Source organism: Dermacentor silvarum, chromosome 8 (genome assembly GCF_013339745.2).
Source record: "Dermacentor silvarum isolate Dsil-2018 chromosome 8, BIME_Dsil_1.4, whole genome shotgun sequence".
NCBI lineage: Eukaryota > Metazoa > Arthropoda > Arachnida > Ixodida > Ixodidae > Dermacentor > Dermacentor silvarum.
Genome location: NC_051161.1, coordinates 167,880,697 through 168,024,875, shown reverse-complemented (window position 1 = coordinate 168,024,875; position 144,179 = coordinate 167,880,697). Strand labels below are relative to the sequence as shown.

Genomic DNA, 144,179 nt, shown 5'->3' with positions numbered 1-144,179 from the left:
TCGCAATGCAGGAAATATTATGTAGGCAATAATGTTTAGCACTGCAGCGTATTAGCCACTTGTACTTGTATAAAGGACGTTTTATTCATCCTGCCTGAATGATTAACTCTTCGATAAATGTTCTAGCTTCATTTCACTGAAGACCAATTTGAGCCGCGCATATTACAAGAACTTGGAAAAAAGAAAGCTGAAGCCCAACGCAGTTCCAACAATTTTCTCTCACCGACCTGTCGTGAAGCACAGGAATCCCGCTCGACAGCGGCATGAACCACAAACTGACAGTCGTAAGTGATTGCTGCTGCTCGCTCCCTGTCTCGCCTCTAATAATTTCAGCAATAATGATCTCGGTCGCTTAACGACGCAGCCAACGACACTATGATTCTTTATGCAGAGCCTGTCGCCACCGAATGCTTGTCAGCAATCTACAATGCGTCGGCAATAGGGCCCCCGCTAATCAAAATCACAATTTTAACTATCCTACTACATAACTTAACGCTATGTCGGTGTGAACTATCAAAATACCTTATCCAGAGGCGTTTATTTTGCCTAAAATATAGAATGCCTTCTCCGATAGATATACCGAGTATTTTTTGAGCTTCATTGACACCGACGCCTAAAGAATAATCTGTAAATACCTTTCCTCAGCTTCAGTTATTGTGGGCAATGAGTGGTTGCGGGCACCCCTTCATCGCACTGAAATTGCGCAACCGTCCTATTCAACGCAGAAACCACGGCGCAAAAGCTACTTTGACATTGAGACAAATACATGGACGGACGATGCACTCGCCAGTAATTCATTATAAGAAGGCACGCTGAATATAATACCTGCGGTGCACATGCGCGCACATGCGAGACAAAACTGCCAAACACAGAGCGATTTGCCATAAGCAATACTAGATCAGATGCACAAAGTAAAGCAGCGTATCATGTGGCAGAAAAAATAACTGGAGTATAAAATTCGCCTCAAAGCTCCTTTTACATCAGTGTGTGTCATTCATACGGCTTTAAGATGCAACCAACCTCCTCGTAAACGTTGCCTTTAGCTTCTCCATGCTGTTATCACCATTTTTCAAAATTTTCTACGCCATTGGGGCGCACAACTGGCCCAAAATCATGTGCCTCCATCGAATTCTAAGCCCGTCCGCGGGAGCCCAGGCGAAATAGCGTGCCGTGCGCAGCGCGCGCAGCTGGCGGGCGAGGAGAATAGAGGAAAGCGCGGCGGAGAGGAGAGTGTCGCTACTTTCAAGATCAAGGGGCTTTACTCTTTCCTTCTCGTTCCCGACGCGCGCTCTCTCTCTGGTCCGTAGCTAGGGGCGCTGTGGTGCACACGGGCCATATAAGTGCTGTATATAATGTACACATGTACAGTATATATATATATATATATATATATATATATATATATATAGTATATGTATGCCACGCTCCGACTTCGGGAAGCCGGCTTCCGGTTCCGTTTCCGGCTTCCAGAGAACGCTTCCGGTGTTTTGCCCGAATGCTCCCCCGGCCGGTACTTCGCCCACTCATCATCATTCACTTCGTGGATATGCGGTGTTTTTTGGGGGGGGCCACGTCATCAGCAAGTCTCGAGTGCGCCCTGATCCTCAGAAAACTGCAGCCATCACTGACTTTCCTCCGCCCGCAGACATGAAGGCAGTGCGTAGAGAACTTGGACTGTGCGCCTATTACAGGCGCTTCGTCAAGGAATTTTCACGGATCGCCGAAGCACTGACGTAGTTCACGAAGGCCGACGTCGAGTTCAAGTGGGAGACGCCGCAAGTCAAAGCCTTTGAAGAACTAATGCGACACCTGCAGTCGCCAATACTTGCGCATTTCGACAAAAATGCCGATACCGAAGGCCACACCGACGCAAGCAGCGCAGGACTCGGCGTCGTACTTGTGCAGAGGACTGACGGACTAGAAAGGGTTGTACGTTACGCTAGGCGTTCGCTGTTGAAGGCGGAAGCAAATTATTACACAACAGAAAAGGGGAGCAAGCCATCATCTGGGCTACATCAAAGTTTCGCCCTACCTCTACGGCAGGTCCTTCAATGTTGTGAGTGACCACCACGCTTTGCAATGGCTAGCTAACTAGAAGGATCCTTCAGGTCACCTCGCACGATGGAGTCTGAGACTTCAATCATTCGACATCACCGTCGTTTACAAGTCCGAGCGAAAGCAAGCTGACGCCGACTGCTTGTATCGCGCCTCCGTCGAAGCCCCGCCACAGGACGTCCAGGATGATGACACTTTCTTGGGACACATCAGTGCCGACCAATTCGCGGAACAACAACGAGCCGAGCTCGAACTAAAGAGCCTTGTAGACTACCTAGAGGGGAAGACCGTCGTTGTGCTGGAGGTGTTCAGGCGAGGATTGGTGTCGTTTTTCATGCAAAATGACATTCTCCTAAAGAAGCATTTCTCGCCACTCCGAGCCAACTACCTCCACGTGGTACCCTCTGCATTGCGTCCAGAGGTTCTGCAAGCTCTGCATGACAACTCGACGGCTGGACACCCCGGTATTTTCCGCACGCTTGTGAGAATACAAGAAAAATACTACTGGCCTCGCCTCACTGCCAACGTCGCCAATTACGTAAAGACATACCGAGACTGTCAGCGACGAAAACACCGCCGATAAGGCCAGCCGCACTTCTACAGCCGATCGAACCACCTTGCCGACCGTTCCAGCAGATCGGGATGTACTTGCTGGGGCCTTTCCAGAGGTCGACGTCCGGGAATAAAAGGATCGTCGTAGCTACGGACTACCTCACCCACTACGCGGAAACAAAAGCCTTGCCCAAAGGCAGTGCCGCTGAGGCAGCCAGATTCTTCATTGAGAACATCCTCCTGCGAAGCGTTGCCCCAGAAGTCCTCATCACTGACAGAGGTATGGCCTTGACGGGAGATCTTAATCAAGCCATCCTGCGGTACAGCCAGACAAGCCATCGCCGTACTACCGCCTACCACCTGCAGACGAATGGCCTCGGTGAGTGCCTAAATAAGACCATCGCCGACATGCTGGCAATGTACGTCGACGTCGAACACAAGACGTGGGATGCCATCCTTCCGTACGTGACCTTCGCATACAACACGGCCGTGCAAGAAACGACGCAGATGGGGCCGTTCACCCTGTTGTACAGAATGAACGCGGAAACGACGCTGGACGCCATGCTACCGGACGTAACCGACGAAGACAATCTCGACGTTGCCACCTAGTTGCAGCACGCCGAAGGAGGTCGACAGCTCGTCCGTCTGCGCATCAAGAACCAGCAGAGGACCGATAGCCGACAATACAATCTTCGATGAGGCTACGTCGAGTACCAGTCCGGCGACCATGTTTGGGTCTGGAATCCGATACGCCGACGAGGACTTAGCGAGAAACTGTTACGACGCTATTTAGGACCCTAAAAGATCATCCGACGTATTGGACGTCCTGCCAGACGGCATTTCGCAATCACAGCGGCGGCCCGCATGACCTGAAGTCGTCCACGTGGTGCGTCTTAAGTTCTACGCCCGCTGACGAACTTGGGGACTTTATTGCTTGTTGTTTTTGTTTTTTTCTTTATTACGCGTGGTTGGTGTTTTCGCTTTCGTGTTTGTAGCATCGGGACGATGCTTTTTCACGGGAGGGTATTGACACGTGTACTTGTTCACCTTTCACCGGTTAACAAATGCTAAACGTTATCGCTCGGCACCGGACGCACCGGCATGTATCGGAAGTTTCTCGAACATTATCCTATCCTCTATCCGTTGTCTGGTGTCACCGATGCTTATGTAATCTGATTGTATAGGCGACGCAAATTGTCTAGTACTTTCTGGAAGACACGCGGGCACCAGGGATTACTCTGAAACCTTCGATGACTCGTGTAAAAAGCCGACGCGTTTCGCCGCTGATCACAATTCGACGATCACCGACTGTGTTCGCCGCTATCGTGGTGCTACGAGTGAAACTTGCTTTTGATGGCACAGGTTCGCCCACTAAAAAGTCTGTTTCGTCATTCACAGTATTGCGACTGTTTTCTTCACCGTCATTACTACGTGACAGTATTTACAGTGTGAAAATATCTGACACAATAAATCAACAAAATGTAACTGGTAGATTTTTATTTGGCCGTAATGAATGAAAACGAGTTGTAATGAAGTTTTTTATCATTGATGGCTCTTGTGGCTATTCTACGAAGGATTCTTTGGGCAACTGGACACATTCTAGGTAACTTTTTTTTCATAATGAGCCTTCCGCCATCCAAACGGTTTCCTGTCTTCAATTCCATTGCAGTGCAATGATTTGTCTAACTCATCGTCATTTTGATCCTATTCTTTGAAATTTGTCCTTTGCCGCAACTTCCAACACCACTTATATACTTTCCCTTACTTTCCCTTGCAGGGCCGCTGTCAAACTACCTGCACCGCCTCCATTCGAACATCGGATAGTTCGTCTATCACGTGACCACGATCACCTCTAGGAATCATCATCATCATCCTATTTTTATGTCCACTGCAGCACGAAGGCCTTTCCCTGCACTCTAACATCAGTTGAGGCTACAACCGCTTGTCCAAGTCTGTTGTCCTTAAGAACTGCAACAGTGCCCTCGTCGCCTTACGCTGCGATGGCTTGGGATATTGGATAACACTATTTGGTCTTGCGCTAGCTGATTCCAACGGGGATTCGTGTAGGAATACACTCATAATAACCAGGGCACAACGTTAACCATGCTCTCCCAGGGTCACGAGGACACACATATATATATTGTGAGCGCTAACTGTGCAGTTCATCATCGTCTTCATGTGTATATACCCATCCTCATGATCATCATCATTTTGTCGGGTTGGTGTTCGTGGGCTGTCTCGCGCTGTGTGACAATAGAAGAGCTTTGTCTTCGCCCCGGGCGTCGTCTCACAAGTGGTGGAGCGTGCGTTGATATCCCCGTCCTCTTGCTCTACCGGTCACCCTTGGAGCTCCGCTCTGGTCGACGGTGGTGCTCGCCAACACCAGTCATGGCACAAACAACCGCATCCACTGCTGCTAACAGCTCAGCTCCGCCAGCTGGGCCTATTTGGCCCGTCACCGCACCGCAACGCGACCCTCAAGTTTTTTCTGCCCTTCGCGGCGAAGACGTGGAAGACTGGCTTGACCGGTACGACAGGGTGAGCGCTTGCAACCATTGGGTGAGTCAAACAAGCTCCGCAACGTTGCCTTCTACCTGAGGCAGGTCGCCCAAACTTGGTTTTTCAACCACGAACGTGACTTCCCTGATTGGTCAGCATTTACGGCGTAGCTGCGTCAGATATTCGGCACATCTGCTGGGTGCTCCGATGTAGCGAAACAGAAGCTCGCTACCCCCCGCAGGGGCGTCTGCGCAGCAGGCGTTTGGTGAGTTGCGCCACCACGTACCCGAGCACACGAGGGTTGGACCCTCCCGCGTCTAACCGTGCGCGGCCTAGCCGTGTCCGGGGAAAAGGGGATCCTGGGGGTTGAGCCGACGCTGAGTGTTTGGACCTTTAAGGCCCCTCGGCAGAGGCAACACACCCCTTTGGCCTCGGCTTCACGTAGACGGCACCCCCGGACTGACCCACCCGGGGGAAATCGGTGGTCGCCTTTTCCTATCCGCCTCTCCAACCTTTTGCTTTCCTGTCTCCTTTCTTTTACTATCCTATCATCTCCTCTCTTCTGTTATTTCTACATTTTCATAGGTGGCTTGGGTTAACCCTGTGTATGTGCCCTCTCTTGGGTATTTTATATTGGGTTATAGCAGCAATGCACGGCTGGCGTCTGCAGCCTTACACGTTAAGTGCTGCAGCGTCCCCTAGTTGGGCTCCGTGGTGGGTGGCCGCCTTGCCGCCGAAATAAACGAAAATAATATGGGAACGCCTGCATTTCCCTGTTTACTTGATCGTCACCCTCACAAGAGGGGACGCACCGAAGAACTAATAAGCCTATTCAAACCGAGAGAAATCTTTCCCCGTTTCCAAGTTGTTCAGAGCGAAAAAACAGAAAAACCAGCTAGAACCGTATCACCTTTTCTAGTCGCAAAAGGCCTGACTGAAGCCCTTGGCCCTGGTTATAAGGTTACCAAAATGGCGAGCGGGGACCTCCTCCTTGAGATCCGTGATAAAGAACAGCACAGTAAAATAAACAAGCTTGTGGCATTTGGCGACATACCTGTTACCGTTTCACCGCATCGGTCTATGAACACAGCACGTGGAGTAGTGTCTGATGCAGATCTCATCGACTTGTCCGAAACCGAACTATTGGAAGGCTGGAAAGAACAAAACGTAACAAACGTACAGCGCATCGTTATCAGAAGAGACAATAAAGAAATTCCCACAAAACACCTCATCCTGACCTTTGCCACTTGCGATCTGCCACAAACCATAGAAACCGGATATACGAAGATAGCTGTCAGGCCATGCATTCTTAATCCCAGAAGATGCTTCCAATGTCAAAGATTTGGCCACGGCTCGCAGAGCTGCCGTGGCAGATTGACATGTGCGAAATCTGGAACCCAAGGTCATGCCTCAGACAACTGTGAAGCGACACCTCACTGTGTAAACTGTGATGGTGAGCATCCAGCTTACTCCCGGTCTTGTACGAACTGGAAAAAAGAAAAAGAAATCATCACTCTCAAAGTCCGTGAAAACATATCGTTTAAGGAAGCACGCAAAAGGTGCTCACCATTCCACACGACCACTTACGCTGATGCGGCGCGTCAAGGGGCAGCGTCGCAGCGGCTATTGCCACCTGCCCAGCCCGCGCGCAGCGAGCTGTCGCTTGTGGCTCCTGCCCCTAGGGTGGAAGTAGCGAAGTCTACTCCACCCGACCAGCAAACAGGCCCGGTTACCCTAGGGTTGCCGGCACCACAACAGCCCTCGGTAGCAGCCTGCGCTACGCGTAACGAACCTGCAGGCCCGCCAGCAGCTCCCACGGTGGGTGCAGTCAAGGCTGCCTCACCCTCACGGGCCCCTGCTGGCGCTGGCAACAGCCGGCGCAGCTCAGGCCCAAAGGCAACCCCATCGACCTCCGGGATGATGGGCGCAAATGTCTCGTCCTTCGCGGCGAGACTTTCTCGTGAAACTTCTCGCTCGCAAGAGCGCGTGTCCGGCGCCTCACAAGAGGCAATGAACACCACACCCATCCTGACGGCGCACCAAGCGCCTAAGGAGCGGCGAGGTTCGCTCGACCGCTTCAGAAAGGACAAATCCCGCGTTACAGGGCCTGGAAAGGGCTCTGTAATCTAAGGCAACACTTCCTTTTTTAGTACACACAGCACCCATTTACATTCAGTATGGATACACAAATCATACAATGGAACATCAGAGGCCTTCTTAGGAACCTCGATGATGTACAAGAACTTCTCCACGAACATAATCCAAAAGTGCTGTGTGTACAGGAAACTCACTTAAAATCGGAACATGCGAACTTTCTCCGACAGTATGTTACGTTTCGTAAAGACCGCGATGATGCTCGTGCATCCTCAGGCGGTGTTGCCGTTATAATTGACAAAAGCATAGCGTGTCAACGTTTGAAGCTGCAAACGCCACTTGAAGCAGTGGCAGTCCGACTTGTTCTCCTAAACAAACTCGTCACAATCTGCTCGCTTTACATACCCCCACATTACCGCTTACACAAACACGAATTTCAGTCCTTGATAGACGAATTGCCAGAGCCCTATCTTGTTCTGGGCGATCTCAATGCACACAACAATATGTGGGGCGACGCTCGCATCGATGCGCGAGGCCGTCTAATTCAAGATTTTCTGTTCTCATCCGGTGCTTGTCTGCTTAACAAAAAAGAACCTACATATTATTGCCTTGCAAACAAAACATTTTCCTCTATAGACCTCAGCATAGCTTCTCCTTCCATATTGCCTGAACTTGAATGGAAAGTTATAAAAAACCCTTACGGGAGCGACCATTTCCCAATACTGCTGAGAGCACCAAGACAATACGAATCTCCACCACATGCTCCTCGGTGGAAGGTCAATGCAGCGGACTGGGATAAATTCCAAGCACTTACCAGTCAGCTCTCGTGGGCTGACATTTCATCGCTCGGAATTGACGGTGCCATCGAGTATTTGACTAATTTCATAATTGACGCAGCTTCTAAGTGTATTCCCCAAAAAAGTGGACTTTCTAGCAAACGCCGTGTTCCTTGGTGGAATGAACAATGCCGGAACGCACGTAGGCAGCAGAACAAAGCATGGAGGCAGCTTCGCGATTATCCTACTGCTGAAAACCTTGTCAGTTTCAAGAAAATCAAGTCCCAAGGTAGGAGAACACGCCGACAAGCCAGGAGAGACAGCTGGCAAACATTTTTATCAAGTATGAACTCGTACACGGATGAGGCCAAGGTTTGGAACAGGGTGAATAGAGTAAGAGGACGACAAACACATCCGCCTCCCCTGGTACACACGCAGGGAGACAGCCTGGAGGACCAGGCGAACCATCTGGGTGCACATTTTGAACATGTGTCCAGTTCATCACACTATTCTCCAGCGTTTAAAAGATACAAATCAGTAATAGAAAAACAAAAACTGGACCGAAAGAGCACCGGAAACGAGCCATATAACCTACCCTTCTCCCTAGCAGAGCTGCATGCATCACTCACCTGTTGCAACCAATCTGCCCCAGGCCCTGACCATATACTATATGACATGTTGAAAAACCTACCCTCTGAAACGAAGAAAACCCTTCTCTGTCTCTATAACTCTATATGGACCTCCGGCGAGATCCCCTCTGCCTGGAAAGAGGCCATAGGGATCCCTATCCTGAAGCAGGGCAAGGATCCATCGTCCGTATTGAGTTACCGGCCCATAGCTCTAACAAGCTGCCTCTGCAAAGCTTTCGAGAAAATGATAAACCGTCGTCTGATACATTTCCTAGAATCAAACAAGCTGCTTGACCCATACCAGTGTGGTTTTCGCGAGGGTCGATCCATCATTGACCATTTGATACGTATTGAGGCACAGATACGTGAAGCTTTTGTTCACAAACAATTCTTTTTATCTGTATTCCTAGACATGGAAAAGGCCTACGACACCACATGGCGGTTTGGAATACTGAGAGACCTCTCCCACTTTGGTCTACGTGGTAATATGTTAAATGTCATTGAAAGTTATCTGCTGAATCGCACATTCCGTGTTCGAGTTGGCAATGCATTATCACGACCTTTTGTGCAGGAAACCGGAGTGCCACAGGGTGGGGTGCTCAGTTGCACTCTCTTCATTATAAAAATGAATTCCTTGCGTCTATACATCCCACGGAACATGTTTTATTCAACGTATGTCGATGATGTACAGATTGGATTTAAATCATGCAACCTTGCAATCTGTGAGCGGCAGGTTCAGCTTGGTCTGAACAGGGTGGCTAAATGGGCAGACGAGAATGGGTTCTGCCTAAATCCACAAAAGAGCACCTGCGTCCTTTTTTTCTCGAAAGAGAGGACTGTACCCTGACCCCGACGTTGACCTGCAAGGACAGAGTCTACCTGTAAAAACGGAACACAAATTCTTAGGCATAATTCTTGACACAAAGCTAACATTCATACCACACCTAAAACATCTAAAAAACAAATGCATGAAAACAATGAATATTTTAAAAGTGTTGTCACGCACTACATGGGGTAGTGACAGAAAGTGTCTGTTAAACTTGTATAAAAGCCTCATACGAACACGCCTAGACTACGGGGCCATAATTTATCAGTCAGCCACCCCAACCGCGTTGAAGATGCTGGACCCCGTCCACCATCTAGGTATTCGCTTGTCTACAGGTGCCTTTAGGACAAGCCCTGTAGAAAGCCTTTACGTGGAATCCAATGAGTGGTCACTCCACTTGCAGAGGACCTACACAGCTTTTATGTATTTCCTTAGAGTGAATGCAAACAGTGAACATCCCTCATATTCCACCGTAAATGATTTGTCCAGCTCCCACCTCTTTCATAACCGACCTGCAGTACGAGAACCCTTCTCGTTGCGTGTGAGAAGTCTGGCTGAGGAAATGGATGTCCCACTCTTTGAACATCGTCTAATGCCACCCACTATAGAGGTCTCACCGTGGCAGTGGCAGATTGTAGACTGTGATTTGTCTTTTTTACATGTTACGAAGCACGCCCCGGTTACACACATTCGAATGCACTTCCTGGAACTGCAGCATAAATACTCCTGTCCGGAATTCTACACCGATGCATCAAAGTCTCATGCTGGCGTCTCTTATGCAGCGGTTGGTCCATCATTTTCAGATGCCGACGCCCTGCACCCCCTAACGAGCATTTTCACAGCAGAGGCTTATGCAATACTGTCGGCTCTTAAATACATCAAAGAATCGAAAATACCAAAAGCAATCATCTACACAGACTCACGAGCGTAGTAAAAGCCTTAAAATCTCTTAAGAGGCACAAAAATCCTGTAATAGTATCGCTTTATTCATTCATATGTAGTATTTATGCGTCTGGGCAGCATGTTGTCGTGTGCTGGGTGCCAGGACACCGAGACATCGAGGGAAATGTACTGGCAGACCAGCTTGCCACATCCATCAAGGCAAAAGCTGGCAACACATCTATGCTCGTCCCTGTTCTCGATATGAAGCCATATCTACGCAAGAGACTTCGAGTCCACTGGCAACGTTTGTGGGACGGCCAGACTCATAACAAGCTTCATTTAATTAAGCCCAGTTTAGGGAACTGGCCATCGACCACGAAATCTAGAAGAAATGATGTCCTATTCTGTAGGCTCAGAATAGGACACACTTACGGCACACATAATTACCTGTTGTCTGGAGGCGAACCCCCGACCTGTACTAGATGTGGGGAAGCACTTACTGTACTTCACATCCTAGTACAGTGTCCAATAATAGAACCTGAAAGAAAAAAGCACTTTGTTCAAGCCTATAAAGAGAATATACCCCTTCATCCAGCGATGTTTTTACATAACAACCCGATATTTCAGAACGATTCAGTTTTAGCCTTTTTAAACGACATCGACATTTTGCAACTTCTTCGCCCGAGAGATTCGTAGCGGCATCCTCTTTCAGAGGACGCTGCTGCGACCGCATATTTGAAATGCACTCTCCTCCAGGCACTTGCTCCTAAGGGTCTCTGTGAGGCAGTAGTGCCTTGTATCGGTTACACCTTTTTTTACACTATATTCATTGTGCCCCTATCACGTCATTGTCATGATTTTATTAATTTTGTCTGTTTTATGCACCTTTAGTGCGCAAGATTTTAGGCCCCTTTACAGCCACCCTACACCTACCCACTGTCATTGATCATATCATTGCTCACTCAGTACAATACGTCTTGGCGCCCTTTGGCCATAGCTGGCCCTTGCGCCACAAAACAACATATATCATCATCAGAAGCTCGCTACCCGCATCCAGGGAGCCGAGGAATCCTATACCTCTTACATTGAAGACGTTCTCGCTCTCTGCCGTCGCGCTCAGAGTGACATGCCCGAAGAGGAACGTATCCGCCATATGCTGAAGGGCATAAACTCCATTGCCTTTAACGCTCTTGTAGTACAGAGCCCCATTTCAGTTACTGACATTATCACGACATGCCAACGCCTTGCAACGATCTGCCCCTTTCGTCTTCCACGCGCCTCCTGCGACGCTCACCTTACCGACAACGACTAGTTGCGAGCGCTTATCCGCATCATTGTGCGAGACGAGCTTCACGGCCATGGTACAGCCAACACCGCCATTGCGTCTCTGCGCGCTCCTCCTCCCAATTTGCGCACCGCCGCCACGGCCTAAAGGAATCCGACGTCATGTGCATCATACACGCTTTAATCATAAGCCGCATTACCTATCACGTACCTTACCACCGACTCACCCAAAACCAAACAAACCAGCTAGACACACTCATACGAACAGCGGTGAAAACGGCGACAGGCCTTCCTATCTACACTTCAACAGCCAGACTATTACAGCTTGGTTTGCATAACACCATGGCCGAATTAATCGAAGCCCAGAAAGTCGGGCAGATCAAACGACTGAAACGTACATCGACAGGAAGGCACGTACTCAGACAATTACGCTACCCAACATCAGAGTTTTCCCCACGAGAGCCCCTGTCAATCGCTCCAAACATCAAAGAAAACATTACAGTGGCCCCCATACCTCGTAATATGCACCCCGAACACCATAAAGGCAGGCGCACTGCACGTGCAATGGCACTGCACCGAGCATAGTGCAACGACCTCGACACCTTCTATACAGACGCCGCGTACTACCCCGACAATACAGCCAAAGTGGTAGCGGTGGCCGACTGGAGGGGCGAAGCAATATTATCAGCCACAATACGCACTGACAACTGCACGGAAGCCGAAGAATGTGCCATAGCCCTCGCCATCAGCGCTCAACCCCCAGATAAGATCATACATATTCTTACAGATTCCCAGCAAGCATGTCGAAACTACGCACAAGGACGGATTTCACCGATCGCTCATAAAATTCTACACAAGAAGCAAAACATTCAACTAGTTCACCTAGTCTGGACACCTGGGCATGCGTCTCTCCCTGGCAATGAGCGCGTTCATGCGGCAGCCCGAGGCCTAACCCTCCAGGCACCGGTGGAAGACCAGTCCAACCCAGACAAGGTGGAAACGATACCGCTTACATACACGCATATACTACAACACCACAGACTATCCCGTAGAACATTCCCTCCACCACACGTGAAGCTAAACCATGCAGATGCAGCCGCTTGGCGTCAGCTCCAAACTAATACGTTCCCCAGCCTTGCTCTCCGCCACACTTTTTACCCTAGCCAGTACCCCGACAAATGTCCTTTCTGTGGTGGTCACCCAAACCTCTACCATTCTACGTGGGAATGCTCCAAACCATCCGGCTTACCAAGAATACCCAACCCCTCCGCATCCCAGTGGGAAGCCGCTCTTTCCAGCACAGCCTTCGACGACCAGCGATGCCTGATCGACCGGGCCAGCCGGATAGCAGCAGCATATGGGGCCCTGGACTCAGGGCTCCACCCTCTGGGACTTCGTTTTAAAACGTAAAATAAAGTTTTCTACTACTGCTACTGCGCGAGATCATCAAAGAACTGGCATCCATGCCAAGTGTCACACATGCCCGGTCCTCTGCGCCTGTTTGTGCACCTTCTTACGCCGAGATTGCTTCGCGGCCTGCGGTCCCAGTTCCATCTGCACCTGCCACCGTTGTCTGCGACCACCTGGCCTCGATGGCGGCGAAGGCCCCCGTGCAACCATACGACTCTACCTGGCGCCCTTCCCGCCCAGTATGTTTCTACGGTGGCATATGTGGTCATATCTCTCGTTTCTGCCGCCGGCGCCAGCATGATGAACGACGTGGCTATTCCGCCTATGAGACTATGTGCCCAGATAGGACGTCTACGTTCCAGGACCCTATATATCCTCGTCACGTCGCTCACCCTCACCTCCGTTGTCCCAAAACATGTCCCGGTCTTCTCGCCCACCCTGTCGTTGTTCCCCGTATCCGTTCCGCCGTACTTCATCGCCATTGCGTCCTGCCTCCACTTCTTTCGACAACCATGCGGAAAACTAGACGCTGCAGTTTTCGAGGAGAAACTGCTTGTTTGCGAACTGTCCCAATTCCTCCTGCTCGCCCGACTAATTTACTCGCTGTTTGTGTGGAAGGTGTTTCTGTCGACGCTCTTATTGACACTGGCGCCACCATTTCTGTTATTCATCGCGCACTACGCTTCCGTCTACGAAAAGTGAAAACTCCGTATGTTGGTCCGGTCTTATGTGGCGCCAATGACAGTCCGATTTACCCTACCGGACAGTGTACTGCCCGTGTCCTCATCGATGGAATTCGCGATCATATACAGTTTACTGTGCTTCCGTCGTGCGCTCATCCGATCATCTTAGGCTGGGATTTCTTGTCAGCTGCATCTGCTGTCATTTTGTGCGGACAACCACTTATACATATTGCGGACACCGAACTCTGCGACACTGCCGATTCCTCGCCACCCCACCTTGTCACAGCGGCAGATTTTGTTCTTCCACCCGGCCAAGCCTGCATTATCACCATAAGATCTAGCGAAAATATCGACGGCGACGCAGTGGTTTCCCCTTCTCAGCGCTGCATTTTTCGGGGAATCGCCATCGCTTCTTGCCTAGTGCGTTTCTCACGCGGCTGCGCCAGTCTGACTGCCTACAACACGACGTCAGAGCTACTTCTGCTGCCGGAGGGATCCACTGTTGTCATGCTTATGGACGAAGCACCAGTATATATCGTCATTGCTTCGCCTGTTTCCTCCTTCGCCGAGTGTACGCCCACGGACGGTTCACCCAGTGCTTTCAGGGCCACTGTAAGTTCAGATCTGAGCTCAACTCAGACTGATGCCTTGCTGACTATGTTAAGGAAACACCAACTTTGCTTTGACGTGTGTTCGGATGGCTTGGGTAAAACAACCGTGGCCGCTCATCACATTGAAACCGACGGAACCGCGTCATTTGTCGCCGCCCCTACCGTGAATCGTCTGCTGAACGGAAAGTTATAGAAGACCAAGTCAACGACATGCTCGCACGGAACGTTATAAGGCCTTCAGCAAGCCCTTGGTCATCTCCTGTTGTCCTAGTTAAAAAAGGACGGTTCGGTACGCTTTTGCGTCGATTATAGGGCACTAAACAAAATTACGCGTAAGGACGTATATCCGATGCCCCGTATTGACGATGCTTTGGATACCTTACAAGGTGCCGAATACTTTTCGAGCCTCGACTTGCGTTCTGGATATTGGCAGATCCCGATGCATGAGCCCGACAAAGAGAAGACGGCGTTTGCAATACCTGATGGCCTTTTCGAATGCAATGTAATGCCGTTTGGTCTGTGCAATGCGCCAGCCACATTTGAGCGAATGATCGACACCGTACTATGCGGCCTCAAATAGAAAACGTGCCTATATTACCTGGACGACATTGTCATCTTTTCGTCCAGCTTCTGCCTGCACCTAGAACGTTTAGACGACGTTCTAGGTGCTTAGTATTGAGCTGGACACCAAGGCCGGTCTCCAGCTCAATACTAAGAAGTGTCGATTTGCGAGCCGCAGTGTCACGTGGTCAGCAAGCACGGCATTGAGCCAGATCTCAACAAGGTCGCTGCTGTACAGCATTTCCCAACACCAACCACACCTAAAGACCTTCGCAGCTTTCTCGGATTAGCGTCGCACTTCGGCCGCTTTGTCCGTGGCTTCGCGACTATCGCAGCTCCTTTTAACAAACTACTGACCACGACCATACCCTTTACCTGGACGGATGAATGTGAAGCCGCCTTTCAGACCCTCAAGCGTTGCCTCACATCAGGACCAGTGCTTCGTCACTTTGATCCCACAGCCTCTACTATCCTCCACACTGACGCAAGTGGGCATGGAATAGGCGCTGACCTGCTGCAGCGGAACCGCGCGTCTGAAGAGCAAGTCGTGGCCTATGCGAGTCGTACTCTTTCTCCTGCTGAGCGAAACTATACTATCACCGAACAAGAATGCCTCGCCATCGTATGGTCCATAAAAAAGTTTCGCCCCTATATATATGGCCGCCAATTCACAATTGTGACTGACCACCATGCTCTGTGTTGGTTGTCCTCCCTGAAGAATCTGTCCGGACGCCTGGGCCGTTGGGTTCTGCGTTTGCAGGAGTACGACTACACTGTCACATATAGGTCTGGCAGGCAAGATCAAGATGCTGACGCTTTATCGCGTTGCCCGCTGTCGCCAAATGCCCCTGTCTCACCTTCCCTCCGTTCGGCACCGCCCAGCCAACTGACCCCAACCACGGCCCCGGTACGGTTCGTGACCTCGGTCGACATTCTGTCCTCAGAAGACCTCGCCTCCCTCCAACGTGCAGATACGTACTGCCACACAGTTATCGACCGGCTCATTGGCTTACCCCGTTCTCCCAATAGCCGCTTAAGATGACAACTCGCACGGTTTAAACTTCATGATGGCTCATTATTGCGGCAAGTTTACCACCCTACCGGTCACCGATGGGTCCCAGTCGTCCCTCGCTCACTTCGACTGCAAATTTTACAAGCTTTTCACCACGACGCGACGGCTGGCCACTTAGGATTTCATGAAACCTACGACCGCATTAAGACTCGCTGTTTCTGGCCTGGCCTGTCTACTAGTGTTGCCAAGTACGTCAGTTCGTGTGCGTCATGCCAACATCGAAAACGTTCGACCTCTCTTCCGGCCGGCCCTTTACAACCATTGAGTTGCCCGTTCGTTCCCTTTGAATTCGTGGGCATCGGCTTATACAGACCCCTTCCGCTTACACCCGCGGGTCACCGCTGGATTGTAACCGCCGTGGACCATCTCACTCGCTACGCTGAGACGGCAGCTCTTCCTCCTGGTGCGGCCTCTGAGGTCGCTGAGTTTGTCCTGCAAGCCATTATCTTGCGCCACGGTGCGCCTCGTCTTCTTCTAAGTGACCGTGGCAAGACGTTTCTTTCCCATGTTCTTGCTGAAATCCTGCAAGCCTCAAACACCATTCATAAGAACACCTCTGCATACCATCCCCGGACCAATGGTCTTACCGAGCGTTTCCATCGAACTCTGTCCGACATGATCTCCATGTATGTGAATCCCGACCACACAAACTGGGACATTATAGTTTCTTTCGCTACGTTTGCATATAATACTGCCGTTCAACGCACAACAAACTACAGCCCCCTTTTCCTCGTGTACGGCCGTGTACTGTCTTTTGTGTTGGACACCACCTTTCTCTCTACGCCTTCTGTTCCATCCACATCTCTACCAGAGGAGTTCGCCGCTCGCGTCACCCACTGCCGCGAAATTGCGCGCGCCCACACCGCGACCATTCAGGACAAGAGGAAAGTCCGTTGTGATGCGACCCGTCTTGTCATTTCGTTCCGACCAGGCGACGAAGTGCTCCTGTGGACACCTGTTCGAGTGCCAGGGCTCTGTGAAAAATTTCTTCACAGGTATCGCGGCCCATATACCGTGCTTGAAAGAACATCAGCCGTGAACTATCGCGTAGCTCCTGTTACCTCTGTTACTGACCGCCGTTGCCGCAGCACTGAAATATTATTCACGTCTCTCGCCTGAAGCCGTATCTTCGGCGTTCCGACCATTTCTGACTCGCTGCCTTACCGGCCGCTTTCGTGAGGGGGGAAGTTAGTGTGAGCGCTAACTGTGCAGTTCATCATCGTCTTCATGTGTATATACCCTTCCTCATAATCATCATCATTCTGTCGGGTTGGTGTTCGTGGGCTCTCTCGCGCTGTGTGGCAATAGAAGAGCGCTGCCTTCGTCCCGAACTTCGTCTCACAATATATATAGAGGTAAAGTTACAGGAAAGTAGAGGGTTACTGCAGTCGTGGCCTAGTGTGTAGGGCGTCCGCCACGGCTACGGTAGGTGGACAGTTCGAAAACCCACCGCCAACGCCCACCGTAAATAAAAATGGGTACAGGCGCTCCAAAACCGTGGGCGCCCGGTACTGTTTGGGGTGTATTTCCTCGCGAGTGTCCCCGACGGAGTAATGTCCTACGGGGCGCCCAGTTTCGAACTGTATCCCGAAAGGGTGGTTTGTATGTTGGCCGTATTGCGCACACCGGTACCTGAGTGAAAGTAGAGAGGGAAAGAAAGGGAGCACAAATACGCAATCCCAGTCGGCCGCTCACCGCATGCTACCACTGCACAGCACAGTGGCACTTGTTGGACTATAAACATCAGTTCAGGCTACAACCGCTTGTCCAAGTCCGTTGTCCTTAAGAACTGCAACAGTGCCCTCATCGCCTTACGCTGCGATGGCTTGGGATGTCGGATAACACTATTTCCTCTGTTAAAGGTATTTTGGTCAAAGCACGCGCTATCGCGATTGCGAGCGATCGTCTCTGCAAAGGACAGGCACAGAGAAAGTGTTGAAAAGTCTCTTCGCTACTACAGTCGTCGCACGAGGCGTTGTCGGCCCATCCGATTCGGAATTCAAAACACTTCGTAAAAGTCACTCCTTGCCATATTCAACAAAGTAGGGGAGCTTTGTGTCGCCAGAGCCCTGTAGGGATGCGAAGGGGGAGAGAAGAGTCCATGTGGTGCAGCCGGTTGCATTGAAAACGTTGTGCGTTCCTCATGGGGAAGGTGATATAACCCGGGTGAGCATTCGAAGTTTTCGAGTGGCATCAAACTCGCCTATAAGAGCCGACCGAGCATCGTTATCGGCGTCTTCGTTACCTACGACGCCGCAGTGACTTGGACGATACTGAAATGTTACGTGGAGTCGTGAGGCTTACAGCGCGTGAAAAGACAAGGGCGAAGGAAGACGTGACACACGTGTCACCGTGTGTGTGTCACGTCTTCCCTTGTCTTTTCACACACTATAAGCCCCACGATGTCATACCAACAAGCCCAAATCACTGCATTACGTGGCGTCCCTTCTTGGCCAAGGATTAGTTCTCTAATCTCGAATACCAGTTGTTCGTGTGGACCGCGCCACAGGTTTGATAGCAATGATCGGAATGCAGCCTTCGAGTCACTGAATATTGACCATCGTCGAGGTTGTTCTGGGCTGACGAGACGAAGTGTAGCGTGAAGAGCGGCAAGTTCCGCAGCCGTCGATGTCGTTGGGTGACACGTCTTGACACTGATGGTGGTGGCTCTCCCTGGCAAAACCGTGGCTCCAGAAGAACACTGGAGGAACAGAGCAGGTGTGGTGATGACAGCTCAAAAGTTTCTCTGATTCCTGGCATGCTGAGGTGCACTGCAGGAAAGCATGATGGAAGGAGGGTGTAATAATGTGAAATCGTAACACAAAGTGATAGGAAAGGTGCCTAATGTACACTCTAAGCACTTAAACCGCAATGGGTGTTTGTATTGGTTGGTCCTAACGATTGAAATAGTCGCCACTGTTGATGTGCATTTTGGCAAACCAAGACAAACTCTGAAAGGCCGAGCAGATAAGCCTGTATAGCACAAAATTCGTATTTTTTATACAAAAACTGTATCTCAAAAAAGCTACAGAAATTCTTAGAATCGTCTACTAATGCATAAGCATTGGCTTGCCTGTGACTTCACTTTTGCTTACTCTTGGTTACTTGCTTTTCTTAGCGTCTACCCATGACCTTTCTGGTGGCGAAGAGTGCTTAGGCTTTAGTGCACAATTGTCAGATTTTCTCGCCGCACCTGGCCCCTTCAAAGCAGTCGTATCAACTGAGCAAGAACGCCGGGAACGAGCGCATCTCGATGGAGCTGAGCGGTCAAAAGGAAACACCAGCTGCTGCAGTGGTGCATGAGGGGAGAGTACACTGTCGGGATGCCATATCACTCTCGCTGTTGCTCTCGCAAGCCTGGTATTTGTGCTCGTTCCTTGTCTGCGTATGCTCGCGCTTGTGTTACTCCGCCTCGGTAAGGCCAAATGAAAACACGTCAATTGTCTCAATGCACTCGCTTGCCCGCGAGGAGTTCACAACTCGAACGATGCTCAGCAGCGTTGACAATAGTCCACCCCAAAAGCTCAAGTTGGCCCAAGGCCAAATTCCAGGTTGCACTGCCACCAAATTTAAGTAGATCCACCCCCAAATTTAAAGTTTTCCCAACCCCCCATTTCAGTTGTGCCACCCCACCCCCAAACTTCAAGTTGGCCCGCATGCCAATTTCAAGTTGGCCTACCTCAAATTTAGGCAGGCCACCCCTAAATTTAACTTTACTCACATACAGACTTAAAGTTGGCCCACCCAAATTTCAAATTGGCCCTCGTCCAAGTTTAGGTTGGCCCACCATCAAATTCCAAGTTGCCCTACCACCAAATTTTTAGTTGGCCCTCCCCCACATTTCTAGTTGGTGCACCCCATAATGTATGTTTGGCCACACCAAATTTAAGTTCACCCACTCTTAAATTTTAAGCTGGCTCAACTGCAAATTTCAGTTTGGCCACCCCACAAATAATTTATTGTTGGCCTACCCCCACACATAAGTTGGCCCACTACTAAATTTTAATCTGGCACACCCCAAATTGAAATTTGCTCACCCCACATGCAAATTTCAAGGTGGCCCACCCCACACTTAAATTGACCCACCCTAAATTCTAGTTGGCCCACCCCATAATAAATTTGGCCCACCCCTACTGTAAGCTCCCCTGTGCATTCTATATGCAGCGCTATGTATATTATGCATATTACTTTTCGAATTTTAAAAGAAAGCTTTAAAGTTTGCCAATTCTTAAAGCAAAGCTTTATATGGCTAGGCAAAACAAAAAAGTGTCTCTTAGTAGCCTGTCCACAGAAAACTATCAGCTCCAGCATTGGCTTGAGCATCGTCATCTTGTTCCACAGCTGGCTGCATTGTCACTCATCAGTCTAGCGTAGAATTTTACTTCTCGTGATGGAGAGGCTGCGTTTACCGGGGTATGATCAATTGTCTTATGTAGCAGACAGATTGAAATTTGAAACACTTTAATTTCGTGAATCGCAAGCGGCAGTAGTGGGCGAATGCTGCTAATCACGCCACCCAGCAAACTCGAGAGATCGAATGCAAGGGACAACGGCGGACTGCGGACATACCATCAGTGACGCCATTCTCTGCGTCGCAACCGAACGTGTGTATAACCTCATTAAGAAACACAAAGACGTGAAGAATAATTGAGAAATACCTTTATGGCCGTCAAGCTGATGTGCATCTACCCATAGCCCTTCCAATGGCAAAGACTGCTTAGACTTTCGTAGTCAATTGTCATATTATCTCGCCACAGCCGGTCCCTTCAAAGCGATCCTACCAATTCAGCAGGAACGCCGGGACCCAGCACACCTCGATAGAGTAGAGCGGGCAAAAGAGAACTCCAGCTGCCACAGTAGCGCGTGAGGTGTTGCTTGACGGGAGAGTACATCAATTGGACATTGGGTCGCCCCAAAATCTCAAGTTGGCCCAACCCTATATTGCAAGTTGGACCACCCCCAAATTCAATTAGGCCCACCCCCAAATTTAAAGTGTGCCGAACCCCACATTTCAGTTGTGCCAACGCCAAATTTCAAAGTCCTACCGGGAAACTGACTTTGGCTCACTCCCAAATTTCATTTTGGCCACTCCCCACCCCCAAACTTCAAGTTGAACCACGGCTAAATTTAGGCTGGCCCACCCATAAATATAATTTGGCTATCATGCAAATTTATGTTTGGCCCATGCCTAAATTTCAAGTTGGCCCACCTCCAAGTTTAGGTTTACGGGATGCCAAAATTGAAGTTGGCCCACCCTCAAAAATGAAGTTGCACAAACCCCAATTTTAAAGTTCCCCCACCCCCAAATGTAAGTTTGCCCATGTCCAAATTCGAAAATTGAAGTCGTCCCAGCCCCAATTTTCTAGTTCACCCACCCCCCAATCTATGTTTTCCCATGTCCAAATTTCAAGTTTGCCCACCCCCAAATTTTAGGGGACCACTCCCAATTCTTTGGGGTTGGCTCAACCCCAAATTGGAAGAGCATGATTGCGAGTGGCAACACGGTAGAAAAGTACATAGTTTCGCTGTCGGCACGCGCGACTGCACAAAGTAGGAACAAGCAGAAGAAACGGAAGTACATCTCCCTTGCTGCGGTGCGAAGTTAAACAAAAAAAAAAAAACTAACCAACCCTTCCCCTACCGGAAAATGGGGGTAAGCGAACCCTTTCCTTGGTGCACTTAAACTAACCATGATGCGACGGAGGGAACAACGTCAATGACGGTATGCCCACAGACCGCCGTTGACGCTTCGGTTAGATGTCTCGTGTTTGCTCGACGGCATGGATAGCAGCATTCAACTGCCATTGCCACTTGCAATTCTTCGAAATTAAATTGCTTCAAAATTAAATCTGTCCGTTTCGTAAGACAATGAATGGCTTCTACCCAGTTAAGCAATGGCTCATATCCCCGTAAACGCAGCCTCCCTATTACGATGACAGAAAAAAAGTGAAATTCTATGTTGGAATGATTAGCGGCAACACATCCTGCTGTGGAAGCAGACGACGATGATGAACACAGGAGTAGTGGCACGAGCGCCTGCCGAGTACGCGCACGAGTGCAAACCAAAGAGCGCCAACGTGCCAGCTGCAGAAGAAGACGACGAAGCTCGATCCAATGCTGAGGATGATAACTTTTTGCGTACACGGACGCCACCGAAATATTTGCCTTATAACAAGTTTCGCTTGAAAACATGCAGACTTTCGGTTTTTATTGCATAGCAATTATATGGACACTCCAAGCGTCTTTCTGCCATCTCCGGCGTCATCGAAGTGAGGTTTCGAATAATGTCCAAGAGCGATAAAATCAATAAAAGCCGCGAGCGCGGCTCAATCTCGCTCACGCAAGGGAAGGAAGTGCCGTCTTTTGTCTACTACACTGGATGGCCTCACGAAAAGGCGGTCTCCATCCTGCGCCTTGTCCCAGGCGTCGGCGGTCCTGCTGCTAGACCCGCCAGACGGGCATCTCAACATCTACACGGACGGCTTCGTCCCTGCAGATTCCGGATCTGCCATAATCTCCTGCATGGTCCCTGCCCTCCAGCGGGCGGGAGTGTGCCGGCTGCCTTTCGCAGCAAGCTCCACCACCGCTGAGGTGGCTGGCCTCCATCTGGTAGCCCACCTGCTGGCGGAGGACCCCCCGGATTCTCTGGCTGTGATCCTCTGCGACACGCGAACGGCGCTTCTGGCTCTTCGCCGACCGGAGACCGCCGGCCTTGGCGTTGCCCTGCTGGCGGAAAAGCTTCGCACCCTTGTTTCAAGTGGCCTGAAGCTGTCGCTGCAGTGGCTTCCTTTTCACGTCGGCGTCCAGGGCAACGAGGAGGCTGACATCCTGGCAAAGGGAGCACATCATGCTACTGTATCAGTCAGTACCGCTGTAACTGCCTTTGATATGGCAAATCACACGTTGCAGCGGCATCTAACGGTGCGTCGCCAGCGGTCGCCCTCACCGTCCACTTATCGCGGCCTCATAAAACAGGAGCGGTCGCTCTGCAGCGCCTCCGCATTGGCTGCTCCTGGATGGCTTCCCGGAGGTACAGCAAAGGCCTGGCTCCATCGCCGGTCTGCTCAGCGTGCGGAGAGAAGAAAACAATCGACCATCTACTTTGTTTCCGTCCTGCCTTTTCCAAAGAAAGGGCTTATCTCCAATACAGGTCTTGGCACTTCTTCTGGGTGAATGTCCTGCGGTGTGCACCGTCTTCCCGGGGATGGCTCGGAACGATGACGTCACCTCGTCTGGCTGGCCTAACGAGGGCTGGTTATCATCACCTGTGGACGATCGCTGCTGGATCGAGGAAACAACGCCCCCTTTCATCATAGCGTCCACGTGGAATCATCGCCGAGTGACGTCGATTCCCGTGATCACTTCGGAGCCTTTAAATCTACGGGCAAGCTCATTTCACAGCAGTGGGCTTGTCAGCAGCAGAGAAGGCAGCATGCTCAGTAATCCGCTTTGCCTTGCGATACAGGTTAGTAGGTACTTTCCTGCTCCGTGTTATCGTAATGATAACCGTTTCCTGCTGCTGCTGCCTTGCCCAATGTGTCTTAAACTTCTTTTTGCTTGTGTCGCACCTATACCTGTTGATCTGTTGGTTTGCGGTGACGTTGAAGCTAATCCTGGTCCTCTTACGGAAAAGGAAATGCTATCTGAGCTACTCGCTGGCCAAAAAACAATGAAAGCAGCTATTGAAGACGTGCAGGCCAATCAGAAAGATTTAGTAGAAAAATTTGGCACGCTGGCAGAACGAGTGGATGCGATTGAGCGTCACATCAATAAATTTTCTTCATTGCCTAAACAAGTGAAAGAAATTGAGGATTCTATGACTCAAATGCAACAAAAATTAGCATCCCTTGAAGACAAACTTGATGACTTTGAAAATCGGAGCCGTAGAAATAACTTAATCATTTATGGCCTAAAAGAATCCTCTAGGGAAACGCCTCAGATGCTCCAAGATAACATCAATGAAATCCTCGAAAATAAATTAGGTATAAGGGCAATTACTGTTGAAAGATGCCACAGGCTTGGCCGCATAGTTGAAAACAAAGACAGACCAGTTATTCTAAAGTTTATTGATTATCGTGAGAACATGTCTGTTTTGAAGGTTACGCACAAGTTAAAGGGCTCTGTATTGTCCTTTTCTGAGGATTTTTCATACAAGGTTCGTGAGGCACGCAGAAATCTGTGGAAAAGTTTCGAAAACGAGAGAGAGAACGGTGCTAAAGTAAAGCTTCTCTATAATCGACTGAGTGTGGATGGGAACTTGTTTAGTTGGGATGAAGCGAAAAATACACGTGTTAAGGTAAAGAAGAATGGAAAATGACGGAACAAGTGCAGCATTCAGTCGCTGAAAATACTAAATATAAACTGTAGAAGTGTTATTAACAAAACCGCAGAATTAGAAGGAACCCTCCTGGCCTATAGTCCCCATATTGCTATCCTAACCGAAACATGGTTGCACGATAACATACTTGATAGTGAATTTGTTCCACGGGGCTACCGTGTGTATCGGAATGACCGTGGGAGTAGAGGTGGTGGGGTGGCGATCCTGTTTAGACAGTTATTGCAAATTACAAAAATGCATGACATACGTAATTTCGAAGGCATATTTTGCAAAGCGTAGTACGGAAAGACCAGGTATGTCATTGGAGCTATTTATCGCCCACCCAATTCCGCCATGGATGTTCTGGATGAATTACACAACTACCTTGTCGCGCATGTGAAGCCTGAGGATCGGATAATTCTAGCTGGAGATTTTAATTTACCACATGTTCATTGGCCATCTTTCTCTTTGCAACAACCTAACTATAAAATTGGTGAAAAAATGATTGATATAGCGTTTTCGTTTGACTTAATGCAAATCGTTGATGAATTCACTCGAATACAGGCAAACTCTTGTTCAATTCTAGATCTGTTTTTCATTAGTGGCTCAATCTCTGCTCAAGCTAGCTGCTCTGTTCTCCCTGGAATATCTGATCATCAGGCAGTGATACTTACGCTTTCTGATGTTGTTTTAAAGAAAAATTGCAAGAGGGTCTCGTTCCCAAACTTTTCACGAGCAGATGACACTTCGATATTGGACTTACTGTCGTTTGAATTTGATTCTGTTTCGAGTTGCACTACTGATATTCATTATTTGTGGAAGCGTTTCAAGGACATTATAAATAAGTGCATTGATAGATTTGTTCCACGCATTGTAAAAAAATCGAAAGGAAAGAACCCCTGGATTTCTCGGGAAACGTTGCAGTTGCGAAGACGGCTCAAACGTTTAAAAAATCAAAGACGGTACTCTAAAGACGTAAGTATCCTCCAGCAAAGAATTTCTGAACTTGCTTCTCAAGTGAAAGCAAATGTATTGTCTGACAGGGAACGCTATTACGGCCAACAACTTCCTAGTCTCATGTCTTCGTCTCCCGAGAGGTTCTGGAGTTTAATTTCGCCTAATACTGTGACCACTGACGTTTTTGAAATTGACGGTGTAGAAACTAGTGATTCCTCTGTCATTTCTAATGCTTTCAATGAACATTTTAAATCTGTTTTTATAAGGGATAACGGAGTCCTGGAAACATTTGATGTGTCAAGCCCACCCCTATCGGATGTTGTCATAAGTAAAGAGGGAGTTTTGAATTTGCTTTTGAAACTTGATGTTAAAAAATCTTCAGGTCCTGATGGAGTACCGAATGAGTTCTTAAAACGCTATGCAGAATGGGTTTCAAAGTATCTAACAATTCTCTTTTCTAAATCTCTCAAAGATGGTCAAGTTCCGGATGACTGGGTAACTTCTAAAGTGAAGCCCCCACATAAGAGTGGAAATCCCCATTGTGTTGCTAACTATCGGCCGATCTCATTAATTTCAATTTCCTGTAAACTACTTGAGCATATAATACATAAGCATATTTCAGAATTCCTAGATAAGCACAATATTTTGTCAGGTTCACAACATGGATTCAGGAAAGGATTTTCTACTTCTACCCAGCTGGTAACTACAGTTCATGATTTCGCACTATCTATAAATTCCGGAAAACAGGTAGATGCAATTTTTATGGATTTTGCTAAAGCTTTCGGTATGGTCTCTCACAATAAATTACTCTTCAAATTGGATTTAATTCTTAAAAATACCCAGCTTCTAAATTGGATTTCCGGTTATCTTTCGAATCGAAAACAGTACGTCTTTTTCAATGATCATTGTTCTCGTACAGTACCGGTTGACTCGGGTGTCCCCCAAGGCTCCGTGCTCGGGCCCCTCCTCTTTTTGTTGTTTATAAATGATATATCACATGATATACCTGTAAAAGTCAAATTATACGCGGATGACTGCATCCTATACTCAGAAGTAGAAAACCATAAAGACCATATTCATTTAAATGATGCATTTCAAAAGGTCATTCGTTGGTGCAATAAATGGCAGATGTCAGTTAATTTTAAAAAGACTGTTTTCATGAAAATTTCTCACAAACGTAACCCTCTTCATTTTGCATATTCAGCCAATAATGTTTTTTTGCAGGAGGTACAACACTATAAGTACCTTGGTCTTTGGATTTCGAATGACCTTAACTGGACGAGACTGTAATAAGCTCGTGCAATTACAAACTATTTTATCTTAGACGAGCTCTCAAGCTCTCCACTCCCGCCGTTCGCCTTATTGCATTTAAGGCAATTGTTCAACCTACTTTAGATTATGCATCCATAATTTGGTACCCTCACACTAGAAAAAATATCAGCGAAATGGAAAAAATTCAAAAGAGAGCTGTTAGATTTATTTATAACAGTTTCGGCCGTTCTTCAATAACATGTTTATTAGCAAAAGCCAACCTCCCAACACCTACACAAAGAAATAAAGTATCGAGATTGAAATTTTTCTTTCAGTTAGTTAAAGGTTATTTTAAGTTAGACTTATCACATATACTTCATTTCTCCACAGGATATGCCACAAGGCAGAGGCAGGCCTTTACAATAACCCCATTCTCCACCCGTAATAACACATTCAAGTATTCATTTTTCCCTAGGACAATTACAGAATGGAATAATCTTAGTAACGAAGTTGTTTCACAGTCATCCTTGAACCTTTTTGCTGCACTGCTCCAGTAGTGAGTGTCTGAATTCTATTACATGTGCTCCTGCTGTTTATTTCAATCACTGTAGCGATTCTCCACTCGTGATCAGCTTGAATGTAGCGCTGATTTCATTATATGCCCTTATGCCTGTTTATTGCAAACCGTTGTCTTGTCTGAAAGCATGTACTCGCCTTACTTGTTTTATATTTATTTGTTTGGCCGTTTTGTACATTTAGCAAATGTATACCCACCCTGCTAAAACCCTGTTAGGGTTGCAGTATTCATAAATAAAAAAAAATTATCTCTATGCGACATCCCGATGCCTGGAACTCCCTACGGTCTCAGCGTCGCAGCTGCTCTTTTCCGGCCTGCACCACGGCTCCGCCTTCAGGCTCCTCCTCACATACCTGGAGGGCACGGGGCTGTCGTGTACATTGTGAATTCGCCGCCTGGCTACCACTGACAGTCAAGGGCTGTGTGTAATCGCCTCGACATTCTCTCTCGTAACTTTCTATTAATTTTTTCTTACATTCCCTTCCCCAAGGTGCTGAGTCATGCTTCCTCAAGGGCTGCAGAAAATAGCGCATCTTCCTCGTCACAACCACAATCTCTCAGTTTGAGCTCCTAGCTTGCCTCGTTTAAATCGACAATGCACACACACAGTATTTGCTATGCCGCAGCACCAGCCACTTTACAATGCAATTTTTTCACAGCCCTTGTCCTTAGTTTTTCAGCTTTGGAAACAGTTACCACGTGTTCAGCTGGCTTCGAGAAAGGCGACACAAAATACTGTGTGCACCACTGATCTCTGCTATGTTTTGCTGGATGCCGCTTCGCCGATCGCCAAGCCAGGCGCAGGTGAAGGCAGCGGAAATGTGTCATGCAGTGGCTTGTCCCGGAAGCAGGGTGTATGTTGCACTTAATAGTGCATGCGGTGACATAATATTGTCTGACAAGCACCGTAAACATTTATCTTCGTGGTTTTCTGCATTTCAGGAGACGACGTCTCTACAAGTCTGGTAAGAGCTCTTACGAGAATCTGTATGCGACATTTTTTTTCTTATATAAAGTGTTTTCTCATACACCGGTGCTTTCAGCACTCACGTTAGCAATGCTGTCGGCATTATGATGGGAAGTTCTGGAGATCTTCTGAAAACACTTCTCTGGCCTATTTCGGTAGTGTACGGCACAACAGGCAGGTATTTTAGGCGAAGAAATGCCGCCCTCCCGTGCAGGTGAAGTACCACTGCAAAGTCGTAAAAGCCAACTTCCGGGACCAGGTTTGCTTCAGTCGAGGGCGCTGAATGCAGTATGCAGCCCCCTATAGTAGATATCAGTGGTGTGCACCCTTTTATACTGGCTTTACCTTCTAGTCGGAACACTGGCAAGAGCCCCCACCTTGCTTTTCTTAACCTGTGACAAGCGAACAGATAGTCACGTCTCTGTGCTGGTTCTATAGATAGTGGAAACGCCGACATGATAAGCGGCATAAGAGCCAACTGTAGATGAAGAGGACGGACGTGCGAGCAGTGGTGCGAGGGACGTGCGAGCTGCGGATGGGTGCCCTTGTGCGTGGCCGGCCGAGACTGGACGCGCTGGCCTGCTGGCGCGTCCAGACTGGACGCGGAGCCTGCTGACGTGGGCCACCGGATCCAGCCATTTCCCACATTGGCGCCCATAACGTGGGGCCCCGGCTGCGTTCCGGGATGGACCATGGTAGTGGGGAAGGCTGGAGGTACCCGTTCCACGGCCAGTAGCGACTCCTACCCGGCCACTGTGCGTGACCATCTCCGCGGTGCGAGCTGCACCTCTGGTGTTCTGTGACGTGCAATTCCACCGGTTCCTCCTCCGTCGCCGTCATCGAGCCTGGCGTGGGACCTGGTGGTGGCGTGGTGGTCGCCTGCGTCATGAGCGCGATGGCGCCGATCCCACCTCAAGAGCAACTCCACCCCTCGGCACTGCAGTGCGTGGTTCGACACAGACAGCTCGAGAGGACGTGGCGAGTGGTGTCCAGTGTTCCGGTGAAATGTCTGGAGCTCGAGGCCAGTTGCCAATGATAGCGGCGGCAGCACCGTTAGAGCGATAGGGATCATCTGCGATCTTTCCCTCCTGTGACCTGCGTGCTGCCGTGCGGCGTGGTCTCTGTTGTGGCAAGGCATTGTACAGGCGGCGTCTCCTTCCGACGACCTGCTGCGTTCACTCGTGAGAACGAGGTCGGAGAGGAAAACCAGACCAGGTTGCATTTCATTTCATTTTTATTTCCTTAAAGACCCCCAAGGGGGTATTACATAAGGAGTGTTTTTTTACACCGATCAGTGCGATGATACATGTGCTATGCTATGCATGAAGCTAGATGGGCAGGTGATAGTGGCGATGTTGCGAGAAAGGCCGTTCAGGTGAAGCACACCTGTGAAGACCAGGTGTGCTTCAGGGGACGTTTTATGGCCTTTAGGTACCTGCAAGACCTCAACTGCGAGGCTGCACCACCTGGTCTACCCAATCTTCGCGAGGAGTCCGTCCTGGAAGCCAGCCACGTTTAGGGCATGCGGGTTCCTGGAAGACCTTTGTGACTCAGGCGATGCCGGCTCCGCCGGTCCTCGTTCGGTGCATTAGCAGTCTACAAGGTTCGCCCGCCGGCAGGGGTGTCATGCCGTGGCTGCAAGCCAACGTGGGCAAGTGCCGTCAACGGCTTCGCAGAGGGAGGGGCAGTGTGCGAACGCCGACATGGTTAGCGGCCTCAGAGCCAACTGTGGATGAAGAAGAGGACGGACGCGCGAGCAGTGGTGCCAGGGACGTGTGAGCTGCGGCTGGGCGCCCTTGGGCGCGGCCGGCCGAGACTGGACGCGCTGGCCTACTGGCGCGTCCTGATTGGACGCGGAGCCTGCTGGCATGGACCGCGGGATCGAGTTGTTTCCCGCAAGCGTAAGTTTTCTAAGCGAACTGCAGGTACAATCCAGCAAATCGGTTAAAATATTTGGCCCATGTTTACTACCTTTACAAGACGGGCTAGCTAGCTGCTAGAAATGTGAAACATGTTACCAGTTCTCTGAAAGGGTGTAAGAATAGAAGCATACACTGGTGAGCTAAATTACAACTGAAATTTATTTGGTGCAGGGATACAGCAGGCAAATACGGTTAGTGTATGCTCTAGCGTTGTGTCAAGCAAAAATTTAAAGTGTTTATGGCACATTTCTTATTATTCTGAGCCATCGAACTACACAATATTCCAATTTAGACATGGTTGGCTTCTCATTGCCCATGTGATTCGTTTCCTCCATACCCATACAGTAATGCTTCTGTAATAAGTAAATTGATTTAGAAAAAGAAATGCCGTGATAATCTTCTACAACTGCCGAGGCCGGGAACAATACCTGATAGCACATAGCTTAAGCTACGTAAATATTCATTTTTCTCACAGCTTACGTGTTCAGCAAGTAACACAGAGACATGCTGTGCACCTCTACATGACCAATGAAATTTATCCACTTGAGGCTGTACTCTGAGGCTGCTTCGTAGTGCTTGACAGTTCAAGGGCGCTATAACGTAAAATGATTCCAAACTGTTTTGATTCCAATTTCTGCAGTCAGCCTCCACAATTGGTCAAAACATTTTCGGGCTACTCCCAACTTCGCCTGTCTGTCACGCGACGTCACGAAAACCGCGATAGCTCCCAACCTGATATAATGTGTACACACTGATTATGCATGATCAAACCGCACAAAAGAAAAATAATCATTCCTTATTCGACGCCTTTTCACCATTAGCCCCCTGCTATTGGTCCAATGTTTTCTGGCTACGCCCACTTCGCCTGTCTGTCACGCTACCTCACAAAACCGCGAACACCCACCACGTCAAAGTGACGTGTACGCGAAAAAAATGCATTAATATGCCGAACAAAGCTGAAAATTTTTCTGAATAGCCACAGACTGCCTCGTTGCTAAAGGGATAGAAGATGGCTGCCCGCCGATCGCTCTGGCCCTCGCTCCTCGCACCTGGTGGTGAGCATGTATTTATTTGCGCATGATAAACCTTTTTGCGTGGCTGTAAAACGTTATCGAGCCCTTTCGGCATGCATACGACATACTGCCAACTCTTCCTTGATGAGGATCCGTTTTAGCGGCATTCTTATCCTTCCGATGCACGCCGCCGCGATTTTCGACCAGCCACCGCAAGCTAAGTAAAGCTTCACCAATAGGTGAAGCCGGCCCCGCCCTCTTCATGCGGTTATCTATTTTCACTGTGCTGGCTCGGCCCCATCGAAACCCTCTCCACTAGAGCGTGCTCCTCGCCTCTTGTCAGCGAATTAGATAAGAAAAACCGCTGAGTGTAGACAATGTTATTGGCTTTCGAAGCGAACAAAGGTGACCTCCTATAAACAAGGAGAGTGTTTGATTGGCTTGTTCAGACAACGCTGCGGGTCACCGCGCGATGCTTGTGTCGGTGGTTACGTAAATTTGACATCAGGAGTTTGGAATCATTTTACGTTATAGCACCCCAACGCTGCTTTACTGCTATACAGGATGCTGTGCGTACCTGTAGCTTACGTTGCAATAAAACGGAACTTGGAGCACTGGTCATCTATACCGTCTTCGCACATAAGTGATGCAACCATAATTACAACATAAGGGAGACGGGCGGGGGGGGGGGGGTTACTATGAGGCTCTCAGAGAAGAAAACAAACATATATTTCGCTTATAATGTGACGTGATGCAACCACGAAACAGAAAACGATGCATGGCAGCAGATAGCACTCCAATGTCGCGAGCAGTGCTCACCTACACAGCTAAGTATATGGTCATGATCCAGCTAGTAAAAAGCTGAGAGCAAAAAATGCACTCACTTTGAGGGCAATAATACTGCAACTTGAGAGACATGGGCGCTTGGCAGGCAGCAGACCTCAGATTCAGCAGGAGAACAGCAACTAGCGATTCAATGAAAGAAAATGATGAATTAGTAATCTTATGTAACCTCGGTCCTGCTAAGTATCAACGCAGTCATCTGGTTTTCATGCATATCTACCTTCCGCTTAAGCAATTCAACAGAAGTATTTATAAAATGCAGTCTATGATGATTGCATTCGCTTCACTGGTATGTCCAATTTTTTTTCTTTGGCAACTGATAAAACATTTACAGCTAGCTTACTGACACGAATGTCTTGACTGCCCAGGCATCATTCGAAGCGAAACGTCTTGCTGCACCGCAGTCGGTTGCACCAAAGAAAGACACAGCAGAGCTAGCAATATTTTTTGTCACTGCAATAAGAAATTGCATGCAAGCAGAAAAGTAACCATCACAGGTAGTGAACCACTGCTATTAGCTCAAACGTTTAGATGATCGGATACAGAATATGCTCTCAAGCCAGTAGAAGCGCCAATGCAAGTTATGTGCGCAACTGAATGCACTTCAGTCTACTTTTGTAACGCAAGTGAGCAAGAGGTTATAATCCGAGTCACACGGAAAATTTCGATCGCGATCGAGCCGATCGCGCTATCATGGAGATCGACCTAAATTGATTGGTGATACTTTTGCACATTCACGCGTCCTTTGTGCCCTAAGAAGCTGTTTACTGGCCTTTTTCGAAGCAATTTCTGATCGCGGAGCCGGCTTACGGCACACCATTTTAACACCTATGCTAGGCAAACCACATAAATAAAATTACAACTGGCTTACATCGTGAGCAAGTTACGAGCGCGCATAGACAGTTGAACATCCGTTGAGGGCAGGCTATCGCGTATCCAAGCGCAGACGTGCACCTGAACAAAGGCAACTTCTTCGATGCCGCTGCGTCCAGAGTTTTGTAGACGAAGTGAAACACATTACGTGCACACAAGCGTACATCACACATCGACAAATTCGGAACTTTGCTAATTCGAACATGCCGAGAGTCAAGCAGCGTAACGATGAATCACTTCTGTTCTTCGCTCCCGATGCATCAATCTCTGTTCCTTGGGGCCTTGCTCCACTCTTGAGTACAAATCAAGACATAGTTACGGTAAACTAATAATCTGCACAACATAAAACCATAAAAGCCGGCTAACTACACATTTGCAGCTTCGTCAACCGCTTGTTGGATCCTTCGAGATCAGAAGCGTAGCGCACGGTGCCACCTGGTGCCGCGCTCTGTGAGCACGGTGAACAAATCAGAATCGGTTTAGTTTTCCAATGTATGCTATAGTTGCTGGAACAGTAAAATAATTGCTCGGCAAATAATTTAACTCTGAAAGAAGATAACGCTTTCTCTCCATAAAGCAGTGCATTTTGCACAAAGGGAGGAGAAAGGAGGAGAGAAAAGGCAGGCAGGTCAACCAGACGAGCGTCCGGTTTCCTACTGGGGATGGCAAACGCCTGTGTTGCAATGCAGTGCACAGCAATGCGTCTAGCATAGTGCTAATTCGGGCTGGTCGTTGCATGTAATGAACGGGTAATAATGAGTTGTCATAACTTTTCCCAATGTTAGAACAAAGCTCATGGAACAAGTTTTGTTGCATGTTGGGTCAAAGAGAAGTAAAAGTAATCGCTACGGCAGCACGGCACAGGGCGGCTCTTTTTTTATTATTATAAGTATCCGCAGTACTCAGTCCCTCATCTTCGGTCGCCATTGCGTAGTCGGCACACAGTGCATATCAGTGCATGTTCGCGAAAATTATTGTGCCTTACAAGAACGTGCGTGCTCGCCGGTCTTATTTCAAGATGAAGCCTGCCAAATGCTTGCGATTACAGGTTACCGTAAGCATTGACAACACATTAACACTGCAGATCAGGCGTAATTGTGGTGTGTCAATGAACGGATAGTTATTGACAAAGATGATAGATTTTCAACTAGTTTGGGGAGGTTGAAATCATATGCAACTTCTGCACAGTTCAGTAAAGCCATTTTACTCTTGGGTTGTTTCTGGCATTCGAAAATTTCATCTGCCGTAGTACTTGAATCTATAGGCTGCCACTTCTCTTCGAGACCATTTGTTACGAAATGTCAACGCAATTAGGGTCATTATACCGCTCGCTGCGTTTTGGTACTGATTGATAGTGTGCACCAGCACCTGAGCTGCACATGTTTGTTTACATGGTGTGATATGTCAAGTGCGCGAGTGCCATGATCGTAGTGGGCAAGTGCCAGAAGTGAGCGACAAGCAAGCAAGCGGCAGGGATGTTGAGAGACGTGGAAGAAGAGGGGGAAGATGATGACCAGGGTGCGGTGGCAGCGGCCGGTCGAGCTCCTGGCCCAAGGCCGCTCCAGCCTCCCACCTGGGATAGACACGACAACCAACTTCTTCCTGCAGCCTGCGGTTGGCGAACATCGGTAGCGCGTCTGACCCAGGCGGCCCAGCTTCTCCAGCGCCGTGCCTAAGCTCCGACTGGCGAACGCCGCAAGGGCGTCTAGCCGTTACCCGTCTCTACTACGCCTGTCTTCACAGCAGTGTCGATCATGGCTGCCTGACGATAAGGTGCTGAGCGACATAAGAAGAAATGATCCCCTTGTACCGGTCGCAGAGGTGAAGCCCTTGGACTTGGTGTCTGGTGAAAAGAGCTCTACCGTACTAGGGTGACCCACCAGGTTCCCAACGTCACAGCGAAACTTGCAGAACTTCCTCCTGCATTATTGGATCCCTGGTGTTCGCCTGGGGGCGATCAGGATTTTCTTCGACTGCTTCTAGTTTCGTCGCCGCTACTCCACTTCGAGCTCCGCCTCTGTCGCCGCTTCTAGCCCATGTCACAGCTCCAGTGCGAACCATGAAACTGTAGGCCCCTTCTAACTTTGATGCTTTCTTTCTAGACTTAATCCTCTTTTGTTTTTGTGATTAGTTTGCTGACTTTCGTTTTCTGTTTTCGCGGTATTTTTTTAATGAATGGCTTGTTGTGGTAACAAACGGCTTCGTCATTTCATGCGCTGAGGCTGTGCCTCCGTAGCGAGTAATGTATTGAAAGAACCTAATCATCACAAATGGCGTCCGCGACAGGACAAGGCTGGTTGTCTTGCTGCGAGTATTCCTAAATATAGGACCTCACTGCAACGAGACGAAACCTTTTGCTCGTGGTTGCCCGAACTTACAGTAATGGCGACGCGTCTGGTAGAGCTGGTTGCGTTGGGCGAGCGCATTGGGCTGCAGGGCGCGAAATTAGGTGCCTGGTTTGATGAACAACCCGCTCAAGCTCACGAAGAGGTGCTCGCTGAGCGAGATGCTGCTAAGACGCAGTTGGAATTAGAGACACGGATACTGGGGTTACAAATGAAACTGGCGGAGCAAGAGTTGAGGCAAATTGAAATAAAGATGGGATTGACCGGACCGGATCTAAAGTGGTGGGTTCAGTCTAAGCTAGGAGCATTGAAGCAAGGAAAGGATGTTGATTTCGAATTTGTGAACGAGATCAAAGAGAGAGAAGAGCGCATTTTGCAATTGCGCCGTAAGCTTGATGCGGCAGAGCACATTCTGTCGTCAATGATAACTTCCTTTTGTGATGACGAGGAGGAAGCTATCGAAGTTCCTGGTCTAAAGCAGGTGCTCCCAATTGTTGAACTGGGGCACAACACGGATGAACAAACAGAACTGAAAACTAGTGATCTAGTTTCATCAAATTGAGCACTTACAAATGAGTTAAAAGATTTATCTGACGAAAGTGTTTTGATGACACCTAACGAGAAAACTACAGCCGGTAGTGAGAATAAGCAAATGATATCATTGAGCACTGTAGATGTGTTGAAGTATAACTACGCGAGAGTCGTTACCGTAGGTGATATTTTTCATACTGAACAAGGCGGTTCAGACTTGAACTGTGGCAGACTGAAGACAGAGGGCAAAACGTACAAACCAGAATAGAAGAAACTGGTACACTTCTTAAAGTGAAAAATGGCAGGATAAAGATGAAGGCGAAACCATTCACGGGTGGCGCCCCGTCATTGGCCGCTAATCACCGTATTACCCATATCGAAGTGACTGACCGTGGTCTTCAGCACAAGTCCACAGTATTCATCAAGCACAGTAATTTGTTCCCAGGTGTGCTACTTAGTAACAGCGTGTTACTAAGCGTTTGACGAAGCCGTTTGTTACCACAACAAGCCATCCAATAAAGAAAATACCGTGGAAACAGAAAACGAAAGTCAGCAAACTAATCACAAAAACAAAAGAGGAATAAGTCTAGAAAGAAAGCATCAAAGTTAGAAGGGGCCTACAGTTTCATGGTTCGCACTGGAGCTGTGACATGGGCTAGAAGCGGCGACAGAGGCGGAGCTCGAAGTGGAGTAGCGGTGAGGAAACTAGAAGCAGTCGAAGAAAATCCTGGTCGCCCCCAGGCGAACACCAGGGATCCAATAATGCAGGAGGAAGTTCTGCAAGTTTCGCTGTGACGTTGGGAACCTGGTGGGTCACCCTAGTACGGTAGAGGTCTTGTCACCGGACACCAAGTCCAAGGGCTTCACCTCTGCGACCGGTACAAGGGGATAATTTCTTCTTATGTCGGTCAGCACCTTATCGTCAGGCAGCCATGATCGACACTGCTGTGAAGACAGGCGTAGTAGAGACGGGTAACGGCTAGACGCCCTTGCGGCGTTCGCCAGCCGGAGCTTGGGCACGGCACTGGAGAAGCTGGGCCGCGTGGGTCAGACGCCCTACCGACGTTCGCCAACCGCAGGCTGCAGGAAGAAGTTGGTTGTCGTGTCGATCCCATGTGGGAGCCTGGAGCGGCCTTGGGCCAGGAGCTCGACCGGCCGCTGCCCCCGCACCCTGGTCATCATCTTCCCCCTCTTCTTCCACGTCTCTCAAGATCCCTGCCGCTTGCTTGCTTGTCGCTCACTTCTGGCACGTGCCCACTACGATCACGGCACTCGCGCACTTGACATATCACACATGGGCACGTATGAGCATCGTTCTTTGTTCACTTAAACATATACGTTGTATTATAAATTGGAAAGCATTGCAAGTGCACGCATATATTTGAACATATAGTCATCGTCCAAAGGCCGGTGTGCGCGGCCAACTACGACCAGAATAGTGCATGCGAAAACATATATTTAAATATACCATCATTATTGCAACTTTTGGCAGAACGCTATAGCTCTCACACATTGTAGGTCTCTTCATAATGCGTAGTTTGCATATTCATAACATATTGGTAGATGAAACTCTGTGAGTACAAGCGCTCATTCAGACAGCGTGCATAGCTTTCCTCGCAAAAAAATACGGATGTTCACATAACAAAAATACGGAATTCTGTCTGTTCCATGCAGAACAGTGCAGCCACTGTATTATTACGGGTGAAATGTCCGTAAAGCTTAACACGGGGAGAATTTCCGTATTTTAACGGAAGTTTTTGCCGTCTTTTTCGAAAACGACATATTCGCCGTACTTTTAGGTGCAATTCCTCCTTATAATGACGGCCATTTTTTACGATGTATACTTCATGTAGTTGGTGCGGCTTTGAGGTAGTGCCCACCTATCTTTACCACGACTAAGCGGATCACAGTGTTCCCAATTCAGTCCCAACAGGCACCTAAAAACACCATATTTTTTTTCTTGGGGATGGAACAATCAAAATTCACAAACTATTTGTAGCCTTTATTATGTTATATCTCACGAAGAGAGGGGCAATGCTAGGCAAATAAGGAATGTTTGCTAAGTATCGAAGTGCTCATTTTTGCAGAAGGAAAAGTGTTTGTACGTTACTCCATGTATTCATGCCCTATACACAAGAATACGATAGTTTCGGTGTGAAGTGATCAGTGTGTGATAAAATTTGCAGCTTTGTTTTTTCCGACAACAAATGACGGCAGCGTGACAGTGCGCCTGAGCCAGACGCTAACGATTTTGCCACCAACTGAGCATAATACGTCGTGCAGATTACGTCAGCTGGAAATACAACGCCTAGCAATTTTTGTTGCAGAAGAATGTGAATTTGCGCACCATTAAGTAACAATTCTTTTATCCAAGGAGACTCGTCTGCCTCTGGTGCTGAATAAAAGTGGTTCACGTCTATTACAATTGATTTCGGGGCTATTATGACTAGACCAGGCGTGAAGGCTAGAAAGTACAGTGTGAGCGTTTCGAGCAACCTCACCAGGCACGAACGGGCTTGTGTCATCCGCATAAAAAAGAAGTTAGAGGGGCACCACTTAAGTTTCCTTATGTGCATTGAATGCTAACGCATTCTGCCTCTTCCGCGCGATACTGTTAGCGTAGTGATGTGCTTGAATTAGGCAAATACAATTATGAGGTTTGTCCACCTATTACTTTTTTTTTGGGGGGGGGGGCGGCTCGTCCATTTCGGGTGTGGGCCATGTTGGTTTTGAACGTGGGTAACCTAAATTTTAGAATTGGGCCATCAATTTTGGGGGCGCGCCACCGAAATTTTGTTTCTGGCCAAGACAATATTGGGAGTGGCCCAGGTCGGTTTGAACAGGGTCAACGCAATTTTCGAATTGGGCAAAGTCAATTTTTGGGTGTGGATCACGATGTCGGTCAGACGCCGCGGGTTTTCGGCGTGGAATTTTTCTGTGCAAGCCGCAGCAGGTCAAGCGCTGGAAACGTGGCGTCATCACTTGGTCACGTGTGTTTTCTTGCCATCGGATGCTAACGCGGGGCGCATGCCGGATTTTCCGCCTCATGGGGCGTATAAGGCTTTAGTCTTAATAAACAGGGCGCCGTCTTCGACATGAAGAATGCCGTTTACGTACACCCGTGAGCAAAAGTATACGGACCACAAGGTCGCCGAAATACTAAATTTCTTTGCAATTAACATACATAAACTGAAAATGACGAGTAGACTGGAAAGTTCACAATGCCAAGTTCGGAATCCTGTCTTCAATTTCAAGTTGTATTCGCAGGCAGTTGGCGAAATCAGCTTTATCGCGCCATCCCGGGTCTGTATACTTTTGCTCACGGGTGTACGTGAAAACAGATGCGTTTCCCAAAACGCTGCCCTGACACATGCAAGAAAAAAGTTGTTCTTTCAGATTAGATAAAGTGGTCGATAACTACACACTGTTGTTACTCCTACATTTTGCTCCGAAATATAGGAACGAAACAGCAGCTTTTCCACACCACGTACACCAGGACCAGATGAATTATTTATCAAAATATAATGGTTTAAATGATCTAACGCCTTGCTGTATTCTACGAAAACGCCAAGGGTGAGCTTTCCTTCTGAGAAATTCTTTATAATGTGTTCCGTTTGTGCTTGCAGTAGAGATGGGCAAGACGGCTCACATCAGTGAGCGGCTCGGAACGGCTCAGCCCATTGAAATGAACCGGTTCATTTGAACGGCTCACCGGTTCACTTAAACGTGTAATCTGTGTTATGCATATTCTATAGTTATCTGGCTTAAAAAAACGATATATGCATAATTTAATAACCGTGTTATTGGTATTTTCGCTATGTTTAGAGAATATTTTTACACATAAAAAAGCGTGAATTTTGAGTTGTAATGAAACTTTCTTTTTTGATATTGGGGATAGAATGCTTATGATACTGTGACAGGCAGAATGCGACGTACTTTTTTCAGAAAAAAAAAATATGTAACTTCATCGTCATTACAGAAGCTTGTCTGTTTTTGTGTAACTTTAAAATCAACTTTTGTCAAAATAAGAACACAAAATGATTGTAGATTATGTTTCAACTTTATTCATTTATACACATACGTACGTTCACTATAATATGAGTAAGCTGTAACGCCATGCCAAATGAATGTAGAAATCATTTCTTGAAGTAGAATACAAAAATCATACGAAAGATCTACAAAACTGCCGCACGTACCTTTCGTTTTTTTTCTCTTGAGTGCACGCGCGATACTGGCGATCATGCCATCATACGCCAGGACAAAAAGAAAAAAAAAGAAATGGAGATCTATTACAACACAACAGATCATTGTCCTCGTTTTAATGATGTGCTAATGTTACATGCTGAAAAAACGCACTGAAGTGGATGTCATGGGTGACATTTTCATGACTACTCTAATTAGCACACAGGAAGACCAGGACGTAAACTGTACGTTCACCTGTTGTCTTTAAAGACACGGAAGACCATATTCGAAGTGTTATTGGACCAGCGCACGATGTGCGATCGGTGAGAGTCGTGAGACATCGTTCGAACAGCAGCAGGCAACGAACGGTACCATGCTTTGCCAATTAAGACTTCTCTACTTCTCCCCTCGGTGGCATCGGGGGCCACACCATAGGAGGCACAAAAAACCAAAGGGACTGCTGCGCACACCACTGCAAGCGAGTACCAGTAGCGCGAGGCTGCCCACACCGGCCACCATTCGTCGGTCAGAAATTGAAACTTCGAAACCCAGCAGAAGACCCAGCTCTGACGGAACGGTGCGGCACGGCTCATTCAAGGAGAGAGACCCGGCTCTGGCTCGCTCCTGAGCGCTCAGGAGCGAGCCGGATCTTTTGAAGAGCGAGGGAGCCGTGGCGAAAAGAGCGGCGCGCTCAGGAGTGAGCCGGATCTTTTGAAGAGCGAGGGAGCCGTGGCAAAAAGAGCGGCGCGCTCAGGAGCGAGCCGGATCTTTTGAAGAGCGAGGGAGCCGTGGCGAAAAGAGCGGCGCGCTTAGGAGCGAGCCGGATCTTTTGAAGAGCGAGGGAGCCGTGGCGAAAAGAGCGGCGCGCTCAGGAGCGAGCCGGATCTTTTGAAGAGCGAGGGAGCCGTGGCGAAAAGAGCGGCGCGCTCAGGAGTGAGCCGGATCTTTTGAAGAGCGAGGGAGCCGTGGCGAAAAGAGCGGCGCGCTCAGGAGCGAGCCGGATCTTTTGAAGAGCGAGGGAGCCGTGGCGAAAAGAGCGGCGCGCTTAGGAGCGAGCCGGATCTTTTGAAGAGCGAGGGAGCCGTGGCGAAAAGAGCGGCGCGCTCAGGAGCGAGCCGGATCTTTTGAAGAGCGAGGGAGCCGTGGCGAAAAGAGCGGCGCGCTCAGGAGTGAGCCGGATCTTTTGAAGAGCGAGGGAGCCGTGGCGAAAAGAGCGGCGCGCTCAGGAGCGAGCCGGATCTTTTGAAGAGCGAGGGAGCCGTGGCGAAAAGAGCGGCGCGCTTAGGAGCGAGCCGGATCTTTTGAAGAGCGAGGGAGCCGTGGCAAAAATAGCGGCGCGCTCAGGAGCGTGCCGGATCTTTTGAAGAGCGAGGGAGCCGTGGCGAAAAGAGCGGCGCGCTCAGGAGTGAGCCGGATCTTTTGAAGAGCGAGGGAGCCGTGGCGAAAAGAGCGGCGCGCTCAGGAGCGAGCCGGATCTTTTGAAGAGCGAGGGAGCCGTGGCGAAAAGAGCGGCGCGCTTAGGAGCGAGCCGGATCTTTTGAAGAGCGAGGGAGCCGTGGCAAAAATAGCGGCGCGCTCAGGAGCGTGCCGGATCTTTTGAAGAGCGAGGGAGCCGTGGCGAAAAGAGCGGCGCGCTCAGGAGTGAGCCGGATCTTTTGAAGAGCGAGGGAGCCGTGGCGAAAAGAGCGGCGCGCTCAGGAGTGAGCCGGATCTTTTGAAGAGCGAGGGAGCCGTGGCGAAAAGAGCGGCGCGCTCAGGAGCGAGCCGGATCTTTTGAAGAGCGAGGGAGCCGTGGCGAAAAGAGCGGCGCGCTCAGGAGCGAGCCGGATCTTTTGAAGAGCGAGGGAGCCGTGGCGAAAAGAGCGACTAGATGGGCTCACTTTCCAAGCCCCGGGCTCAACGCAAGCTGAAGAAGAGCTATCGCCCTAGCTGCCTCTGATCCCCGATCTCAATATATCATAACCGACTCGCGTGGGGCTTGTCGAAATTATGAAGCTGGTTGGGTCACCCCGCTAGCGGAACGAATATTGCAGAACTATAGCAACGGGGGAATCGACCCTACCCACCGTTGCCTAGTCTGGACTCCGGGCCACCAGGGCCTAATAGGGAATATAGCCGCAAACACGGCGGCCCGAGCACTCATCAACCGGGCGTCCCACTTAGAACCCGAGTACCTGGAACCCGAAGGCGGCTATCTTCTTATGTTTGTAGGAATTAACGTGACGGCGGCGAACGAGCCGTGCCGTCGTTCCTACTAAGAAGGCGGCGAGCCGAGCGGAGGCTGTGACGACCAGCGTCTCAAGCTCCTGGAACAACCCTGCGCGTGCCGAGCTTGCGTTTCGAGCACGCGCTGCGCTTCTTTATTGCTTACTTCCTTGACAGTCGGAGCCAAGGCACCGGTTGGGAGCGCCGACCAAAGCGCCCCGCGTTGCAGCATCGGTGGGCGCTACAGGGCCCCCCGCCCAGACGGAACGTCGATGTAGGAAGTGAGAGAAGCTAAGTTGGATCCTTGTACTCATAGCTTGCATCTTAGGTGCACCTGTTGCTGGCGCACGCGCAGACGTCCTTGAGGCAAGCGGCTCTGGCAGTGTGGCATTCGCTGTTGGCCTTGCAGGGCTGTACGATACGTTTCCGGCGGTGGTCTGTAGCTTGTCGCAGGTCTTTCCGTCCTGCGAGCGGACAAACTCGAGAGCACAGTCGCGGATCAGACGGTCAGTGTAGACGCCGTTCAGCTGGGCGAAGACACACAGCTCGGAGTAGTCGCAGGCCTAGCCGAGGCCGGCGGCGGCCCGGCAGGTCAGGTGCTTGGACTTCAGGCTCACGGGCTCGGATGGCTTGTAGTGGTAGCGGCTCTCACTGCACGAGGCCCCGCGAGGCTCGCACTGGGCGGTGCTCGTGCAGGTGTCCTCGAAGATGGAACCAAGCGCGACGGTTGCCTTGGTGACCTGCTGGTCGATAGGGCCGTGAATTCAAAGACGTACTTGCCGTTGTCGGAGCGAAGCCTCTCCAGCTGGTTGATGGCGATCTTGGAGACCTTAACGGGGCCGTCGTTCTTCACGGTGCTTAGGGTGGAGCGGTCGATGAGGTTCTTCAGGAGATGGCCGTTGACGGTGCAGGTGATTGTGGCGTAGTCCTTGTACAGGCGCGAGAGCTGTGGGATCGGCGCGGTACCGAGCTCGCGCGCCGCCTCGGAGACCGGCTCAGCAGACCGCGTGGAAGGGTCGGGTGCCGTTGTTGCAGGAGCGATGGCGTTGGAGACAGACCCAATGGCATGCGGCATGGTAGCCGGCGTTGGGTCGGAGATGTCACCACTGTCGCCTGCCATCGTTGGGGGCGAGAAAGGCGATGACGTGGCCGGTGTCATGGTCGTGACGATACCCTCGGTGACAACATTGTGCGCGTACTCCCATGAAAGAGAGCCCTGGAGAGAGCCGGAGGCCAGGGACTGTGCGGTAGCGCATCGGGTGGTCGCCGAGACGGTATCGGGGCAAGTCGAGGGAGGAATGCTTGCCTGATGGTGGCTAACGGGCGCAGGAGCAGACGCGTCTGGTGCTGGCGGTGAGGGCGCCGGCAGAGATGACTCGCGCACCGCACGGTCTAACTCGGGAAGAGGGTTGTAGACAGCACCGTAGAAGTCCAGGATGGACTGCCGCAGTTCGTCGTAGGGGCGCGGGCCAGGCGATGGAACTCCGAGGCGGAGCTGGAGATTAAGTGGCAGGGCGTGAAATAGCACCTCGTACTTGAACTCCTGGAGCCAGATGGTATTCAGCTCCAGAGCAGCCTCGAATTGCGCGAACCAGACGCCGACGCAGCGGGACGAGAACGGCGGCAGTGGCGGGTCAAACTGTGGTTCCGGCCAGGTGGCCATGGCTGCGTGTCGCTCGGTGGAACGCGCGTTCTCCCGGGTCACCAATGTAGGAGTTAACGTGACGGCGGCGAACGAGCCGTGCCGTCGTTCCTACTAAGAAGGCGGCGAGCCGAGCGGAGGCTGCGACGACCAGCGTCTCAAGCTCCTGGAACAACCCTGCGCGTGCCGAGCTTGCGCTTCGAGCACGCGCTGCGCTTCTTTATTGTTTACTTCCTTGACAGTCGGCGCCAAGGTACCGGTTGGGATCGCCGACTAAAGCGCCCCGCGTTGCGGCGTCGGTGGGCGCTACGTGTTTATAGACATCACGACCTATTACAAGGACAGACACCGCCAAAACCCAACTCCTGCAAAGGGGCTGGGCAAGGCTGATGAACGCATTTTGTTCCGACTTTTCACAAACACTTTTTTGTGCCCGGCAATCTTAAAACATTTCAATTCTTCCTTCACTGGCACGTGTCAACACTGTGGGGAGGTGGCTGACACCTACCACATGGTTTGGGCTTGCCAGCTCAACTCAGCTCTTCCCCCCAACCCTAACCCAACCCGAGAGGAGTGGGAGGCGGCCCTGCGTGGTTGCTCAGACCTCAAAGCAGGTTCCGAGGGCTAAGCTGGCGGCTGGTACCAATGGGGTCCCGGAATAGGGACTCCACCCATTGCGAAGCCCCTTAAGGGCTCCACCTCTCTTTTTGTTTTTAATAAAGGCTTTCAAGCAATTAAGCAAGCGCTCAGGAGCGAGCCGGATCTTTTGAAGAGCGAGGGGGCCGTGCTTAGTCGAAAATGGCACTCAGAGGAGCTTTAGTGGAGACCGGACGTCTGTGTTAGCTGCTCGTGACAACTATATGCGTTATGGTCTACCGCAATGGTACCTTTTTAAAGCGAATTGCTTAAGCTCTTCGGCTGTTTTCGTGGTAGGTCGGGGGTAGGTTGCTCGGCGGTTGGGTGGTCTATGGTGGGGGATCGGACTCAGCGAGTAAAACGTTCATTCCTTCGCTCTGTCACTCACATTTGCTCTTTCTCTCTCTTTGTGACTCTTTCACTTGGAAGTTCGTTCGTTAGTTCTTTCGTTTGATCGTTGGGCTTATTCGTCATATATATTACAAATGTTTCCTTGAAAATAAGAGACAGTTGCGCTTGATTGTGAAATTTTTGCTTGAGTGAGTTGTTTCCTATGCTTTGTAATGTTTTTTTCCCACTCCTGTGGTAAGAAAACATTACAGGGAACAGTATTTTGAAATAAATAAATAATAAATATACATTGACAACCATCGCCGATGGTTTATGCCCAATATTTTTATTGTGCGAGCAATTATATGGACACTCGTGGCTTATTTTCGGAGTCGTCCTCACCGTACTGTAGTGTATTAAGTCGAAGCGCCCTAAAGCGCCCCGCGCGCCGTATGCTGTGGGTGCAAGGTTGCGAGCATGAGCAGAGATGAACGGCGCCTCGATGCATGCCCAATATTACAGGTCCAGAGTTTAAGCGTTCGCAAGGCGAGGGACTTGTGGGATATCAGCGCGCAGCACCGTAATCAAATGCCTGCTAGGAGGGGCAGGTGAGGGTGGTGGTGAAAAGCATTTATTGGGCTATATATAGAGAGGTGCTCGGAGAGAGGCCTCTAGTGGGTCGCGCCCCTTGCAATACTGGGCGGAGTGCCTCATTCCGGGCTCGTCTTTTATCGCAGTGGGGTCGTGGCTGCGCAAGGCTATCTCCACAGCTGTGTGGTACAACACGCGTGTCCGATCTTGTAGGTAATCTCCGGCGGGTGCAAAGCTTCGGAAGCCTAGATATGTGGTGGCTGCATGTACGCCGTCTTCTCGCGTGCCTAGTGCTGCAGGTCGGGTAATCTCAGGTTACGGACATACGTTGAAGCGGGAGGTTCTCGAGGCCGGCGCTCTTTATCCCGCAACCTTTGCGACCCCTTGTGTTCGCAGTCATCGAGTGATAACTATTCATGTTTCCATGTGCATATGTGACAGCGCGCTTGTTGGTGCGATTATTAGGCGAGTGTTTACAGTCAGTTATACGGCTGATAAAACTACCAAGCTTACTTCATGCAGTTGTCTAATACTTTTCTGTCGCTGTCAGTGCTTCGCCTTTCGGGTAAAACTGCGAATTCTCTCTTTTGTTTTCGACTAAATATTGTTATTCAATACTAATTCACTTTTGGCAGCCCTCGCTTGTGATAGCTGACATGTTTTATTTATAGAGCTGTCGAACTGGAAGCAAATGAACGCAGAGCATGGAAGAAACTTTGTTTTATTTTTGTTCAGCAGAATCACTGTATGCATAATGACTGTTTAGTTGCGGGCAATTTTCCTACTTGACGTTGGCGACATCACGTTTAATGAATACCGTTGCGTGCTATGACCACCATTTCCGGGTGGATTTGAAGACGTATTTCCGAGCAATCGAGAAGCAGATGGTGATGGAGGTTTCGCAGCATGACTCGAAATAATGCCCTGCTGTTTAAAGACATTCGTTGGTGACGTCCGCTCAGCGCGAATACCGAAATCCGCCTCTGGCGGTGCACGAGGCTACATCGCAGTGGTTCTCATGGGAGCCGCTCTGCCTCCGGGCCTCGTCACAGGCTTCGTTCTCGAGATCCGGGCGCGCCGCGCGTGTGGTCCGCGCGGTTCGCAGGTCATGGTCACCTGGAGGCACACGAGCCGGTGGCAGCAGTCCTTATTGTACTTGCACTGCGAAATTAGAACATCGGAAAATCGCCATAAGAAGCGTTGTATGAACGAAACATAGCCACGCAGGTAGAGAACCACCATACTCTTTGCAGTGGCGTTCACACACCTATCAGCGTCTAAATGTGAAAAACCGCATGCGCTTGATATTATCTGTAAGTATCATGAATGAACATTTATTTCCCATTGAAGAATGCAGGAGGGTGAGAAATGAGATTACTGAAATGCCGTTACATTTTAATAGTATTCAGACAAAAGGAAATAAGCTACTCGACAAAAAGGAACGAAAAGGCCAGGAAGCTTGCTTTGAAAGCAATATTGCTTCACGTACAGCGTCCTGAATATGCCATCTCCTTATGTGTCATTCCTATGTGTGCAATTATTTTGTTGCCGATGTTTAATAAGACTGAATGAAAAAAGATGCGGCAGAGCCCATCTGACGATGACTGCCGAATGTGATAGCATTGAATCAAAATATCGACACAGCGTATTGCCACCCTCGAAACGAGCCATGTTTACTGCAGTGGTACTTCTCTTTCCCAAGAAAACTCGGCTCCATCTAGCGCCGCTGCCATGGAACGCCGGTGCATGCGAACGCTGAAAATGCGTCATGCGGCAACCGGGCTCCCCTGGCACGTTGCCGCTGCCGATTTATTGGAATCCCCTGTAATAGGCCCCCTATCACTCATTTCAGCTATCCTGCTTGACTTAATCAGATATGCTATGCATGACTTTCATTCTAGCACTCTTGTACGCGTCTCCTCAATCTTGTGTTTCTTCCTCAAAACTTTTGTATCTACCTTGTGCCGCTACATATGCCAGTAACGGATCCGGTTGTATCAATCTCTTCCCTGATTTTTTTCCACCGATACCACAAACGTCTCTCGCATATCTGCACTTCCCATCCATTTCAAATCCAAGTGCTTTCTGGACACGCTGCGCCGCCTAGTGGCACTTCCAAGAAGTGAACGCGTGGCCTCCGCGACAAGAAGCGTGGCGTGCCGATACCTGCGAACGCTGAACACGGTTCCCTCGCTTGCCGCACACTCACTGGCGCATACTCAGTAACATAAGTTGGCGAGAGCCTCATTGAAGAACGACGCACATACCCATTGAATTAATGGCGCAGCTCGCTAAACTGTTGCCGTGAAAGGCGTTCATTTCAAAGCTTCACATAGCCAGTTTAATCGTGTCCTAGCCTACTAACGCGCCGGGCTGCTGTCCTTGAGGAAGCTCTGTGGCATGGGTTCACTTCCGCTCAGCATCCAAAAAATTTAAGGGATCTATTTCGTCACTGTAGAATGGCACATTTCCAGTGGCACATATCTAGTTACCCAAGTTGGCATCAAAGATATCATTGAAGAGCGGGACACAGCTACTGCCATCAAAAAGGTACATTGGGGACTAGCACAGACCGAGTGGCACATACCCAGTGCTTTATGTCGGCGCCAAAGAGGTCATTCTAACAGCGCCTAATCAGTCTCGCATCTACACTGACCAACATGCTCAGTGGCCCAAGTTGGTTCGATGGTTGGCATCGAACCCTGGTGCCTCAGCCCAGCAGCCCGATACGCCACCCACTCGACCATTGACTGCTCAGTGACCCAGGTAGCTCGGAGAACAGTCAGATACAAAGATAGATAAATAGCTCCAAGAAAGTGTGTGAGGTAGCCTAAGAATGCCGATATTCTCGCCATTAGCCTTCCTTGCATACTTGAGCCGCTTTCGGCCTGTCTATCGAGTTGTTTATGCCGACCCAGAGGCCCAAGCTGCTTTCCAGCTTGCGCCACTAGGCATGCGCTCGTAGTGGTGATGCCGTCGCGGTCGTTGCATGTTTCCAAAAAAGCTTTGGCATAACACTCTCGACATGCCATCGTCGTCACGCCATCCTCATCGTGCAGTTGTCATGCATTCGTTGTCACTCTAGCTTTGTCATCCGACTGTCGTCATGCCGTCACGTCTTCGTCGCCATACAGTCTTCGGTACGCCATTGTCGTCATACACTCGTCGTAATGCATGCGTTGTCATACGGTCGTTGTGATGCCATCACGGTCGTTCTGTTGCCGTCATGCTAACTTCGTTGTCCGACTTTCCTCACGCCCTCGTCCTCACGCCCTCGTCGTCACACAGTCGTCGTCATACCATTGTCGCCATGCCATCGTGGTCATACCGCCTTGTCATTCTATCCCCGTCTTTCTTTCTTTGTCATTTCTTGTAATTATACGATCGTCTTGCGTTCGTTATTATGCCACCATTCTCATGCCACCGTCATCAGAGAGTTAGTGTTATGCATCAGTTGTCAGACCGTCGTCGTCACGCCGTCGTCGCCATATAGGCTTCATTATAGGCTAGTCGTGATCACACTGCGAACACACCCATGCCATGGCATCGGCCTCATGCATTGGCTGTTATGCAGTTGTCACGAAGCTGTCGTGGTCTTACCTTCATCTTCATTCTAACTTCGACATCTGACATGGCGGGGTCGTCAGCCATCGTCGTCACGCAGTCCTCGCATACCATTGCCGCCATGCTGTTGCTTTACCATCGTCATCGCTTGAGTAACGCAATTCTGTCATCGTCAAACCGCCTCCGCCGATCCATCGACGTATGCTTGTTCGTTATACGAGCGTAGTTATGCGGTCATCGTTGAATCGTGATCATTCCGCGGTTGTTATTACATCGTCGTCAGGCAGCTGCTATCATCTATCCGTTGACATACCGTCGTAAGCGTGCCGCTGTGGCCATGACATCGTTCAAGCTTCGCCATCCGGTTGTCTTCATACCGTCGTCTTTACGCTATCGTTGTCATCTCGCTGTTCACGTGTCGTCATCATCACGCTGTCGTTGGTATATCATTGCAATAATTTTAGGAATCGACATCTGATTGCCGTGTTGCCGTCATCATTATACCGTCTTTGCCACTCCATCGACGTCATTCTTTCGTCATCATTTCACAGTCGTTGGCGACCTTGCCATAGCAAGGTCGCCAATGAGCAACGGATAAGGAGGCTTGGAAAAGCATAGGGAAATGTTTGTTGTTTTAATGCGAAGCTTGCTCTCCCTACCTCCCATGGTATGGCCTTGGTCGGTCGGCGGTGTGTTGGTCAATGATCGGGTTCTTGCCGCGTAGATTCAACCTTACTTTAAAGAAAGCGAGTCCAATGCCAGGATTCGTACCTGGGTGCTCCAGTGCAGCAGACTGGTCTGCTAATCACTAGGCCCGCACGCCGGACCATACGCAACCGTGGCTGAAGTACCGCCCCCCCCCCAACCTCCCGGAGCAAGCTTGCACGCGATGGAGGAAGACGGCGCGCTACGTCCCCGCTTGGCTCCCTTGCGCGGGCGAGATCTAGCCACCATTGTTGACTCACCCTCGCACGCTTTCGCTTAAACATAGAGCATACGGCGCGCGGTGATGATGTTATTGCGCTTGGATCATGGCGACAGCGACAGAAGAAGGGTGCCGGGAGTCTCTATGCAATTGCTATCGCAATAATAAACTTCAAAGAGAAGGCATTCTATACTTTTAGGCAAGAGAAACGCCACTGGATAACGTATTTTGATAGTTCACAACGAAATACCGTTAAATTATGTAGTAGTAGACTTAAAATTGTGATTTTGATTAGGCATCAGAAAAAATTCATTACACAAAAATCAAAGATAATGCACCTTAATACACCTTAACCCAGCTTAGTACACCCTAGCCCTCCTTAATCTACCTTTCGGGACCTTAATCCTCCTTCTTCGACCTGAATCCATCGTAATCCTTTTTAATACACTTTAATCGACGTTAATTCACCCTAATCCTCCCTAATGCACATTATTCGACCTTAATACACCCTAATCCTCCTTATTCCACTTTAATCCACCCCACTCAGCTTTAATCCACCACAATGCACTTTAATCCTACTTAAACCACCCTAATCATCCTTAATACACCTTAGTCGACTTTAATCCACCTTGTGTGATCTTAATACACCCTAATTTTCCTTAATACACCTTAATCATCCTTAAACCACCTTAATCCACCCTAATACTCCTTATTACACCTTAATCTACCTTAATCCACCCTCATCCTCTTTCAGCTACCTTAATGCACCCTAATCCACCCAAATCCAATCACTAATCAGTCAATAATTAACTTTGCGAATCATTAATATTCTATTATACACAGCTGGACATGCTTCGCTTCTGGCCTTCCTTAGGTCAGGTGTCTTTCTGTACCTCACAACGCCACCTTCAAACAAGGATCTAACTAAGGCTTCTGCGTTTAAATGTGGACCGGGTGGAGTCCGCCCAGTAGTGATGCAAAATTATCTGTAAATTGGCTATCGCTAACATCGATAGTTTTTTTGCAACAATCAATAGTGAAAAAAGACAATCGGTAGTATTACTATCGATTGCATTACTATCGATAGTGCAATCGATAGTATTACCATCGGTAGTGAAATCAATAGTGAACCGATAATACTACCTACATGACTGTGAATAATTATGATGTTGGTGGCCGGCGATATTGCCAAAACATTTGCGATAGCCTACTATCAGCAATACTCAGTTCATTTAATTTATGAGCAGTTTTTTGGCGAATGAAATAAATATTTCCGCAGTGAAAATGCCGGAATATGTCCATCAATAAGTTCATTCTCAAAAGTGACCACTTCCACCTTACCAACAAACTTAGTTCTTGATATGTTTACTTTTAAATCACAAAATGCAATATAAATTTTAAGCCACACAGTTCCACCATATGTAACGGCTTCCATTCCGCTACAGCTGAACAGTTCAACTTAATTATCATGTATTAGCCAAGCATTCTGGTGAAGGAACACAAGCATATGTCAACCTTCTTGCCCTTCAGCCTGCTTATTTGAAGTGATCTGTCCAGCCGCTGAGAATACGTATTCTGCGGGTGCCGACGTTGTTGCAATGCACAAGGGCTTCCTAGCCACTTCAGAGGGCGTTGTTGTGGAGCATTACCCAGAAACGTTTTTCGAGGAGAGGGAGGTATCAGGCCAGCTTCCCTAAATCTTTGTGCTCTTATTTAAGCTGCGGCCATTCTCGTCCAAGGAAGGCACTTTTTGATTTTATAAGAAGCGAACCTGTTCAAGCTATCCGTAAAACCGTGCTCGTCGATCGAAAAAAAAACAACATTGCTGAACGATGACGTGACTGCGCGTTGCCTAACAACCAACTCGCGGAGCGGCGTGTGCTTCGCCTCCTCTCCGTGCCATGCACATGTTGCCTTGACATGGGACGTTAATGAGAGGGAAGGAGAGCATGCGCGCGGCGCGGCTATGTACAGGAGAAGAGAAAGAGAGAATGATAGCGAGCGAGAGAAAGAAAAAGACAAAGAAATTGTAGCAGCACCAACGACGCAACGCGTAGAGCTGCTGCTGACCCCGTTCTCGTTTCCCCGCGTTCGCGCTGAACGCGCGCGGTGTACGTGACTGCAGCAGGTGCCTCTGGCGGTGGCTCAGCAGGTTCCGAGCAGCCACACCTGGAGGCGCAGCTTGGCTGTGAGGTCTCCGGTGAGACAAAGCTCGGAGCCGCCGCGACAGCGGCAGAAGTCTCGTTGACTCTGGAGAGAACCTTGACATCGAACGACCAAAGAAGATTTGGACGCCCGAAGAAAAGCCGCTCATCTTGATACGCGTCGCGCGGCCAAGCGAGAATCTGTGCGTCGGTGGCGAGCCGATTCAGAATACCGTGCCTAGCAGCGCTTAGCATTTCCTAGCATATTTTAGCCAAGTAGCCTAGTAAAGCCTGGAAGCTATGTCGATCGCCAGCTCCGCTGTTTACTCCAGTCTTGCACCACTAGTGCAATCTGTCGGTTTTAGGGGCGTAGATCCTCCCTAACCTTGTCACGTCTCCGTTGTCCGGCGTATCTCCCGGCAGTAAACGGCAGTATCTCCCGTATAATGCAATAGATGGCGCTGTCTCATAGAAGTACATACAAACTGCAGTTCAGGGACGGTATTCCAGATGACGCTGTACACAATCTGTGTCGTCATCACCATTTCTCGTCTCATTTCCTAGATGGCGTTGGTCCAATAGAATTGTGTGCAATATGGCGCTTGTGTGAATCGACACTAGATGGCGCTGGAAGTGCCGCTGCTCTCCGATTGTGCTGCTGCGCGGGCTGCGCGGGGATGCGCGGGGAGCGAGCACCTCTCTCATTTCTTGGATCGTCGCCGTACGTGTAGGATCGTTGGTGGAGCATGGATGATGCGCAGCGGCGGGCGCGGATGGCCGCTGCGGCTCGTGCTCGTCGGCAGGATCCCGCGGTGCGAGCTCGAGAAGCTGCCGCCAAGCGAGCGCGGCACCTGGCAGATCCCGAGACGGTGCGCGTCAATGACGCCGCGGCGAAACGTGCACTGCGATCAGCGGACCCCGTAATGCGAGAGCGGGAAGCGGCGGCTCAATGAGCGCGGCGCCTGGCGGATCCCAAGACGGTGCGCGCCAATGACGCCGCAGCGGACCCCGAAAGGCGAGAGCGGGAAGCGGCGGCTAAGCGAGCGCGGCGCCGGGCAGACCCGGATGGTGCTCGTGCGCGGGAAGTGGTGACCAAGCGGCGGCAGCGGTCTCACATTCAAGGAGCCGACGCGCGGTTCGAGCGGGAATTTCTCGCTCATTCGTTTGTACTCGAACCCCTAGCTGTGCACTTCTCCGACGACAAGTGCGTAATATATAAAGGTAACTTCAAATCGCAATAAAAGTTTTCTTCACCGTATCTCACGTGTTTGCATGATGATTTTATCGGGCGAACTTCTCGGAGGATTAACGGTATCAGCCATAACCTCCGGAGCTTCGCCCCCCTCACCATCATTCACCTCGTGGATATGCTGTGATTTTTCTTTATTATGCTTCAGGGCAATGATGATACTGCACGTGATGTATTCTTCGGTATTGTGAGGAATTGGACGCTCCGAATTTGACGCTTTTATTAACGTCCGCCAAGATAAGAGGCAACCAAGTCTACGCTTGATCGCAACGAACCGACAGCTTAAAACAGAGAGAAATGGTAGCGAATTCGTCGTGGCGGTGGTTGTTGTAGCATGGAACAGCCAACGAGAGAGAGAAGAATGCAAAATCTTAATTTTTACTGTTCCGAAACGGGCCGCTAGGTCCCTGGGACACTAGGCCGGCTGACGCTCGCTCGATAACCTTCGAATGGCGCTAGACTGTACGAGGAACGACGCCGAGAGTAGCGGCCGGAATGTGGTCTTCGATGTCGCCGCGCTCAGAGAACGCACCGCCTAGGGAGTAAGAGCTCTACCAACCTGTAGTAATGGGAGCAGGGCAAGCGCAGAGGCGCAACAAGAAAGAAGTGCGCGTGCTAACCGCCCCGCTCGATAGTTCGCTCTCGCCGCAGTTTTCTCCAGAGCCCAGCTGCTCTCAAGAAACGTCGTCAGCCCCCTTTTGAAGGCGCGTGGCAAAGTGGTGGAGTTGCTGGGTGCTTTCGGCAAGCGTCAAACAGTATGTTAAAGGCTGCCGTGAATGCTAGCGACGAAAGTCACCACCCCTGAAGCCCGCCGGGTTATTGCAACCCATTGAACGACCTGATAAGCCATGCCACCAAGTCTGCTTGGACATTCTTGGGCCTTTCTTTTCCTCTGTCAACCGACGGCAACAAGTGGGTGATTGTCGCCACTGACTATTTAACCTGCTATGCCGAGACAGAGGCGCTCCCACGAGCCATGCACGGCTTCTGAGGTAGCGCAGTTCTTCATATATCACATTGTATTGCGCCATGGGGCCCCGTCCACTGTTATCACAGACAGAGGAACGGCGTTCACGGCACAGCTCATGGACGAAATTTTTCAACTAAGCAACACCAGGCATCGAAAGACGACCGCTTACCATCCGCAGTCCAACGACCTTACGGAGCGATAATGTACACGTACATCGAACATGGGATCGTATCCTGCCTTATGTGACCTTCGCGTATAATACCGCCGTACAAGAAACAACGCGCTTCACACCATTTCGTCTCGTCTATGACCGCGAAATACAGGACGATGCTAGACGCTATGCTTCCGTGCCACGACGCCGAGCACCTAACTACTGACGCCGAAGAATTTGCTCAGCGCGCTGAGAAGGCTCGGCAGCTCGCGCGGCTGCACATCGGTGAGCAGCAACACGCAGATGCACGGCGCTATAACATCCGTCACCGGCAAGTGCGCTACAGTCCCGGAGACCAAGTGTTGGTGTGGACCCCTATTCGCCACCGTGGCCTTTGTGAAAAGTTGCTCAGCCGGTATTCTGGCCCATACAAAGTGCTGCGCTGCATTAGTGACGTGAACTATGAAGTCGTTCCAGACAGTGTGGCGCCAATACGGCGTAGACAACCACCTAGCCCTGACGTAGTTCACGTCGTACGCATGAAGCCTTACGTTGCGCGTTCGTGATTCTTACGCTCCCATTTGCACCTAATGCACTAACCTCTCTGTTTTTAGAGAGGTAGAAAATTGTTTCTAGCTACGCTGCTGTAGCTCTCACTGTGTTCTGTGCGCGAGCATCTTCATTGAGCGTGTTTTGTTTTTTGTTGTTGTTTGTTTTTTTTCTTTCCCACACCACTTCTTGAGCATCGAGCCGGTGCTCTTTCCGAGGAAGGGGGGAAATGTCACCTTTAGTAGTTAGAATAGGGCAAGCGCAGAGGCGCAAAAAGAAAGAAGTGCGCGTGCTAACCGCCCCGCTCGATAGTTCGCTCTCGCCGCCATTTTCTCCAGAGCCCAGCTGCACTCAATAAACGTTGTCAGCCCCCTTTTGAAGGCGCGTGGCAATAGCATCGCTGGTGAACCACCTTCACAGAGTGGAATGGCCGATAAATTGTGTGTCGTCTGTTTGCCAGAAAACTTTGAGGGAACAGCCGACCAAAATCGCATTGGCTTGTTCGTGCAGCCCGCGTGCAGCCAGAACCAGGGCTTAAAGCCTCACTTCATGGGAGGGTGGGCCCTCATAGGGTGGCGACCAGTATTGCGCGCGCACACTCAAACACGCTCATATATATAGCTCTACAACATTATGCAGCTGCCAAAATTACCATCCTTGCTCCGTATAGCTCTCTACTAATTTGCTGTCGAAATTGATGCTTCGCTTTGCGGGCGCAACTGCGACTTTTTGGGTAATGATTTAATTGCAGGTAATCCGTTGCTGTGTCATAAGCACAAACAGGAAAGCAGATGCCCCCTCCTGTTCAATTTCTATGTCAACGATATAGTTCGCATTGACGGCAGCGCTCGACTTGCGATCTATACAGGTGGCACGAGTTTATTTTTTCCCCAAAATCGATTCACACAATAGTACTGAAGGCATTGAATATATATATCGTCACGCTGCACGTCGCAGCCGAAGGAAGAGGAAGTAGAAGAGTGCAAGAGGAGCTGGCCGCTGCCTGTTGGGCTTGGATGACCGTACTGTCCCTTGCGCTACGCTAACCATCCATCATTCTTGTAAATAAATCCATCTCATCCGTTACAATTTGGTGGAAGGTGCTGGGTACATCACACTGGACGACCCAGCTCTAACACCCCTTCGACGCAGCAAGCGGTTGGCCGGGCTACCACCGGGAGACGTCGGCATGAGCGATTCGGACGGAGGCGACGTTCGCGAGGAAATCGCGGCAGAAAACATTCGCCCGAGGCAAGCCGGTTACTGGACACCTCATCGAGAAGCACGCACATTCTCACGCAAAGCGAATGAGAACGTCGAGGACTGGTTGAAAGACTACGAGAGGGTGAGCCGCCACAATGAATGCAGAGCGGCTGCGCAGCTCTCTAACGTTGTCTTTTTCCTTGCGGGAACTGCCCTCATGTGGTTCGACAATAATGAGGGCTTGCTCACAACTTGGGACAGCTTCGTCGAAGAGAGAAAAAATTCTTTGGCGATTCGCTTTCGAAAAAGAAAAAGGCTGAGCAGACACTTTCACGACGAGCGCAGTTACCGGGAGAGACGTGTACCACCTAAATTGAAGAAATCCTGAAGCTTTGCGGAATTGTTAACGCAAACATGTTGGGCGAGGACAAGGTCGGACAGCTACTCAAAGGAATTGCCGAAGATGTGTACATGTTTTTGATCTCTAAGGAAGATCTCACTACCCCGTCCGACTTAAGGCGTCACTGTCGTACGTTCGAGGCTCTGAAGACACGCCGCATTCTTCCGAAGTTTGGTCGGCTGCACAACGTGACCAACATAGCAAGTGTGGACGTATCTGCCTCTAACGACCTGGCTGCTTTGGTGCGGCAAGTTATTAGAGATGAACTGGCTCATTTTCAAGGCCCAGATGCCAACCGCGCGTGCCACCAATGCTCCGTTGATGAGCGATACTTGGAGGCGGCGGCGGCCTGGCCGCGACCTGCCTGCGGTGACCGCCCTGTTTCCGACAACGCCCATGCCCAGGGCACTATGATCCAGCCACAAGCAACGAGTTTTGAACGGCGACATGACAGACAGCCTCGACGTGGGTCGTCTCCCGTCTACAATACGCCTTGGAAGTTTGTAGCCAACATCAATGAAAATCGCAGCCCACCTGTGTGCTACAGCTACGGGGCTCAGGGACACATCGCGACGTATTGCCGCCGTCGCTCACAGCCTGCTCTGCGAGATCGCGCGTTTGCGCCTCGTATGCAACAAGCTACATCCTGGCAACCATTTGTCCCTTTCCGCCAGCCGCATCGAGACTACACTTACATGCCAAGGAATGACTCCTCCGTGTCCGACCGCAGCGCCGACTCGGACACGTCGATCGCCATCTCCACGTCGCCGCTCGCCCACGCCTCCCCAGCTAAAAAACTAGCGGGTGCGACCGATGGAAGTGAGGTCGCGGGACGATTACTTTTTCAAATGCCTCCATCTGTCATCATGGTGAAGAACAAAGTGTGCGTTTGTGTCGATGGTGTTAATACTGTGGCTTTAGTAGATACTGGTGCTTCTGTGTCTGTGATGTGTCTTGCGTTCAAGAATCGCCTTGCACCGAAAGTGATGTTTGCTTGGGATGGAAATATCACGTTTCGCGGAGTTGGCGGTGAACTATTACGTCCTGTGGGAGTATGTTCCGTTGTGATATCCGTTGGTGGAAATGCATTTCGAACGGAATTTATTGCACTAGTAGGCGCCACGCATGACATAATTCTTGGTATTGACTTTTTACGGGAGTGTGGAGCAACATTAGACTGCAGGGCTGGTGAAATTTCACTCAGGAGCGATACCAGACCACCCGCGCTAGACAACATTCCATCCGATCGTCAATAACTATTTTCCGTGTCCACTGATGTACTTTTGCCTGCGCAGACGGCAATGTTGATCCCTGTGACCTCGTCGCGCGTCCGTACTGGTTCCTGCTGTGGATTAATTGAAGCTGAATACGTCAACACTCTTAAGAAGAATGTACTTGTCCCTCGGTCACTGATCGAAGTTAGAGAAGGTTGTGCTCACGTTTGGACGGTGAATGTGTCCTCCGAGTCAGTTGTTTTGCCTGCCGGACTGAAGGTAGCATGCTTTGAAGAAGATAGTGTCGCGAGCATTCGTGCGGTTGCTATTTCTATGGACGCAAGCTCGCCACTCAGTGACCACTCATCAAAATTTAGGAGCATGATTAATAAATCGCTCCCCTCTTCTCACCAACACGCGCTCCAAGAGCTCCTTGCCTGCTATGCGTCAGTGTTTGACTTTGCTCAAGAGCCTCTGCAGTCACCACCGCACTCCCGCGTACACCACCGCATCAATACTGGAACAGCGTCGCCAATACGACAGAAACCATACCGCGTCTCTCCTGCCGAGCGCAAAGTGATCGCCGAGCAAGTTACAGACATGCTACAGAAAGGCGTCATCCAGGAGTCCAATAGTCCCTGGGCGGCTCCAGTCATATTGGTCAAGAAGAAAAACGATTCGTGGCGATTCTGCGTCGACTACAGACGCCTAAACGCAGTAACGAAGAAGGATGTGTATCCTCTGACACGTATAGATGACGCCATTGACTGTTTACATTCTGCCTCGTACTTCTCCTCTGTCGATCTGCGCTCAGGCTACTGGCAAATACCGATGCACCCGCCAGTCAAGGAGAAGACTGCCTTGGTAACGCCGGACGGACTCTTCGAGTTTAACGTAATGCATTTTGGTTTGGGTAATGCTCCGGCGACATTCCAGTGATTCATGGACACCATCCTGCGGGGACTTCGATGGGAAATCTGTATGTGTTACCTGGACGACGTTGTAATTTACGGCAAGACATTCCACGAGCACAACCAACGACTCGAAGTTGTGCTTGACTGCATACGGCGAGCGGGACTGATCCTAAACTCCAAAAAGTGCCACTTTAGCGAACGTCAAACGCTTGTTTTGGGTTTCCTCGTCGACAAAGAAGGCATCCGCCCAGACCCCCAGAAGCTTGCGGCAGTTCGTGGCTTGAAACAGCCGAAGACGGTGAAAGACCTCCGCAGCTTCCTGGGACTATGTTCGTACTTTCGCCGTTTCATTAAGGACTTTGCACGCCTAGCTCATCCGCTCATGTCATTACTTCATATGGACTCACCATTTAGATGGACTACTGAATGTGAGTCTGCATTCATTCAATTAAAATTTCTGCTCACCTCAGCTCCAATTTTGCGCCACTTTGCCCCAGAGGCCCCAACTGAGCTTCATACCGATGCTAGTGGTCTGAGTGTTGGAGCTGTACTCGTACAGATACATAGCGGACGCCAACAAGTCATTGCCTACCCAAGCCGTACTCTTACGAAGGCTGAGCGGAATTCCACCGTAACAGAAATGGAATGCCTCGCGGTAGTCCTCGCCACCTACAAGTTTCGACCATACTTGTACGGCCGCCACTTCACGATTGTGACAGACCACCATTCTCTTTGCTGGTTGGTTGGACATCGGTGGTCGTTACGGCTTCAGGAGTACGACTTTTCTATCACTTACAAGAGTGGTCGCTGTCACACCGATGCTGACTGTTTATCTCGCCGTCCGTCAGCAAGCACGCGAGATACGGACGATGACTTAGATGAATACCTCCTTGCCATCTCCGCAGAGTTCCCTGATGCCACCGCCTTCAAGCGTGAGCAACAGCATGACCAGAACTTCTATTCGAGCTATTCTTGACGCCACTCGGCCACCTACACGCGGCTCACCTTTCATTATTTTCGAAGATTTATTGTATGAGAACAATTATTTCGCTGAAGGTGCTCCACTTCTGCACGTGGTTCCCCAGACGTTGAGGACTATGATACTTCATGCCATGCACGATGACATCACGTCAGGCCACCTTGGCTTTGCTCGGACACTTCACCGACTGCGCCAGCGTTTCTATTGGCCCAAGCTCTGGAAGACGGTGAAGAGTATGTTTCCAGCTGCGCCATTTGCCAACGCCATAAGCAGTCAACCACGCCTCCTGCGGGTGTCTTGCAGCCAGTTAAACCGTCGACCGTGCCATTTGAAAAAGTTGGTGTCGACTTGCTAGGTCCCTTCCCCAAGTCTACTTCCGGTCATCGCTGGATTATTGTGTGTGTGTGGACTGTTCGACCCGGTACACTGAGACGGCGGCGCTCGCTTCGGCTACAGCAGCAGATGTTTCATCGTTCCTGCTGTACTCCGTCATTCTCCGCCATGGTGCTCCACGCGTTGTGATTAGTGATCGTGGACGGCAGTTTACTGCGGACGTTGTTGAAGAACTACTGCGTCTTTGTGGATCTCATTACCGGCATTGGACCCCTTACCATCCGCAAACAAACGGACTCACTGAGCGCATGAATCGTACACTGACGAACATGCTTGCCATGTATGTCTCCACCGATCACAAAAACTGGGGTTCAATCTTACCATTTGTTACGTACGCTTACAACACTGCCAAGCACGAAGTCACTGGATATGCGCCTTTCTTTCTTCTGTATGCTCGCAACCCCCAAAGCTTTATCGACACCATCCTTTCTTGGTCCCCACATGATGACTACTCATTAAGCTAGATTTTATGTCGTGCCGAAGAAGCGTGTCGACTGGCCCGCCTCAGGACTCTCTCCTCTCATGATCGTGCCAAGACTCGTTATGACGCTCGACATGTGTTCGTCACATCAATACCAGGAATTAGGGACATTTCGTAAAATTTCCTTTTTGCGCCACCACGTGGCGTATCGACCTTAAAGAATTTGAAATTCCCGCTATGACGTATGCTATGACGCACAACTAAAGAAAGCGCAATAAAAAGAAACACACCCTGAAGCTGTCGCTTCACCTCGATGCTTGGAAACGAGCGCACTTGTGTATCAGCGTTATCTCGAAGACGGCCAGCTACTTGCTCTATACTGACAATGAATCGACGGTTTTGCTAGACACCTGGCCAGAAAGCTCGTCCACATTCTGGAGAGATGTCTGGCCGAGATAAAGGCTCCCGCGAAGCTTCCGTTTAATATATATATATTTTTTCCTTGAGCAGACTTTTTATTTCTGCACCACTGTGGCCACGGTCTTGCATATACGTCAGGGTTCTGTTTCATGGGTTTCCTATAGAACTGGCGTGATCCATTGTTTAAGAGGAAGCTTTAGCTCGGGCCTATCTTCGATGCCGGATTCTCAAATACACGTAAAATGCAGGAATGCTTTTATGAGAAAACCGCTGAACCGATTTGAATGAAGTGTGTTGCATTAAGATGGAAAGTTAAAGTGCAGAGACTGCAGCAAATAGAATTTTCGTTTATGTAGTGTAATGTTTTCAAAGAATCGCAGGATGTTCGTAAATTTGAAAAAAAATCGAAGCATGAAGTTTCCAAATCCGCAACTCAGCCATTAAAAACAAATATGACATTTCTATAAACTGCACCCGTTGGAGCATCAAAAGCGAACAATTTTTTTTGCTATACCTTAAAACTTTCGTGAATTTGTTGTAATGTTTGGAAGGGTTTTGCAAATGCAACGTTCACAACATAGTGGTATATTTCAGGATGGTGTATGATATATGATTGCTATCCGCTTTGGATGTATTATTAGGTGCAATTTACAGAATTCCGATATAATTTTTAGCTGCTGAGGTACATAGCTCTATAAGTCAAGTTTTGTTTTTAGAAATTTGGCAATTCTTTAAAATTTTACGTAAAAAGAGTAGACAGCCTATAATAAAATATCCCTTTCTGCAATCACTACATTTTAACTTTTTTTTTTCTAAATTCAACATAACTCATCAGATTTGGTGCATCGGTTGCTCTGAGAAACTATTGCCAATTTCTCATGTATTTCGATAGGAACCCCCAAAGTCAACGTTCCCCTAAGTTCGAGCTTGAATAATATACTTGTTGGCAAGATACGTTTGTAAACGTGTGATCGTGGCCTAATGAGCTAGAGCACCTGCGTACTGAGCTCAACAACCGAGGGTATGTTTGTAAAGCGTCTTGGGAAGGAATAGGAGAAAAGAAAGGGAGAAGGCTGGTATGTTATTCATAAGCGTGTCTGGTTGGCTAAAAATTACTAAATGCTTTGGTCGTCATACCACCTCAGATTCCATCAGCATAATTTCTATTTCATTACGCTAGTATTGTACAATTATTGTCAATCAATCGAGATTAGAACACCGGCGTCATGGCATTGTATTCCGTCGCAATTATTTATCGCCATCACTTCAGAATCATCTCATCGTCGTCATGCCGTCGACCTTGTATGCCTTCGTCGTTCTATCGACATCATTCCTACCTCGTAATTCCATCGTCGTCACTGCATGCACCGTCGGCCTGCGGTTCTTGTTCTACCATCGTGAGGTAACATTGGCGAGCGATGGTCACAACAAAGCGGGTCTATCAGGGGGACAGTGCATGACAGCATATAGCCGAATCACTTGAAACATCAGGGGAAACACTACGGATTCTAAATAAAGGTGTCTTAGCTAACACGGTGGGTCGCTTTTAGATCGCTATATTGTGTGAATGATCGCATTAACTTCGATAGTCATCTTAACATGGGTTCTGCAGGAATTCTTTCATATTCGCGACACTAACGAACTCATGTCCACATTGTTCCCAGCCTTTAACACCTCGAATTCTTAGAGGTCATCGTGCTCAGGCAAGTGACGGACGACCCGAAGTTTGATGGAGGTAGCGGTATGATTACGACAGCGGTGCCGCCTATCGACAAGGGGAAACACATTTGGATGGGTGGGAATGGCGGCGCAAGGCACACTTCAAGAGTTGCTAGGCATCACAAATTCGAATCAACCTGACAAAGAGTTAGAAATATATATGCATTGCAGTCGCACTAAAGAAATGGAAAACTATTGGATTGGTGTGTGATTCGCTGCAAAAACATTCATTAGACTGTTTCAGTTATCCGAGCTATCCTTAACGGGAATCAATGAGATGAGTTTCAATAGAGCTCGTTACATTTTTCAAAAGCGGAAGACGTGCCTAGAGGCAGAGTCAGCTGGAATATTTTGTTGCTGCACAAAATATCTAGATTTTCGGTGCGATCATTTTAAAGGAAAAACAAAAATTAAATAAGTTTTCAAGAATTACTTAGAGTACCTCGCGAAAATTGTAGCAAATAAATTCTGAAAATTCATTTGCAACTTTTTTGTATCTTAAAGCACAGGGCAACTTCCTACTCGTTTCCATTAATTTTCTTCGTTATATTTTCAAGCGAGTTGAATATTCTGCCGTAGGTGAATTAACAATTAGCCCAACTGATTAAACTGAGACTTTCAAGTGTATATTGTTCTTAGACAAATGCTTTAAGTCTACGCGGATGCTGCAACATTTCTCAACATGGGGAGGGAATATGAAAAACAAAATAGAAATGCAGAGCATTTTATTGCCTCAGTAAATTTTTATTTTCAATGCTATTTGCACTCGTTAAGTGGCTCGACCCTCGTGTTCGCAGCCTTGTATATGTTTCTGTAGCACTAGGTGCGTTGTCTGCGAATTTACGTGAATAAGCAAGCAGATCGTACTTTAATCTGGGCGGAAAACAAAAACAAGGAAAGCCTATGTTGTAGACGCACTGTACTGAAACACAATTATACAGAGTCTAAATTTGCATATATTTCTAAACAAGGATGCCTAAATTGTCGAATAAACAATTGACATAATTATAATGAAGCCGAATAAAGCAATAAAATGACATGTTCCGTGTGAAAATATGATGAGCGTTAGCCGTTGTGGCTCAACAATTTCTGCTTAATGAAAAAAAAAAGCTTCTAGTGGCCGTGTATTATCGTATTCCTGAAAGCCAGTAACCAGCGTATCTAAATTTACATTCGCGCCAAAATTATTGGCTCGAGTTCCATCACTGTATCCGAATGACTATATGAGATTCAAAAGTGAGATTAAATGGCGGGCCGCGGCGGGTACGGTAGTGTTCACCTATGCCTTCGCAATATTATGTTGCCACACTCTTTAAAGCACGAGCATGGTGATCAATCGATGTGCTTTTCTACAACTTCATCCCTAAATGTAAGCCGGGGTTCTGCCACTCCCTGTGGTTGTTAGTCTGACCCCTCCCTATTTCCTTAACTGTCGATTGTATGGTTTGTTTTCATACCAAATATTCACATAATAATCTGTGCGTGTTCGGCTAGTAATGAAATGTTTATTTCTCTCGCAGTTAAATTATCAAGTAACCAGCAAGAAGGGATGCAGGACAAAAACCTGCTTTGATGCAGCTTGAAGACCGCCCGGCGGCCGTTGATCACATGACAGTATCTTCACAATAATCGAGAACTCGAGCTCGCTTCGTATAGGCAAAAAGCCTAATGGGTCGAACAGAACCGGGCCGGCCAAAGTATGGTACTTCGGGCTCGGGTCAGGCCCGGACTTGAAAACACCAGCCCGTGCATTGCTCTATTTCAGATGTCCGATCAGCAGATTCCGATATCGTCACGTAGTAGTGACGTTGAAGTAAACAGTCGTAAAACTGTGTATGACGAAAGTGATTCTTTATTGGGCGAACTTGTGCCCACAAAAGCAAGCTACACTTGAAGCACAACGAAAGCGGAGAATACAGTCGGCGATCGTCGAAATCTGATCAGCGGCGAAACGCGTCGGCTTTTATACATGAGTCGTTGAAGGCCCCAGAATAATCCCTGGTACCCGCATGTCTTCCAGAAAGTTCTAGATACTTCGCGTCGCTCATACAATGAAATTACATGAGTGTCGGTGACAAGAGACAACGGATAGAAGCATCGATAACGTTCGAGAAACTTCCGATACATGCAGGCGCGTCCTGTGCCTAGCGATAACGTTTAACATTTGTTAGCCGGTGAAAAGCGGTCACCGGTGAAAGATAAACATGTATACGTGTCAATACCCTCCCCTTAAAAAGCATCGTCCCGATGTTACAAACAAGAAAGCGAAAACAAAACCACGCGTACAGAGAGAGAGAAAAAAACAACAACAAACAATAACAAAGTAACAAAGTACCAAAATTCTTTAGCGGGCGTAGAAAGGCTTAAGACGCACCACGTGGATGACTTCAGGTCGTGCCCGGCGCCGCTGTGATTGCGAAATGCCGTCTGGCACGACCTCAGTCCAGTGCGCCAATACGTCGGATTATCTTGTATAGTCCGAAATAGCGACGTAACAGTTTCTCGTTAAGTCCTCGTCGGCGTATCGGAGTCCAGACCCAGACAAGGTCGCCGGGCTGGTACGCGACGTAGCATCGTCGAAGATTGTAGTGTCGGCTGTCGGTCCTCTGCTGGTTCTTGATGCACAGGCGGGCGAGCTGTCGACCTTATTCGGCATGCTGCAAATAGCTGGCAACGTAGAGATTTTCTTCGTCGGTGACGTCGGGTAGCATGGCATCAAGCGTCGTTGCCGGGTTCCTTCCGTAGACCAGGTTGAACGGCGCTACGTGCTTCGATTCTTGCACGGCCGTGTTGTATGCGAAGGTCACGTGCGGAAGGATGGCATGCCACGTCTTGTGTTCGACGTCGACGCACATTGCCAGCATGTCGGCGATGGTCTTATTTAGGCGCTCGGTGAGGCCATTCGTTTGCGGGTGGTAGGCGGTGGTCCGGCGATGACTTGTGTGGCTGTATCGCAGGATGGCTTGAGTTAGTTCTGCCGTAAAGGCCATACCTCTGTTGGTGATGGACTTCTGCGGCACCGTGACGCAGGAGGGTGTTCTCAGCGAAGAATCGGGCTATCTCAGCGGCGCTGCCTTTGGGCAAGGCTTTTGTTTTGGCGTAGCGGGTGAGGTAGTCCGTAGCTACGACGATCCATTTATTCCCGGACGTCGACGTCGGAAAAGGCCCAAGTAAGTCCATCCCGATCAGCTGGAACGGTCGGCGAGGTAGCTCGATCGGCTGTAGAAGTCCGGCTGGCCTTGACGGCGGTGTTTTGCCTCGCTGACAGTCTCGGCATGTCCTTACGTAATGGGCGACGTCGGCTGAGAGGCGAGGCCAGTAGTATTTTTCTTGTATCCTCGTGAGCGTGCGGGAAAAACCGAGGTGTCCAGCCGTTGGGTCGTCATAGAGAGCTTGCACAACCTCTGGACGCAATGCTGAGTGTACCACGAGGAGGTAGTTGGTTCGAAGAGGCCAGAAGTTCGTCTTTAAGAGAATGTCGTTTTGCAAGAAAAACGACGCCAATCCTCGCCTGATCACCTTGGGCACAATGACGGTCTTGCCTTCCAGGTAGTCTACAAGGCTCCTTAGTTCCGGGTCAGCTCACTGTTGTTGGGTCCCAAGAAGTGTCGTCATCCTGGTCGTCCTGTGGCGGCGGTTCGACGGGGGCGCGAGACAAGTAGACAAGGACCGATGGGTCCCGACAAAGTGTCGTCATCCTGGTCGTCCTGTGGCCGTGGTTCGACGGGGGCACGAGACAAGCAGTCGGCGTTAGAGTGCTTTCGCCCTGACTTGTAAACGACGGTGATGTCGAATGCTTGGAGTCTCAGACTCGATCGTGCGAGGCAACCTGAAGGATCCTTCAAGTCAGCTAGCCGACACAAGGCGTGATGGTCGCTCACAACTTTGAATGGCCTGCCTTAGAGGTAGGGGCGAAACTTTGAAGTAGCCCAGATGATGGCGAGGCACTCCTTTTCGGTTGTGGAATAATTTGTTTTCGCCTTCGAGAGCGACCAGCTAGCGTAACTTACAACCCTTTCTAGTCCATCAGTCCTCTCCACAAGCACGGCGCTGAGTCCTAGATACTCTGGTTGCATCGGTGTGCACTTCGGTATCGGTGTTTCGTACAAATGTGCAAGTATTGGCGGCGATTGCAGGCGTCGCTACAGTTCTTCAAGTGCTTCGACTTGCGGCGTCTCCCACTTGAACTCCACGTCAACCTTCGTGAGGTACGTCAGTGGCTCAGCAATCCGTGAAAAATCCTTAAGGAAGCGCCTGTAATAGGCGCGCAGTCCAAGGAATCTACGGACTGCCTTCTTGTCGGTGGGCGGAGGAAAGTCAGCGATGGCCGCAGTTTTCTGTGGGTCAGGGAACACTCCAGACTTGTTGATGACGTGGCCCAAAAACAAGAGCTCCTCATATGCGAAGCGGCACTTTTCTGGCTTTAACGTGAGTCTGGAGGTCTTGATTACTTGAAGAACTGTTTGAAGGCGCCGGAGGTGTTCGTCGAAGCTTGAGGAAAACACAACGACGTCGTCCAAATAGACGAGGCAAGTCTGCCACTTCAAGCCTGCCAGTACATTATCCATGATGTGTTGGAAAGTCGCAGGTGCCGAGCAAAGACCAAACGGCATGACTTTGAACTCGAATAGTCCGTCTGGTGTCAAAAAGGCAGTCTTCTCCCGGTCCCTCTCGTCGACTTCGACTTGCCAGTAGCCGGTTTTGAGGTCCATTGACGAAAAACTTTGCGTTGTAGAGTCCATCCAAGGCGTCGTCAATACGTGGGAGAGGGTATACGTCCTTCTTCGTGATTTTATTGAGGTGACAATAATCGACGCAGAAACTTGGCGTTAATTAAATCCTTCTTCTTTACTAACACCAGGAGGACGCCCTCGGACTCTTGGACGGCTAGATGATGTCGTCCTGTAGCATTTCGTCAACTTGTTGCCTTATGGCCTCACGTTCGCACGCCGAAACTCGGTACGGGCTCTGACGGAGTGGGCGGATATATTCGTCGGTTATGATGCGCTGCTTAGCGACAGGGGTTTGTAGAACTTTTGACGACGACGAGAAGCAGTCCTTGTATTGCTGGAGCAGAGCTTTTAGCTGTTCTTTCTTATGATTGGGAAGGTTCTGATTGACGTCGAAAGTTGGTTCAGGTACTACAGTCGTCGTTGCATGTGCACTAGAATACGTGAAGGCGAAAGCACTGCTGGCTTGTACTACTTCGTCGATGTAGGCGACCGTTGTGCCTTTGTTAATGTGCTTGTATTCGTGGCTGAAGTTCGTGAGCATCACTCTTGCTTTCCCTTCACGTAGCTCAGCTATGCCTCTAGCAACGCAAATTTCACGGTCGTGCAGTAAGTGATGATCGCCCTCGATGACGCCCTCCATGTCTGCATGCACTTCGGTACCGACGAAAATCCTTACGCTGGAGCGAGGCGGAACGGTGACTTGTTCTTCTAGCACATTCAAGGCTTGGTAACTGATGTTTGTATCCGGTGGTATCGCATTGCGCGTTGAAAGCGTTATCGACTTGGACCTTAAGTCGATGCCTGCACCGTGTTGGTTTAGAAAGTCCATGCCTAGGATAACATCCCTGGAGCCGTGCTGCGGGATTTAGAAGCTCTCCGGATAAGTGTGGTTGTTTACCGTGACTCGCGCGCTGTGCAGATTCCAGCCGGCGTTATTAGGTGTCCTCCCGCTGTCCGGATATCGGGTCCTTGCCAGGCCATTTTCACCTTCTTCGACTTCGCGGCGAACTCGCCACTACAGACGGAATAGTCTGCTCCTGTGTCAACCAGAGCGGTGACATTATGACCATCGAATCGCACGTCTAGATCGGTAGACCATCGTCTGGCGTTAAGGTTAAGTCGTGGCGTCGGATCACGGCTGCGTCGGCTTGCTCCACTGCTGCTACGTCGCGTTGGTAGGTCTACTTTCGGCGGCGAAGTGTTGTCGTCAAGGCTCTTGCCAGGCGCTATGCTGATACCTCGTCATGATGATTCGTCGGTGGTGGAGTATCTTCAGCATTGCGTCGTACAGCAACCGCACCTCCATCGGTTGCTGCCTTTAGTTTCCCGGGTAAGGGCTGGGAGATCGGCCCCGGGTTGGACCGGCATACAGCCGGCGATGCGTCGAGATGTAGCGGCCAGGTGACGGCGAGCCTGAGGGTCGTCGTGGTTGCCACTGGGCTCTGGCGAGGTAGTCGGTGATGTCACGTGGCCGCTCGCCAAGCTGTGGACGTGGCGCGTTGACGGCGAACCCTTGCAGGCCCACAAAAGCAAGCTACGCTCGAAGCACAACGATAACGGCGAATACAGACGGCGAACGGCGAAATCTGATCAGCGGCGAAACGCGTCGGGTATTATACATGAGTTATCGAAGGTGCCAGAATAATCCTTGGTACCCGCGTGTCTTCCAAAAAGTTCTAGATAATTCGCATCGCTCATACAATCAGATTACATGAGCGTCGGTGACTAGAGACAACGGATAGAAGCATCGATAACGTTCCAGAAACTTCCGATACCTGCAGGCGCGTCCTGTGCCTAGCGATTACGTTTAACATTTGTTAGCCGGTGAAAAGTGGTCACCGGTGAAAACATGTATCGTGTCACAAATGTATACGTGTTCAAACATGTATACGTGTCAATATGATTATGAAAGATTGAGTAAAACAATTTAAGACGTAACCTACATCCCTGTTCAAGCAAAAGGATCCAGTCAAGTTATTTTTTCCTCTTACACTTAGAAAGTGGTTGTATATCTCCAGGTCGAACAGTGTCGCGACGAATTAGACTTTTTCTAGAGCATTAATATGCACAAAAAATTTATTGTTGGGCCTTACGTGCCAAAACCACAATCTGATTATGAGGCACGCCGTGGTGGGGGACTCCGGATTACTTTAGTCCACCTGGGGTTCTCCAACGTTCACCCAATGCTGCATTGATATGCAAATCAGAAACCGCATTCAACACAGGGCATGCCTACACCAACATTGGTAAAATTTCTTTTTTACGCAGCTCTTTTACGTTAATACTTATGTGTTTTAAACTTTGTTGCAAGTGAAGGGCATGCCCGGCATTTCTAACTACGGTATTGAGATGTTATGACCAAGAGCTATCCTCTGACAGCATAAGACCTAAATATTTCACAGGTGAATTATTTTTTTATTTCAACTGGCCACTTCGCAAATACTTATATCTGATTTTGTAACATTTTTGTAGTGAAGCTAATGTCTACATAATTATTTATGTTTAGGGCCATGCTATTAGTGACACACCATTTTTATACGCGCTTCAAGTCGGCCGCCAATAAAAACAATGACTCATTAGATGCCCTTGCACACAGTACACAATCATCCAGAAAAATTGTATCCCGGTTCAATAATATCACACATATTGCTAATAAAAACCTTGCACTCGGCCGCGCAACGCTTCAAACAGCGAAGCTGTGTGATCGTAGCCCAGCATTTTCCGGAAGTGCGCGCGAACTTTTCATCTTATTACTCATGTAGAGGATAATTTCTTTTCGCGCGTCTCAGGACTTACGGCCGACACTGCGCGTTGCAACACCGACACCGCGTTCCAGGAGACCCGCTCCGTGAATGCGTCGCTCTCTCTCTCTCTCTCTCTCTCGCTCTCATAGCACGCAAAACCTCTTCACCTCGCAGAGCACGAGCGTACAAACGCGCCAGCTGTGGAGGAATACGACGACGCTCGAACGCAATCATATGGTTAGCATAAATGCATGTTCTGGCAGCGTGGCTGTATAGCCTAGTGGTTCCGACGCTCGCTTTGGGACCGGAGGTACGCGGCCTCGAAACCCACCTCTTCAAGAAAGTTTATTAATTTCTTTTTTTGGTAGTTTCTTGATACGCACCACAAATTACGGCTGGCTTAAACAGCTTCGCTGTTAAAAGAAAGAAATTCGGCAGAGACATTTCAAACTGCTTACGTGTGGCTATGCGAAAGCGATATATTCCCTTTGGTGCATTTTTGTACGTAACGGCGTTCCAGGAACTAGTTCCTTTTGGGAGGAACGGAGGAATGCCACCATTCCTTTAAGGCTCGGTGGAACTGTAACGGTAACTCGTTATTTTTACAAAGGGACGGCAGAGGGAACGGCGTTCCTTCTGTAAACGTTCCACGGCACTAAACAGGCGCACCGACGCACGCACGTATGCAGCACATCATGCAAGGCGCAAAGAACTACCGCTTGTCTGTCACGTGACTATGGTGCATTTTTTTTTCGCGAGTTCTGCATTATATTTTTTTAATGACTAGGCTTCAAGATTGCCACGTGACGCTCCCTTCTGTAGTTTCTTTCCGCCATGGCGGCCTGTCGGACACTAACATCGAGATGTAACTCTTGCCGAGTTCAAACTAGGGTCTTTACTAAATTAAGAACATCTATTCTGGACATTTCTTTTTCGGCTCATACTGCAATATTGGATCAGCATTCATTAAACACCTAAGTATTGTTCCTTTCGATGCGGTTTCTTGTGCAAACATTCAATTATATCCACCTGAGACCCATTGTACAATACATTGCACATTGCCTTCTACTTTTTTTTTTCGAAATTCACTCGGAAGTGATTACGCAAAATATTCACTCTGGGTGTGAAGAACGGTGCATGTGTAACTACTGTAAAGAAGTGGTTTACTCATATTCTTGTCATCCGCTTTCGAGAAATTTGACAATAAATTGGTCTAGACCTCTGTTTCGTCCCATACGGCCGAAAGACTTCGAGGCGTATGTCGAAGTAACCGAGATTTCGTGAAAATACCGGACGCGGCAGCAATATGGCAATGTACTATACGTAGTTCCGTCTTCATCTCAGCGTTCAAACAATGAAATGCAGTTTTTACCACAGCTTACATGAGGAGATGATGGAGATAGTCATTTTTTTCACGTACATGGAGACGGAGCTTTTGGCATCTTTCCGTGGTATTATAGCGCCCACCGACGCCGCAACGCGGGGCCCTTTGGTCGGCGCTCTCAGCCGGTGCCTTAGCGCCGGCTGTCAAAGAAGTGAAAAAATTAAGAAGCACAGCGCGTGCTCGAGGCGCAAGCTCGGCACGCCCAGTGTCGTTCTAGAAGCTAGCCACGCTGGTCGTCGCAGCCGCCGCTCGGCTCACCACCTTCGCCATTTTGAGTAGGGACGACGGCACGGCTCGTACGGCCGCTGTCACGTCACCCTACAGTGGTGCTACACTATTGAAATTTTAAAAATTGTTTTTCAAGTTCATGACATAACAGTAGGCAATAAAAACTACCGTGAAGAGCGATTATGTCCCGTTGTTGTGTCCGGGTCTCAGGAGGCTATTGGTGCATGCGAGTAACTTTCTATTTGCAGATCTGAAGCGCAGTATCCTGACTGCGCACTTGAATACCGAAGTGGAAAGCGCCATATGTGTTGCACTTGTAATACACGAGCACCAAAGTGGCAGTTAAACATGTCTTGAGTAGGTCCGGTGCTGCTTGAAAAAAATTCGTCTAGGAGCGTTGATTTGGATTCTTTTTATCTCCAGATAATGTGTCGCCGGCAATGTTCAAATTCTTATAATATACTTAGTTTGATGTGAGATTTAAATTGCACACTTTATTTCGTAGCAAGATTATCCGACACCACATTTTAATTTCAAAAAATCAAAGGTAACGTTAATGTAACGACACGTTACAATGTTAGAAATGTAACTGGAACGCGTTCCATTCGCATTAAAGTAACTTGTAACGGGAACTCGTTCCAAGATTGGGAAGGAACGAGGAACGAGCTTTCGTTCCTGTTTTAGAGGAACGTGTACAACACTGCTTTGGTGAAATGTTTTTTCCGCACGTTCCGCCTCCGTGCAAGTTCACCCCTGCGTTCTAACGGCGCTTCGGCGAGGCCAAATGAAAACGCGCTAAACGTCTGAACGCACTCGCTTGCCCACGAGTTCGTAACTCGAAGGAGCGCTCCGCGGCGTTCAATTGGACATAAATACAAGGGGTCAGGTAAGGAGACACCCGAAAGGCGAAGCACCAATGGCGATAGCAACTTAGTAGAGAGCTATACGGAGTAAGGATAGTAGTTTTATCAGCTGTATAAACTTGGAGATGCAGCAGCACCCGCAACGCGCAGAACTGTTGTCGACGCCGTCGCCGTTTTGCCCGCGTTCGCACCGAACGCGCGCGGCGTTGGTGACTGTTGCCAGGGCCTCTGGGGGCGGCTCGGAGGTTTTCGACGAGATCAGAACGGGAAACTCGTCGAGCAGCGTCGGAAGTCTTTACCACCTTCTCGCCTCGCAACGTTTTTATATAAATACACATTTGGTGCCACAGCTAAAGGGTCTAGTTTGCAGCGGAGAAGTGGAGAGGGTGTGGAGCTTGGCCTTCTTTTTAGGCCGCATGGCAGCACAGCCTGTCGCGTGGAGGGCATCTTGCTCCTTAAATCGCTCGTCAATTTGGCGAGCAAATTCGTCTAGACGGATAGTGAGGTTGGAGAATTGTTGGGTGAAGGCTTGGATGGCCGTCTGCACCACGGCCTGAATTTTGGCCTCCACGAGTTGTTCGAATTGTGGGGATAGGGCCGGGGTTGCCGCGGCCGATGTTGGTGTGGCCGAGGAGGTAGTGGGAGTTGCAGCCCTCTTCTTGGCCGGCTGTTCGCGAGTAGGAGGAGAAGGTAGTAAGGGAGGGAGTTTATGAGCGGCCGAGATCATTGTCGCTGGGGTAGGGGTGAGGACCTGCAGGAAGGCATGCAGCTGCGACTGAAGGCGTTGGTTGGTGTTGTGGAGGGAGGCGAGCTGTGCGCGGACATGCAACATTTTCTACAGGGGGTTGGCGGAGTCCTGGCAGACTACGTCTGCCCAGCTCACCTCGCTGGTGTGGCGGCCGGGTTCCTGTGCAGGTGGTTTTTGGGGGACTGGAACTGGGGGTTGCCTGAGTCCGGTCCAGGAGTGGGATCAGGTCATAGGCTTGGTACGGTTGGAGGGCTGTTTCAGGAGATGGCTACGGTTTCAGGCTGTTTCAGATGTAGCACCTATATAGTACAGAGGAGTAGTAGATGTGCTTGGGCACCCAGTCTTTTTCGAAAAGTCTTGCTCGAGGTAGTGGTGTCGGCGTTGTGGGTCGGGAGTGTTGATGAGGACGACGTGTTGGAGGGTGTTGATGATTACGGTGTCTGGCTTGGCCTCTTGGTGTCCGAGGCGGGCTGCTTGGAGAATCCCATCGCGAAGTGCAACGCCGTTCACGGTCCGAAGGTTGAGGCCGCCACGGGGACGGAGGATGATTTTATGATCGTTGATGGGTAGCTTGGGGTGGCGTAGGGCAGGGAGTTGGGGCGCCCGGGGCCGGCTCCTCGCCAGAGCTTGAGGCGTAGATGGCTGCATACATTTTCGGCAGCGACGGAATTCGGAGTAGCGGTGGAGCGGGAGTTGCGAGTCTAGCTAGGATGAGTTGGCTAGGATGAGTTTATCCGGTCGTAGGGGACAAAGTCGGGTCTCCTCCGCGCCCCGCAGGCCCGGTTTCGATTCCCGCCCAGATCAAAATGTACCTATTTTTCTTTTCAAAGGGATTAGTTTACTTTGTTTACATGAACCTGCCTGCTAAATTTGTCATCAATTCGAGCATTTTTTACGCGTTTTTACTCTTTGCCGTCGGCCATTTTTGGTAGCGTCATTCGGTCACGCCGCCGACTACAACTACGGGTTTTCGCGTAATGGGGCATATAATGCTTTCGCATTAAAAAAGTGGAAAGGAATCGGCCCCAACACGGAGCCTTGCGGCACACCAGACGTAGCAGCAACATCATCTGAGCAACTCCCATTCAAAACAACTCTTCGACTTATACCTGTGTCACACGGGTACATTTGGAAGGCCTTCCAGTCGACGGCCTTCGAAACGCCACAACTCTATCGACTCGAAGGAGTTGTCGCGCTGCTACACGGCACTTTTGAAAGGCCATTGAGTGGTTCAGGCGTTTCTCGCAAAATTGTGTGGCGCTGCGGATTTTTATTTTCGTTTTCATGTAACCAAAAGTTAAAGAACATTAAAACCACTTAAAAACGCTATAATTTATTTTATGTTGCGAAATGGCGGCGATATGACGGAATCCGGCAACACATGGAGTAGAGGGAGAGTGTACTAGACAACATGGAGGAAGGAATGAACACAAGCACGTCGCTGTTGTAGAGAGTATGTGCAGTTCGTACATATGAAGTGGCGAAAATAGTTTATTGAATAATTAATAACACTCATGTATGGTATTTTTAGAGCATTTTGGTTGGATTTGCTCTTTCTAACCGTGAGTACGAGCACACTGTGAACGAGACGGCATGTTCGCGCTGTTTCCGCTTCCGTTGCTCAAAGGCCATCCAGATTTCAATAGAGTTGTAGGGTGCTCCGTTGACTCGATAGACTATTGACTCGGCGGCCTTCGAAACCGCGCGTGTAGCAGCTCGAACTTGACCTTTGAGTCAACTGACTATCGGTTGGAAGGCCTTCCAAACGCCCGTGTGACACGGGTATTATACTTACTTAACAACACGGAGTTACAGCCTGTATATTCATAAAAGTATTCACGTGTTCATAGTACCGCTAATCTTACCTGGTCAACCTATTACCGCTAATCTTACCTGGCATATCGACATTAGTAACACTGCGGATCGAACGTTGGGTTATTGGCTCCTGTACACTTATAATGCCACCATCCTCTCTCATGTTACTATAGAAAACACTAATAGGAACAAAATTTGAGTATACATCCAATGTGTGAAATTCCATTGTATTTATTACCTCATTAGAACTCAAATTTACTCCACTCGTTTTATATGTTCAACTTATGATCGAATAGCTACTCTAACCCCCCAAAAAAGCTAAACTTGAATTTGTAACCCGTAAACTGATACAGTCCAACCCGGATATATCGAATCTGAAGGGGATCAGAAGAAGTTCGTTATATAGGTAATTCGGTATATAAAATAATAGGCCCTCAGGTAAGCGGTGGCTTACCGGTTAGTGCATCTGAGAGCCGCTTACTTACTGCACGCAACATGGGGGAAAAAAGCAAGCACACTTTATTTACCCGCAAAAAAAAATGCTGGTTCACTTTCAACTTCATTGAAAAGTCCAAGCTGATTCTTTCTTTACACTTGTAGCGGCCATCGCTTGCAGAAAATAAACTCGTGAATAGGCACTCAACCCACACTACGACGCCTCCAAAATCGGATAGAAGGAATGTTGACGTCCGAGGTAGCATGAGGGCTAGCTGAACAGCCTGACGGGGCTCAACTGACTGCACTATCTCTTCTCCACCTCCAGGTGCCAGAATACCTCAAAGTGTACAAAGGAGGGCACTATGAGGTCTTTTGCGTGGCACCGCGTTCGATATATCGAATGTGCTGGTGAACGAGCGTTCTTTATACGCGTGCACCAGCCCGATACATTTGCATGGAATTTTCAAGGGGATTTTACAGCTGTTCGATATACAGAATAATTCGTTATAAGTTGGCTTGATATATCCACGTACAACTGTATCTCCGTCACCATATATATGGCATCGTATTGATCAGCTGTACAAAATACGTATCAGATTTAGTCACATTAACTTCCTTCAGCTCTTTCTGGCCTCACACAGCCCTTGAATGGTATCGCCTCCCCAAAGAAATCATAAAGAGTACAAATAAACGCAAGTTTCATACAACATCAACTACAGTACGTTGTGTAATCTGAATTTGTTAATTACTTACTATGTTCCTTTTAAATTCTTTGTAAGGTCAGGTAATATGGTATAATTGTAAAGCTGCCTTCGTCGTGCGCACTGAACTTTTTTCCACGTACCACCAGCTAAAATTATATGATTAGAAACTTACTTTTTAATCATTGCATTATTTGTTTAGCCTAATCAACCCACTTTCTTCCGTAATGCCTTCGAGTGCTGACGGCGCAAATAAATAAATTATTAAACTGTAAAAAATATTTCTTGGATGAGAGGTGGTCACCTCCGGCAATGTTTCATCATCATCATCAGACTATATTTATGTCCATGGCAGGACGAAGGCCTCGCCCAGCGATCTCCAATGACCCCTATCCAGCGATGTATAAAATATGCGCATTATTTAAAGCTACATAGTTTAACACTACGTAGCTAAACTCAGTTATTTTTCTGAAATAACTAGTCAGTTGTTCCTCTTAGCCGCTTATTTAGTCTGTGCATGAAAGTGTCTCGTTTTATTTGCTCAAATGACAACCTAATTAACAAGCTTTTGAAACTCATATCGCTTTGGTATATAAGTTGCTATGTGTTTTTGGACTCGCGCTAAAATAAAAAAAACGTACATTGCTTTATAAATGCAGTGGATGAAATTGCCGCGAAAAGACAAAGCCGTGTAATATATTTGAGCTTTTCATTACATGCCTATAGCCAGGAAGTTTATGCAACCAAATGATTGTGTATTATTACATTCTCAAATTCCTACGGCATTTCCCCTATGTGGAGAAGCCAGTTTAACTTTTCAATGATTCACAATTCGACTTTGTGATGTTTCGACCATATATTTGATAGATAGAAATGTGCATGACCAATAGGAAAATATGTTGGAGGCAAAACTTCTTAGCAAATTTTGCAAAATAATCTGTATTTACCAACTGAACAGCATATTTCTACCCTGGAACAGATAGGAAATTGAAATGAATCACATGCATAAAAGTTTGCAGTGCTAGTATTATGAAGTACAGTTTCAGTTTTATTTCTTTCAATTTATGATATATGATAGTTGATGTGATGACTTCAATTTCCTGTTTTATGTTTAGGCTACTGACAATGCACAAACTATATTTTTTGTCATAACACGGAATACAGGCCCAGAGTGCGGCTCATAAACACATCGGGATAATGAGGTGTAATCTGTGGATACATTTCTCGCTATGGGTAATATAGGAGCCCCTTTCTCGCAAATATGTCTTGGTTGAGAGCGCGTGTGCTGAAAGTAGACTGATTGTCCGCGCTTTCCGTGCAGCTACCAAAGCGACAGTGACAGCCTTTCGCTGTTTAAAGGTTTAAGCCTTTCGATGCCAAGCGCCTGAAATATACACAAACAACGTGCTTGTCCAGAACCAGAAAGGTCGCAAGCATCATGCGAAGGGAGGGATTACCCTTGTACGGGTTAGTTGCATCCTTGAGCAAAAAATAAAAACCGGGGAGTGACAAGTCATTTTTAACGACGGGCTGTCGCTCTTATCGTTATCACAAATGACGACTTGCGGCAACGTACTGCGCTTTGTCGGGAAGCTGTTATGGTTCATTCTTTAGAAAGGGTATTTATTTTTTCCGCATCGTAACTTACGTCATCGGGGCAGATTTTAAAACATAAAGGTCTTGGGTCAGGCGGTGGTACCTAGGTGACATGAACGCCCGACAAAAATGGACTTGTACAGTCACTTTCTTTTGGAAGCGCTGATAACGTTGTAATTTTAACCACAATAGCTCTTCGTACATGGCATTTTCCCTAACAGCTTAACAGAAGGCTAATCAGTCCTCATATTAATAAACTTAAAACTTTTTACCAGAGACACTCTCAGATGACTTCAATATATTTACAATAAAGGGCTCCATAATTTCCACCATGGCTTTACGTAGGTACGTTGGCGCACTCCATGCAATAATCCCAGTCAGCCTACTCACATATAGCGCATTACTAATCACATCTACCATGGCCTCGGCTACATCCCAAGAAGCAATTTCCTACCTATTTTGATTACTTAAGACTCGGTAGGCTTAAGACAGGCCAAAATTCGAATAGGAATGCGTAGTATGGAATTAGTATGGAACCTACAGTGATCTATAACGTATGCATTACACTCGAGTCTGTCCAGAATTAGACAGTAACATTCATTTACTCTGACTATTCATCTATCATCAGTGTTAATAAACTAAACGCATGCTGTGCCGATTTTTCCCCCCACCTCACCCCAAATTCAGCAGGGCGCAGGCTACCACCCTGCGTCTGCTACAAACAAATACGTACCCTTCACTCGCCCGCCTCCACCTTATATTCCCTGAAGTCTACAGTACACCCAACTGCCGGTGCTGTGGCACTCACCCGGCTACGCTTCCGCATGTGCTGCGGGAGTGCCCAGCACTGTACACATACATTAACACCACGACCCCCTCGTCGAGGTTGCGTGAGGCTCTGCGGAGCTCCGCCCTTGACGACCAAACCTGGGCGACCCGCACGCCCGTAAGACGGCGGCGAGGCAAGCCCTCGACGTCCCCTCATGGGAGGCTTAGGCCCGGCCATCATAAAGTGCTGGCTCTACAATAAATGTTTATTCCTCCTTCTGAGCTTCTATCGCTAGGTTTGTGTCGTGAAGTCGCCTGCGCTTGCACTTGTTCTACAATTCTACGCTCCAATATCCCATCACCAAGAGCTCGGCGCTTGTCATCACGAATAAGCTAAAAAGCAACCTCGCCTTCAGAACGTATAGTCAGCGTCAGAAGCTTTCGTACCCCAGAAGGTGAAAAAAATATTTATATTTCTACGCCTTAGTCACGCATCGTAGTATTAGGATTTACAGCGTATACTGGTCTAGAGTAAACAAAACAAAAGTTTTGCATAGTTTTACTGGCTGCGGGGTAGCTGCGTTGAAAACGAACTTATTCGCAGAACCTCGGCCGCGTAAACTTTTGGCGGCGACTGTGCGATTGAACACCTGCATTTTCTTTATTCTGCACACAATTTTTTTTAATGAATGGCCTTCCAGCCAACGTCATGCAGTGCTTACACCTGGTTAATTTTCAGGACAGCAGACTCAGACATGACTTATTAAGTAGAAGAACTGAACTATTATGTAGCACGTCATTATTATCACCAATCAGGTGTAATAAATATGTAAACAAATAAAGGATAATAACATTGCCTATTAAATTTTACTAAAATCTCAGGACTACTTCAAAACTTTGCCTGTTCGTCTTGTGTACGTCCCTATACTTTCTAGCAAACTGAAAGGGAGAAATTCAAGGGTGAAATTGACATCTCTTGTGGCGCCATGGCAGAAAAGGGAAGGTGTAGCTTAGTGGGCCCATATGAAAGGATCAGCTGCGATTGTGGTACTCACGCACAAGGAACGACACTTTTGTATTTTTTTACAGGCAGTAAAGTGATAAATGGTGTCCGTGGACGCTGGAGTGATCATGACAATACCACCGTACCGATATGGGTGATAAATGATTCTAATAAGGGAACAATTCTGCAAGCCTCACGGTCCTTTCTCATGTTTCTTTAATTGTCCAAACACGTTAAATTTAGCGTAGGAGAAAATTCTTACAGAATTACTGAAGAATTGTACCAGTAATTATATCGTGGTGCTGCGATCTGATTCAGCAATAGAGTTAGTTAAGAACAGAACAGCAGAATGCCATAGTAACTTTGGTGATTCTAGCCGAAAAAAATATCTTCTTGCAACGCTTTGTGGGCATAACTCAAGAAGGGTGTGGTCTGTGATTGGAATAATTCTCTATTTTTACACGACAAACTGCATTAACACGCCCCGGTGTCTTTTCGCATTATTTCCAATACTCCTCTGCGTACGTCGTGGTAAAAGGATATGAAGACCTTTAGTATTTCGGGAATTTCGTGAATGTATATGGGAATGGTTCAAATGATAAGACACGTGCGCTGCATATTGAGGATAGAATGTTTATGTTTCGAGGTATTGGTTTGTACTAAGCAAAAAAGCTTGTGAAATAATTCGGACAGCCTTCATTTGCACCGAAGATCCGGTACGCAAAAATTCTGCTTTGATATAATGCAAATATACTCAGTCAAATAGCTTCTGTATTCCTTTGTAAGAATACTACGTCTGGGACTGCAGCCAAGTTTTCTACTTCGGCGTCTTTTAATTGCACTCACGGGAAGATATTTATTTTTGTGGTACGTTTCAGGCTGAACAAAAGTCTCACAAACACGCCTTTCCATGACATAGCTGAATAGGCAAAAATATTTCTTAGTAATGACTTCATAAATGTTTGCCTTAAGAAAGAAATCAACTTTGAAAACACAAAGTTGGGTTTATTGTCTAAAATACATTACACCTAAAGTGCGAAAGAAGTTTGGAAGCACGTTCGCATGTTCATGAAACCAGCCAGCTATTTTTTTTAGGAAGACGTTGGTACAGTAGAAAGAAAGGAAACAAGAACCGCAACTAAATGACCTGCGTTTCGGAATATGCCATCTGGCCGGAAACGGCCAAACTAAGCAGCGACAAAGTGATAAAAAAAATTGCGGCGCCGCTGGCTTCGAACCTGCGAGCTGCCAATCGTGGTATCAGCGAACCTAATCGGTGGTCGCGCAGAACGCTCGGCTACCGGTTTGAGTGCCGCCAGAGGCAAAAACTAGGTATATATACGTACCACAATAAATTCTGCGACCTTGTTATGAAAACTGCGATTTTGGAACGACTTTTTTGGCCTTTCAAGAGTTGCTGCTGCAACTAGCTGAAAGCCGAGTCATTGAAGTTGATAAATACCCAATAATACGTCGATCGATGCAATAGGCTCATGGTAAATTGCTTTTTACTGGCCAAAAAAGCCTCCAAAATTTGGCCTCTTCCATAGACTCCCATACTTCGAACTTCGCCCTCAATTTGGAACGGGTTTTCTGTCGTAAGTAATGGTACCGCTTGCATGAGATGTCGGGCTAAGCTCCTAGAGCCTATTTCCACGGTAATATTTTGAAAGATGGCTTCTATGATTAGTTATTTGGGAAAAACGACGCTCTCCCATAGAAAATGCGCATGTTTTCAGAGGCGGCCGCTAGAGGCGCTGTTCGGCGATGTCCCAGATTCCTGGTATTGATGCTCCTGGGGACTTTGTTTTGCTTTGGACACCTGTGCGGAAAAGGGGCTGTGCACGAAGTTTCTGTCTCGATTCACTGGCCCATACGTTATACTGAAACGACTGAGTGACGTGACCTACGTCATCGCAAGAGTGACTTCGCACAACCGGCGGTCACATATCACGCAAGTCGTGCACGTCGCCCGATTCAAACTGTACCACCATCGGGCTATGTAACTCGCTCGGAGAACTTCGTCTGCCCTCAGAGAAATTGTCAAGCTGCTGTTTAACTCGCTCGGCGAGCTTCGTCTCGGCGAGCATTGTCACGCTGCACGGCGCAGTCGAAGGAAGAGGAAGTAGAAGGGTACGCGAGGAGCTGGCCGCTGCCTGTTGGGCTTGGATGACCGTACGACATGTCCCTTGCGCTACGCTAACCATCCATCATTCTTGTATATAAATCCATCCCATCCATTACAATATATATATATATATATATATATATATATATGAGCGACAAGAAAGGGAAGCGAGGGGCCCGATTTTTATTAATCATTTCAGAGGAAGCCAACAAACAATGACACCGAGAACAACATAGGGGAAATTACTTGTACTTGCTAATTGAATTAAAGAAATGATATATTAATGGAAATGAAAACGGATGAAAAACAACTGTCCGCAGGTTGGGAACGAACTCACGTCTTCGCATAACGCGTGCGATGCTCTCACCATTGAGCTACCGCGGAGCCATCTTCCCATCCGCTTTCTGTAGTATTAATGTTTTACAACTAGAACCCTGGGAGTGCTAGCGACGTCCACGTCCATGTACGTTTTCTGAAGAAGACCAAGTCGGACATCCTTTGAAAGGAATCGCAGAAGACGTCTACAATTTCCTGATATGTAGAGATGACCTCACCTCTGTCTCAGATGTCTTGCGTCACTGCCCCACATTTGAGACGTTGAGGACACGTCGTATAGCACCCAAATTCGGACGACTGGCAAACGTGCCCACTGTCGCCAGCGTCGATAGGAGCCCGTCCACCGACCTTGCCTCTACTATCCGGGAAATAGTACGCGAAGAACTGCGGCGGCACAATGAAATAATGTACAACACAGTTCAACCGCCGGCTACGTACCCACTATCTCACTCAGCGCCCGCAGCACCATGCGCTACTTTTCCACCGTCTGTGTCTGTCACGGACGTCGATGTGGCTGGAACTACGTGGGCACATCCGGAGACGTGTCCGTCAGAACAGCGATATGGGCAACGCTTTCATCCCAGCCGTGGTGCACAGGGGCGGACGGCTCCTGTTCAGCCTACTGATGATGTACCCAGTTCGACGACCTCTGCCGGCTGAGCGCTTTGAGCGACATTTCGTCGATCGTCCTCCTCCCTTGTGCTACAACTGTGGTATCGAGAGCCACATTTCCAGGTACTGCAACGTGGCCCCACCACGCCGCCAGCCGCCGAGGTACGACCGATCAACAATATCTGGCCAGCAACGCGTTGACCGTGCGTACACCTATCCAAGCGTCCAACGATACCCTGGGAACGCAGCGAAACCGTTCCCCTGCCTCCGATCGGAGCTTGACACCACCGCCTTCCCCTCGCGTACGCCGGTCACCGTCTCCCCTGCGCCGCTACCCGTCGCCTTCGCCGGAAAACTAGTCAGCGCGGCCGCTGGAGGTGAGGCCGCTGGACTGTCTTCGATTTTGACAGAAATACCTCCGCCAGTTTGCATGTTTAACCCCACAAAGCCCGAATACCATTCCACATCAAAGAAACTTAAAACAGCTTATTCAGATTTACTTACGCCCATAGGGGGGTATTTGGTACAACGAAAACAATGAAACAATAATTATGTACACACTAATTAGTACCGTAGTTATATATTTCGCAATTGATTTACAAAACTATCCACAACAGAAAACTCCCTCCGGTATATCAAAAACACGTGTATGGACCCTACATAGCGTTTCCAGTGCTTAAATGAGAGTTTTAGGTGACAAAATCAGCGTATCAAAAATGATAGATTGGGCTTTGTGGGGTTAAAAATAAGGTGTGTGTGCGTGTAGACGGCGTCTGAACAATGGCCTTAGTGGACACAGTAGCGACGGTTTCAGTAATGAGTCTCGCATTCAAACACCAGATAGGACGAAAAGTGCTGTTTTCATAGGACCGTGCCGATATTTTTCGTGGAGTGGAGAACTATTATACCCTGTGTGCAGTGCGGAAGTTAGTTTGGGTAGTGAAACATTTAACGAGGAGCTCGTAATTTTACCTCATGCTACGCATGACGTAATTCTGGGCCTCAATTTTCTGAAGCTGTGTGGTGCCAATGTTGTTTGCCGAACGGGTGAAATAACTGTAGATTCGAGCCTTCCGGCCGTATTTGCGGAACAGCCGCCGTGATATGAAAGTGCCCTTTGTGTGGCCGCAGATACCGTTGTACCGCCGTTGTCAGCCAAATGTGTCCCAGTAGCCTGTTCTCCTGCCACCGACAGAACATTTGACGCTACCGTAAAGCCCATTCCCCTTAGTTGCATTAAGAAGAATGTTCTAGTCCCCTATTGCACGCTGTCGGGTATTCACGGGCGTACTGTCTCATGGACAATAAATTACTCCATTGAACCCAAAGTACTAACAGAGGGTCTGGAACTTGCGGCTATTCGTGAACATCAAGTGTTGGCGCTAGCCATCCTCGCGGAAGGCCCCGATGCCACGGATGAGTCCTATTCAGATTCATGCGCAAAGGAACACTTTCATAATGGCTATGATAAACAAATCCCTCAGTACTAACCAACGTCAGAAGCTCGCAAATATTCTACGAAAGCACTTCGCGGTGTTCTACTTTTCCCAGCAAGAGGCTCCACCTTCATTTCCCCCTTCTCGTGTACAGCATCGCATAGACACAAGGTCTCACCAGCCTCTGTGACAAAAGCCATACTGTGCTTTTGGAGCGCAAGGTGATCAATGACCATGTCCGTGACATGCTAAAGAAAAATGTTATCCAAGAGTCGAGTAGTCTGTGGGCAGCCCCAGTAATTCTAGTCAGAAAGAAAGATGGCACATGGCGATTTTGTGTTGATTACCACCGCCTCAACGCCATTACCAAGAAAGACGTATACCCTTTGCCACGGATTGATGATACTACAAATTGCCTTTCTTCGGCCTCATACTTTTCGAGTGTAGACTTGAGGTCCGCATACAGGCTGATTCTGATGCACAAAGCTGAGAAGGAAAAAACTGCATTCGTTAAACCAGACGGACTTTTCGAATTTAATGTGATGCCGTTCGGGCTGTGTAACGCGCCGGCAACTTTTGAGCGATTCATGGGCAAATTTCTGCGTGGTTTGAAGTGGGAAATCTGCATGTGTTATTTGAATGATGTCGTGATTTTTGGACGCACCTTTTGTGAACACAACGCACGCCTCAATCGCGTGCTAGAGTTCCTAGGCAAAGCTCGCTTGGTATTAAACTCCAAGAAATGTCGCTTTGGCGAACGCCAAACGCTGGTTCTAGGTCACCTAGTGGACAAAGAGGGCATAAGACCTGATCCAGCGAAAACGGCTGCTGTCGAAGCCTTTCAGCAACCTCGCTCAGTAAAAGAACTACGAAGCTTCTTGGGCCTTTCCCGGATTTGCTCACATCGCGCATCCATTGACGTGTCTGCTTCAGAAAGGCCTTCAATTTGACTGAACCCCAGAATTTGCGTCTGCTTTTCGTAAACTGAAGTTCCGTTTGATGTCCCATCCCGTTCAAAAACACTTCGACGCTGTGGGTCTCACAGGACTACACACGGAAGCTAGCGGTATTGGTGTCGGCACTGTTCTTATTCAATGCTTTGACACCAAAGAACACGACTTAGCGTACGTGAGTCGCTCTCTAAGCAAGCGCGAGCGCAATTACACCATCACGGAACAGGAATGTCTCGCAGTGATTTTCGCAGTACAGCGCTTTCGGTAAAACCTGTACGGACGCCCTTGCACCTTCATCACAGACCATCACATCACCCTTGTGCTGGCTCGTCACTCTGCGTGATCCATCTGGTAGGCTTGCACGTTGGACACTCCGCCTACAGGAGTAAGACTTCACCATTTCCTATAAAAGGGGTCGACGGCACGCCGACGCAGACTGCCTTTCGCTGCTACCGCTTCCCACGACGGACTCTGACGTGGACAACTTCGACCACTACATCGTATCCACTACGTCGTATCCATTTCCTAATTTAAACACCTTTAGGACTGAGCAGCAAAACGACGACACTATAAAGCAACTGCTGGCTGCCAAAAAGAAATCAACAGCTAATTGTTTTTGCCCACGTGATGAGTTCCTATATAATAACTACTCTACCACAGGCTCCCGATATATCCTGGTGATCCCGAAATGTCTACGCACTTCCATCTTGCGGGCTATGCAGGATGAACCAACCTCCCGTCATTTGGGAGCAGCTAGAACGCTTTGCCGTCTTCAAGAAAGATTTTACTGGCCTAATATGCGCCAGACGACGCGACCGTACGTGTCTAGCTGCAACGAATGTCAACGTCGTAAGCGTCCCACATGTACTCCTCCTGGTCGACTACACCCTGAGCCACCCCCAAGGACTCCATTCGAGCAAGTCGGCGTCGACCTTCTCGGCCCGTTTCTACGGTCGTCTAACGGGAATCGTTGGATCGTTGTGTGCAATGAACACCTGACACACTACTATGAGACAGCTGCACTACCATCGGCTACTCCAGCTGACGTGTGCCTTTTCTTGATACGATTTATCATTCTCCGACCCAAGCCTCCTAAAGTCGTTATTAGCGATCGTGAGCGACAGTTTACTGCATATGTGGTGGAAGAGATGCTTCGTGTATGTTGTTCAAGCTTTCGACACTCTACGCCGTACCATCCACAAACAAACGGCCTTACGGAACGCACCAACAGAACTCTCACGAACATGTTGTCCATGTACGTCTCAACAGATTGCAAGAACTGGGACAGCGTTCTACCTTTCGTTACTCATGCATTTAGCACCGCCCAGCACGAAACTACCGGCTACAGCCCCTTCTTTCTCATTTACGCCCGGCCGCCACGTTGTACCCTTGATACGATCTTCTTATTTATCAACCACGATGATGTCTGCACATCTGAGACCATCTGTCGTGCAGACGAAGCCCGACGCCTGGCTCATCTGTGCACTCTTGCTTCACAAGATCGCTCAAAGGCGCGTTACGACCGCCGACGCCGAGAGGTCAGATATGATCCAGGTGACTAATGGTATCTTCGACTGGTCGCTTCGGAGCGCTCTAGATCGCTCTCGCGAGCGGCGTTGTCTTCGGCTGGTTGAAAGAGGGTGCGCGCCTTGCGTTTGGCTGGTTCTTTTCGATAGCTCTCCTCCCGCGTCGAGCGCTCTGAGGCGCTCCGCGCCCTGTCGTCAGAGCGGTCGTCGAGATAAGAGCGTTTCCAGCAACGTCATCACCGCACAGCGTCGCCGTTCTTGGCGACGGTCCACCGTAGCCTAGGCAACCTAGGCCACAACATGCTGGTGGCTCAACGAACGGTCGTCCCACCGGCGCATCCGCCGGTTTATCTTTGGATAGGCGAAACATCGAACGTTGGCAGTAGTCACGTGCTTTCGCATCCGCCATTTCCCCCTCCGAGAGCGAGTCACACGTTCGGCTTGCGCGCTTGTCCTCTACCTCGGAGTTCGGGGAACGCCGGATCTGCACGACTCTGCTTCGGGGGATGGATGCGACCAATCGAAGATACCATTAGTGTGGCTACGGACGCCAACCAGAAAACGTGGGTTGTGCGAAAAACTACTTGCACACTACGTTGGACCTTATGTTGTTCTAGACCATATAAGCGAATTGAATTGCCGTATAGCGAGCCTACATTCCAATGGTCGACGCTCTTCAAAGACTGAAGTGACTCATGCTGCCCGCTTGAAGCCCTTTACCTCTTGAGATGCTGTTTTCCTTGCCCGGTGGGCTTCGTCTGCGCGGGGGATGTGTTACAAGCGTGAAAGTTGTATTTGGGTATGTGCCAAAAGCCGTAGTGGGACATGGGGTAAGAGGGCGCAGAAGAAAAGGACGTTTTTGCCTAGCGATCACGGAACATAGGCTGGCGCTCAAGACCGTCGGTTACGTCGTGTCCCAATAAACCCTGTCTGAACAGAAATGCCCGTAACAATATATATATATATATATTGAAAGAAGGACGACGACCAGGACAGGCAGCACTGGCAGACCCGTTTATTCCGCAGGCACGGCGCAGGCTTGAACACGAAGAAGAAGACAAACTGGGATGATGATGGCTATGTACAAGTGAGAACGATGAAGTACGTGAAATGTGCTTACACTAATCCCCCCCCCCTCTCTTGGAAGCGGCCAACCTGGCCGCATTCGAAAGATCATCTGAAGGGGGAATAAAGTGCTTCATGCGGGAGACATGAACAATTTCTGCACTACGACGACAGCGGTCCGCGACGGAGTGAAGTGGAGTTCACTGCAGAAGTTTGTTGTAGGACTGTGTAGGGCCCAATGTACCGGTGAATAAATTTCTCGCAAAGTCCAGGGGTTCGAACCGGTGTCCATAGGAGGACTTGGTCTCCAGGATGGAAGGCGATGTCGCGGCGTTTACTGTCGCAGCGACGTTTTCTTTCTTCTTGGGTAGCGGCGGTGTTGCGACGAGCAATTTCACGGCAATGCGCGACTCGAGCTGCAAACTCTTCCGGGAGGGAGGTGTTAGGCGAAGCAGGAGAGAAACAGAATTCGGTGTCGAAGACGGAGGCGGCAGATCGTCCATACACGAGGAAGAAAGGGCTGTAACCGGTAGTTCGTTGTGTCGCAGTATTGTAAGCGAATGTAACAAAAGGAAGGATGTTCTCCCAGTTTCTGTGGTCAGGACGTAAGTACATAGAAATCATGTCAGAGAGCGTTCGGTGGAAGCGTTCAGTAAGGCCGTTGGCTTGCGGGTGATATGTAGAAGTGGTTTTATGCTTCGTATTAGTCTCACGCAAGACTTCCTCGAGGACGTGGGACATGAAGGCTTTGCCACGATCGGACAAAAGAACGCGAGGAGCATCGTGGCGCGAGACTATGAATTGCAAGAAAAAGTCAGCAACCTCAGAAGCAGCACCAGATAGAACAGGCGCAGTCTCGGCGTATCTTGTTAAGTGGTCTACCGCAGTGACGATCCAGCGGTGACCGGAGGGCGTCAACGGCAAGGGACCGTATAAGTCAATTCCAACGAACTCGAAAGGTTCGGTCCGACATGGCAGAGGCTGAAGAAAACCGGCAGGAGGGGATGTGGAGCGCTTACGGTGCTGACCCAACGCACACGAGGCAACGTATTTGGCTACCGTTGTGGACAATCCAGGCCAGAAGCAGCGGGTCTTGATGCGGTCGTAGGGCTTGTGGAAACCCAAGTGGCCGGCGGCAACGTCATCATGAAATGCTTCTAAAACTCGAAGACGAAGGCAGCGAGGTATGACTGGGACCCACTTGTTACCCGTGGGATGATAAATATAACGATGAAGCACCCCATCTTGAAGGCGAAATAGTCGAAGCTGGCGTCGCAAGCGGCTGTTGGGTGGTTTAGTTAGGCCGCGAAGGCGATCGATGAGAGTTCGACAGTACGAGTCTGCGTGCTGAAGGGAAGTTAAATCGGAGCGTGAAGAAAGCTGAGCTTGATCCAGCGACATTAGCGTGAGCTGGTAGGAGGCAGGCGTTGTGTCAGAGCGACGTGGTAGAGACGGTGATTGCCCACGATCGATAGAAGGGGAAAGCGGGCATCGAGACAGTGCGTCAGCATCATGATGACATTTGCGAGACCGGTACGTTCTCGTGAAATCATATTCTTGTAAGCGCAGTATCCAGCGTCCCAGGCGTCCGGACATGTTCTTCATAGATGACAGCCAACACAGAGCATGATGGTCGGTGACGATGCTGAAGTGGCGACCGTAAAGATACGAGCAAAACTTCTGAATGGACCAAACAATAGCCAGGCTCTGTAATCGTGTAGTTCCGTTCAGATCGCGAGAGGGTCCGGCTGGCATACGCCACAACCTGCTCTTTAGACGCGGGACCCCGTTGTAGGAGCACTGCTCCGATGCCTTGTGCACTTGCGTTAGTGCGGTGTATAGTGGGCGCCTTCTCATCAAAATGGCGAAGCACCAGTCCGGAAGTGAGATGTTTCTTAAGGGCTTGAAATGCCGACTCACAGTCTTCGGACCATGTGAAAGAGGCGCCGGTGACCAGTAGCTTATGTAGAGGAGCTGCTATTGTAGCGAAATTGCGTATAAAACGGCGAAAGTAAGAGGCCAGGCCGAGAAAGCTGCGCAATGTTTTTTGATTCGATGGGCAAGGGAATTGAAGCACAGCAGCAATCTTCTCAGGGTCTCGTTGGATGCCCTCTTTGGAAACGACGTGACCCAGCACTTTGATGATTCTACTGGGCGAATGTGCACTTTTTAGTATGAATCTGGAGGCCAGCATTTGAAAGGCATTGGAGGACTTCGTCTAATCTCTGCAGGTGTTGGCTGAAGCTGGAAGAAAAACAACGATGTCATCCAAATAACAGAGGCAGGTCTTCCATTTTAGGCCACGAAGAACATTGTCGATCATACGCTCAAACGTCGCTGGAGCGTTGCACAGGCCAAATGGCATTACATTAAATTCATAAAGTCCGTCCGGCGTGGCGAAAGCGGTTTTCTCTTTGTCAGCCTCGTTCATGGGAATCTGCCAGTATCCCGATTGCAGATCGAGGCCGGAAAAATATTCCGCTCCTTGTAGTGTATCTAAGGCGTCGTCAATTCGAGGCATGGGATACACATCCTTGGTTGTAATCTTATTGAGCGCTCGATAATCAACGCAAAAGCGAACGGAACCATCCTTTTTTTTCACGAGAACGACAGGAGACGCCCAGGAACTGGATGAAGGTCGTACAATATTGCGTACTAGCATGTCATCAACTTGTTCTTCAATGACCTTTCGTTGCGACGGCGAAACACGATACGGGCGACGGCGTATAATTGCAGAACCGTCTGTTTCGATGCGATGTGCAGCCACGGTAGTCTGGCCCAGTGTGGTGGCACAGCTATCAAAGCAGGATTTGTGCTTAGCCAAAAGCGCGAGTAACGCATCCGACAGGGCAGCGGTTAGGTCGGAACCAATTAGGGCTCGGAGGGAAGAAGAATCAAAACCTGAGGTTGGTACTGGTGACGAAGAAGGGGAGAGCGCTGCGACAGATATCAGTGGTGGGACGGTGAAGGTTGCCACGGTCATCCCTTTGGGCAACAGCACAGGATCTGGGGTTGTGTTGCAGGCGAACAGAAGGGCTTGGCCACATGAAAACCGGACGAGACAAGGGGCATTCCTCGTGAAGTGCAGCGTGAAGATGGGGTAACCAGTGCGTCTCCATCGGTTACCTGGCTGGAGGCGACAGCTACAACGTGTTCGTGACCAGGGTGCAGGACGTAGTCTGCAGCGACAGCCATGTTCAAGATGGAGGGTGACGACTCCAACATAGGTGCATCGGTGGTATCTGTGATGTGGACGACGTTTTCCCTACATGATATAACAGTGGAGGCAGAATGCAGTAAGTCCCAGCCGAGAATAAGTTCATGGATGAACGCGGGTAGCACAATCATCTCAATGTGGTGACGAATGCCGTCGATCAAAACACGAGCCGTACATTGTCCGTCGGGGTGACTGAGTACGTTATTAGCGCCGCGGAGAACGGGTCCAAGATAAGGCGTTCTGACTTTACGGAGCCGTGAGCACAAATCACTACGCAGAACGGAAACAGCGGCACCAGTATCGACAAGAGCTTGTACAGGAACACCTTCGAGAGTTACAGATAGCATATTGGCCGGGCGACAATGAGGTATTTCCGATGTTCGACAGGGCGCAGTTCTCTCTCCAAAAACTGCAAACCTTAGTTTTCCGAGTGTTGGTTAGCAAGGCGGTAGATGGGGCGAAGTGGTGATGCAGACCGGCGGTAGGGCGAAGGAGAACGTCGTCGGGCCGAACGGGAACCCGGAGGCAAATGTGGAGACGCTGGAGGAGATGGAGAACGACGCTCCGTGAGAGCGGACGGACCGGGGTAGTAAGCATCGTGTCGTCGGATCTCGTCTCGCTCGAAATCGGCATAGCCTCGGCTTACATCGAGCTGGCGGCGACGGCAGTAACGGGCTTGGCTTGGCAACACCGCAGCTATGGCTTGGCAACACCGGGCTTGGCAATGCCTATGGCTATGGCAACACCTATGGCTTGGCAACACCGCAGCTATGGCTTGGCTTGGCAACACCGCAGCTATGGTCACGGCCACTCACCTGCAACGCCTTTTCGTCTTGCAGGCATTGATATGGTCCCGCGCTCTACGGTACGACGACGTTCTCCCTGGCCAGGCCCCGGAGGCGCCCTTGCTTCCGGAACAGTCGCGTGCTGAACACGGCCCGGGCCCGCTCCCTCAGCTGGAGCATCTACGAGCAGGGACACTGATATGGCCCCGCGCTCTGCAGTGCAACGACGTGCTCCCTGGTCAGTCCTTGGGGGCGCCCTTCTACCCGGAGCGGTCGCGCGCTGAACACGGCTCGGACCCGCTCCTTCAGCTGGAGCATCAACAAGCACGGTTATTCTCAACTTTGCCGCCCCGATGCCCAGTGCACGAGCCAACACATCCACTATCGCCACCAGCTCACGTGACCTCAACGATTGCTAATCTTCGGATTACATCCTCCTTGCCACTTGAACGCATATATCCCTCCAGGCCCAGCGAGGCCTTCAATGGGCTTGGCAACACCGCAGCTATGGTCACGGCCACTCACCTGCAACGCCTTTTCGTCTTGCAGGTAAATAATCAATATTCACTATATGCACGTTGCACTCGTTATGCGGCACTTCTGGTGTTGCCAAGCCCACAGTATTGTTTTAAAATTGCAATTGCTTGTGCGCATGTCATTAAACAGATGTTAGCGTTATCAGGCGATATAGAATTAAACCCAGGTCCCACCACCCGTTCTAACGAGACGCAAACATCCAGCGACATATTTACGGCACTCTGCGAAATCCAGTCTAGTCAAACTTCCATGCTGCAAGAACTTAAATCCATCCAGCGCAAACTATCGCAGAATGACAGTGCTATCAAAAAGATTAACGACCGGCTAACTGAAATAGAAAACGACTGCAAATCGATAGTGGGTATAAAAGAACAAATCGACGATATCCAAGTTCTTTGTGACCAAAACGCGAAAGATATAGTAACAATCAAAGCAAAATTGGACGACTCAGAAGACCGAGCACGCCGTTCAAACTTGGTATTTTTTGGTTTTTCAGACAAAGAACGCGAAACATGGTCCGAATCTGAAGCCTCAGTGTTACAATTTTGCAGCAAAGAACTAAGCGTAACAATTGATTCATTGCATATCCAAAGAGCCCATCGACTAGGGAAGTACAAAACAAACAAAAACAGACCAATCATTGTTAAATTTGCACATTTTAAAATTAAAGAGAAAGTTCTATCCAATGCTTATAAACTGAAGGGTTCCCAGTATCGTATCTCGGAAGATTACTCCCCCAACACACTTAAAGCAAGAAAGCATCTTGCTGCGTTCGGCAAGGCCCAAAAGCAATTCTTTAAGCTACGACACGACAAACTCATCATTGGTAGCAACACCTATATTTACGACCACAACGCAGATAAGGTTGTTCCTCGCACTTTAAACATATAGGCCCCAGTAGTACTAAACCGAGAAGGAAATCATTTTCGTTCCTATATAAGAACATAAGAAGCGTTCTCCCTAAAGTAGATGCTCTTCAAAATCTAGTCAACACAACAGAATCGGATCTGTTCGCAATCACGGAAACATGGCTTAACCCTACTATAACTGACTCTGAGATGCTACATTTTTTCCCGGATTTCAATATTTTCCGACGTGACCGCACTAACAAACGTGGTGGTGGCGTATTAATAGGCAGTCATAAAAGCCTTCAGTGCACCGAAATAAAGACAGCCTCGTGCTTGGAAATTATGTTCGTTCTCTGCAATGCTTCCTATCCCCCTACGATAATTGGAGTTTGTTATCGCTCTCCTGGTAGTGACCCCCTTTTTGTCCCCGAATTCCACGAGGCCCTTCGCTCTCTAACCGAATCTTATCGTCATCTTCCGATACTGCTGTTCGGCGACTTTAATTTTCCGGCAATATCCTGGACTAACCTAGCATGGGTAGCCTCCAAAAACGGTATCGAGAGCGATTTCATCAACTCATGCCTAACTTTTGGACTAACGCAACTCATCAATGAACCCACACGCTACAGCGACAATTCTTCTAATATTCTAGATCTTATTCTTACCTCTGATCCTGACAGGCTATCAAAAAGGACGTTTTTACCAGAGCTCAGTTATCATTTAATAATTCATGCATCTTACTCCTGTAAACTCGTGCATCCCACAAAGATAACTAAAACAATAGCATTGTACGATAAGGGGAATTAATCTGCTATAAACTCTGAGCTTGAAGAATTTGCTACTTCTTTTATAACTGACTTTTCAAAGCGTTCAGTCGAGACCAACTGGTTACTATTCAAAAACAAATTACTAGACCTGTTCTCTAAGCATGTGCCCAACATTATCGTAACCGAAAAGAAGTCATCCCCATGGTTCAATGTCACTCTGAAGCGACTGAACAATAAAAAGAAAAGGCTCTTTCGTTCCGCAAAACGCTCCAATGACACATGCGCGTGGAGTAGCTACTATGCCATAGAAAAAGAGTTCGAAAGGCTCGCAAACAAAGAAAAACTTTCTTTTTTTTTCACAGAAATTGCCCGCTATGTTACAAAATAACCCCAAAAAATTCTGGAACATCATTAACCCTAATCACTCCCAACCTTTAGCATTGTGCGACGGACAAAACCATCCAATTCCTGATCATGAGGCCGCCGAACAGCTTAACAACTTCTTTTCTTCTATGTTTACTGCCGAACCTGTCGACAATTTACCTCCCCTTTCTTACCACGAGCATACCGTGATGCCCGACATCACATTTTGCCCGAACGGCATTGCAAAACTAATCGACTGGTTAAAACTCTCATCCTCATGCGGCGTGGACGGTATCAACGCGAAAATGCTGAAAAACACGAAATCGATTACTAGTGTTATACTCTGCCATATTTTCCAGCAGTCACTATCAACAGGAGTGGTGCCGGTGGACTGGAAAGTGGGTAAGATTGTTCCAGTACCCAAAAAAGGCCCTCTATCTTTGTGTAGCAGTTATCGCCCTATTTCACTTACTACTATCTGTTCTAAACTAATGGAACATGTGATCTACTCAAACATTGTTAGGTTCTTAGACTGCAATAACTTCTTTCACCCCAGTCAACACGGCTTTCGCGCAGGCCTCTCATGTGACACCCAACTAGCTTTATTTTATAACGATATTAGTTCCAGCCTTGACTTAAACATACCCGTTGATGCTCTGTTCTTAGACTTCGAAAAAGCATTCGACAAAGTTCCGCATCAACGGCTACTCCTAAAACTTTCTCGACTAAACATTAATACACCTGTATTGAATTGGATTCGCAGTTTTCTCACCAATCGACAACAGTTTGTCTATGCTAATAACCACTCATCTAACCGATCCCCCGTAATCTCTGGTGTGCCGCAAGGCACTGTACTTGGACCCCTACTTTTTCTTATTTATATTAACGACCTCCCAGCTAATGTTTCTTCTACCATTCGTCTATTTGCAGATGACTGCGTCGTATACCGTTCCATTAGAAATAACGCAGATAATATTACCCTTCAAAACGACCTAAACCTTATCGAGTCCTGGTGTAACACATGGTTAATGTCCTTAAATATAAAGAAAACTTCACTAATATCTTTCCACCGCAGGCCACATTACCATCCAGCACAATACATCATTTTTGACTCCGTAATATCATCCACTGAATCGTATAAATATCTTGGCGTAACATTTTCAAGCAATCTCTCCTGGTCTACCCACGTAGCTAACATAGCTAACTCCGCTAATCGCACTTTGGGTTTTCTTCGTAGGAACTTAAGACTCGCTCCACCATCAGTGAAACTAATAGCTTACCTCACATTTGTTCGCCCTAAGTTAGAATACGCATGCTCTGTTTGGGACCCTCATCAATCTAACCTATCTAATATTCTAGAATCAGTACAAAATCGTGCAGCTCGTTTTATTTACTCTGTATACTCTTACCATTCTAGCGTTTCCGAGCTTAAGGCTCGTGGTCACCTCACCAACCTTGAATTACGACGTCACATATCTAGACTATGCCTTTACCACAAATTCTATAATGCTCCCTTCGAAGTTCCAGCCATCTTACCAGTCCATCGCTTATCCAGCCGCACAAACCACCCCAGAGTGGTTTATCCTCCCCCGGCGCATTCTACCACGCATCTTCACTCATTTTTTGTGAAGACAGCACGGGACTGGAACCATCTGCCTACAACTGCCGTGCACCACTCCGATCCACATCAATTCAGGGCAACACTGGAATCATTCTTTCAATGCAATTAAAACCCATCCCTCATGTAATACCCCAACTGGGGCCTTTGAGGTATAATAAATGAAATGAAATGAAATGAAATATGTGGCCCCGTATACCGCAGTAAAAGCAGACCGGACGAGGTGGACGCCACTGAGGATACGAAGGTGCAGCAGGTGCTCAGGCACCCATAGAGGCCAAATGGCCACAGGTGAGGTCAGGAGGCCCAGAAGGGACAGTGGCAGGTGGTATTGCAGCGACTTCCGCGTATGTGGGCCTCGGGAATACTGCTGGGGCAACATACGTTGTCGGTGTCGTCATGACTGCCAACTCCTGCTTCACAAGGTTGCGCAGTTCGAACGTTGGGGATGGGACGGAAACAATAGTGGATCGCCTCTGTTGCTGCTCGTGAAGTTCTTCACGAATAATAGTGCGGATAAGAGCACGTAAATCAGAATGAGGAGGCATTGAAAGATCACTGTCATGGTGAAGACGGAGGGCTAAAAGCTCGTCCAAGCGCTGGCACGTCGATGTAATATCTCGAACCGAGGTTGGATTTTGAACAGCTAAGGCGTTGAATGCGATGGAACCAATGCCTTTAAGAATGTGGCGAATGCGTTCGGCTTCCGTCATTTCACTGTTGGCGCGGTGGCATAGAGCCAGGACATCTTCGAAGTAAGATGTATATGACTCTTGTGAAAGTTGAACACGCGCAGCAAGCTTCTGTTTGGCGACTTCTCAACGGCCAGATGAAGACGCGAAGATTTGGCGCAAGCTGGTAGTAAACGCTGACCAGTCGGCGAAGACAGTTTCGTAGTTAAAATACCACGTCTTCGCAACGTGGGTCAGATAGAACGCGACGTTAGTCAACTTCTGTCGGTCAGTTCACCCATTGGCCGAACTCACGCCGTTGTAATTGTCAAGCCAGTCGTCGACGTCATCCCTGCGGAGACCCGCAAAGATTGGTGGATCACAGTGAGGGCTGGTAGTGGTGCACGATGTCAGTGCAGCCGATGTCGTGGGAGTGGGAGCGTTAGGGGTAGTGATAGTGCCAGCGGCCGACGCAGGGGTGGCCATAGCTGTAGGGGTGGCCGGGCGGAGGCGGTGACCGGAACGTAGCTCCAGGTAGGGCAGGAACGCAGGAGGACGTCGGGATCTTGACGCGCCTCCACCACTTTGAAAGACGGACGACGACCAGGACAAGCAGCACTGGCAGACCCGTTTATTCTGCAAGCACGGCCCAGGCTCGAACACGAAGAAGAAGACAAACAGGGATGATGATGGGTATGTACAAGTGAGAACGATGAAGTACGTTAAATGTGCTTACAATATATATATATATATATATATATATATATATATATATATTATGTGACGAGGTTTATTGTCGTTGATAACGTTGTAAGAACGCTAGGTACAGGTAGGCACTGCAACGGCTGTTTGTAGCACGGGGTTCTCTCGCGATCACGGCCCGGTCCTTCGTCTTCCTCTTCAGTCGGCACATACCCAGGGGTATCTCTGCTTCATTACAATGTCCCGGAAGCTAAGCATATCCACCCTGGCGACTCAGGGCGCAGAGAAGATGAGTGGGTCGTAATACGGTTTCAGGCGGTTGACATGTACTGTCTCTCGCCCACGACGACGCAGGTCTGGTGACACTGTGAGCGGCTCAACGATGTAGTTGACCGGTGAAGTGGCATTGATGATACGGTACGGACCGTGATAACGCACCTGGAGTTTGGAAGAGAGGCCAGGAATGTGGGCTGGTATCCAAAGCCAAACAAGCGAACAGGGAGCAAAGCTGGGTGGTGGTTGATGAGTATGGTCATGTCGCGTCTTTTGACGTTCTTGAGTCTCGCTAGTGAGGAAACGTGCCAGCTCACGGCAATCTTCAGCATACTTGGCGACTTCGAAAAGTGGAGTGTACTCTGTGGCATCAGTTTGGTACGGCAGTATGGTGTCCAAAGGGCAGGAAAGTTCTCGGCCATACACAAGGAAAAACGGGGAAAAGCCGGTAGTCGCTTGCGTCGCGGTGTTGTATGCGAACGTGACAAAGGGGAGTACGGTGTCCCAGTTGGAGTGGTCGGATGAAATATACATCCGCAAGATGTCGACCTGACCATTCGACCATTCGACCAACGACCTGACCATTCGGTCAGGTCGTTGGTTTGGGGATGGTATGCAGTCGATTTTCGGTGAATGATCCTGCACTCCGTGAGGAGGGCTTCGACACCCTCCGACAAGAAGACACGGCCCCTATAACTCAGTAGTTCTCGGGGAGCACCGTGGCGAACAACAAAATTGCGAAGGATGAAAAACCCAACTTCACGGGCGGTCGCTGCCGGCAGAGCTGCAGTCTCAGCGTAGCGAGTAAGATGATCTACGCCGAAAATAATCGACAGATTTCCACACCCGCTGCATGGAAGCCGGCCGTAGAGGTCGATGCCGACACGGTCGAACGGACGAGCCGGGCATGGTAGCGGCTGCAACGGTCCTGTGAAACGGTGTGTAGGTGTCTTGCCCTGTTGGCAAGTAGTACAAGCCTGAATGTACTTTTGCACAAAGTTGTACATGCCTCGCCAATAATAGCGCTGCCGCAACCTTGTGTAAGTTTTGAAGACGCCGGCATGAGCGCTTAGGGGATCAGCGTGAAAAGATGCGCAGATGTCAGAGCGCATATGACGAGGTATAGCAAGGAGCCATTTCCGACCGTCCGGCATATAGTTGCGGCGATATAGAATGTTGTCTCGCACGGAAAATTGGGTTGCTTGGCGACGCAGTGCTCGTGTCGAAAGGACATCAGACTGAGCGGCAAGGTAGTCAAGTAACATTGCAAGTGTTGATGTATAGTTCAGCGGAAATCCGCTAGGTGGAGATAAGTAATTAAAGGGAAAATGAGACATCCACCCAAAGGTAGCAATTGCTACAAAGGAAACCCTACAAAGGAAACCCAACAAAGGAAACCCTGGGGTTTCCTTTGTAGCAATTGCTACATTTGGGTGGATGGCTCATTTTCCCTTTAATTACTTATCTCCACCTAGCGGATTTCCGCTGAACTATACATCAATCACTTGCCTTTGCTTCGAGTTGTCGACAAATTCGACTTCGTCCTGTCATCTGCTAGCCGCCTGGTTAGCTCAGATGGTAGAGCGGCTGCCCCGGAAAAAATAGGCGGTGGTCCCGGGTTCGAGTCCCGGACCAGGACGAATTTTTCTTCAACTGCGAGGCTTTCTTTCGAAGAACCCGTATGGGTTTCCTTTGTAGCAATTGCTACATTTGGGTGGATGTCTCATTTTCCCTTTAATTGCAAGTGTTGGGTCTTTGCGCTGCTCTGTGTGCATGTCGGTGATAGTCAATGGTGACAGGGTGGACGCGGAGTCTGACAATGACGCCAAGTAAGGCGTCAGTGGGGAGCCGGAAAGCGCATCAGCGTCGGAGTGCTTGCGACCGGAGCGGTACATGACGCGGATGTCGTACTCTTGCAAGCGAAGCGCCAAACGTCCTAAGCGTCCCGACGGGTCTTTCAAGGAAGAAAGCCAACAAAGGGCATGGTGGTCTGTAACTACGGCGAAAGAACGGCCGTAAAGGTATGGACGAAACTTGCTTAGTGCCCAGATGATCGCCAGGCACTCCTTTTCTGTCACTGAGTGATTCAATTCTGCTTTCTTTAGAGTACGACTAGCATAAGCGACGACGTATTCATCATAGCCAGCTTTCCGTTGCGCTAAGACCGCACCAAGGCCAACTCCGCTGGCGTCAGTGTGAACTTCCGTAGGAGCAGCAGGGTCGTAATGGCGAAGAATCGGTGGTGAGGTCAACAAGTGGCACAACTGCTGAAATGTCGCATCACATTCAGGTGACCACGCTGCTATGCCGTTGCTGTCGGCGCCATGATGGATGCGAAGTTGCGTACGAAGCGACGAAAATAGGAACATAAGCCAATAAAACTTCTGAGGGTTTTGATAGACGTGGGCGTAGGGAAGTCTGCAACGGCGCGGAGCTTGTCTGGGTCCGGGAGGACGCCGTCCTTTGAGACTACGTGACCCAAGATGGTTAACTTGCTTGCAGCAAAACGGCCCTTTTTGAGGTTGAGCTGTAGGCCGGCAGAGGCGAGACAGGTCAGAAGGGCATGCAGGCGAGCGAGGTGTGTCGGAAAATCGGTTGAGAAGACGATGTCGGCGAGGTAACATAGACATGTCTTCCATTTGTGGCCGCGAAAGATGGTATCGATCATACGCTCAAAAGTAGCAGGCGCGTTGCATATATATATATAGATGACAGGTGACAGGGAGTCGGATGGCACTCATTGTGATGTTGGGTTCAATGTGTGCCGTACTAGGGCCTTCTTAGGCCACAGAAGTAGGGTTTGGGACATTGACTTTTTAAGTGCGTAATGGCTACCCAACTGGAAACCCATCCGTCCGTTCATCCGCCGCGAAAGACGATCGCTTCCAAGATAAAGCCTGCAGCAGCGAGCCAATTGTCATTCGTGCTACATCTCGCTTCAACGCGCACTAAGCGGCGAGAACACAGCGCACACGAAGCAATCAGCCCTCGGTGCTCTGTTCCCACGCAGATCGCTTTCAAGATAGGGCCCGCACGGCCGCGCCATACGCAGCCGCCGCCGGAGTACGGTTGATCATGGTTGACAGTGGTTCGCATTGAGATGAGGCAGCGTCAACGACCGCGCCTACTTAAGAGGTCTACCAAACGCGACACTGTTCAATTACGTCACAATGAGCACGCATCGGCCAGTGCTCATCTTGCACGAAAAAACGGCATCACCGAAACCCACCATCATGTAACATGAGTGAACATTGCTACTACTAGCCTATTATTCGTCGTCTCATGCTGGTCTCAGTTAACATTTCGGTGTTGCAACCGCGCTTGTCCGTTTCACGAATCTTTCCCGGTGTTTCTAGCAATTATACCAAACAAAACAGCGTAAGACGACGAAACAGCAGATAATCAGTAACGAATGTTTAAGCATCATTTAGATAACTCTTATAGGATATTCTGCGTGTAATGTTTTTTTTTGTTTCTTTTTTTTACTTAATTGATACTGAGTGTAGTGTAGTGTAGCCAACTTTCTCTAGAATTAAGCAAAAATTTTTTATGTGTTCTGCAAATACATATATTTTTCTGAATATATTTATGGTATTTATTTAATGCGCCGATTCAATTAAACAATAAGAATTTTTGTCAACAGTGACTAGAGAGGTAAAGGGTTAAAGATATGTGAACTGAAAGTAAATAAGTCAAGCTGCAACACAGAACATTAGTTGCCTTGCTTAATTGACATTCAGGTAGTATACAACAATATGTTTTGTGGTTTCACACCTACTTACCTACAAAAGTGGACAAAATGCGCGCGTCTTTGCCATAACACAGCACTCATAATGCACAACTAAACACGTGACAATGAACTGGTATAATAAGGAAGCCAATGTGCACTTTCACTGATCCACGCTCAGTTGACTCATGAAACAGTACGTTGTGGCAAGAATCTTAGTCCGAACAAGGGTGGTGATAGCCATGTGCAGCGCCTCGGGGAAATGCATGCAGCAGTGCAATACGTTCCTGTTTTTGCTTATGTCACATAAACCGATTAAATGCGATTAAATCATTAATCAAAAAGTTGCAGTGTCGCCCGGAAGGTGAAGCTTCAATTGAGATAGCAAATTAGTAGCGAGCTATACGGAGTAAGGATAGTAGTTTTATCAGCTGTATAAACTTGACACATTCGCTTACTAACTGAATTAACAAGCAAACATGAATAGATCACGCTCGCTGACCGCAGACAACCGCTGTAAAAACGCTGGCGTGAGCAAGCGAGGCCGCAGCAGCGAGCGAAGGTTCGTGCGGTTTAGCGTTTGAACGGAAACTGAGCGGCGACAGCACAGCGCATACAAAGGTAGGAGCCGTACGCAGATCGCTTTCAAAATACGGTGCGCGCGACGCCCTCAACCGCGCAAAGTACGCAGTTACTGCAGTGTAGAAGCCACACCCCCTCCCTCCCACGCTGCCTTCCCGCGTTCCTCTTTTCGCTTCCCAGATCGAGCCGCCAGTTCCCCTTACACCCCGTCGTAAGACATGCAGTTGGTGCCGCAGCACAATGTCGCCCCCCCCCCCCCCGCGTCCCATTCCCCCACGGCCTCTCGAGCGACAGAAGACGACGTTTGCTATCCGCCGTGCGTTCGCTTTCCGCAGAGCATACGGTGAGCGACGACGATTTTGGCCCTTGGACTTTATACGGGCGCACAAGCTAACGTTACCCTATCTCCCTCGATGACCGCGGAAAGTCGCTGTCAAAACGCTGGAGTAAGGAAGCGCGGCGATTGCAGCGACCGAATTTGCCTTCGTGCTGCATTGCTTCAGCGCGAACTAAGCGACGAAAACACTGCGCAAACGAAGCTATCAACACTCGCACTCTCTCCCCATCGCAGATCACTTTCAAGATAGGGTTCGCGTGGTCGCCCCATATCCAGGAGCCGCCGGGGTAGAACGCCCCTACACTCTAAAAACAGTTGAACCCTTTGGGGTGCATTTTTGCCACACAACAATAATCTTCATCTGTCTTGCTTGCGTTTCCTATCTCGAAAACTCTGCACTTGCTACTTTCCTGTCGAGAACGCTGTGTCACGCTGATAACGCTCTTGTCGTTCGTGACGGAGAAGTGCCGGGCGCACAGCGTTAAAGAAAGGAAAGCCACGCAAGTCAGATGACGATTATTGTTCTGTGGCAAAAATACGCCCCAAAGGGTGCAACTGTTTTTAGAGTGTATACCTCCCCTCCCCCGGTGCCTTGCGCGCTACGGAAGACGGCGCACTTTCTCCCCGCTTTCCTGCTTCTCGCGCGCGAGACTGAGCCGCCTTCGTCGGCTCACCCACGCACGCTTTCACTCGCATATATATGTGGCGCGGCGACGATGGTATCGCCCATGGATTTCATACATAACATCACGGCAATGTCGACGGCAGAAATACGCCTGGAGTGTTCATTTAATTTCTATCACAATAAAAGCAGATTGGAATAGTTTTACGTTATACCACCCCAGGGTTGATTGCGGCTCTCTGGATCTGCGGTGACATATGTGACCGAGAAATTGTTACAACATCGATTGGACCGCCTGATTTGAGGACATGTTCCGCTATCATAAGTGTCGATGCGGGAATATATAGGTCGATCGTAGTGCCACCGATGTTTTCGGCTTTACTACAAAGCATGCACCATGCCACCGCTTGACCCACTCTTCCGTATTCGAGTGCACTTTAGCTATAAAGCGCCCTTCTACTAAGCACTTCTTGTTAGTTTATTTTGTATTTCGTCGTGGTTTAAAAGTGTGCTGCCACATTCCATTATTCCACCAAAATTCAGATTGGGCTCTCCAAATTGTTTCAAAATGAAATTTTGTATGCTCCAAATTGCTCCAAAATGAAATTTTGTCTGCTCCAAGCTTCTCCAAATACAATTTGGGCGGCTCCAAACAGCTCCAAAACGCAATTTTACTTGCTCCAAAAATTGCTCCAAAGTGACTTTGGGCAGTCCCACCCTTGGTCACAGAAAGAGGGGCGGCGTTTACGGCAAAGGCTGCTTGAAGGAGTTTTTGAACTGAGTTACACCATGCACCGAAAAATGACTGCCTATCACCCTCAAGCAAATGGCTTGACCGAAAGGCTTAATAAAAGGAAGATGCTGTCGATGTACATAGACGTGCAAACATAAGACGCGGGACGACGTACTGTCGTACGTCACGTTTGCGTGCAACACCGCTACGCAAGAGACCACACGCTTCACGCCGTTTTCTCTTGTTTACGGTCATGAAGTTCGGACGATGTTAGAAGCCATGTTACCATGTGACCATTCTGACAATCTTGGTGAAGACACCGACCGTTCCGTGCAGCGTGCCGAGGAAGCACGCCAACAAGCTCGCGTGAACATCGGGCAATAACAGTGTATTCGCGCGCGACACTACAACCTGTTGTAGTGTCGCGTGTACAACCTGTTGTAGAACTACAAGTTGAGTACCGACCGTGTGACCAAGTATTATTTTGGACCCCCGTCTGCCATAAAGGCCTCTCGAAAAAACTTCTTACTCAGTACTTCGGCCCTTACAAAGTGCTTCGGCGAGTGAGTGACATCAATTATGTTCTTTCGGACGGCACCCAGCCAGCACGACGCCGACAACCGCGGCCCGAGATTGCGTACGTCGTGCGGTTAAAACCATATCGCACGCCATAATAGTCACGGTTTCCAGACGTTTGTATTGGGACAAGTCTTTCTGCCCGTCAATATTTTCTTTAGCATCGAGTCGATGCTCTTCTGGGACGACTGGTAATGCCGCTCGCTTGTGCCACTTTACGCGCTTGTGCGTCTGGCTCCCAGAAGAAGACGAGCACGGTCTAGTTCACGAGCTAGCGCCTTGGTCTTATGTCGATGCTGCGCTGCCCCTTTTACGACTCGTACTTTAACGTCCTCTTTTAAAAGTCACCTGTCTATTAAACGTGACAATATTCGTGCCATGCGTAAAAATAGTATACTACGTGCTTCTGGGGGATAAAACGGCAGAGCGGCAACTAGAGCTTGTATTTCGGAACTGAAGCGTCTTCTAATGAGAAGCACGCGAGTTGTAAGAGCTTGCTTATCCAGCCGCACCCTAGGCAGGCACAAATTTGTTGAAAACAACCTCAAAGGCCAATGATAGAGAAAAAAAGAACACGCTGTAAGCATTCACTTTTGACCAGAGGAACGCTAACATAAACGAAAGGTTAGGCTTCTTGGTTTTCAAAAACGCCAAATACACCATATTTGGAAATATTGCATATCTGGAAGATCTTCCTCATGGCTTCGGCAGGGAGGGTGTAATACTTTTTCAAATGTGTTTTCTTTGAGGCAGCTAAATGTGGGAATAAAGAAGTGCACCGCTGGAGAATGAAACACGAACTCTGTCTTCTGGTGGCTAACGTAACAGTTAAGCAATAGATTATTATATGGTGCATATGTGTATTTCGCTACGTAAGGGTATATTACGCCATAAAATACCCTTACCTTGATTCAATTGACTTGAAATAGTCACTTGAATCAAGGTAAGGGTGTTTTATGGCTGAGTGGCATTACCTTGCTTTTAAAATGTGAACCCGTCAGAGAGTCTCTACAAGAGTTCTGTAAATTAATTTCAAGTTGATTAATTGCTTGTAATAAACTGACCTTTACAGACCGTTCCAGACTGACCGTTCCAGACCTTTTTAGCTTACACTTTGTAGGTGTTTCCCTTGGAAATTCCCTCGCGAATGCCAAAGTGGAATATTCTAGCGCATTGTTTCAAAAGCTATTATAAATTTTTATCTGAAGTACCAGCTTTAGAGTGTAGAACACACGGCCTCAGCAAATTGTCTGCCCGTGTTCGAGCCGCACGTGTGCATGCTCCCGCACCCAGTGCCCGTACTTCGCGCGCAGGGATGCGCCCGAGTACGGGCTCATTGCGCACAGTGCGCTAAGCATCCGCATTAGTGCAGCACCAGCAGCGTTAGCGTACGAATAAGTGCGCTCTCAAGTTTATGGAATTATGCGCTCGGATAAAGACTGACCGAAACGCTCAGCGAAGGCAAATAGAAAACATTGTATACTTACCGGTCCACCCAGTTTTTCACAAAGATAGGCATTGCTTCCGACAAAGCAGGAAGTCAAAAAGGCCAGCGCCATAGTTCCACGGAGAGCAGGAACCTATAATTGAAATAAAGGCAATCAGGCATTGCGTCTGCGTCGCTGATGATGATGAGGAGCAGAAGGAATAAAGAGCCTGTTGGATACATGCCAGAAACGACTTTTGCCCGTGCGAGTGGAGCCTTGGAATAGGGGCACCACGCTGCCGGGCAAACCCTCTCTGGGGCACTGTGGTCGGAGCCCGTCCGCTTTCTGTATATAATAAAGTTTTCTACTACTACTACTACTACTACTACTGCTACTATTACTACTACAACTACTTCTACTACTACTGCTACTACTACTACTACTACTACTACTACTACTACTACTACTACTACTACTACTACTACTACTACTTATTGATTTTAGCTTTGGAGAGTATCTTGATAAATACTTTTATACGAGTTTGTTCAATAAAGACTGATACTGATGCTCTAAAATATTTATTTCCAAAAATAATTAATCGGTACCTTTATCCCTTTCTAGATGATCCCGAGTAAGTGAAATGCACGTGTGCCGCTGTTTCTCACAAACCTACATAAAGTGGGTCAAGCCATCGTTTTAAACTTATTTCAATATCGCCTACAATATCGTAACTATAACTTGTTTTATGTGAACGGAATGTTCTTTTTTACCGTGAGGTACATAAAGAAGTCCAACAGTGCCACATCTGGACTACAAAAATGACATCGTTTTGACGTGGATTATTATTATTGTTATTATTATTATTATTTGGTTTGTGCACATATAACACAAGGACACGAAGGAAATAGGGAGGGAGCAAGCTGACAACTGCCACCCAGAGGGGCACAACGCCTGCCTACTCTTTCAGGAAGAGGGAATAGAGGAAATGAAAACATGAGAAAAGAACAGTGGAAATGAAGAAATGACGGAGATGCAGACAGAACAAAACAAACTACAAATAATGTAGTTTGTTTTGTTCTACATACATGACATGGAATCAGCCGTAGAAATGCATTGGGCGCCCGTTCTAAGCAAATGTCAAAAGATGGCTTTACTCGCGTCATCTAGGCGTGGTATAAACGGTGGGACGCGTGCTTTTCAATTATTGAGGAGCATATAGAAAGGCAATGCCGAATAATAATTTCAGAAGTAAAGATTTCAGAGTATCAGTCTTAGCCTTTATTGAACAAGCATTGTACATTACCCTACATATATTCCGATAACGAATATTGCCTGAATGCTTTCGCGCCCTCTGTTAAGGCACCACACTCTCAGCCGTCTCTATTTACTCTGCGCAGCGGATGCATTTATGTCTACCCTAATATCCTGAAATCCTAGGCCTCAAATTGACTATATTTACGAACAACTTTTCTTGTCTATGAAGCGATAGCTACGGTGACGGAGCTTCCGCACATGACAGTATTCGTACACAATGTTGTCCGGGCGAGCTTGACACCGGTTTCGGTTTCTCCGAACTCGCTCAGATTCTTCACTTTAGTGAAGGCAGACACAATAATCTCGGCATGCATAAATCAATGTTTATACACATCCTATATGGGTACCGAGTTCTGAACAGCGAGCAACAGAAGCCTGCGTCGGAGCCCCGGAGCGGCCACATAACATCGGCGTCGGTTGGGACTTGGACGCACAACCGATGCTGGCGTCGGTAGAGCAACAACAGCCACAACAACAGCCACTGCAACAAGCTCCCTCCCTCGTTTGTGCATGCCTACGGTTGCGATTGCCAGGTGGTATCGCTTGGTTTCCGCGTAGACTCTGCAAACACTTGTTTTGTGTGCTTCGGCAATCGTTGCTGAAGTTGGTCAATAGCCTCTGAGGGGAGTTGACTGGCGCGACAGCAAGCGACACACACTCACCAGAATACGCGGGCGCCTTTTTGCGATTGAGGAATGCGTAATGCGTAACCATGCAAATGCGTTCAACTGCAGGACACCGCCGTTTGAAACATACGTTTTTTCCTTGCGATTGCTTTCTTTTCTGTTCGAAATAATTGCATAGCTGGCTTCCTCAACTTCGTGCCTTTTCAGTAAACTGTTCTGCATCTCTGGATTTATTTTTTACACGTTTTTTTTATCTGCCGCTATTCAAAACGTTAGCGTGTTACTTGCTAATTAGTTTCCTTTAGTTTCCTTGTTCTTGCCTCGTGACCGTTTGCTGGATTATCACTGTTACAAAGTTATCAATCCATAGCGCGCCTCTTATAGCGGGAACTTCTTGAACGTTGTTCCCTTCCCTGTAGCCAATATGTCTGAATGATATTGTTACGGTGAGATGCGTTTATTAATGGAAATGATGGATGCGAGAGGCCTAGGGACCGAAGATGTCACAGTCCGAACTCATGTCGTCTTCTTTCACTTTAAAGCGTCCTCCCGTATCGTAGCAATTCCCCCCTTTGCAGACGATACCCACCGGGCGAGTCAGTTGGAGTTTAAGACGGGCGACATGGACGACGTTGGTCTTGCTTGAGCGGCGGCCAGTAGACAAGAGTCGACAAATTACGTACGTGACATCACTGAGACGTGCCATAATGACAAAGGTGCCGGTGTAACGGGCCAAGAACTTTTGGTATAGGCCGCGCTTCCGAAGTGGCGTCCATAGCCACACCAAATCGCCTTTCTCATACGATACGCGCGGATGGCGCTCGTCATAACGGGTTTTAGAGCGTTCTTGGGAGGCGGGCGATGCGCCGGGCCTCTTCTGCGCGGCAAAGTGTTTTGGCCAGAGAAGTTTCAGCGGTTTCGAAGAACAGAAGGATAGAATCGAGAGCTGTACGCGGTTGGCGGACGTATAGGAGATAAAATGGGCGGTATCCGGTGGTCTCTTGTTTTGCGGTATTGTAGGCGAAAGTTATGAAAGGCAACACAGTGTCCCAAGTTTCGTGAGCGGAATCAACATACATCGCAAGCTTGTTGATGAGAGTTCTGTTGGTCCATTCAGTTAAACCGTTAGTCTGTAGGTGGTACGGGGTGGTGTGACAAAAATGAGACGTAGAAAGCCGGAGAAGCTCTTCAACCGCATCGGCCCTGGCCATTGGATCATCGGCCATTGCCGGCCATGATCACTGATAACAACACGAGGGGATCCATGGCGTAAAATGACGAATGAGAGCATGAAGTGTGAAATTTTAGCGGCCGTTGCTGCACGAATCGCCGCACTTTCTGCATAGCGTGTCAGGTGATCGACGCATACTATAATCCACCGGTTGCCTGTCGTTGATCGCGGCAGAGGGCCGAGCAGGTCAACACCAACTACCTCAAACGATGAAGCAGTGGGCGTGATGGGATGCAGAAGTCCGGGAGGGCCGCTAGTTGGGCGCTTGTAGCGTTGACACAGTTCACAGCTCGCAACGTACGCTGATACACTTTGGCGCATCTTTGGCCAGAAGAAACGTTCTTGTGTGCGCTGAAACGTCCTGGAAAATCCCATATGTCCAGATGTAGGGTCATCGTGCATTACTTGGAGCGCATCACGCCGCAAGCTTGTCGGCACGACTAGAAGCAAACGGGCACCCTTGCCAGAATAATTTTGCTTGTAAAGAATGCCATCCTTTACAATGTAACGGCGTTGACCATTCGCTTCGGAGATAAATAGAGCAGCCAGACTGGTGTCCCTGCGTTGCTGCGTGCGAAAGGTGGTAAGGTCAGGAAATAGAGGGTCTACAACTGCTAGGTATTCATTGAAATTGTCTGCGTCACACTCGGTCGTCGAAAGGGGAAGCCTTGATAAACAATCAGCGTCAGCGTGACGACGACCGCTCTTGTAACACACTTCAAAGTCATATTCTTGTAATCGTATGGCCCAACGAGCAAGACGGCCGGATGGGTCGCGTAGTCCGGTGAGCCAACATAACGAGTGATGCTCGGTGACAATTCAGAATCGGCGTCTGTAGATATACGGGCGAAACTTGTGGACAGCGAAGACGACCGCGAGTCATTCTTGCTCCGTCACCGTATAGTAGAGCTCAGGTTTACTTAAACAACGACTGGCATAGGCAACCACATGTTCTATGGTGTCATGCCGTTGAACCAAGACGGCCCCGAGGCCAATACCACTGGCGTCGGTGTGAAGTTCGGTTGCAGCAGATGGGTCATAGTGGCGAAGTAAGGGCCCCGAAGTCAGTACAAACTTGAGCTGCTTAAACGATGACTCGCATTCTGCTGACCACTGAAAAGGCACGTCCTTGTTGAGTAGACATGTCAGGGGGTAAGCCAGGTCGGCAAATTTAGGCACGAAGCGACGGAAGTACGAGCACAAGCCCAAGAAACTTCGCAACTCTCGTAGTGACTGCGGTTCATTGAAGCTGCTAACTGCAGCGACCTTTTGAGGGTCAGGCCGAACGCCGTGCTTGTCGACAAGATGACCAAGAACCAGAGTCTCATGGTTGCCGAAGTGACACTTCTTAGAATTCAAGGTGAGCGAAGCTCTCTCAAGAGATGTAAGAACGATGTCAAGACGGCGATTGTGCTCGTCAAATGTACGGCCAAAAATTACAACGTCATCAAGATAACATAGACAAATTTCCCACTTCAGTCCACGCAGAATAGTATCCATGAAGCGCTCAAACGTGGCTGGGGCGTTACACAAGCCAAACGGCATTACATTGAATTCAAACAGACTTGGGTAACATTGATTTCACACTTGGGTTACAAAGGCCGTTTTCTCCTTGTCGTCCAAATGCATGGGAATTTGCCAATAACCGGACCTTAGATCCACGGAGGAGAAGTACGAGGCAGAATGCAAGCAGTAAATTACGTCATAAATCCTGGGAAGCGGGTATACATCCTTTTTGGCGATAGAGTTGAGACGTCGGTAATGCACACAGAATCTCCAAGAACCGTCTTTCTTCCTTACAAGGATCACAGGTGCAGCCCAAGGGCTGCATGACTCCTGAATGACCTCCTTCTTGAGAATTTCTTCCACCTGTTGAGCTATGATTTTGCGCTCTGCAGGTGAGACACGGTATGGTTTCTGCCGGATAGGATGAGCGGATCTCGTGTCAATCACGTGACGAGTACGTGACTCTGGCACTTTAAATTGTTCCTCGCTCTGCGCAAAATCAAAGACTGTGGCATGCTTGGCCAGGACGTCGACCAAGGCTCGGCGCTTCTCTGACGGCAACGACTTGATGACCATACCCAGAAACTTGTCCTCTGTAGGGTGAGTGACAGCCACGTGGTCTACTGTTTCGTTGCTTAAAGCTGCAATACAACAACTGCTCACATTTTGTTCGAAGAGGGCAAGCCGCATTCTACTGGGTAGCACGACAGGCTCACTAGAACAATTCAGCGCGCATAATGAGGATCGCCCATCGGTAATAGAAATTGCGCAACGCGGCACGAGCACATTTTTCTTGACGCAGTTGAGGGGGACCGGCTCCACAAGGACATCAAACGTTCCACCGTCTACAGCAGGGGTATCAACGGGCACTCTCTTCATCGACTGTGGCGGCAAGCAAATATCGTCAGTGACGGCGAGGGTACCATGACAGCGCGTAGACCCCTCGGTCAAAGCGGATAATAAAATTTCACCAGCGCTGCAATCTACAGTGGCGCCGCACTCACGTAGAAAATCGATTCCCAAGATTACGTCGTGTGTGGAGCTAGCCAGAACACAGCAAATTCCACCTTGAACACTCTGTGGCCCAAAGCTACACTCGCAACACACATCCCGACAGGGTACAGCGACTCCCTACTCACTGCTCGGAATGTGGCAAAGTTGTCCCAGCAAAACATCACTTTGGGTCCTAGCCGTGATTTAAAATTTAAACTCATAACCGAACAGCTGCTCCAGTGTCTATCAAAGCCATCGTCTGAAGTCCGTCTACGAGGACGTGAACCTTGTTCTGCATCATCGAAACTGGTGGAGGCACGCGTGTGTGTTGTGACAAATGTTCGCCGACCTCACCTCCATCGGCTGCACCACCTAGTTTCCCGGCGGTGGGGAAGTGACACGGCGACCAGGCGATGGATAACGGCGCCAGCGTGCAGTTGGCGGCGTCAAGCTTCGTACGGAGGCGGGCGAGTCGCTGCGGGTGTTCTGTCGGTAGTTGTTGCCCATGAACGTGTCACCACGGGAGTTCTGCTGGAAACTGTTTCCGAAGTACGTGTCCCTTGTCCAGCGAGCACTACCGGGCCGATTGTTCAGTCGAGGAGACGCCGGCGGATTCTGGTAAAACCGTGGTTGTCCGCGACGGCGCTCAGGGCAGAATCGAGCCACGTGTCCACGGACACCGCACTGGAAGCACACAGGTGCCTCACGCACATCTCGAAACCTTCCACTAGGCTCCGTGTATTCGTGATGATCGTCCCACGATGACGCCATGGTATGTAGTTGGTTGAAGGCGTTCTGCGGGCCATCGCGACAATGTAAGTCGTAGGTTGGTCGTTCCGGTGTTCGTGATCGAGGCGCATCGTCATACCCCGTGGCCTGAACGGACGCCCACGTTGCGTCGTAAGGCAAATAGGCATCGTTGACACGTGCTCTTGTCGCAACGACAGCTTCACGTCGATCAAGTTCTTCGCGTACGATATGTCGTATCGTTGACGCGACATCGCAGGGTCGCATAGGACCGACGTCAACACTCGCAACGGTGGTGACGTTGGCGAGTCTACCAAACTTAGGTGTAATGCGCCTAGCCTTCAGAGTCTCAAACGTGCGACAATGTTTGATCACGTCGGCTACAGACTCCAAGGTGTCCTTTCCTATGAGGAAGTTGTAGACGTCCTCGGCAATCCCTTTCAGAAAATGTCCGACCTTGTCTTCTTTCATGCGAGGGTCCACAGACTTGCACAGTTTCAAGATTTCTTCAATGTAAATTGTGCAAGTCTCGCCTGGCACTTGAGCACGCTGCATGAAAGTCTGCTCAGAGCGCTTCTTCTTCAAAGGTGGGTCCCCAAACAGCTCTTTACTTCATCCACGAAGTCTTCCCATGTGGCTAGAGCTTCTTCGTGGTTTTCAAACCACACGAGCGCCGTGCCTTCTAGAAACAATGGCAAGTTGTTCAGCCGGGTGTCCGAATTCCAACGGTTGTATCGACTCACCCGACTGTAGTGGTTCAGCCAGTCTTCAACGTCTTCTCCGACCTTTCCGGCGAAGGTCCGTGGCGCCATGTGATGTTGACACGTTACGCCAGACGAAGTCAGCGCGTTGGCACCGTTAGGAACCGTGTCCAATGGAAGCGGTGGTACTCCGGCCAGGCGGCGGCTTCGGCGTAGTTTCAGATGTTGCGCTTCCGTGGTCGTTCGTCCTGGACTCCTCTTCGTTACCCAGCATCTCGACCAATACTGTTACGGTGAGATGCGTTTATTAATGGAAATGATGGATGCGAGAGGCCTAGGGACCTAAGATGTCGCAGTCCGAACTCACGTCGTCTTCCTTCACTTTCAAGCGTCCTCCCGTATCGTAGCAATATTTTAGATTGAGTCTGACGTGCCGGAGCCAAGAAAGGCTTATGAGGCACGCCACAGTGATTCCTGAATATTTGCTACCACCCGAGGTTCGTTATCGTGCACCAAATGCATGGTACACGAGCGTTTATGTATTTAGCCACCATCAAAATGCCGCCGCTGCGGCCGGGAATCGAAGCCGCGACCTTGTGCTTAGCACCGTAACGCCATCGCCGCTGCGTCACCGGCGAGGGGGGGGGGGGGGAAAGAGCCTTGTCTACTTTGACTCCGTGTGTTTGACGCATACGTGTGTCCTACATTCTCGAATCTACGTGGTCACCAGTAATTAGTGTAGAACGCACGGTGATGATAAATGCATAAAGAGCGGACAGGATTGACCTGTCAGTTCGTATTGGAGGACCGTGCTCGCCGCTACTCCTGTCATCTGAGAAACAAAGAGAAAAAGACAAGGTAGGTAAGTCAACCAGGCGGACGTCTGACTCGCTACTCTGCACTGGGGAGAGGGAGTGAAATGTTAAAGGAAAGGAAAATTAGAATGCGAAGGACAAAGAGAGTTCACTCGCACAGCAGTAGCCGCAGGGTGTCTAGGAGTGTTTTTTCAGATCCCGTAATGCTAGTGCCAAAAGGCATTTGATTCAATAGAGATACCAGCAATAATGGAAGCGTTGCGTGTTCAAAGAATACAGGAAGCATCGCCAATATCTTATAAAATATCTACAAAGGCTCTACAGCTACCTTTATTCTCCAAAACTGGAAAAATACCCATCAAGAAAGTGCTCCGACAAGGGGACACAATCTCTCCAATGATATCCAATCCTTGCTTAAAAGTATTCAAGCTATTATCCTGGGAAGAACTACGAGTGGGAATCAACGGCGAGCAGCTCTACAGCCTTCGGTTTGTAGATGAAATTGCCCTGTGCAGTGACGCTGGAGACGAATTGCAACAAATGATAGCGGACCTTAACCGAGATTGTGTAAGAGCAGGGCTGAAGATCATTATGCAGAAGACAGAGGTAATATTCAATAGCTTGGCAAGGGAACAAGAATTCGTGATTGCAATTGAGCCTCTGGAATGGGCATTAAGAGATACAAATGGAGCTGGGCGGAACACATGCGTAGGGCAGATAACCGGTGAACAATTAGAGAATGGGTACCACGGGAAGGGAAGCACAGTCGAGGACGGCAGATAATTAGGTGTGGTGATGAAATTAAATAAATATACAGGCAGCACTTGGAATCAGCTAGCGCAAGACAATGGAAAATGGACATTGTTAGGAAAGGCCTTCGTACGGGCAGTTAACATAAATATAGGCTGATGGTGATGGTGAATCAATGTATCTCTTTCCGTTTCGGTTGAAGTGCGCCCTAAAAATAGTTAAATTGTTAACTCATACGTTCGGCAGTGTTTGGTTACAAGGGCACAATATTTAAAACGTGGTGCCACAACAGTGTGAGATAACATTTTCTCTATACAACTACCTAAACATCCCAGCCGGCCATTTAATCTTGCTAATAATCTTGTGTCTCCTTTCGAAGCAGATCATCATCATCATCATCAGCCTATATTTTTATGTTCACTGCAGGACGCAGGCCTCTCCCTGCGATCTCCAATTACCTCGGTCTTGCGCTAGCTGATTCCAACTTGCGCCAGGAAATTTCCTAACTTCATCACCCCACCTAGTTTTCTGCCATCTTAGACTGCGCTTCCGTTCTCTTGGTATCCATTCTGTAACTCCAATGATCCACCGGTTATCCATCCTACGCATTGCATGGCCGTCCCAGCTCCACTTTTTTCTCTTAATGTCAACTAGAATATCGGCTATTCCGTTTGCCCTCTGATCCACACCGCTCTCTTCCCGTCTCTCAAGGTTAGGCTTCCTCCAGCCTGCATATCAGCCTCGAAATGTAGGCGGTTGGAGGAAGCCCCAACGAAGACGTGGCTAGGGAAATATGCACATGCGTAAGCGGGGTACATTTCGGTGATGCGCTGGTATAAAGTGAGACGGAATTTAAAGGGTAATAGCCTATGCTAGCCGGTCATTGCTATGCTAGCCGGGTCAACCTATGCAACCCGATTCTTGCACGGTAAAAAAGGGGCACCTAGCGATATTCGGGCTTTGGCTAAATACCGGCCTTTCCTGTGCGGTAGGCCGTTCAAAATCGGCACGGTGCCCTGCGCCTTCGGTCGGCTGGAAAATTTCAAGGACTGAAGGCTGGGGGGGGGGGGGGGGGGGACCTGAAGGCTGCCATCACGGTGGAGCATGAGATGCAGCAATTCGACGTCATAGTCATCTACGCGACCAACGGTGTCATTGTAGAAGTGCGGAATGTGCTTTATTTCTTTTCCTAATTAATTCTAAGTTTAAACATGTTTAGGAAATGTGCTTCATTTCTTGACCGTTTTTGTTTTTTATATGACCCCATGTTATGATCCTTCGCTCGTTGGGCAATCTATTGTTTGTAGAGAGACGGGTGAGGTGACCCAACATGGGGTACGCAACAGTTTCCAACATTTCCATTGGCATCATAACTAATTCACTCACATACAAGACCCATGTCGACATCTTGTACCCTGCCTCTACTGACTCGCCGCCGCAAGACGAACAGGATGAGAGCAGTTTCATGGGAACAATATGTGGAGAAACGTTCGCCGAACTTCAACGAACAGGCCCAGGCCGAGAAAATAATTCCCAAGCACGTTTAGGTATGCCACACGATTATACCATTAATGTTGCTCATACCTTGTCTTGTATTCTTGGCAAAGCTATTCCTCGGAATTTTGAGAATGACAATCCACAAACAAATATCAAGAAACGAAACACCCACAGCGCATGCTTTTTATGTTAAAGCTTCTCAGACTTAAATATTGAAAGTGCAAAACAAATACGGAAACCTAAAAATAGCGTAATTTCTTTGGCGCGGTTGTGGACTATCTCCGCGATCGGCCCACGCGGAGATAGCTCGGTTACATGCATAGCGTTCGCCGCCAGTGTTTGCCAGTAATCATAAGCTGCATAAGTTGCAGCTTATGGTTGCTTACGCTGCAGTCGTCGGGAACAATCAGTAGCGGTCAGGGATCTTTGAATGCTATCGCGTTGCACTCTTAGAAGCGAAGCCTAAGCCTCCTCCCAATTTTTTTAACAGCGGAGCTGTGTAAGCGTGGCGTGATGTGCCTGCTGAATCCAAAAATGTGTGGCGATCCTGGCGGCAGTGCAGAAAGGGTCCATGCGCAAAGGCACATATTTCTGTGAACTACCGTAATAAAGTTCATTCTCTCTTTGTGAACTACCGAAGCTGAGCTTGGTAAAGTCTAGCTAAGCATAGTTTTGACAACGTAAGCTTAGTCAGTCATCGATAGGCAATTGATAGCCGATCAATAGCTAATCTGTAACCAATCAATAATCAATAAATTCCGGGAAATGGTGGGGATGACTTGGTAGTGCTTAGCCTAGCCCAAATACGTGGCCAATATATTGCGGTAGCCAATCGATAGCTAATCGACAATCGATCAATAATGAATAAATTCCGGAAAATGCTGGGGATGACTTGGCAGTGCTTAGCCTAGCCCGAAATCCAGGAATAGCTAGGTGCCCATCAGCTCCACTACCTCTTTAGCATTGCACCTCCAGTGAAAGCTACGTCAATTTTTAACAGCGGAGCTTTCAGTCAAGCGTGCGCCGGCTATAACAGCCGCCGACACGCAGGAACAGAGCCAGGGAGGTTACGTGACCCGCTCGCCGGGAGGAGAGGAGCCGACCAATCAGAGCGCGCGCTGGGAAGGAAGAGAAGAGGCGCCGGGGTATAAAAGTTGGCTTCCACGGGTGATGGCGTTCCTAGCGCGTTCCCTGAGCAAGCTCTCATTGGCGCCTATACGTCGGGCGGCTTGTTCCTCGGGAATATGAGCAGTATAAGGTGTTTGCGCCGTGCGCTCTACGTACGATGGAGCCAAGCGACCGCGAATGCACAGCTTCACTGTTCGACCATCTTCGTGGAGTGGAATGGGTGGGGATATTTTTTTCCTTATTCAGCCAGCATATGGGCTCTTCCGTATAGCGCTCACTTTGTTTACTTAAGTTGACGGTAGGCTGATATAACATGGAGTAAGCTATTATCGGCTCAATTTTGACGGATTTGTTGCTGACTCAGATCAAGCTATGCTGAAATTAACACTTCAAGTTATTCCAGGGTTGCTCAGATAGCTTTAAAACATGTTTAAACAGTATCTTCAGGCAGCTTTAAAAGCACCTTCGGAAAGTAATACCACTAAAAGAATTAGCCCAGCCAGTATATTTGCATTAAGACCTCGTTTAATAATGAACAACCATTGCCTTACCGATGCGTGCACCATAGGATAGCTCGGAACGACAAGATTTCCAACCAATCCAATGATGGCAATGGCTTTGACTGCGGTCTGCATTGTCCTGAACAGGAAAAAGGGGGCAAGTTTGTCAACGCTAAAAGATGATGAAAAATATGTAAACAGGAATTTCTACTTGGCATTTGTTTCTAAAATATTATACACGAGATATCGCAACACTTTCTGGTACCAACCAGTCACAAAGTTCATAGAGATCATGAACGGAAGGACCGAAAATAAGTGCATTTGTTGTTAGGATGCCACTTGTTGCATTACTGCCACGTTTGAATTCCAAGCGCCTGTAGTAGAAAGTAAACAATTACGGGCACTCGGCACACAAATCAGACATTCTAGACAGTGAGGCATACGTAGAAAAGTAAAGCTAATCTTACGACCAACTTGGTCATAGTTTCAGGCGCAAGGTGATAGACTCACACACACGCATGCACTTACCCACGCAAGCAGCACCCCCAACCCCCCCAAAAAAGGGGGATTTCCCCCCCCCCCTTCCCTTTTAGCAAACAAGTGTCTTTAGCACCAGAGAACCACTTTGTGTACCTGTTACATGCTGCTGATAATAAGCTTTAACGCTAACAGCACCACACAAGAAGGAAACAGGACATGGCGCTACTCTCAACTGACATCTTTTAGTATCACATCCCTAGTTATTAAGAATCTAGACATAAGGAGCATGCGCAGAAGAGCCATCAAAACAACGGAAAGACCAAGAAAAACCTCTGCGATTGCCTGGCACAAGTATATGTTGTTGCGCCGCTTGTCTGTCACTTTCGGAAGCAAGTGCAGTGAAACAATGTGAGCCTCAAAGCTTGCCTTGCTTCAGAACCTGAAAGGACAACGGCGCAACAGTACTTGTTCCACGCAATTGAAGATGCCTGAACTAGTACCTTAATGTCATAGGGTTGCTCGTAATTTGGGAAAAAGTAGGTTTGAGATACAGTATTAGAAAGTACTTCTTTGTTCCTCTGAAGCTGTCCAGGATGTGCAGTAGTGTAGCACACAGAATAAAGGAATCTATATTGCAAAAAGAAACGTGCTATGGTTGTATAATGCGTTGTTGGCGCATTAAAAACAATGTATCTTGAAATGTCGGCACAGCTTTCGAGTATGAGTGAGAGCATGAGTAGTCTTCATCGACCGGAACGGGCTCGATTTTGCCAAACACTGCAAATTGTGCACATGTGTCCGTGTTGCCTCTGTGGATTTCCACAAACTTTTCTTTCCCAAATTTTATATTATGCTCGGTTTCCTCAGCACCCTCCTCATGCCTGTTTTCACAGGAGGGGGACGCCTTGTCCTGTGTCCCACCTGTATCGTCCTGTCTGTGCTAAAGTTTATTATGAACGCTCATGGACTAGCCCGGTAATCTATCTTCTCGTTGTGCTGCTCCTTAAGTCTTGAAACTAATCTGTGAGTAGCTTCGTATGACCACCAATGTACCGCGTGTCGTGTCGCAATATTTCGCCCGCTTAAGGCAGCATACAAATGTTTCGGGGCTATCAATATTACCTTCGTTTTATTGTTCCAAAATTACTTCACATCTTCATATACCAACATGAGTGCAAGATCTTGCAATCACGTTGGTATATGACAGTCTTGTTCAGATGCGATGTACCACTTTAAGTTTTTTAACCTAAGAATAATGTTCTGATATTTGTAACAACCAATAGACTGAAAAACAGCGTAAATACAGCTAATTCCTCCCCCAAAAACACTCTCATGTGTATATAAAGTCAAAATATTTGTTTTAAATTTATCACTAGTGGCGTGCTGATGGCTGACTACTAACGCTAGCACGATCGCGCAAGGCAATAAAAGCCGTTATCACTTACTCGTCACCAGCGTGGGGCTTCATTTGTGTATTGCATATAGTGTGATAACAAAATAGGAGTCCTTCACGTTCATGTAATGGTGGAACTGACATCATACCAAAGTGCAATAGAAAATTAGCGATGCTCAGTCACATTGATTTTGTGCAAGAGCTCAGTTAACGAAGCAAGAAGCAAACAAGGACAAGGAGTTATGTTTATGCAACTGATATATGAGAATAAACTACAGACGCATGCATCATTATTAAGTCCAACCGGCCCAAATTGTCACTATACTAAGCTAGGGTGTGGCCCTTTTCTTTTCTTAAAAATATATATGTTTTCGCTAGTTGGCGCATGGCTGATTATAATTATAAAACAATGCTGCCCTTAAGTGCATGTAACCGAACCGTTATACTCGTGCACTGCTTTTTTATTATTGATATTCTATTCAGGCAAAACTTGCTGTATTCATAGTCAGCTTCGGAATGTAAACTGGCACTGATTTTGCTCGGCATTTAAATGTGTTCTTAATTATCATAACACATTTCTAATCTCACCACATGGTCTGGTTGACGTCACCGATTATGGAAACAGAGACCCATAGGGATGACTGCGATTGTTTACATATATTCATAGTTTTACTGAGTTATATAAGAGTCGCATGCCTGCAAAAATATGGAAAATACGCTTGTCTCCGTCTTCGCAAAATGGCCTTGGCTCAACGCTGTTCCTCGACTTCACCAACTCGAAAACAGAGCCATAACGATAAGAGCCGGATCTTTAATAGCGCTACTCAATGGATCTAACAGCGAGTAATCGGATACGAATTTTAGTACATATAAACCGAAAGCCCCCCCCCCCCCGCCCCCCCTTCCTCACCCGGCCCCAAAGGCCCAGGCCCCATTTCCTTAAATTTCAGGCCAGGAATGGCCATAAAGTATCACTGAAGGACAGTGACTAATGCAGTCGTCTACATTCCAAGACCGCATGTCATGATTATACCTACCGTATTAAAGTGGCTCACAGATTGTAAGGATATATTCTGAAGTTTGAACGTAGACGAGCTACAACTGCCTATTGTAGTAGAGCCACCATGTAAATTTTTCCCACGCAAAATGGGGCACTGGCGTTCCTACACGAAGCTGCGTAAAGAAGCTCGCACATTTAACGCCACTGTCATTTGACATTGATTATTAAAAATTAGACGAAGGTATTTAGGGGAAATTACAAAGCTATTGTTTCTACGGTTGTCGATACTCAGTAGTAGTGCGAGCAATATCCTGTTTTCAAATTAATAATGCAAGGCCAGCGCGGCAGAGTAACGGTACTCCTTCGGTATTGTGCTACCAGTCTCTAGGGGTATTACGCCCCGTGTACACTTATAAAAATGCCAAACCAACAACCATGAAGCTGCACCCTCGATAGCATGAAGGCAGTAAAGTTGTGCCTTTGCTAACAGTGTTTCTATATAGAAAAGAAATGTCACAGCATAGTTAGAGAAATTGTGCTGCATTTGGATTTTAGAAAATAAAACTAAAAACAAGCAGAGCCATTTCTGGATATAATTTGATCTTTCGGTTATTATGAGAATATGGCGCGAAGCTTAGGAACAAGACCTTGCCGGGTGGCGAAAAAAAGAAGCGGTTTTGAATACTGGCACAGCTGCAAGCCTGCGGTAAAACTAAAACATTATTGATGCAATCTGTGTGACCGGGCTAGTTATGTTGAAACATTATGTTCAGTGTTCACTCACGTCACCTGGAAAGAGCTCCTTGAAGGCAAGGTTCACCACTTACGTTTCCTCAGCCGCGAGAAGCTTCCTCTTTAAGCTTTTATGTCGATAGAAAGAAGTTGCGCCTCCGCTAGACGTCTTCTCGGCACGAAGGTAATCAAGTAACACCGACAGTGTTTTTTTTATACCCCACGCTCTTGCGTAAAGGACAGAGCGCCATAGCGCATTCAGCGTGCCCGCATCGTAAGCACCTGCGCTTTCGGATTTATTATTCACTGCACTCACTAGAGCTTGAAGTTTCTTAACGCGTCAGAACGCACAAAGTAGCGCGTTTATCATTCCTTAAACAAGTTCGCGCATGAAAGCGAGCCTGCAGTTTCAGCCGCTGGAGTAATAAAAGAAACAAAAGAAACAGTAAACAGAAGCAGACCGACCATCACGGTGCGTATCAGAAGCGATCGTAGCACGCACAAGCAATTATGTCGGCAATGTGATGTATGTGCTGCGGCGGAGCCATAAAAGAACTCAGAAAAAGCCTGTCGTTAATTGATTGCGTGGCGTAGCTCAGTCTGCCGTTGTGCAGCATTTTTCTTACGCAGCACCTGGGTACCCTTTGATGTCCTGAGCATTACACTTTTCTCTCCACATAGTCAGCGACGTGAGAGACGCTGAATTATATTACAGCTTGTCAAGCCAACGGTATGGCTGACAAAAATAAGCCTCCAAAAGAACACCTGATGACGGCTTCGGCGTGGCCACTTTGCAACATACGAGGCTTAGTAGTAAAGTGCGACTAAAATAAGCAGCGGTGTGCTTTAAGGATGAAATTGAAGAACACGTGCACGCAGTATATTCTGTGCGAAGAAATATTAGTAGGTCTTGCCTGTAGATTGAACCAAAAAATTGGAGAGAGAGAGAGAGATACTGTGTGTCCCGGCTAACGTTAACCAAGCTGTTCAGTGCAAAAGCATATTCACAATACGCGGTACAAGATACAATTTTATGACCTATGGTGTCCGGTCGTCAGAGGTCAGGCTACCAACATAGTAGGAGTTAAGATCGTACCTTGCACCGTGTTTTTTTTTAATTTTTTTTCTTTGAACAGCTTGGCTGACGTTTGCCGGGATACCCTATATATTGTTACGCGCGAAGGAGACCGTTTGTCACCCTTACGGATGAAGGGGCCGTTTATTGCAGGTCGCAAAGGTGAGCGCAAGAGCGGCCAGCTGGTTGATGAACCCAGCGTCGTCCTCTTCCTCTTTTCTAACCCGGGACCACAAGCACGTTCACCGGTCATAGTTTTCCTCACTAACGCGTCCGTGCAACATTCCTCTCGTCGCAGACGAAGCCCGCCGGGCGAGTCAATCCAGTTGTCTTGACTTGAACAATTTCAAGCGGGTGACATGAACCACTTGGGTCTTGGCAGCTCTTCTACCACTCGTTGTGAGGCGAGCTATGGTATAAGTAACCTCCGTGAGTGTGTTAATAATAACAAATGGTCCATCTTAGGTGGCCAAAAGCTTTTGGCATAACCCGCGTTTCCGTACAGGAGTCCACAGCCACACTAAATCACCAGGGCGATAGGTTACCGGAAGGTGGCGAATGTCGTAGCGTGCTTGTGATCTGTCCTGCGATGCCAAAGTGCGTAAACGAGCAATACGACGCGCCTCTTCGGCAAGGCAGAGGGTCTCGGCGACAGTGGGATTTACGTGACTACAGAAAGGGAAAATAGTGTCGATTGTGTACCGGGGTGGCTGTGCCGAGTAGAGCACTGTACGGGCCGATTTTTTCAGCCCGGGCCCATTTTTACATTCGGCTACCCGCCCGAGCCCGACCAAAAGTTTTATGGCGAGATCCGGGCTCGGCCCGGGCCTGGAAATATTTTACGTTACCCGCCCGGCCCGCCACCCCTTTACCTTAGGCCCGAGCCCAGCCCGAGCCCGGCTCGAAACCGGCCCGAACCCGGCCCGAGACCGGAAAAGATCACCGAACGGCATTCAAAAATAAAATAAAGAAGAGAATGAAAAAAAAAACTTATTCTTAAGGCATAAATACATGTAATATGCAATTATGAGCACCATTTGAGCGGTCTGAACGCAAATACCAGCGCGCGAACTAGTACTAATGACCCTGCCGAGCAGTGTCGCCAGCAGTTTCCTAAGGCGCGAGCTTGATGCGGCCCAGTCCACTTCTATCGCAGCGCTACCACAGTATTTTTCCACGTCGCGCGCCTCACTGCAAAACATGCGCCGCCCTAGCCGCTCGTCCCACTCAACCGTATTCTAGTACACTATAGCCGAAGCACAGCCACGACCGGTCGTGAGCGCAGCGCATGGATGGAGTAAATGGAGAAAGAATGATTCTCGTTCTTCCATGGTGCAGCGTAATCCGCTGTTGCTAGGCGGCCGCTTGAGAACATGCGTGTAATCATGGATGGACGCAGTGCCATATTTCAGCCGCGTGACGAATTATCTTACCTGTCATCGTTTTACCAATTCGCCTTTAAAGAATCAGCAAGTCGCGAACGCGCTTGCACCGCGATGAAAGCATTAATTACATTGATTTAGTTAAGGAATACAATGGCATCTTCTGGTTTGAGGCGACTTCGGTCTTTCTGGACTTTTACATTCAGTTCCAACAGCGCAAAATACGACCGAAGAAGAAAAGGGAAGTACACAGGAGTAGCACTGCTAGCGTCCAGCTGCGCCGGGGCAACAGGTTTTTCAGAGTCGAAACGCACGAGGATAACTCGCTGCAGGTTACATGCACACCACCAGAACGTCCGAGCCCGGCCCGGGCCCGCGTCAAAATACCCGAACCCGGCCCGGGCCCGGGTCAAAAAGCACATTCCGTGCCCGAGCCCGGCCCGAGCCCGTGACAAAATTGCCCTAGCTACCCGGCCCTACCCGGCCCGGCCGGGCCCGGGTAGCTAGGGCCCGGCCCGGCCGGGCCCTACTTGACCCGGCCGGCCCCTACCCGGCCCGGCCGGGCCCTACCCGGCCCGGCCAGCCCGAAAGCCCGGGCTGGGCCCGGGCTTTCGGGTAAGCCCGAGCCTGTGCAGTGCATCCCACGCAGAGCCATGCAGAGCCATGCGTGCGAGCAGAGCCATGCATCCCACGCGTATAAAAGAGCAAACGAGTTCGGTACTGGATCTAGCATTTGTGTCACATACTTTGTCATCCGAACTAAGAGTAGAGGATGGGATATCCGATCATATGCTTTTGATACCGACACTGAACGTTGGTTGCGTAAAATCGGGTTGTAAATCACGTGTCCAACGTCAATGTTGGTGTCATTGATTACCTGGAAGCAATATGGGACAACATTTGTCTTGAAAAATACGGTACAGTGAAAAATTTGTAGCAAACTTTTAAAAAAGCGACCGCTTACTGTGAAGAAAAATGTGTGTGTGTGTGTGTGTGTGTGTGTGTGTGCGTGTGCGTGTGCGTGTGCGTGTGTGTGTGTGTGTGTGTGTGTGTGTGTGTGTGTGTGTGTGTGTGTGTGTGTGTGTGTGTGTGTGTGTGTGTGTGTGTGTGTGTGTGTGTGTGTGTGTGTGTGTGTGTGTGTGTGTGTGTGTGTGTGTGTGTGTGTGTGTGTGTGTGTGTGTGTGTGTGTGTGTGTGTGTGTGTGTGTGTGTGTGTGTGTGTGTGTGTGTGTGTGTGTGTGGTGTGAAAATTTTTTATTTACAAAAGTCCTAAGGCTCGACTATCGCACCGTTAGGCCCAGCCCTTCAGCGACATCGTGGGCCCTCTGGACAGCCCGTAGCTTATCTTGAAAAAATTAACTATGTAGCATCTCCTTACAACGGATCCATTATTCTTCAGGGTTGGTGAGAATCGCAGGGCATCCCGCGAGCAATCTTTCTTTACCTCCCTTTCTGGATCAAATTTTCAAGGTGGTACGGGGTGGGATAAGTTCCTGTTTGTAACAGTCGCAGTGAAACTGCATGAGCCCTGTTCAGCTTTGAAAGTGGCAATGGAAATTGTCTGCGTCCTAGATAGTAATGTTTAGTAATTTCGTTATATGTTAATAAATGATCTCTAAATTCCCCGGCCTGGTGGTGGACGGCTCGGTTGTGACTGTCACGGCTAGCAAGTCCTCGTGCCAAGTCATGAGTAACCTCATTGAGCTTAGCCCGGGTCTGGTCCACTTCTCCCATATGCGCAGGAAACCATTGGATTTCAGTTCTCATAATCATAGTGTTTTCAATAAGTTTACCTGCAACCACGGCCACGTAAACTTATCGACACCCTTTATAGCAGCTTCGGAATCACTGTAAATAAAAGTCCATTTATTGTTCCTGGTGGCTAGAGCAATTGCCACTTGCTCCGCCACCATGGAATCTTTGGTAAATACAGTGATGGCATCTTGGACCTTCCCTTGAATGTTTGCTACTACGGCAGTGTATGCTTTTGCCCTTTCACCCAGGCAGCATCTACGAAAGCCGCCTGTTGATTCTGCTGTTCTATCTCCCGCAAGAGCGCTTTATCTCTTGCCTTTCTCCTTTTGATATTGTGCTCTGGGTGCATGTTTCTAGGGAGAGGGGTGGTTCTAATCAGATCCCTAATCTCAGCTCGTAACTCCACTTCATCCTCCAGTGGGCGCCTTGATTATTTAGCTCTGCCCCTATTGCCTGCAGTATATTCCTGCCGGCTCGTGTTTTTGTCAATCTTTCCTGTTGCGCTAGCTGCTGAGCCTCCGCAATTTCCTCTATTGTGTTGTGCACCCTTTGACTCATAAATCTCTCGGTTGCAGTGTTAATCGGTATCCCTAGGGTAGCTTTAATGAGCTTCCTAATCATTGTGTTAAGTTTGTTAAGTTCTACCTGCGTCCATTTTAATAATCCAGCAACATAACTGAAATGACAGAGAGCAAAAGCATGAACTAGCCTCAAAGCACTGTGTTCCCCCAGGCCTCTGTGTCTATTGGTAATTCTCCTTAGTAGCCTAATGACTTCATCGGTTTTATTTGAGATATGCTGTATTGTTCTTTAGTTCGAATTATTCGCTTCTATATAGAATCCAAGACCTTTGATTCCTTCGACTAGCCTGATTATAGTTCCTTCGTGAGTGTGTAAGTTCACTCTGGGCTCGTCTGTCGGGATGTAAGCTCTTGGTTTTCGACCTCTTCTACGATGTCTCAAAACCAAAAGATCCGATTTGACTGCCGAGCATTTCAGCCCCATATCTTTCAGTGTATTCTCTAAAATATATACACTTTCCTGTAATCTGGTCTCCGTCTGTCCTACGTTACCTTTGGCACTCCATATGGTTATGTCGTCAGCATATATCACGTAATGTATATCCTCAATTTTCTCCAAATTTCTGGCAAACCTAGACATTGCTAAAGTGAATAGCATGGGCGAGAGTACTGCTCCTTGCGGGGTGCCCCTATTTCCCAAGTTCTTTGCCTCTGACTTAAGCTCCCCCAACATGAGATGTGCCGACCTATTTCCGAGAAAGTCCTTAACCATGTTAAAAAATCTCTTGCCTAGCCTCATCGCAGAGAGAACGTCAAGTATGGCCTTATGATATATGCGGTCAAAGGCTTTTTCCACGTCTAAACCCAAGAGCGGTATCGTGTGCGCTGGGCTGGCCTGTACGAGCTGGTGCTTCATCAGGAGCATAGCGTCCTGAGTCGACAGCCCAGGACGAAAGCCGACTAAGTTGTACGGTAAAATGTCGTTTTGTTCAACGTATTTCGTGAGTCGATTGAGAATAACGTGTTCCATAGCCTTACCTAGACATGATGTTAGCGAAATAGGAGGCAGGTTCTCTAGAGTGAGCTGTTTATCTGGTTTGGGTATGTGGATAGTGTTGGCCACCCTCCATTCCACCGGATATACCCCTTTTTTCCAGAGTTCATTGAAGTGCTCAGTTAGATAAGTGATTGATCCCTCATCCAGATTCCTAAGGATCTTGTTAGTTATTCCAGCGGATCCCGCCGCCGATACACTTGAAGACTATGGAGAGCCGTCCTGATTTCGCTCTCCGAAAAGTCGCGGTCCATTTCCTCACCTATCCCACCTGAGTATTCATAGCACTCGTCTCCATCGTTCGGTCATTTAAGCGGGAGATATTTGGCAGCCAATCGATCCATGATTTCCTCCTGCGTTCTATCCCGACTTTCTTGATGACCCAACTTAGCTATTGCTGTTCTTTTGTTCACCCTTGTTTCATTATCGTTAAGCAAGTGCTTGAGGAGATTCCAGTTACCCCCGTGCTTAATTCTACCATAAGCTGAGTCGCAGATCTCGTCCCATTGCTGCTTTGCGAGTGTCTTCGAGTGCTCCTCAATCTGCTTATTTAGTTGCGCTATCTTCTTCCTAAGCCTTCCGTTGAGCCTTTGCGCACGGAGTAAGATAAGACAGGAGCGCCGACTCCGCTCGTCTGGAAGGGACACGTTCTGCAACGCCGGCTCCTGCTTCACAGCGTGTTCGCCAGACGGCGCTACGAATGAAGAAAAACTGCAGCGGAGAGGAGCAAAGGCGCGGGGACTCTCTCGCGGCACCTGCTTGTCGCCTGCTCCGCGCACGCCCTGACGCCTGTAGCGCGCATAGCTCCACGTTTGTAGCAGACGACACGCTCTGCGGGTGCCGCCCTGCCCGTTCTACGCCGCCGTCGCCGCCGGTCTCCGCCACTCAGCGCATGCGCACATGAATGCAAGCTGTTGAGTGTTTTCCACGCGCCTCGACAGATGGCGCTACGCGATGTATAATTTGCGTTGCACGGTTTGTCCCGAGCGAATGCGTTGCGCGGCGGCGGAGTCGGCGCTCCTGTTTATCTTACTCCGTGGTCTTCGCGTTCTCCATCTTTGTACTATAGATTGTTTGGCCTCAATCAAGTGCGCCAGCCTGCTATCCATAATCTCAACGCTTTCTTCTGTCTTAATTTCTTTAGTGGCCACTTTGACGTCCTCTCTGAGCTGGTTGACCCATATCTGAAAGGGCTCTTTCTCAGCCCCTAATGTTTCGAGTTGCCTTCTTTTGCTCTGATTTTCCTGAAAAGGTCCCAGTCTGTGCACTTAAAGAATCTAGCTTCCTGCCTTGGCATGCCTATGGTTATATGTGAGATGTAATGATCGCTGCCGAGATCCATATTCGAATTTTCCCAACTAGCTCCTCTTGAGTTGTTAACAAAAGTGAGATCAGGTGTGGAGTCCCTGCATGTGGACGTGCCACAACGGGTGGGATATGCTGGATCAGTGATCAGGCATAGCCCCAGATCCATGGCAAGGCTCCACAGCCCTTCTCCTTTTTTTGTATTCCAGCTGTATGCCCATGTGTGATAGGGGGCATTAAAGTCCCCTTCAGTAATGAGCGGGGCAGTTTTGGCAACCGAAAGTGCCTTATTGAAGAGTGCTCTAAAGCTCTGTCTCATGTCGTTCGGACTGCTGGAAATGTTCAGACAGAAAATGCTTTGCGCCTTGCCTCTATTCCTTTTGAGTATTATTTCTACTGAAATACATTCAATCTTGGAATGTCTAAGGTGAATGTCGTGCTCTATGTATGGTAGCTTTTTATCAATGAGGGTTGCCAATCCCCTCCCTGTTTCTTTGCCCCTACATGTCGTTTTGTACCCAGTAAGCTTGACTTCATCCGCTAAGGCTTCCTGCGACATAATTACCTTTGGCCTAGCCCCAGATGATTTGATCAACTGTTCCAATGGTGCCTTTTTATGTTGGAATCCGCGACAGTTCCATTGCCACACATTGAATCCATGATTACTGTCCATGATTATTGAATGAGTCCGCCTTCCTATTACCTGTTAATGTCCTCTTTGTGATGCCTCCTGACGTTCCAGGGAGCGACTTTACACTCTCCACCTCTGATGCAAATACTCATCGCCATCCCCTCGCGCCTCAATTTTCCTAAGTCGTTTTTCCACCGTTAGCCTCCATTTCCATAATTTGTCTACTTTAGTCTTTTCCGTTGTCTCTCTTATCGCTTTAATTGCCTCATTAATTTCATTGAGGGCGGAAAAGACTGAGTCATCCTCGGAGCTCACTGCCTGCTTTTTAGGGGCAGGGGAGCTATCTTCTTCCCCTGGATCGTTGCTTTGGCTTACAGGTCTAGCTATTGCTACACTAGCATGGTTCTGCTGCGCTTTCTTTCGAAGTTCTACTACCTGTCTGGTCAATTCTTCATTTGCTTTTCTTAAAGACGTTACTTCCTTAATCAATTGCTCTATTCTGGCATCATTGCTCCCAGCCACGGCCGCCGTGACCGTACCTTTAACTTTGTCGGCCCAGGTGGTCTCAGGTGTCTTCATGCCACCAGGTGCTGAACCCCTTTCCTCGTAGCGCACCTGCGCTTCCCCTGACTTGGAACGGCTTCTTTCCCTGGATTGCGAACGACGCCTGGATCTAGTGCGGCTCCTGGAGCGTGAGCGCCCCCTGGTGCTCGGGTGATGGTGGGGCGCCGGCTGCAGCTCCTCCTAAGGCGCCTTCGTTATCGACCGGGATCTGTAGCGTTCTCTCCGACGAAGTCGTACAACGTACGGGATTTGGAATCTTTGCTTACAAGACTTGTCACCAGTTGGATTATCCCCTTTACAGAATTTACACTGAGGAACGCACACGTGGTCCTCTCCTGGGTTAACAATTCCACACCCTCTACATTGAATAAAGTCTGGTGTCGGGCACACATCTCAGTGGTGCCGTACCCTTCCGCAGGTATAACAAACGACAAATTGCATCCTGAACAGGTAGCATCTCACTAGAGTGGACCCATATCTAACAAAATTGGGCACTTTGAGTCCGTCAAAAAGTACCATGACCAAACCGGAAGTCTTGATACGCTTGACAGCCAGCGCAAGTTGGTTCAAGCCATGCACGATGTTTCTTGTTATTATAGCTTGCGTATCCCTGATGTCCACTCTTCGGATGACCCCTTTGCACGTTGCATGTGGTGCCGTCTCGTATGCGTTCACCTCGTATTCCGTTTCCACGATCTTGAAGGACTTGGTTCTAACGTATTTCGCCGCATGTTCGGGCTTGGGTGTGCTGTCTACTACGATATTCTGAGTGAAGTTAGGGCAAACAACGTCTTCGCGGGCTTGCTCCACCGTTAGGCCTGACGCCTCAATAACTGCAGCACCAATGGCCGTGGTGCTCACCTTGTTCAAGTCCTCGTGGCCGTATGATGATTTTGCTGTGCTCCTCCGGCAGCTGGGGCATCCTCGAGGCCTTGACAATGCGATTCTTGATCGCTCCGATGACGGATCCTCTGCCGCCGCCGACGGCACTGCCATGCTCTTCCTGACTGCGTGGCACTGCACTTTTATCGTCAACGACTTTTTTGGTACTACGGGATCTTCGGCTAGTTACAACTTGCCAGCCTAAATGCTCCTCAACATTCCCTTCGGATCCCGCAAAATCTTCGTCTTCCATGGGTATATCCGTCATGCTCACGGGGCAGGTAGGCTTACTACGCCCAACGGGCCCTAGAGAAAAAAGTCCCGTATAATTGGGAAAATGCAAGTCCCACCTCGAATCTTGGTATCAGTCCATTCGCGGTGACATCACGTATCAATTGCAGTACTGCTTTCCGTTGTAATCACAAAATTAGCCAGCGCAGCACAGAGAAAAAACGGAGCCGAGGTAAACACGTCCGCTCCTTGACTCATACCCGCTGCCCCTCCAGAAAGATGTGTGCCTACAAAAATAAAACGTACCAAGCGCAGAACGCCATGGATGTCGCGCAATATTATTCACAAGAAAAGAAAAATAAAGCGCATGCGCAAGAACAAAGGTAACTCTGAGGAAGTTCGTGGATTAATCCAGGAAATCAGCTCTGCACGTTACAACTTTTTGCTACCACACTTACAACTTTAATGACACATGAACCGACCAAATTTTGGCGCTATCTGTCCAAGACTGAAAACGGTATGGCGCCGTTAGGACGATGCTTCCATTCTCGCAAAAGCGTTTAACGAACATTTTCAGTCTGTTTTCACTCGCACTTCAAGACCTCCAGAACACGACGAAACGCTAGTTCACGATTCCACAATGGCGCCAGTAGAATTTTCAGAGCAGGGTATTTTAAACCTCCTCTTGCAAATCGACGTAAATGTCACCGGGACCCGACAATATTTCAAATATCTTTCTCAGACGCTATGCAGAGCAAATGACTCCGTTTATTCATGAAATTTTTACTGCATGCTCGAAAACTGCTAGCGTTCCAGAGGAATCAGTTCGTCCAAAGATCATCCCCATCCACAAAGGTGGGAGCAAACTACAGGTAAAAAATTACAGACCCGTATCCCTAACCAGTTGTTGTTGCAAGCACATGGAGCACATTTTTAACAAAGCAATTATGACGTATCTGGATGAAAGAAACTTGCTATAAACTAAACAACATGGATTCCGCAAATGTCTTTCGACAACAACGCAGCTTCTGGAAACCGTTCAAGACTTTGCTGCAGTAATTAATTCTTGAGTACAAGTAGACGTTATATTCATAGACTTTTCAAAATTGTTTGACAGGGTAACCCACTGGAAATTATTAAGTAAACTTGGGAACATTGGAATAGATGACAAAGTAGTATCCTGGATAAGCGCGTTCCTTTATAACCGAACACAATTCGTTAAAGTAAACAGTGCGCAATCAGAATGTTTGGAAGTTTTCTCGGGAGTACTCCAAGGGTCTGTGTTGCGTCCTATCTTATTCTTAATACACGTGAATTACAAGCACCTTGAAGTTGAACCAGGCGTTACACTAAGATTATTTGCAGATGACTGCGTCATATATAAAACAATACAAACAGAGGCGGATCAGGTTAAATTCAATTCATCCTTGCTCAGTATTGCCAAGTGGTGCGACAAATGGGGAATGCAAATAAACGCAGCTAAAAGAGCATGCATGTCAATATCGTGAAATAAAAAGCCACTTCTCTTCACTTATAACCTCAGGTGATCGAACGTTGCGCGGGCAGAATCATACAAATATTTAGGGGTGACAATAACGAGTACACTAATATGAGACACGCACATCAGTAATACGTGTCAAAAATCGTTCAGACAACTAGGGTATCTGCGCAGAAAGCTTGCAACAGCACCCCCAAATGCTAAGTTGTCATGCTATAAATCTCTGGTACGCCCCATTCTCGAATACGGCAGTATTGTATGGGATCCCTACCAAGGGTATCTTATCGGCAAGATAGAGGCAATTCAAAACAAGACGCTCCGTTTCATTTATTGTAGATACTCTAGGAAAGACAGTGTGACGCTACTGCGCTATCGAGCTGCAATACAGACAATTCAAACCCGCCGGTGCATTGCCTCTTTAAAAATGATTTAAGGACTTGTTATATCACGATAAGCTTGCTGTCAATAAGAAAGACTCACCATAGAAAAATGGAACGCTTTGCCACACGCTTGCATGAATGCTGAATCCTTGGAGGCATTTACCGCTAAAATCGAGCAATTTCTTTTTGTGTGAACCCTTGACATTGCAATAGTCGACATTTTTTAAATCCCTCTGAGACTTGTGTAGACGTAACACTGCTCCACGTAAAATTGAAATTAAATGCTGTTCCTCTTGAGTGTGTAGACAGCATCGTCGCGTAAAACTTTGTGCTGAGGTAACGTGATAACTCTTGTTCTGTTATTATGTTGTGAAATTGATCTGTGCATTGACTGTTCACTCCTGTATGGGCCTGTTATTAGGCTCACAGTATCCAATAAATAAAAAAATGTAAAGTATGCATGCGATCGTGGTGGAGCACAAGTTCGGAGTCATACCAGAAGGAACTTTAGCTTTTATTCTCTGATTATGCCACAGTGCTAGAGCCTAATTTGTTGCCGTTAGTAAACAGACAAAAAGACAATACATTGCTGCTCTACTCCTGTCGTGACTGCTTAGGCAATAACACTAGCGGAAAGGAATCGAGATCGAAGCTTAGTGATAAACTGTGTTCAGTCAGTTTTAAACACCTTTAACTCAATGCAGTGAATGCCTCTGGGCTTGCTGCCTTGTCTAGTGGAACTACTAGCCGGCCCCAAACTGCACAGCATCCCAGGAATATTTTGACAAGAATAAAGGGAATGCAGTACCTGTATTGCTGTGCACCAGATAAGATATTGCAGCTTGGCACTATGTTCATATTTCTCATCTCTGGTTAGGCAAGAACTTGTCACCTGGCCTGAAGTTCCGCTGAAGCCCAAACTACTGTTGCACTCTCGAGCAGCTTGTGTTAGCTGAGAAGCTTGTGGTGCCAGGTAGAAAAGCACTGAGGCTTCACGACCGTCCAAGAGTCCAAGGCTTTTGGTCAGTCATAAATGAATAAGCACCTAGCTAGGAGTTCTAATTTCAAGGAACAGTTCAAATGTCAATGAGCACAGTTGCAAGACTACAATGTATGCTTCTGAGCATTCAACCAGCCATGGTGGTTCCCACAGTGTGTTGAAGTGCTTCACCAGTGACATATGATGATGCCAACGAGATTCAGTGTGGCTGTGCTTCGTTTATTCTATTAAAAAACTATTTTCATGTGTTTTAGATTATATGTTGTGCAGTATCTGTATTCTTATGCGCGGGAGATAACAGTTGACCTTACAGCCACTTTTTTGTATAGAGTACTACAGTTTACATCTAACTTTAGCAAATCATTAAAACTCCCAAACAACGCATTTAGTGTTGGTACTCACATTAAACAGTTGCTGTTATATTGGTATGTTTCAGATACACTGGGCCTCTTCGATTATCCGTCTCTGACAGTCCGGGACTGTCCGAAAGACTGCATACGCAACGCTGATTGGCTGAAAGCACCGTCTCGGGCAGTCCGGGACTGTCAGGAACGGATAATCGAAGAGGCCCACTAATGCTTCACTTTAAGAGAACCGGACCAAACATCAAGAACAAATGAAATTTGTTACATACCTATTGATCCTGCCCTTTTAGGCTCTGCAGAAGCCACTCAACTGCAGCACCCGGCTTACCCTGTTTTTCACAGAACCAGGGTAGATTTGTGAAGCAGCATGAGTGTTGCGTAGAGCATTGTTCAAGAGATAATGACCCTCTTCCATATAACTCAGAAATAAGCAGAAGCCTTCTCCTAAGAAAGTGTTCATGTTTTGCACTGTTATATTGAGAAGTCCCTCCCTAAGTTATTGTGATACAGTGAGCTGGAGGGGTATTCGTTCAGTAAGATTCCACTAGGTGGACTCTTATAGAATAACCCTCCCCCCCCCCCCCCCCCCAGGGTTCACACTTCTAACACATTATTTTCACAGCACAACTAAATCCCACAGGCAAAAACGGGACTCCTAGAGACCGGTGAGCATCCTGTTGTCAATAATCTACCACTTAACGATGAAACATCATGACATTACTCAGTTGGTGTCATACGACACTGTGCCATGTTTCAAATAGCAATAAAGAATAAGCAATTTTAAGGCTAGAACCTTAAATGTCGCATGGGTCGAAAAATCCGGTGTCCGGCGTTACGGCACCAAAATTGATGGTACCACCCACCACCATTGATGGGAGTCGAACCCACTGACAAGGTGAACAAGGTGTTAACTCACAGTTAATTAAGACAGAGAATGAAGGCGCTCTAACACAATTATACGTTGTAATTAGGGCACAGTTAATTAGAGTTATTTATGGCTAATTAAGACACAGGTAACTTAGAGTTAAGGCACTGGAACCCATGACCTCTGGTTGGAGAAGACTAGTAATAGGTCATGACACCACATTCAAATGATTTGGGTCAAGTAATTTAATACTTGACCCAAATCACCCGATTACTTTAGCATACGCTAAACAGGATGAAGGCGAAAGCATGTGAGCGCACATGCTTTCGCCTTCATCCTGTTTAGCGTATACTAAAGTAAGGCAGCGATTCGTGCTTGTTGGTGTGACATCGTGAGGCTTATAGCGCGTCAAAAGACAAGGACGAAGGAAGACGTGACACACACAGGCGCTAACTTTCAACAATCTTTATTTCGAGCAACGGACTCACACATATGTACAACTTTTTCGCGTACATCATACATGTGCCGTTTGGAAAAAAAATAAATAACTTACCATTATGCAGGTAAGCAAACTGCGGGAAAGGGAAATTGATGGTTTTTACACAAAGTTATCCCCGAGCCTATCAATCATTTATGCTTCGATAATTTCGCGAGTTAATCTTCCTCGGGCACTTCCCGCGATGGAGCAGTCTCTGTATGCTGAAGCACACGTTGAGTGGTCACCATCTTCCGCCCCGGCATCAGCGCACTTGCAATGCCTACAGTGAGCGTCAAGGAGCCCACCCTGCTTTTCTGCTACATTATATCGGTGTTCCTTTAAACGCTCGTTGAGGCACCTTCCGCTTCGTCTCACGTAATGTTCCCCACACTTTAAAGGAAGGTTGTAAACAATTGCTCCCACACATTCAACAAACCGGTGCTGGTGTTTCTTTTTGCGGAAGCGCTTCTAAGACAGGCCTGCTCTGGTTAGTCTGCACAGACATTGCAATTTTGTACATGCTGAAAGCACAACCCTAACATTCGCACGTTGACCTATTTTCTTTAAACGGTGTGATAGGCCCTGGATATTCGGGATGACAGCTACGCTCCTCTTATCTTCAAGGCAGGCTGGCAGAATTCTTCGATAACATCGACTTGAGCAACGTTGATGGAACGCTAATGAGTACATGTGTAGGGTAACCTGCCAATCGAAGACGGAGGATCCGATCGGTGAAGCTTTCGGTCATCAGCTCAGGGCATGACTTACTTACATAATACGTTTGACAAGCATGTCTTTGCGATTGCCCTCTTCACCAACTTAGAGTGCGCCGACTGATATGGGACCAGGGGCTTGTTCGCGCGAGGCTCGTACTTCCAGCGTACATGGTCGTTGCAATATAAAAGTTAATGTCAAGGAAGCGAATACTTCCGTCAATCGGCCGTTCATGCGTTATTTTTAGAGGAGATAAATCCTCGCGTATAAAAGAAAGTGCATTAGTGGTTAAAAAATCAAAACAGTCAGAGCTGCAGTCAAGTAGAACTAAAAAGTCATCAACGTTTCTAAAAACTGAGAATCTTAAGGTATGGAAGCCGGTCACTCATGTTCTTGTCTAGTTCTGCTAAAAATACATTGCTATGAATGGGGGTTATACACGATCCGATGCAAATTCTCTCCTTCTGTATACAAGGCTGCCCTTCCCACAGAATGAAAATAGACCGAAGATAAAAACTAAGAAGTTCTAAGAAACCGTCATTCGACATCCCGGTTGCGTTCGTGAAGTCAACGTTTCCAAAGGTGTCAATAGAACACTGAACACTGGAGAGCAGACCTGAATGTGGTAAGGAATAAAACAGGTCTGCTATGTCTGCAGCCCTACTGAAGAAACCCCGTATTCCCCATAACTCCTATATCCAATAGCATCATATGACATATGGGAAAAACTGGTTTCTGTATGGGATCCTGTATGTTTCATATCGGATTATTGGATATGGGAGTTATGGGGCATATAAATTTTTCAATAGGAAGAGAAGGCCTTAATCAGCCTTGAAGATTCCCGGAGGCGCCTGCTGAACGTGGATGGATTCCCGGTGGCACTTACTTGTGCAACCAGTAGTCTTCTGTGCAGGCGAGCCAGGCGAAGCCATTCTGACGTCTGAAGCTTGCAGACCCGAATACCATAATTAGCTGAAGGTAGAAAGCCTCCAAATAAAGCTCGTCTTGCAGCAAAATCTTGTTTCGATGACAAAATGAAAGGCACCGAGTTAGCGCCTGTGTGTGTCACGTCTTCCTTCGCCCTTGTCTTTTCACGCACTATAAGCCTCACGATACTAAAGTAACTGTCAACTTTTATTGAAGAGGCAAACTGGATGCATGTACCACAAAGTTTCATATCCCAGGGCCAACTCAGTGTCAATAAAAACTGTTATAGTGACTCCCTGCACCATTTAATGATCGTGGATTCCACTTCGAGATGCGAGTGTCTTTAAATCTCACTCAAACGATGCATTGCATCTGCGATTCAGGTGTTCAATCATCAAGACCACACACTTTTCTATTTAGCTGTCATTGTTAAAAACGGCTTCATAACTTGAGAGGAACCTCAGACGAAATGCCTACTTTTTTCTGCAATCCTTATGGTGCTAACTTTATAAGCAGGAACTATGGGCGTGTGAACAAGTTAACCTTGTATTTATCGTGCCTATAAGTGCCTTATTCTATGTTCGTACCTGTATTGCCTTTTCAGCACCTGAAAATTATGTTGTTCTCTTATGGCTCCATTTTGTTTATGCTGTTGATCTGAAAGCAAACAAGAACCACTTCTTCATCTGAACAGTAATGTCGAAAGCATCGTGCGGAAGCCTGCAAGGTGAAGTAATCAGGAAATGTAAAATGAGTCATCCACCCGATCGTCGCAAACTGTTACAAAAGAAACCCATACGGGTTTTTGGAAAGTCTTCACAGACTTAACACATGCTTCAGACTGTTCCCATGGCTCAGATGTCTGGGATAACTAGTAAAAATGTGCTGTCACTGCGCAATGTATCCTCTACTTCATGAAGTCTTGATTCCAGAGAGCCATGTCATGCCGTAACACTGTCTAAGACTTGATAAAGGCTGCTATTAGTTATTCGTTAAATGGTTCAGTTTTCTCGTCAAGAATATCTAGCTTTTTCTTAATGCCACCAATGTTTGCTTCAGTCTTCTTTTGACTACATGTGCTTTCATGGCCCCCTTTGTCATCTTCCCACACTGCTAACCAATGTGCAGGTGTCAGCCACGCGCTAGACAGTTACGGTACGGTCAGGAGGTTTTCCTTTTCTCTGTAAACCAATCTCTCTCTATTCACTTTTGCAATCAAGTCCGCCTGACCGTTTGCTCGTTGTATGGAACGAGAACAAAGTTTTGTTCTGAAATGGACAAGCACTTGCATCACTTGCAAAGGATCTCGAAGTAAATTTTCTAATTCTTGCAATCACACTGAACGCACATGTCTGTCCTAGTTTCCATGTATCTAAAACACACCGTCAGGAAGAGTAATAAAAAAGTCACAGGCCTGCGCGGCACTGTCACAGCATAAGCTCGTGGAGCGGCTCAAGAGTAGCTGCAATTTGGGAGCACAACAGGGAGTTCGCGGCAGTCTGTTCGCCTCGTTTTGACGAGAACGACTGAACTGTCCGCACGGCGTCGACGGCGAGCTGCGGCTTGTAATGCTCTCTGCACAGCAGTCTGCTGAGCCCGATCAAGCGTTACAACTGCAACTTACATGTCGGGCACGCCGCGTTAGTAAGCAAGTGACGTGTGCAGGCACCATAACTAGATGGCGCCACCATACTGACGGAAGCTGGGGATCGCGTTTTTTTTTCGATTGCGTGCCTCGTCTGAATGGCATCTCAATGTCGGCGATATGTTTGCAGGCGCCTTAACGATATGCTTGCAGGCGCCTCAATTAATGGCGCCACCACACTGGCGGAGGCTCGGATCATCTGCGCCTCCTTTAAAGGTCATTTTTCTGGCCGCCGGTAGCAAGCGCTTGCGTGGCACAGTGGTAGAGTCTCTGGCTCCCACGCAGCGGGCGTGGTTTCTATTCCGGAGGGAATCGGGTACTTTTTTCGCATTTCCGGCGATAGCGGCTGCGCGTTCGCCGGACGCCGGCGGCGCCATCATCGCGAACCGAAACGGCTATTGGAATGAGCCCATAACCGCTTCCGCTGTAAAAGCAGGTACACTTTCAGAGATCAAATGTGGCTATGGGGTCTCTTTTTTCAAACATGTAAGGAGCACTGTACACACATCTCCCCAGAGTAAAGGGGCCATGTGTGAGCCATGATGCCTCAGTGGCTCCCATGCCCAATCATCCAAAATAAGGCAAGCCACGTGTAAAATTCCTTTTTTCCTGAAAATTAGTATAATATAGCGATAATTTTATTTTGAAATACGGAAAGTAGCCTTGATTGCAAAACAGTGCCACTTCTGGCTTTGTTTTGCAGAGCACAAAAACATAAGATACTAAATTGCTTCTGCAATGCAAAAGATAGTGACGCTGTACTCGGTAATCCAAACTACGGCCCCAACTTACATACAGTCTACATGTTCAGTGCTGATGCCTTATCTTTATTAGAACTGAAGCGTGGCTTCCACTGCTCGCCTGTGTCGCCAAAGGCCATTAAATATTGCTTCACGCTCTTTCTCCGCTGCCTGAAAAGAAGACATCGCCTGAAGATAACAAAGCTCAGATGGATTGAGAGACAATTGGTCAGCCACCTTATCTCCACATGGCTTTGCCAATACCTGTAATTAGTGGTGTGAGCATTATATTTACGCTTCATCTTCTCATATGTACATGCTCATCATCACGACTGGAGACCATCGTTGTGGGGCTTTGGCGCGGGACAATAAAGAAGAGACTTGCGACCTAACCGTTGTCTCTCAAGTGGTGGAGAGTGCTGTGCGGTCCTTCAGTCCTCTCACTCTGCCGGTTATTGCCTCACTTCACCTAAAACACCTTCCTGGAGTTCCGTTCGGATCGCCGCCTGTACAAACAGCAGTTGGCGATGTCGCGAGATCAGCAGCCCACCGTGGCAGCACCAGTGGCAAGTCCGGCTGCTATCCCTGCTTGGACGGTCACGACCCGCAAAAAGACCCCCCGGTGTTTGCTGGACTTCGCGGGGACGACGTTGAGAAATGGCTGGAACAGTACGACCGCGTGAGTGCCGTAAATCATCGGGATGATCCTTTCGAACTTACCCACGTCGCATTCTATCTCACGGGTGTCGCAAAGACTTGGTTCTTTAACCATGATATAAATTTCCCCACATGGACCTCGTTTACACGTCAACTAGGCAGATTTTTGCGAACCCTTCTGCCCGCTCAGATATTGCAAAGAAGCTGCTTGCTGAGCGTTTTCAGCACACCGGCGAGTCCTACACTTCGTACATTAAAGACGTCCTCGCCCTCTGCGGCCGCGTCAGTAACGCAATGGCGGAGAATGACCGTGTGCGCCACCTGCTTAAAGGCATCGGGCCGGTGGCTTTCAATGCTCTCTTGGTTCAGAAATATACGACAGGCAGTCAAAATGTTTCCGGAATGGTGGTTCAACGTGCTAATGTTAGGACCTATGGCAATGCTTACCTAATCACCTTTGAAACAGGACCCTTGCTCGCACACACACTTGCTCCATCGCTCCTGCCATCGTTGGAAGCAGCGGTAGAAGGCTTTCGGAATCTACTGGAGCTTAGCCATCGCATCCGCTTTGGTGTCCTCCACGGTTGCAAAACGTGTCTCCTTGAGGCCCATTTTCAGAATAGGGAACAGCCAAAAGTCATTTTCCCAATTTGCATATGAACTTGATGTTCGCACGTAGTTCAAACTGAGACACTGTGCCAACTGCCCACCACTCACGTCCATTTCACACGGCGCAGTGACACCACTACGCACTGAAACTGCTGCTTCCAACAATGGTGCTGCTGCTTCCAACTGCTGCTTCCAACAAGTGTGTGGGCACGCAAGGGTCTTACTTTGAAGGTGATCACGTAATCGCTGTCATAGGTCGTACCATTAGCATGCTGAACCACCATTCCAATAATTTTTGGACTGCCCCTCGTACTAGTTCCTTGCACTGTTGCGCACTTCTTCTCTGCCCAAGATCATATACAGCGATATATGAATGGTATTCATCGTCGTCTTTCTGGGTTTTTACTTGCCAAAACCAGTTTTGATTATGAGGAACGCCGTAGTGGAGGGCTCAGGATTAATTTTCACCACCTGGGGTTCTTCAACGTGCACTACAACGCAAGCAGACGGGCGTTATTGCCTTTCGCCTCCATCGAAATGCAGCCTCCATGGCCTGAATTTGATCCCGCGATCTGGTGCTCAGCAGCGCAACGCCTTAGCTGACTGAGCCACCGCGACCATATTCATCAAGGACTTGTATGTGTTGCTTGTCAGATGGACGAGGTTCTCACTTGGGGCTCAAGAAAAATGCACCACAACGAACACTTCCGTAGCATATTTGAGGGCACCCACTGGGCAAGAGTAATCTTCAGCAAAGAGAAATGTAAGTATGGCATAACAAAGATATCCTACTTAGGGCACATCACTGACAACATCCAGGTGCGTCCCAACGAAAGCAAGCTCAAAGCTGTCATAGAAATGCCAAGACCATCCTCCAAAACAGAACTACAACGGTTAATGAGCATGCACTTACCCAGGTTGTTTCGTTCTTGACTTGACTGAAACACTGCAGCCATTGTCCAGCATGCTGTCTTAAAAACACGGTTTGTCTGTAGCCCACATAGGATGAAGAATTCTCAGAATGGAAATACTTTCTTCAGATCCAGTGCTTGGCATGTGCTCCTCAAAATGAGAGACCATGTGATGATCACAGTTCATGCTTTTGCTACGGTCTGGGTGCAGTGCTCAGCCAAAAGCAAGACTATGGCAACAAGTCGTCGCTGAATACGTCTAAACATATTTTGCGGAACTAGAATGCCCGGCTATGCCCAGATATAGAAAGAAGGGCTTGCTCTCTTGCAACCTCGAGATTCCATAAACGAGGTGACAATCTATTTCCGAATTCAGAAAATGTGCATGCGATTGATATGAGATGCGACATAGTGTACATTTCGAGCAAACACTTTACCGCAGCTGATGCATTGTCAAGGTCTCGTGTGAAGGCGAATAACGGGCACTGGAAGGGGCTACAAAGGTTGAAGGCTACACATGCCGCCTCTCCTCAGCCCGGCATCTTTCCCTACATTCTTCACAAGAATTGAAGAAAGGACAAGCCTTCGGTAAGAGCTGCTTCCCACATGGAATTTTCACTCGTAAGGGCTGGAAAAGGCCTTGCGGAGTCTGAAAGGAGCTACCTGCCCTTCTCGCATGAAGGCCACTTTGGCATCACACATGCCAAGCAAGACCGCGAAGTACTGCGTCGTGAACACACACATACAAAATGTCTTGAAGTCCTGTCGCACAAGCTAGGAGCACAGGAACAACAGGATGCCACTCTTGTGATTAGGATTCTGAAAAAGGCCGTGAGAGAAATTCACCATGAACATATTTTCTATTGGAGGGTATAGAGGCTCATCGTCACAGAATACTACTTGAAGTATCGAGCTAGCAAAACAAAACAGGACCTGTGATAGTGGCTCACTGCATCTTTGTTTTCACCAGGCATACAATATTGTAGTTGTAGTGAACAACAAACTGCAGGTGGCTAAAGGGCCCAGCTCTTTGTTCGCAGATATTATCAAGCTTCCAACACATGGCGTCCAGTACACGCTACCCATGCAGCATTGATCTCACAGAAGCCACTGTAAAAGTTAACAAGAACTCCCTTGAGACAACAGGTGCTGCCTACAAGACACATGATTATCGATCAAGCCCGCTGAAAAACGGCTCCTCGCTGGTGGAAATGCTTATGAGCTAGAGGCTCAAGACTACACTTCCAGCCATTGCAGGCAGCAATTTTCCAGAACTCGTAGACCAGAATGAAATCAAAGCGCGTGAGGAAAAGCGTCGGTAGAAACAGACAACTTACTCTGATGTTGGACATGGTGTGCCAGACCGACCCAGACTGGATCCAGACAATAATGTACAAGTGGTTGACCTGGGAAAAGCAGGCACAATTCAGCAGCCAGCAGATAAACCCAGGTCACAGTGGATCGGCATAGACAAAAGGACCATTCACCGCAGCAGGACATACCCAGTGCCACTGCCTATGGCTGGGGGAGAACAACATAAGCAGCCACAAGACTACCAAAATGGTTCTGCTTTTTTTGTAGAGATCCTGGGCATCAACACCTTAGCAGTGCGACGATGCCAAACACCACCGAAACACTACGCAACATGACCCTTTCTATAAAGGGAAGGATGTGCTACAAAGACGCTTTCACTACTGTAACGATAACATGCGTGCTTGTAGAAAAAGATGACAATAAAAAACTCACCTCTTGCCTTGTGCTCACTATGCTCTTGCCTTGTGCTCAATTCTGTCTCACAATTACTTTATCCCAACTAGCTAAGAGTGTTCCAAATCTCAAAAAGGTTTTAATAAGGATCTTTCTCGACTACTTGAAATGTCAGTCTGTGTGGTAGTGTTTCACACTATTGTGTTGAAATCTAGGATTCAAGTAAAATATAGAAATAAAAAAGCATAACTGAATCACACAATGAAAAATACCTCTAAGCATGGAAGACCAATGAGTAATACATGAAATGAACATTTACATGTGCTACTACCTGCAACGAGCACAAACAAAAGTGTTTCGTGTCAACTCGCGCTGCAAAGCCATAATCATGAATCTGAGCCAACTTGCCCACATTTTTGTTATTCTGCAAAAGTATTTCGCAACACTTCAGTGCATCTATACACTCTGAGGCAATCACGGCTGTGACACACATTTAGGCCCAGAAGTACTGAAGATGTCAAAGGTCATGCAACCTATGTGATAAAAGGAGCAATGGCAACTTGTGGTATCGACAGATGCCATCCAGATGAGCATTGATGTACCGGTCAGAAGTTGCTAATTTGACACTGGTATAATTTGAGACACAACAGCATGATGCAAAGTGAAAGGAGAACAAAAGTTGCATTTTCAGCTACATCGTCTCATCACTCCAATGCCCACACATTTGTTCATTCATTAATAGAATACGACGGCCTAGATAAAGACACGTTTGAATAAGCCAATGTCTGTATTTCGACAACACAAAGTTCTACTTTTTCACGCAGTAAAGAAGCACAGGCAGGCTTAAGGATTCATAGGTGTTAATACTGAATCTGTTGTAGGAGGGACGAGACGGCGGCCGAACGAGCCGTGCCGTCGTCCCTACTCAAAAGGGCGAAGGCGGTGAGCAGAGCGGCGGCTGCGACGACCAGGGTGGCTGGCTTCTGGAACGACAGTGCGCGTGCCGAGCTTGCGCCCCGAGCACGCGCTGCGCTTTATTTTTCTCTTTCTTTACAGCCGGCACGATGGCGCCGGCTGAGAGCGCCGACCAAAGCGTCCAGCGTTGTGGCGTCGGCGGGCGCTACACGGCGAAACGATCGGATACTGGGTGCCGTCATTGGTGGGCACGACAAGCCGCGAACTCGTTCGTCACGCGCTCGCAGATGCGTCAGCTCTTGTGCATGCAGCTTGTGTACGCGCTTGTCCGGTCTTGCTCGATCCGCGGTAGACGTCGCGAGCTGCAAACCTCTGCGCACGACACCGCCCGACTCAAGTGAAGAGAGTCCAGCACGCGCCTGCCGGAGCCTGGGTGTTGCCACGGTCAACGGCGTTGGAGTCGACTGGCGCTCTTGGCGGCGAGGAAGGCGTCGTCGGACAACGATCAATGATGGTACCGACGCGGGTTGGCGAAATTCTAGGAGAGCTGGAGCAGGAGCAGCCGAGTCATGTTGACAGGCGAGCTCCAATGCGGGCACAACGCGAAGGACTGGATGAGGTTGTGGGCGCGAGACAGCATCACGGCTCGCGGCGGGAGATGGTGGTGTCAGTGTTTCTGCCCTATCCTCGTCGAGCGACGATTGTTGACAGCCAACAACGTCTAAAATGGCAGAGTGGTCACCAGAAGGGCCCAACGGTAGGT

At 48.5% G+C, this 144,179-nt stretch overlaps 1 protein-coding gene across 1 annotated transcript; it reads right to left on the bottom strand.

Annotated features, from left to right (window-relative positions):
* Positions 1–45,803: 45,803 nt before the first annotated feature.
* On the bottom strand, positions 45,804–120,794 carry LOC119462571 (uncharacterized). The gene is made up of 4 exons (XM_037723908.2): positions 120,702–120,794; positions 117,053–117,140; positions 105,254–105,346; positions 45,804–46,277 (listed from the first exon to the last, which is right to left on the bottom strand). The coding sequence occupies exons 2-4, from the start codon at positions 117,134–117,136 to the stop codon at positions 46,116–46,118; spliced, it is 339 nt and encodes a 112-aa protein (XP_037579836.1). The 5' UTR covers positions 117,137–117,140; positions 120,702–120,794; the 3' UTR covers positions 45,804–46,115.
* Positions 120,795–144,179: the final 23,385 nt, after the last annotated feature.

Coding starts and splice junctions, on each gene's coding strand:
- LOC119462571 (XM_037723908.2), bottom strand. CDS start 117,136: ATGCAGACCGCAGTCAAAGCCATTGCCATCATTGGATTGGTTGGAAAT. Junction 105,347..117,052: donor ATCCTATGGTGCACGCATCG/GTAAGGCAATGG, acceptor TTTCAATTATAG/GTTCCTGCTCTCCGTGGAAC. Junction 46,278..105,253: donor GTGAAAAACTGGGTGGACCG/GTAAGTATACAA, acceptor CTAATTTCGCAG/TGCAAGTACAATAAGGACTG.